The following is a 121078-nucleotide window of genomic DNA, read 5'->3' as shown; positions in this document are numbered from 1 at the left end:
TAACCTAGCCTAAAGCAAGGGGCTGGCAACTTGCTTGAGGTTTGCTTTACAGCGCATAAAGCAATTTTTGCCAACGTGCATATACTAAACAAAGAGAGCCGGTACTGTCGTAAAAAAAAAGATGGGTGGATGGCAACGCAGTATGTGTGTGCGTGTGTGTGTGTATAATATGTAGCATTATTAACTAGAGTGTGTTGGCAATTTACTTACAACTAAGAAAAATAGAGATGGCAACGTTGGTGTAAGATGAAGAGAGAAAGAGATTTATGGCTGGCAACAGTAATGAGCGAATGCGCCATATCGTAATTTTCCAACTCCGTATATCGTGACCTTTGTAAACCTCTCTCGGGGGAACGATGTGCCACACGCACGCGCGCGCGCGTATTGTGACGCAAGCAAACAGACAAAATAATAATAATTGTTGTTTTTAGGATTCCTGGCTCTCTGGCGTGGTGCCCAACCAAAAAAGTAAAGGTTTTCCCGTACGGCCTTCGAACGTAGAATTGATTGACGTGGGGGACAAATCTCTTCCGGAATGTTTTTCAATTTGTATATTTACCTGTGCATACTATTCATCATCAATTTAGCCGTGTTCTGTTTGGCGTCTATTTCGAGCAGTTTGCCCGGCGGTAAAGTCTTATTGTTTTTTAAATTTTTTGATTTTTTACGCAAGGCCATGATCTTACGGATGTACGTGACATTAAGCGTGTCTCGTGAAAAATACACGTGAAGATCAGCTTCCGTACAACCGGCTGGATTTGTAACGCCGCGATAAACATCAACTTCCGTGCCGGGCAGAACGCCCGTTCCGGCGTGGAATTTGCGCCACTCCCAAGTTCACGTTGAAAGGGGAGAGGCCAGCTGCTACTTTGGCCATGCACATGCCCCCTTAACTTGCCCCGTAGGACATGTTCTGTTCTCTTACTAGAATTAATATAGGTTGTCATAGAACCCTCCAATTCATGACTTAGCAAAAACAATCTGTTTGGGGATTCATCACGTACACCTATATGTGAGAAAAAGTATGAATAGAACCTATGCTCGGAAATTCAAAATGGCGACCAGAAGTGGGGTTATCTTGGAAACGGTAAGACTTAGGAAAAATCTGTTTGGTGATTCATCACGTACGCCTATACGTGAGAAAAAGTATGAATAGAACCTATGTTCGGAAATCCAAAATGGCGACCGGAAGTGGCGTTATCTTGGAAACGGTAAGACTTAGGAGAAATCTGTTTGCGGATTCATCACGTACGCCTATATGTGAGAAAAAGTATGAATAGAACCTATGCTCGGAAATTCAAAATGGCGACCGGAAGTGGCGTTATCTTGGAAACGGTAAGACTTAGGAGAAATCTGTTTGCGGATTCATCACGTACGCCTATATGTGAGAAAAAGTATGAATAGAACCTATGCTCGGAAATTCAAAATGGCGAGCGGAAGTGGCGTTATCTTGGAAACGGCAAGACTTAGGAGAAATCTGTTTTCGGATTCATCACGTACACCTATACGTGAGTAAAAATATGAATAGAACCTATGTTCGGAAATCGAAAATGGCGACCGGAAGTGGGGTTATCTTGGAAACGGTAAGACTTAGGAGAAATCTGTTTTCAGATTCATCACGTACGCCTATACGTGAGAAAAAGTATGAATAGAATCTATGTTCGGAAATCAAAAATAGCGACCGGAAGTGGGGTTATCTTGGAAACGGTAAGATTTAGAAGAAATCTGTTTTCGGATTCATCACGTACGCCTATACGTGAGTAAAATATGAATAGAACCTATGTTCGGAAATCCAAAATGGCGACCGGAAGTGGGGTTATCTTGAAAACGGTAAGACTTAGGAGAAATCTGTTTGCGGATTCATCACGTACGCCTATACGTGAGTAAAAGTATGAATAGAATCTATGCTCGGAAATCGAAAATGGCGACCGGAAGTGGGATTATCTTGGAAACGGTAAGACTTAGGAAAATTCTGTTTGCGGATTCATCACGTACACCTATACGTGAGTAAAAGTATGAATAGAACCTATGTTCGGAAATCCAAAATGGCGACCGGAAGTGGGGTTATCTAGGAAACGGTAAGACTTAGGAGAAATCTGTTTGCGGATTTTTCATGTACACCTATACGTGAGTAAAAGTATGAATAGAATCTATGTTCGGAAATCCAAAATGGCGACCGGAAGTGGGATTATCTTGGAAACGGTAAGACTTAGGAAAATTCTGTTTGCGGATTTTTCATGTACACCTATACGTGAGAAAAAATATGAATAGAACCTATGTTCGGAAATCTAAAATAGCAACCGGAAGTGGGGTTATCTTGAAAACGGTAAGACTTAGGAAAAATCTGTTTGGTGATTCATCACGTACGCCTATACGTGAGTAAAATATGAATAGAACCTATGCTCGGAAATCGAAAATAGCGAGCGGAAATAGGGTTATCTTGGAAACGGCAAGACTTAGAAAAAATATGTTTGCTGATTCATCATGTACGCCTATACGTGAGTAAAAATATGAATAGAACCTATGTTCGGAAATTTGAACGAAGCGAACAGAGATCGAATACGATGTGGACGTAGGCGATGGGTTTGTTCATCCTCACAGAGCAGACCTCTACCTTGAATTCGACGTGGTGAAGAAGAAAAGCGGATACGCGTTCCCCGCAGCAGCAAATTTGTTACTCGTGGACAACTTCGTGCCTCACCTGTTCTCGCAGGTGGAGGTGAGGAAACACAACACCGTCATCAACAGAATAGATTATCTGGGCATCACGTCGACGGCGGTGGGAACGTTGAAATTATCCAAAACGGACGCAGCATACTATCAGGCAGGATGATTTGAAGCGGGAACCAAAATATCGACGAGAAGTCACACGGTGCTTTTTCCCATGCGTTTGCTTCCGGGATTCTTCTCGGACTACAAGGAGATCATGTGGAAGAGAAGACTGCGCGTTACGTTTCGAAGAGCTGCCAACAACAACGACGCACTGATGCACTGATGCGACGCAGTTCAACAACATACAGTTCGACATGCCAGATTTCATCGTAGTGTTTTTTCAGACCGGGAGGGACAAAAATCAGGAAAAAGATTCCAGCAAGTTTGACGACTGCAAGATCAAGAATGTTTATCCGAAGAACAGTAGAAACGAAGTGTTCCCGCACGAGAATTACAACCTCGACGTGACCAAAAACGATTACCTCAAATTTTACGAAGCGTTCTCGGCTTACAAACGCGTGACCGAGGGACGCGTGGACATGTACTATACGCCCAGCGAATTCAAAGCACGGAGACCCATGACCGTCATCAACACATCTAAGAGAAAGAAGGTTGTGGTCAACGATCGAACCAACATCAAGATCGTCTGCGAGTTTCACGATGCCTTGCCCGAGGATATCCTATGTAGTGGAACGTGGAGAGAAATTTTGGTGATTTTTTCGAGTAAGATGTTGGCAACACTGCGAGAAAATAAGGCTTATGCCTTACAAGAGCAAACTATTAAGGCGAGCCTCACCGAGCCTCATTTTTGGTCGCAGAATTCTCCATTTGGGTCTACTAATGTTGCTAACTCACTAGGCCGTATTAATATTGCGCGCTCAAGCATGATTTAATTTTATTATATTTTCAGATTGACCACAAAACAAGGTGTGTATATATATTGTAAGAAGATGTTTTATTATCAACCTCCACTTCTTGCAGTACATCCTGGACACAGCGTTGCAGGTTAACAAAGGATTTTTGGTCAGTATATATTTTTTTTCTTAAAACTGTTCGGTTACTCGCTCGTTCCTGGCATCATACACAAAAGTTTTCTCCGCGATGAGGATGACGCTACACAGAGTGTCGGCAGGCAAGGCATCGTGGAACTCGCACACAATCTTGATGTTGGTGCGATCGTTAACAACCACCTGCTTTCTTTTAGATGTGTTGATGAGGAACATGGGTCTGCGAGCTATGAACTCGTTTGGATTGTAGTACACGTCCACGTTACCGGAAGTCACTCGTTTGTAAGCTGTGTACGCCTCGTACAGTTTCAGGTAGTCCTCTTCTGCGATGTTTAGGTTGTAGTTCTCACGTGGGAAAACTTCGTTCCTGCTATTTTTGAGGTAAATGTTCTTAATCTTGCAGTTGTCGAACTGGCTTGAATTTTTCTCCTGATTGTTACCTCTTCCTGTCTGGAAGAGTACGACTGCAAACTCGGGCATGTCGTACCGAATGTTGTTGAATTGCGTGGTTACGTCAAATTCGAAATGATTGCCGGAAGCAGGTTTTTGCACACACTGGTAGCCATAAAACTGAATGGACACTTGAGGATTCTTCAGGATGTCGGCTTTGTACTTGAGAGCATAGTTTGATTCGTATTCTACCACTGGCACGCGCAGCTCCATGGACCTTACAATACACTTGGCAGCGTCGGGTAGTGTGTTGGGAAGCAAGGTAGTCCCGTCCGGGCCCAAAGTGCTGTATCGCATCAGTGCGTCGTTGTCGTTGGCAGCTCTGCGAAAAGTAACACGCAAACCACCCTTCCACATGATCTCCTTGTAGTCCGAGAAGAAACCGGGCAGCAGACGCATGGGAAACAGTACTGTGTGACTTTGAGTTTTGATTTTTGTACCTGCTTCGAATCCCCCTGCCTGGTAGTATGCTGCATCGGTCTTGGAGAGTTTCAGTGTTCCCACGGCAGTCGAGGTAATCCCGGGGTAGTCAACCCTATCGATGACGGTGCCGTGTTTTCTAACTTCCACCTGCGAGAATAGGTACGGCACAAAATTATCTACGAGTCTTAGGTTTGCGTTGGCAAGAAATGCTTCGCCGTTGTCTCTCTTCACTACATCAAACTTGACGTACAAATCAGCTCTGTGAGGGTGAATGAATCCATCCCCGACGTCCACATCGTATTCTATCTCTCGATTCGCTTCGTTAAGGTTGGCAAACGTGCGACGGTTGGGAGGGAAGGACTGCAACTCGTAACTTTCGATTTGTTCCATGATGGCTATTTATTATATGTTAATCTCCACGACGACAGTGGTCGCGGCTCCTGCAAAATCAACCACCCCCCTCTTCTTGTTTGTCACTGCTAATTTTATGTTGTCTATGCGATTACGAGATACAGGAAAGTATATCGGTGGGGAGGGTGTGTAGATAATTGGCTCCATGAACTCAGAGTTTGGTTTGAACGTAGCGATAATACCTGTCTGCTTGTGACTCCCTGGGATGCCGTCAGAGGATTTGGTGATCATATCTTGATTATTTTTTACAGAGCAGTTCGGGTAGGTTGTTATTTATAGACCCCACCCTATTTTTTTTTGTTTTGTGTTCATGGCGATGGTCGTACCTAATGCGGCGACCCGTTCGCCCAACGAGACGTCTCTGCTGACGAGTCTCCCGAAAGCTGCGTGCTCTAACTTTCTGTCAGCATCATGACGTACATCGAGATCGGTATTGGTATTGTAGGCAATATCGTGATCCTTGCATGCAGCATCCAGGGGATTCACACCCTTGTCGCCTTTTTTTAGTCGCCGTTCGAGTTTGGTACCGGGACCGCGGTACTGGTAACCTGGCAAGTGCATCTTGAAGGGTAGCTTGTTGATGATGTCGTTCACGAGACCTCGACCTTCGGCCACGTTCCAAAATTTCGGAGGTAGGGTGTTGATGATTTTGATGAGGTACCCTATGCTTTTGTCGTCATTCACAATGAAGTTGGCAAGCTTGGAGCTAACCATGTCCACAATTCCTACCTTCTTGTTGCGAAAGTTGCTGTTGCCTGCATTCTCCTCTCCTGCAATAACCAACAACCTGTCTATGAGCTTGCGCACGTCGTCAACCCACACAAACTCTTTGGGCAGGTTGTTGTAGAGTTTGACGCCGCTGCCTGTTTTGACCTGGTTCCATATCGGCTTGATGAGGTTCTTGTATTTTTTCGCCGCTGCTAGATTTGACGCGATTCTGCGTAGCGTCGTTGTTTTGGTACAAGGCATCCGTCATGATCAAAATTTCCTTGTAATTTTGGTAATCTTCGTCTGTGTAATCTCTTGGCTGCTTTTTTGGTGATGAGTTCCCACAGTCCAACCGTGCCGGGATACCTGTTCCAGCTGTTTTTCTCACCCAAATTGACTTTCACGTTGTCACCCTCGAACGTGATTTTCGATTTTCCGATTTTCCAAACCACGCCCTTGTTGAGTTGCATGGTTGGGTACAATCCGAAAACCTCGTTTTTCTCGAACTAAACTCAACGACCTGTTGATCAATCAATTTTCGGAACGCTGCTCTTCTTGCTGGAACAGTGACGATTTCGGATTCGCGACGATCGACATGACGAGGAAACCCAACGACGGAAAATACAGAAACAAAATTAACGACTTTCTAAACGTTGCAACGTTGTGAGAAACGTTTCTCACAACGTTGCAACGTTTAGAAAGTCGTTAATTTTGTTTCTGTATTTTCCGTCGTTGGGTTTCCTCGTCATGTCGATCGTCGCGAATCCGAAATCGTCACTGTTCCAGCAAGAAGAGCAGCGTTCCGAAAATTGATTGATCAACAGGTCGTTGAGTTTAGTTCGAGAAAAACGAGGTTTTCGGATTGTACCCAACCATGCAACTCAACAAGGGCGTGGTTTGGAAAATCGGAAAATCGAAAATCACGTTCGAGGGTGACAACGTGAAAGTCAATTTGGGTGAGAAAAACAGCTGGAACAGGTATCCCGGCACGGTTGGACTGTGGGAACTCATCACCAAAAAAGCAGCCAAGAGATTACACAGACGAAGATTACCAAAATTACAAGGAAATTTTGATCATGACGGATGCCTTGTACCAAAACAACGACGCTACGCAGAATCGCGTCAAATCTAGCAGCGGCGAAAAAATACAAGAACCTCATCAAGCCGATATGGAACCAGGTCAAAACAGGCAGCGGCGTCAAACTCTACAACAACCTGCCCAAAGAGTTTGTGTGGGTTGACGACGTGCGCAAGCTCATAGACAGGTTGTTGGTTATTGCAGGAGAGGAGAATGCAGGCAACAGCAACTTTCGCAACAAGAAGGTAGGAATTGTGGACATGGTTAGCTCCAAGCTTGCCAACTTCATTGTGAATGACGACAAAAGCATAGGGTACCTCATCAAAATCATCAACACCCTACCTCCGAAATTTTGGAACGTGGCCGAAGGTCGAGGTCTCGTGAACGACATCATCAACAAGCTACCCTTCAAGATGCACTTGCCAGGTTACCAGTACCGCGGTCCCGGTACCAAACTCGAACGGCGACTAAAAAAAGGCGACAAGGGTGTGAATCCCCTGGATGCTGCATGCAAGGATCACGATATTGCCTACAATACCAATACCGATCTCGATGTACGTCATGATGCTGACAGAAAGTTAGAGCACGCAGCTTTCGGGAGACTCGTCAGCAGAGACGTCTCGTTGGGCGAACGGGTCGCCGCATTAGGTACGACCATCGCCATGAACACAAAACAAAAAAAAATAGGGTGGGGTCTATAAATAACAACCTACCCGAACTGCTCTGTAAAAAATAATCAAGATATGATCACCAAATCCTCTGACGGCATCCCAGGGAGTCACAAGCAGACAGGTATTATCGCTACGTTCAAACCAAACTCTGAGTTCATGGAGCCAATTATCTACACACCCTCCCCACCGATATACTTTCCTGTATCTCGTAATCGCATAGACAACATAAAATTAGCAGTGACAAACAAGAAGAGGGGGGTGGTTGATTTTGCAGGAGCCGCGACCACTGTCGTCGTGGAGATTAACATATAATAAATAGCCATCATGGAACAAATCGAAAGTTACGAGTTGCAGTCCTTCCCTCCCAACCGTCGCACGTTTGCCAACCTTAACGAAGCGAATCGAGAGATAGAATACGATGTGGACGTCGGGGATGGATTCATTCACCCTCACAGAGCTGATTTGTACGTCAAGTTTGATGTAGTGAAGAGAGACAACGGCGAAGCATTTCTTGCCAACGCAAACCTAAGACTCGTAGATAATTTTGTGCCGTACCTATTCTCGCAGGTGGAAGTTAGAAAACACGGCACCGTCATCGATAGGGTTGACTACCCCGGGATTACCTCGACTGCCGTGGGAACACTGAAACTCTCCAAGACCGATGCAGCATACTACCAGGCAGGGGGATTCGAAGCAGGTACAAAAATCAAAACTCAAAGTCACACAGTACTGTTTCCCATGCGTCTGCTGCCCGGTTTCTTCTCGGACTACAAGGAGATCATGTGGAAGGGTGGTTTGCGTGTTACTTTTCGCAGAGCTGCCAACGACAACGACGCACTGATGCGATACAGCACTTTGGGCCCGGACGGGACTACCTTGCTTCCCAACACACTACCCGACGCTGCCAAGTGTATTGTAAGGTCCATGGAGCTGCGCGTGCCAGTGGTAGAATACGAATCAAACTATGCTCTCAAGTACAAAGCCGACATCCTGAAGAATCCTCAAGTGTCCATTCAGTTTTATGGCTACCAGTGTGTGCAAAAACCTGCTTCCGGCAATCATTTCGAATTTGACGTAACCACGCAATTCAACAACATTCGGTACGACATGCCCGAGTTTGCAGTCGTACTCTTCCAGACAGGAAGAGGTAACAATCAGGAGAAAAATTCAAGCCAGTTCGACAACTGCAAGATTAAGAACATTTACCTCAAAAATAGCAGGAACGAAGTTTTCCCACGTGAGAACTACAACCTAAACATCGCAGAAGAGGACTACCTGAAACTGTACGAGGCGTACACAGCTTACAAACGAGTGACTTCCGGTAACGTGGACGTGTACTACAATCCAAACGAGTTCATAGCTCGCAGACCCATGTTCCTCATCAACACATCTAAAAGAAAGCAGGTGGTTGTTAACGATCGCACCAACATCAAGATTGTGTGCGAGTTCCACGATGCCTTGCCTGCCGACACTCTGTGTAGCGTCATCCTCATCGCGGAGAAAACTTTTGTGTATGATGCCAGGAACGAGCGAGTAACCGAACAGTTTTAAGAAAAAAAATATATACTGACCAAAAATCCTTTGTTAACCTGCAACGCTGTGTCCAGGATGTACTGCAAGAAGTGGAGGTTGATAATAAAACATCTTCTTACAATATATATACACACCTTGTTTTGTGGTCAATCTGAAAATATAATAAAATTAAATCATGCTTGAGCGCGCAATATTAATACGGCCTAGTGAGTTAGCAACATTAGTAGACCCAAATGGAGAATTCTGCGACCAAAAATGAGGCTCGGTGAGGCTCGCCTTAATAGTTTGCTCTTGTAAGGCATAAGCCTTATTTTCTCGCAGTGTTGCCAACATCTTACTCGAAAAAATCACCAAAATTTCTCTCCACGTTCCACTACATAGGATATCCTCGGGCAAGGCATCGTGAAACTCGCAGACGATCTTGATGTTGGTTCGATCGTTGACCACAACCTTCTTTCTCTTAGATGTGTTGATGACGGTCATGGGTCTCCGTGCTTTGAATTCGCTGGGCGTATAGTACATGTCCACGCGTCCCTCGGTCACGCGTTTGTAAGCCGAGAACGCTTCGTAAAATTTGAGGTAATCGTTTTTGGTCACGTCGAGGTTGTAATTCTCGTGCGGGAACACTTCGTTTCTACTGTTCTTCGGATAAACATTCTTGATCTTGCAGTCGTCAAACTTGCTGGAATCTTTTTCCTGATTTTTGTCCCTCCCGGTCTGAAAAAACACTACGATGAAATCTGGCATGTCGAACTGTATGTTGTTGAACTGCGTCGCATCAGTGCATCAGTGCGTCGTTGTTGTTGGCAGCTCTTCGAAACGTAACGCGCAGTCTTCTCTTCCACATGATCTCCTTGTAGTCCGAGAAGAATCCCGGAAGCAAACGCATGGGAAAAAGCACCGTGTGACTTCTCGTCGATATTTTGGTTCCCGCTTCAAATCATCCTGCCTGATAGTATGCTGCGTCCGTTTTGGATAATTTCAACGTTCCCACCGCCGTCGACGTGATGCCCAGATAATCTATTCTGTTGATGACGGTGTTGTGTTTCCTCACCTCCACCTGCGAGAACAGGTGAGGCACGAAGTTGTCCACGAGTAACAAATTTGCTGCTGCGGGGAACGCGTATCCGCTTTTCTTCTTCACCACGTCGAATTCAAGGTAGAGGTCTGCTCTGTGAGGATGAACAAACCCATCGCCTACGTCCACATCGTATTCGATCTCTCTGTTCGCTTCGTTCAAATTTCCGAACATAGGTTCTATTCATATTTTTACTCACGTATAGGCGTACATGATGAATCAGCAAACATATTTTTTCTAAGTCTTGCCGTTTCCAAGATAACCCTATTTCCGCTCGCTATTTTCGATTTCCGAGCATAGGTTCTATTCATATTTTACTCACGTATAGGCGTACGTGATGAATCACCAAACAGATTTTTCCTAAGTCTTACCGTTTTCAAGATAACCCCACTTCCGGTTGCTATTTTAGATTTCCGAACATAGGTTCTATTCATATTTTTTCTCACGTATAGGTGTACATGAAAAATCCGCAAACAGAATTTTCCTAAGTCTTACCGTTTCCAAGATAATCCCACTTCCGGTCGCCATTTTGGATTTCCGAACATAGATTCTATTCATACTTTTACTCACGTATAGGTGTACATGAAAAATCCGCAAACAGATTTCTCCTAAGTCTTACCGTTTCCTAGATAACCCCACTTCCGGTCGCCATTTTGGATTTCCGAACATAGGTTCTATTCATACTTTTACTCACGTATAGGTGTACGTGATGAATCTGCAAACAGAATTTTCCTAAGTCTTACCGTTTCCAAGATAATCCCACTTCCGGTCGCCATTTTCGATTTCCGAGCATAGATTCTATTCATACTTTTACTCACGTATAGGCGTACGTGATGAATCCGCAAACAGATTTCTCCTAAGTCTTACCGTTTTCAAGATAACCCCACTTCCGGTCGCCATTTTGGATTTCCGAACATAGGTTCTATTCATATTTTACTCACGTATAGGCGTACGTGATGAATCCGAAAACAGATTTCTTCTAAATCTTACCGTTTCCAAGATAACCCCACTTCCGGTCGCTATTTTTGATTTCCGAACATAGATTCTATTCATACTTTTTCTCACGTATAGGCGTACGTGATGAATCTGAAAACAGATTTCTCCTAAGTCTTACCGTTTCCAAGATAACCCCACTTCCGGTCGCCATTTTCGATTTCCGAACATAGGTTCTATTCATATTTTTACTCACGTATAGGTGTACGTGATGAATCCGAAAACAGATTTCTCCTAAGTCTTGCCGTTTCCAAGATAACGCCACTTCCGGTCGCCATTTTGAATTTCCGAGCATAGGTTCTATTCATACTTTTTCTCACATATAGGCGTACGTGATGAATCCGCAAACAGATTTCTCCTAAGTCTTACCGTTTCCAAGATAACGCCACTTCCGGTCGCCATTTTGAATTTCCGAGCATAGGTTCTATTCATACTTTTTCTCACATATAGGCGTACGTGATGAATCCGCAAACAGATTTCTCCTAAGTCTTACCGTTTCCAAGATAACGCCACTTCCGGTCGCCATTTTGGATTTCCGAACATAGGTTCTATTCATACTTTTTCTCACGTATAGGCGTACGTGATGAATCACCAAACAGATTTTTCCTAAGTCTTACCGTTTCCAAGATAACCCCACTTCTGGTCGCCATTTTGAATTTCCGAGCATAGGTTCTATTCATACTTTTTCTCACATATAGGTGTACGTGATGAATCCCCAAACAGATTGTTTTTGCTAAGTCATGAATTGGAGGGTTCTATGACAACCTATATTAATTCTAGTAAGAGAACAGAACATGTCCTACGGGGCAAGTTAAGGGGGCATGTGCATGGCCAAAGTAGCAGCTGGCCTCTCCCCTTTCAACGTGAACTTGGGAGTGGCGCAAATTCCACGCCGGAACGGGCGTTCTGCCCGGCACGGAAGTTGATGTTTATCGCGGCGTTACAAATCCAGCCGGTTGTACGGAAGCTGATCTTCACGTGTATTTTTCACGAGACACGCTTAATGTCACGTACATCCGTAAGATCATGGCCTTGCGTAAAAAATCAAAAAATTTAAAAAACAATAAGACTTTACCGCCGGGCAAACTGCTCGAAATAGACGCCAAACAGAACACGGCTAAATTGATGATGAATAGTATGCACAGGTAAATATACAAATTGAAAAACATTCCGGAAGAGATTTGTCCCCCACGTCAATCAATTCTACGTTCGAAGGCCGTACGGGAAAACCTTTACTTTTTTGGTTGGGCACCACGCCAGAGAGCCAGGAATCCTAAAAACAACAATTATTATTATTTTGTCTGTTTGCTTGCGTCACAATACGCGCGCGCGCGTGCGTGTGGCACATCGTTCCCCCGAGAGAGGTTTACAAAGGTCACGATATACGGAGTTGGAAAATTACGATATGGCGCATTCGCTCATTACTGTTGCCAGCCATAAATCTCTTTCTCTCTTCATCTTACACCAACGTTGCCATCTCTATTTTTCTTAGTTGTAAGTAAATTGCCAACACACTCTAGTTAATAATGCTACATATTATACACACACACACGCACACACATACTGCGTTGCCATCCACCCATCTTTTTTTTTACAACAGTACCGGCTCTCTTTGTTTAGTATATGCAGGTTGGCAAAAATTGCTTTATGCACTGTAAAGCAAACCTCAAGCAAGTTGCCAGCCCCTTGCTTTAGGCTAGGTTAGACAAAAAAAAGCTGTAGGTGGGCTGTCGGTTGTTTAACTCTTCCCTCTCACTCTCTCCTCTCTTTTTTTGTAAAAGGCTATGGCAAAAATACCAGTAGGTTGGCAAAAATTGCTTTATGCACTGTAAGGCAAGTCTTAAGTAAAGTTGCCAGCTTCTTGCTTTAGGCTAGGTTAGACCTGGTTAGGTTAGGTTAGGTTAGGTTAGAGTAGGTTAGGTTAGGTTAGGTTAGGTTAGGTTAGGTTAGGTTAGAGTAGGTTAGGTTAGGTTAGGTTAGGTTAGAGTGGGTTAGGTTAGGTTAGGTTAGGTTAGGGTGGGTTAGAGTAGGTTAGGTTAGGTTAGGTTAGGGTGGGTTAGAGTAGGTTAGGTTAGGTTAGGTTAGGTTAGAGTGGGTTAGGTTAGGTTAGGTTAGGTTAGGTTAGAGTGGGTGTTGGCAGCTGTCGATTGTTTAACTCTTCCCTCTCTCTCTCCTCTCTCTCTCTCCTCTCTCTCTCCTCTCTCTTTTTTTTCTTGTAAAAGGCTATGGCAAAAATACCAGTAAGTTGGCAACCTTGCTTTATGCGCTGTAAGGCAAGCCTCAAGCAAGGTTGCCAGCTCCTTGCTTTATGCACTGTAACGCAAGTCTCAAGCAACGTTGCCAGCTCCTTGCTTTAGGCTAGGTTAGACCCAAAAACAACCTTGGTGATTTTTTCGAGTAAAATATTGGCAACACTGCAAGAAAATAGGACTTGTGCCTTACAAGAGCAAACCATTAAGGCGAGCCTCAAGCAAGATTGCCAGCTCCTTGCTTTAGGCTAGGTTAGACCCCAAAAAAAACCTTGGTGATTTTTTCGAGTAAGGAGCTGGCAACACTGCCAGAAAATGAGGCTCATGCCTTACGAGAGAAATCCATTAAGGCGAGCCTCATTTTCTGACGTTGAACTGTCCATTTAGCCCTTCTATTGATACACCTGTAGATTGAATTATATCTTCTGCAAATATGCTGCGCAAAGAAACAAACTGCCGGAGCATTAATTGAGGCGAGTGCCAACCAGTTCTTTGTCATCTAATTTTTGGTCTTTCCGTATGACCATTTCTTCTTGCATGATAGCTACGATATAAGTCTCTTAAACGATTAAACAGAGGAAATGCCTTCCTATTAGGTTAATATAGCTACAGGAAAAAAAACATTCCTTTTCAGGGGGAATTATGTATAATTCTCAAATCCGGGAATAAGCATCTCTACTGTACCTGGTATGTACAGTTACCAGCAATAAAAATTGGACACCTAGATCCTGAAATACTACCTTACCTGCAAGGCGTTATGTGTGTTGCCTAACTCTACGGCGGTGATAGAAGTTGCCATTGAAAATTTGCTTTTAAAATCCACTTATCGCCGTAGAGTTAGGCGATGTCGTGTAGTAACGCCTTGTAGGGAAGTGAGTATTTCAGGATCTTCGTGTCCCATTTTTTCTTGTCGGTGACTGTACACTTCTGTTTATTACAATAAAGGAATGAAACCACATACACCGCTCAACAATTTCATCGTTTAGCTTTAGGTGCAAATAAACGTAAATATGACAAATTTTCTCTACCTAGTTGTTGTTGAGTTGTTGTATTAAGTCCACTTTGTGCACAGTAAGGCAAATCGGGACTGAACCTACAGTTTAAAGTGCGATCCGAACCACTATGTGCCTCCACCGGGTATCGAACCCGGGACCTCTTGATTACAAGGCGACGACGTTACCCCTGCGCCATCGGGGAGGCCCTCTACCTAGTATTTTAGTGGTAAAGTATATCAAGAATTCGCGGGTTCGATCTCAGTGCCTCAAATCAAACTGTCCATGACAAATTATATTACACACAATATATATATATATATATATATATATATATATATATATAACATGCATATATATATGTGTGTGGGGAGGGTGTACAAATTGTATAATTATATACAGGGATTGGCCTAAGTACTAATATGTAATGAGAAACCCCGGTCCGGAAATGTGTAATGCGCTGTCACGCTTGCATCGACGTTGAGGACTGCCATTTTGAACAATTACTGTAATGTTTTCGTACAAGCCGCATCTTCAAGCTGTATTATTCCACTGTCCTAGAAAACCCCAATTGGTTTTGGCTTGTAACTTTTTTAATTACACATTTCCGGACCGAGGGTTCCTCATCTCATATTGGTACTAAGCAGTGTTTGGAAAGTTACTTTTAAAAAGGTAACTAGTTACAGTTACATGTACTTCAAAAGTAACAGTTACTAACCAAATTACGCAAATCGATCATTAATTGTAATAAAATATTTTGTGAAGACTAGCATGTCTTTTACTTACGTTACTGGTACATAATATAAGTCTTCGTTTATTTATATTTATTACAAAATAAAGTGCTCTCCTGTGCTTTGCGCGACGCCATGAAGGAGTATAGGGGGTGTGGAGTTAGAGCCCCACACTTTCTTGATCATGGCCGAAGGTGAGGGTGATGTGATGAACACCACGTTCCTGGCATCCTTTACCCCCCAGAGTTTCCACCAGATACCCACTTTATACGATGCTGGGTGGGCGCTGAGAGCCGCTTCCACAGGTGGAAAAAAATCTCGGTTCTCCCCCACTGAGGATCGAACCCGGAGTCTCTCGCATGGTAGTCAGGTACCCAAATGACTTTTTTTCTTTTTTTTAAGGAATACCCCTATGCGGTAGTATCCCCCATTATTAATATTTTCTCAGTTTTCACGTATGTCAATTTTCGGTATTCTCATTGGAACAAACAAAAACATCCATGTCCGAAACGAACTAGAATCCGGGACTCCTGACATATAGTGCGTTGTGCTAATCACCCCGCCACGGAGGTTGACTTGAGCTACTGCGACTTGAACATTTGTATTTATTATCATTGTTGTTCTTAAGGAATGTCCATTGGAGTGGGGGGGGGGGTTTCTAGAAAATGTATAGATAGAGAGAGATATATCACTCACATATAATATATTCTAAGAAGGGAGGTCTGTTTTGCATAAAGGGCGTGTCAGAGAAATAAATTTGTTGTACAATTTCAAGTGTTTATGAACCAGAAAATGATAAAAAATATAATATAGTAGCCTATAATTGTGCATTATCAATGAAGGTGAAAATGGCATTTTCAACTTACCCCTTCACTGGACATTTCCACCCAATTTTTTTTACAACAATTTTAAAAACTACACCTAGGAAAAATGACCCCTGCAAGTTCTCGCGTTTCTCTGCGTCCAGTTTAAGGCAAAAACGAGACTTCCAAAGTTGCGAGGCTAGCGTTGCGCTGAAAACACGCCGCCGCCATGTTAATACGTCACTACTTACGAGAGAGCTCGTTTGTCGTCTGCTTCGAGCGTCCAGTTTACCGGGGGTAGCCCACGGTGAGCGAACACGTGCAGCAGTTTTACAAATCTGTACAGATTTAAATAATTGAAGAAGGAGCGATAGTGGAAAGAAATGCTATGCTTTGTAATGATCATTCGTCTATGAAATATCCCTGCTGCTCACGTGCAAGATAAATGAAAGGGTTCTGTGGCGTGCGTGTTCTCAGAATGCGAAAAATATTGTTTGTAAAATTTGTTGCTGACGAAACTTTCACAAAATTTACCGTAACCTATGTAGTGCAAAATAAGAATTTTCACATTATTCACTTTATTTATAAAGCCTATTTTACTTTCTTTTCCATAAAGCAATTTCAGTTTGTGTTTCATTTCTGTTGCGCAAATTATGATGAAATATTTTTGTGCAGATAAGAGAAAATACACTGAGAAGATTACATCAGTTGCACAGTATATATCAATACTTAGTTTATGTATAATTATTACAAAGGAAATAATGTGTATAACCATGGGCGTATTTAAGGGGGTTTAACGGGTCCCTTCCCCTTTTGGTTCAGTAAAGTTACCACATTACCTGTTCTATCTGTTTGTTCATAAGATTTCTTCGGACTTATTTCATTCTCTTAAATTAGAGACATATAGGATGGGATACGGATGGGAAGGAAATTACGTAATTCCACACACCAGATGGGACTGCAGACCAAATGTCTGCAATTTTATAATAGTTTCGGAATTCGATAAGAAACAGCATTGAGACTGTCAAATCAGTTATGTATTCCTCCTCGAGTCATCTTCATCAAGCGTCCGGCCAGCACTGTCCTGGATTTTCACTTACGAAATAAATCAACCCTAATCATACCAAAACTTGAACCCCCCTTTACGTGAACTATATATACGCCCATGTGTATAACATTATATCCCATACTGAAATAGTACGATATATTTTGAATTTTCTACTGCGAAAAAAGCCGTCACTTCTCTTTACCCCGAACGCATTAATTGGTTGGTTTACAAGCTCACTACTAAGGATCCTATCGAGACGAGAAATGACAGCCTTGGTCTCATTCTTGTTGAGAGTTCTAAATGTCTGTCTCGTGTTTATTTGTAAATGTCACATTTACAGTCTTGTCTCCATTTATAAACATCCGTCTCGGTTTCGGAGGGCAATTCTCGTTCTCGTCTCAAGTCTCGAAAAATATAGAATTAACGTATGCAAAGGCTTATCGTGCAAACTTTCATAGTGCATACATATTATAAATACAAAAAAAAGAAAACTTTTCTTAATGATCTTTTTTTGTTTGTTTGACTCCTCATTTCGACGCTAAGAGCCCTCGAGAACTGGATATTATCCTGCTTATACAGGGTGATTCTAAAGGTATAGTACAAACGAAAACCACATATACCTCCCATGAAATATAGACGAAAGTTCCCCTTCCACTTTGCCGAGAGATGCCTCCGTGAGGAGCTAGACAACGCCGAAAACGTGTGAAAATGAACTTCACACCTCTGTACAGCCAGTACCAGTGAAGATAGAAAGGCGGAACAAACGAAGTCAAAAGGAACACCAAAGTCGCCCATCCGAAAAACACTAGGCGGCAGCTGCGCAACGCATGCGCATGGGGTTCCACAAAGGAAATAGGAGTGTCCCGCAAGACAAGTGAAGGGAAAGAGTAGCGATCGACAACGGTAGGGACAAAAGAAGCAATGAAGCATGAAGTAACAATTGCACAGCGGGAAACAAACACATGCAGCGCGTGGGGAGTCCCCAAACACAGTGGGGAGACACCGCAGCAAGAACAAAGCACGGTTCAACAAAAGAGAAAGAGGACCGGACGGGGAATGGTACCTGTCAAGGAGACAACAAATGCGAGACGAGGGATTCCCCGTAGCAGCACCGAGGGGATGTCACACAGAGGTCGTGCGCCAGCAGGACAAACACAGCAACTACGGGCACAGGAGGGTTATTGCCACGCAAAGGTGCACTTACAGATAGGAATAGTACGTAGTACGTAGTCGTACCCCGGACTGACGTTGTTACAAAACTTGCTCAAATTGACGACCACCACATTCAATGCAGGCATTGCAGCGTCGCAGGAAATTCTGGCGAACCCTATCAAAAATCCCTGGCATGGTACACACCTCGGCCGATGCTGCAAGTATCCGCGCTACCAATGTTTCCTTGTCAGGCACCGGGGTCTCGTAGACGAGTGTTTTCACATGGCCCCACAAGAAGAAATCCATTGGTGTGAGGTCAGGCGAACGGGCGGGCCAGGGGACGGGGCCCTCTCTGCCGATCCAGCGCTGTGGGTAGGTACGGTGCAAAAGGGTTCGCACTGTGCCATCAAAATGTGCAGGCGCTCCATCCAATTGAAACCACATACGATGTCGCACGTTGAGAGGTACATCTTCTAGCAGCTCTGGAAGGACTGATGCAAGAAAGGTGCGATAGAGGCGGCCATTTAAACGTGGTGGCAGCAGGTATGGCCCGATAATCTGTTCATCGATGATACCTGCCCAGATATTCACTGCAAACTGGGTCTGATGGTGCACCTCGACTGCTGCATGTGGATTTTCATAATCCCACACATGGCTGTTTCGGCAATTGAAGATGCCCTCACTGGTGAATGTTGCCTCGTCCGTGAAAAGCACATGGCGCAAAAAACGGGGATCGTCGGTACAAAACTGCAACAGTCGTTGACAGAATTCCACACGTCGTGGGTAATCCCCAGCCTGAAACGCGTGGACTCGCTGTGGATGATAGGGATACAGCAGATCATCATGAAGGACACGCAACACTGTCGACTGTGATACTCCCACTGCACGTGCAATGCTACGGGTGCTAGTGGACGGTGTGTCGTCCACGCGAGCAAGTACGTCCTCCTCGACCGCCGCGGTGCGCACATGTCTTGGGTGACCGACATGATGGCCTGCACGTAACACACCCGATTCACCAAGGGTACGGTGCACGTTCGAAAACAATCTGCTGTCGGGTTGTCGCCTCTCCGGATACCGTCCACGCTAAAGGCGTGCAGCTGCTCGGCCATTGCCATCTGCAAGGCCGTAGACAAAATGCATGTCCCTCAGTTCTACAAATGTGTAGCGTTCCATGGTACGGTGAGGATAGTGCCAATTATGGAATACTGTACTGCAGTGCACAGGTGGCACACACACACACACACACTGGTCACAACGGCTTCGAAACAACGTACTCAATTGTCGTACGTCAAGCACACCACCACCGCACCGGCTCTTTCACTGACACGCTCCCTGACGCTGCACTTCCAATCAGCCCACACGTCCGCACGGCGCTGTGGTACAATCAGCTGACGTTCCTGAGCCACCCGTGCCTGTGCTCTTCACTACCGTCAGGTGGGGCCATGTACTCTGGGGCCTTGTCATCGTGGAACACATGTAGCGTCCTTCATTCTTGCCCCATTCACCCACAACACGTACTTCGTCCGTCTTGCTCGAGCCGACGGGGAGCACTACGTACGATCGTGTGGTGTTTATGTACACGAATGTGGGGTAACCCAGCAGTTGAACAGACGTGCATACCCCCACGTAGCTTCATTACACGATTGTTTATCTGTCCAGCCTTGCTCGGCCCGGTCTCACACCCACGCGGCAGTGTGCGGCTGCGGTGGTGTGAGGCCACGCTTGGTTTCGGAGCGGAAGGCTGCGGCCGAGGAGGGACTCGAGTTGTTCGGCTGGGGTTGCGCTCGGAAGCAAGCAGCCGCGTCAGGTCTGGGAACGGTGGACCTGGTGATCGGGATGGAAACATTCCAACCTCGTCCATTAGTGTCGTCCACCGTACGGAGTGGTGGGGTCCGTACGACACTCCAGCAGCCTTTCGCCCGCTCCCACACAGCGATGTGCCTCCGGCTTCATTTCTAAGAGGCTGATTGGGCCCCATCACGACGTTTGTTACAACGTCAGTACGGGGTACGTGGTCCTATCTGTACGTGCACCTTTCATTAGCAATAACCTCCTGTGCCCGTAGTTGCTGTGTTTGTCCTGCTGGCGCACGACCTCTGTGTGACATCCCCTCGGTGCTGCTACGGGGAATCCCTCGTCCCGCATTTGTTGTCTCCTTGGCAGGTACCATTTCCCGTCCGGTCCTCTTTCTCTTTTGTTGCACCGTGCTTTGTTCTTGCTGCGGTGTCTCCCCACTGTGTTTTGGGGACTCCCCTTGCGCTGCACCGCCAGCGCCGCCATTTCTGCCCCGAACCATGTACGCGTCTGTTGCCTGTCGAGTGTCACGGACAACTTTGCTTGCATTCTCGGTGTGTTTTTACATCCTACGTCGTCCTCCCGTGGTTCTGCAACCCTGCACTACTTTTCTCGACTGCACTGCTTCAGTCATGGTGTTTGTTTCCCGCTGTGCAATTGTTACTTCATGTTTCATTGCTTCTTTTGTCCCTACTGTTGTCGATCGCTACTCTTTCCCTTCACTTGTCTTGCGGGACACTCCTATTTCCTTTGTGGAACCCCATGCGCATGCGTTGCGCAGCTGCCGCCTAGTGTTTTTCGGATGGGCGACTTTGGTGTTCCTTTTGACTTCGTTTGTTCCGCCTTTCTATCTTCACTGGTACTGGCTGTACAGAGGTGTGAAGTTCATTTTCACACGTTTTCGGTGTTGTCTAGCTCCTCACGGAGGCATCTCTCGGCAAAGTGAAAGGGGAACTTTCGTCTCTATTTCATGGGAGGTATCTGTGGTTTTCGTTTGTACTATACCTTTAGAATCACCCTGTATGTGCAAACCAAACCGCAGATTCAGAATTACCACGAATGAACTGGCGTTGTAATTATTATACACAAAATTCATGATTTATCTGAATAAGTCGCATGTTCCAGGTTTGACTCTCAACCTGGGCATGACTGTTTCCTTGTGAGTGACACTTCATTGAACTAGAAACTGTTACATGGAGGATGTTTGCTCGAGTTTGGTTTGAGTTGGTATTTTAAGTCCACTTTATGCACAGTAAGGCTAATCGGGACTGGACCTACAGTTTAAAGTGGGATCCGAACCACTTGTGCCTCCACCGGGTATCGAACCCGGGACCCCTTGATTACAAGGCAAAGACGCTACCACTGCGCCATGGGGAGGCCCGATGTTTGCTCGAGACTTTGGGGACAGCTAGGGGGATGCTTCTATTATTAACGTTAGTGTTGCTCACGAGAGGAGACATTTCCCGTCTCATCTCCTAAAAGGAGACGGGACAAGCGAATGTTTTCGAAATGAGATGGGACAGACCAATAAGTACGTCTCGTATCGTGGCAGGTTCTGTGATATTCAGATTGTGCTGGTTGGTGGTGGTGGCAGTGTGTGTGTGTGTGTGTGTGTGTGTGTGTGTAGGGGTGTGTGTGTGTGTGTGTGTGTGTGTGTGTGTGTGTGTGTGCGCGCGCGCGCGCGCGTGAAAAGTAGGGGTTCTCCTGCACCCTGACTTCGAATACTGCTTGTAGTTATTCTGTCGCGATTAGCCAAAAGTGGGAAGAAATTTGATGTTAGAGAAGATACATTCTAAATTGACCATGCGTTCTCATCGTTGCGGTTAAACAAAGTGACGGAAAAGTAGGATAAATACAAAAATTTGCAATATATATATTAACTGAAGAAAACTGTTGTTTACTGCAGGAAATTTAAAAACTCCCCGTTCATTTTTTATGTCGTATCATCTCTTATATTGCAGAAATCGGCGTGTAAACCAGAGTGTTCTAAACCTATTGTTAATTTAAAATTAGCGAACAAAATATTATGACGAAAATAATTGTAATTCCAGTCAAGGTATTCCTATAATAATAAGGTCTTGCCAGTCAGAACCAACCTATGTATTTGCAATGAACAATGGTGTTCACGTGTTCAGCCATTGACTGTTACAAGTTTTGCTTTGTCAGCCTAATGGGAAAACCTCTACCGAGTGGCTGAATTATAGTAAATACTGCTATACTTTTAGGACATAATTCATCTCCAAGAAATGGAGCACACATTTTTGCACTGGAAGTTACAAGATACTTGTTTTACACAGTAACAAGTGACTGTGCTGTCGCTTTCACGACTCATGCCAAGTTCACGGGACGAGCAGAAGCCCTGCCTGGACGCATTTGTAAGTGATGACGTCAGAGGACCTCGTATATTTGGAGAGGACGTTTTCAAATCGGTGACGTAGGAGGTGAATTTCAGCGGTGTTTGAAGGCGTGTTTATCGAGAACCAAAACGAATATTGCCGAGATATTTTGCACATGTCATGTTTGTGTCATTATCCGTAAAATTAATGGATTTAAAACGTTTTTCATGTCAAAGTGAAAATGTCCGTTCTCTCCGAGACGATTACATAAACAAGAGAGAATGATCATTAGGGTCTTCCTGATTCTTTCGTTTGCCACTTGAGTGTTGTAATTCACTGTTGTATCAATAATAATGGTGAGATCGGTCGTATCTGTTATTGCAATAAAATGGGTTCTCATTTAAATCTTACACGAATAGCACTTACCAAAATATATTACTTTTTTTTAAAAAATGTCCAGAAATGCTGAATAATCAAAAATAAGCGAATTCTAACCGCAAATATTTTTAGTTCCATTTTTAAATTATCAGGAACTGAGATAAATGAAATCACGTGGAAACAATTACATTGTTTTCCATTCATGTGAGCATTTCCTAGCTCTCGTCTTCTTCAGTTTCGTTCATACTACCAGTATCGTTGAATTCTTTCGTAAAAACACTGAAATATTGCAGTACGTCCCTTTTCAGCTTAATCCGATACTATAGCAAAGAAAAAACTATCGAATGCTGCTTACAGAAGGGGAAAGTTATAAGGTCACAGAGGAACAAACTATAGAAACAAGAGACACTTCACAGCACACAACTGACAATTGCAAACTGTCAGCAATAGGAAGAAATATTCCTCCCAGAGGCTTATCTTCCCGTTTCTGGGAAATCCACCCCTCTTCCGATGTGTGTATATCGCTTTGGAATTCAGGTCTATCAAACGAAAGATGAAACATACGATAAACCTTGAAATTCCTGGCATCTGGCTGGAACCTACCGACTGATCACCGCCAGCAGATAAATTTAGTACAACAACTTTCTCTTTTCCTCTTCATCTGTTGTTTGCAAGAATTGATGTCTCAAAGAATGGGTTTTTATATCACAGCAGAAACTAAATTCCGGCTCACTTTGAGTCCAAAATCGCCAATAATTTATGACACTTACATAACAAGTTAATTGTCGCAAAGTAACTGTTAACTGTTAAAACGTTACTTCTATCGTAAAAAAGTAACTCAGTTACAGTTACTCACTTTTAAAAGTAACTAGTTGCAGTTACAGTTTCTCAAAAAGTAACTGTTACTTGTAACTAGTTACTTCCAAACACTGTCAGTCTGAATCAAGGTCACGGAAACACCCTGAATATTGATTAATAATCTCCAAGTAATGGAACAGGAAATTTAATAAATAGCATCCTTGTAACTACCTAATCTGAACTTTGCGTTAGTGTAACAGCAAAAAAACTGGCAATCGTGATTAATGCCCATAAAACAAACTGGTCGTAATCATGAAATCTCGCTTGTGAAATAGATCGTTTGTTTCTTTGGTTTTAATAGGAACAATTTTATGAGTAAATAACTCCCGGAAATGTTATTCTTATCTCAGTTACGAATTTATTGCGTACGAAAGATTGAAATAAAGTAGAGGGAACAGAAAAGTTCAACTTCTAAACAATTTCTGTAAGTAGTATCCACAATTCTTTGTTTTTTTACTCAGCATATACGATGTAAACCTGCGTAAAATTAAAATATGCAATTTCATTGTGTTACTATGGTCAGAACATATCAAAACTTTAGTACTCTAAGTTCTCCACAATTGACAACGACATGGTATCTATTCTATTGAAAGATTAATGCTTAAAACGTAAAAATTGGTTTGCATGTTTCAATTAAAATTGCAAATATATTTAAATAATAATTAAGATTCCGAATTGAATTGTTTCTGATGGTGAGGAAAGAAATGATGCTACAAAATTTTGTCTAATGGTAATTAAAATTAAATTTGGCTAGACTTCAAAGCGTGGATATTCTAAATTTAGCACGAGACGAAGCCTAGCTTCCTTGCTTTAGACGATTTCACGAAAATCCTTTCATCCTTGCATCCACAGAAGTCCTAGTTGGAAACAGAGTTGTCAAATTTAGCTCTTTCGTCACGTTACAATTTTTCAAGTTAACAATTTAAGTGTCGTAAAGTAACGGTAAAAGTAATTATTGATAACGTTACTTCTATTACAAACAGTAACTGATCCTTCCAAACACTTGTTTTCAGGCATTGAACTGTATCCAGACACACTCTTTTAATCATTCGCAGTAAGGAAAGCTTCAATTATTAATTAACAACCAGTATTTTAATGACAATATTCTCATTGTTTTTTAATGAACCGAACGACAGCCACACACTAGCTATCTTCTCTCCAGAAAGACATCATCTCCATAGGAAAAGATGAAAAGAAGACCAAATTGGTCACGTGTCTTCATCACTTTGCTTTACTCATTGACATTCAACACAGCTGCGGACAAAAGTCTTATCTTGGTTCAAATAGTAAGTATAGATTATATAAGTAGCACAGACTTTTGTTATGAGCATCTTGTACATGCGTGCTAGGGGTGTGCGGGATCCCGAAAAATCGGGACTGGGATCGGGGGAAAAAAATTCCCGTCCTGATCCCGACTTCGGGAAATGACTTCCCGACTTTTCGGGATCCCGAGCAGTCGGGAAATACCGAATGCTCATTTTAAAAAGTCGTTAATTCTCGACGTTTTCTACATTGTAAATGTCTGGAACTTATCGGAACTTGTTCGTTTTTGTACCGGAAATGGAAAACAATCACTTAAGGTGGAAATGACGTGAAGAATTCGATAAATTTCGAACATTTCCCGTCCCGAAAATTTCCAGACTTTGTCGGGAAATTGAGGATTTTCCCATCCCGAATGTCGGGATTTAAAAAAAATTGCCGTCCAGATCCCGTCCCGACCCAAAAAATTCTGTCCCGCACACCCCTAATGCGTGCACTATAGTCCAGGGGCATATGTCAATATTTCTATAGTCCGTGGGTTTTTGAATGAAGGGAATATATGACTACCGGTAATATGTTGCTCTAGTGTGGTACACAATAACGTACTACCAGGTGTTTTGCCCGCAATTGTGGCAGAAGGCCTGTGTGACGTCATAAATCCAAGATGGCCACCCCTTCATGCACTAACTAAGAAATTCCATCATAACTCCTTTAGTAGTGGTTTTGGAAAACTTTTTATAGATACATGTCTTGTTCAGAATTGAAAATGGAACAAAATTGATTCTTACAGTTTTTTCATATCTCGCACTGTCATGGAGATATATCTAGTGAAACTATTTCGTGCCCTTTTCTGCAAGGATTCTATGCATATTGTACACTTTACTTGACATTCTGGCATATTCTGGGTTTTACACGAAGGGAAGACATGTGTATGGAGGATGCTTTCATTTGGAGGCATGTATTCATGTATTACAATGTGTCAGAGACCATAAATGACTTCCCAAATCTAAGATGGCTGCCTTGGAGGTTCTACACATGATATACTGTTTATATCCTGATTTAGAGTTCGAATATCAGATTTTTCCACAGGCATTTTTGTTAATAATTAAAAAGTGAAAAATATTATTATAATTTTTATAACTACAGTAGTGTCCAAAAGTTAAGAATAACTAAGATATGAGAAAATGTTTTATTAATAAAGTGACAGAACTGCATAAAACATAGTGAAAATGAATCAAAACGTTATATGAATAGAGTAGAATGCATAAATTAACAATTGTTTTTTTGTGCAAAGACACATGCAAAAATTAAGAAAATAGAAGACCAAAAAAAGAGGTTGGTATAGGGTGAAGTTACCCCTAAGAGGTACAAAAACCTTGCAATGACGTAACACGCTATTTACAAGGTGGTTCACGTTCAAGAGTTCTATAGGTAGCTGGTTCCATGAAAAGGAGTGCGGACCTCTGGAAATATCTTTGGTGGAGGATCGCGAGCTAACTCGTCCCCTTAAGACACTACAGGATTTATGTCTGGGGACCTTGGTGGCCAGTCCATGCTGTGGATTAATTTAACTTCAAGAAAGTCATCCACCAATTTGGTTCGATGCCCACATGTATTATCATCTTTTCATCCTTTGCTACCTTCATTTGGTGCAAAGGTACATAAACCTTAATCTTAAAACTCAGCTAGCTTATCTACAGGGTAGGGTTCTTTGTAGACAACGAAACCAGACAGGATGCCTTCCAATGGAGACGTTTAAACGAATATATTATTTAAACACAGGATACATGGAGTAAGAATTTTACATGATAAGCTACATTCTTCTATAATTTTCTCGTTACAATCAATTTTCATCTCAATATTCTTTTTATTATTTATTTTCTTTATTTGGATATTCTTCTATATGTACTTCCTTCGTAGTGGGCAGATCTGGATCGGGACTTCCTTCTCAATGGGCGGTCTGGACTTCCTTCTCAATGGGCGGTCTGGACTTCCCTCTTAATGGACGTTCTGGGTCGGGACTTCCTTCTTATCTTCTTTGTAAACTTCCCTCTGGATTTCAATTTATTTAGGTTTTGACTATTTAACGAATGCCTTTATCCTTTTCCAACTTTTTCCTCCAAGCTTTGGGAATAATACTAATATCCTCCCTTGGGGCTTCGATCGGAACGCGCCACCATTAACTAGGTACAACAGAGTGTATACTTGGTGCCGCCGATTGACATGCACATCCAAGTAGGTGCTACAGTTAAACTGCGCAACCAAAAAGTGCTGTGGGGCGTCGATCGGAACGCGCTCGCCACTGATGTAAACAAAATTTCCGCTACGGGAATATTAAATCAACCAAACATATGGAATATCTGTTCAAAGACACAAACTTGTATCAGTGCTTTGACTTCCTTAATTTTCATATTAACTTACATGTGATCATTGATTTGATTTATAAGATATATATATTAATTTACTTCTTTCATATTTATTTTTTGTCTTCTTATAATATATTCTATTGTTTTTCATCTTTCCAATTTGTTCTGTTCTTATTTATAATTATTCATATATATTATGCCAATTCTTAACCTTGCACGCCTGGTGCTGCCATCTCTATTCGTCTTTGGCAAACTATTCACATTACTTGGTCCTATTGGGTACGTAACACAATATTCCCCCCGTTGGCCATAAAAAAATTGTCGTAATATATATATATATATATATATATATATATATATATATATATATATATGCAGATACATTTTTTTTTCAAATTATATATGTACAAGTCTATTATTTCTTCTTGACGCTTTCTTTCTTCTCTTCTGTACAATTATATCTTCTAATGTTATCTAAATTCTCTCTCCTTTCTACATCTGTTTTTATGTGCTTTAGAAGAACTGTATTTCTAAAAGTACTTATCACTTCGTATGGGCCTTCATATATGAAAAATAGCTTTTTGATAGCTTTCTCTGAAGCTTTGCTCACCGGATGTGTTTTACAAAACGCCAAATCTCCTTTCTTGATATCTATTTTCTTAACCTTCTTCTTGTCCTTTGTTTTTCTTCTATTTCTCTTTTTATACAGCTCTGATATAACTTTCTTCATTTCGCTCTTTTGCCCCATCATATCTGGCCACTCCAATTCTTCAATTGTTCATCTCATGCAAGTCTGCTCGTCTAACCTTCTCCAATATAGTCTTTACCTGACAATGTCCTGCCAAAAAAGTAATTTTCATTTCACCCTTTTCTTCTTTCAGCAATCTCTCTACAGATTATCAGTTAGCTCAGATTTTTCCGTTTCAAAGAACTCTCTCTCTCTTCTCTAAGTTGGCCATCTAAGTGTTTCTATCAGCTACAACAATTCTTCACATCAGCCTTAATTTCATATCAGCATGTATCTAGATATATTTATTTTGTGTAATTACAACCCATTCTCGGAATACAACCGATTTTCATTATCTTCTGGGATTACAACCCATTTTCATTTGCACTTTTCTAAATACACGATGACTTTTAATCGTCTAAGCTTACAAAGAATCTATTTTACTGATACTATACGATCTTCTTTCATATTGTCTTCTCCTTTTTCCTGAGAGTTTTCTTCATAATTAACTTCCTTCTGTGCCTAACTGTTTTATCTTCTTCGTTCTTCTGTTCGTACAATTGAAAGTTGATTTCCACTTTCCATATTACTTTCTTTGGCTTCTCCTTTTACAGGTTTGATCTTTCACTATCAGTCTCATTGTTCAATCGAGTGGTGACATAAATTAGCAGTTATCATTCTTTCTTAATATATCACTTGCAGAATAGATTTTCCTCCAACAATGACTATCATATCTATATATCTTCTTACAGGAACTAACATTAAAGAACTAAAATTTTCTTCTTTCAAATAGTTGCCCAAACCAATAATTCCACGAATTTTTCTTCTGATGAACTGGAACTTCTTCATAGAACTTTAATGATTTTAGAAACGTACGCTTGCCAGTCTGTAAATCATAACATCTCTTTCCTTTGCACTATTCGGTCTTATTTGTTCCTTCCGATTCTTTCAGATACTCGTCGTTTGTCAATATCTTGTTTTCTTTTTCTCTTCCCCTTTTTCTTCTCTTTCTTCTATTTTCCTTTCTATTCTTCTGAAGATTCTTCTTCCTCCTCTTCCAACTTTCTTCTAATAAAGAAATTACTTTCAATTCTCTCTTCTTCCAATCTAGTTTCTGCCAAGACTTCTTCTGTTCTAGATCTTCATCAAATGCATGCTCTCCTTGTCTTTTCCGTCTCGTCTTCTTCTTCCTTCTCTTTGGCGAAGTAGAATCAAAATCCGTTTGATCTATGTCGACCCTTCTTAGCATATTATTAACTTTCTTCAGGTTCTTTTCTATTTTTAATTTTTTTCTCTTCTTCTTCTTCCATGTCTTTACGTAAATATATCTAAATTTCATTTTACTTTTCTTTCTTCTTTGTTTACATCTTCTGCTCGGCTTACGCTTATTTTCTTCCTCCGTCAGAGACTTGTCACCGGAACTTTCTTCTTTTATCTTCATTTCGACATTGATCTCTTCATCATTACAATGACAACTAAATTTTTCCTCCCTTGCTATTCCTCTTTCTTCTTCTTCTATTTTCTTATCTGTCTCTTCTTTGTTTACTTCGCTTAACTTTATAGCTTCTTCTTCTATCTTGTTTTCGTTTTCTTCTATTCTGGAAACATCTACTTCTGTCTTGCTTTCATTTTCTTCTGTTCTTGAAACAGCTAATTCTATTTGAGATTTATTTTCAATCAGCTTTTCCTCCAAATTTTCGTTTCTTTGTTTATTTTCCTCTCTGAGATTCGAAACCTCCTCTTCTATTCTTCTATTTGTATCTAAACTCGTACTCTCGATCGACAGCATTGTTCCTTCTATTATTCTCTCCCTTTTGTCAAACAATCTCAACATCCTTCTGTGGTGCTCTTCTAACTTTTCTTTCACTTCCTTGTTATTTTCATTTATCTGCATTGCCAGCTTTTGGAACATTTCCATCAAGTTTATTTCTTCTGTCTTCTTCTGCTTTTCTTTTAGCTTTTCCTTCTTGCATTCCTTACATGTATAATCTTCTTCCCTTTTACTTATTGCTATGTATTTCTCCTTTCTTATTCCTTCGCACGTCCAATGTTTCATTTCCTTACATGTGACACAGAAAATAATTTCTTCCTTGTTTCCTTCCTCTCCGCAACAAATGAAAGTTTCCCTTTTTTCTCCGTCTTCCTTCATTGTAGCTTCTCCATTCTCATTTCCATCTTTATCCTTTTCCTCCATTTTCAATTATTCTTTCTCTCTTCGCTGTCTGGTTCCTAATTCTCTAGCCCCAAAAGTTGGTCGCCATTTATTTAATGCTACCTTCATTTGGTGCAAAGGTACATAAACCTTAATCTTAAAACTCAGCTAGCTTATCTACAGGGTAGGGTTCTTTGTAGACAACGAAACCAGACAGGATGCCTTCCAATGGAGACGTTTAAACGAATATATTATTTAAACACAGGATACATGGAGTAAGAATTTTACATGATAAGCTACATTCTTCTATAATTTTCTCGTTACAATCAATTTTCATCTCAATATTCTTTTTATTATTTATTTTCTTTATTTGGATATTCTTCTATATGTACTTCCTTCGTAGTGGGCAGATCTGGATCGGGACTTCCTTCTCAATGGGCGGTCTGGACTTCCTTCTCAATGGGCGGTCTGGACTTCCCTCTTAATGGACGTTCTGGGTCGGGACTTCCTTCTTATCTTCTTTGTAAACTTCCCTCTGGATTTCAATTTATTTAGGTTTTGACTATTTAACGAATGCCTTTATCCTTTTCCAACTTTTTCCTCCAAGCTTTGGGAATAATACTAATATCCTCCCTTGGGGCTTCGATCGGAACGCGCCACCATTAACTAGGTACAACAGAGTGTATACTTGGTGCCGCCGATTGACATGCGCATCCAAGTAGGTGCTACAGTTAAACTGCGCAACCAAAAAGTGCTGTGGGGCGTCGATCGGAACGCGCTCGCCACTGATGTAAACAAAATTTCCGCTACGGGAATGGTAAATCAACCAAACATATGGAATATCTGTTCAAAGACACAAACTTGTATCAGTGCTTTGACTTCCTTAATTTTCATATTAACTTACATGTGATCATTGATTTGATTTATAAGATATATATATTAATTTACTTCTTTCATATTTATTTTTTGTCTTCTTATAATATATTCTATTGTTTTTCATCTTTCCAATTTGCTTTGTTCTTATTTATAATTATTCATATATATTATGCCAATTCTTAACCTTGCACGCCTGGTGCTGCCATCTCTATTCGTCTTTGGCAAACTATTCACATTACTTGGTCCTATTGGGTACGTAACACCTTGAAGTTGAAGTCTGAGCCGACTGCGTCTCTGAAAAGTCGCACATGTTGAAGTACCTCGGGGCAGTAAGAGTACCTCCAGCAGAGACGTGCAGCTCTGTACGTCCATTGAGCATGATGTCATCCGATACCAGTATTCCATCTCGACCAAACTGATCTCTTTCCATGATATTCCTTGGATTAAATCGTGATCGAGGTTTTCTCCAAATAAATGTGCAACGGAAATCATTTTGAAAACTGAATCTGAATTGATCTGTGAAAGAGCACGTTTCTCCGTTCAGGGTTCAATTTCGATGATGCTGACTCCACTGTAAGCGGACCCTTCTGTGCACTGGATCAAGTGGGACACACATATAGACCAGCTCTCCTGAGTCTTCGATACACAGTTTGGCGAGAGAAACTCTAACTCCTGGGGTGACTGCAAGCTCTGAGGGCAGTTGTCTTGCAGGAATCGTCCGGTTTTGTCTTGCAGTTAAAGCCATATATCGGCCCTGTTGTGGCGCTGCTACTCGTTGACAACCTTGTCCTGGCCTACCATGAACATCTACTGTGTCTTGGAACTGTCACCTAAGCCAGAAAATGACCGTGGCACAGTAAACGCTGCCGTGACTTCAGTCTGTGTTTGACCTGCTTCCAGACGTCTGATGATTCTTCGCTGACGTCTTTGTGCCATGTTCTTTCTGTACATTGAACACTTTACCAACAGATTGTCCTCCGATCCCAATCAGCGTTCGATACAGAATGAGGAACTCTTGTTCTGATATGTTGTGTTTTGTTTACCTTTCAATCAAGGGCCTATTTGACACTAGCAGAACTGTTGCCTATGCGCGTAAGGTGAGTTACACTCCTTGATGATTATTGATGGTGATCGTGCAGGTCTCCTCCTTTCATTTTTCTACTTTTGTCCACTACCGTATTTTGGTAAAGGAGTGATGACGTCGCCTGTGACTTCCTCATTCAATGTTCTCTGGAGCTCTAGGCAGAGTGTCAATATGACAGGAATGATCTTCTTGTCATCCTCGTTTTCTCTTTTCCAATTAACAGCCTATTGAGATGGGTAGTTTTGTTTGATGCTTTTCTGCTTTTATTTGACTCCAATACTTGGAAATAACTCCTGATAAAAAGTGTGAGGGTAACTTTAGTTGGAGTAAGAAGTGAGACTTGAACATCCCTTTTCGCAAACAGATACCATGGTAATTTGCCGAAATATTTGATTTTGGTGTCATGAAAATCCTGTCATCATATTCGGTGTGTAAGAGACGCCCAAATATCAACCCCACTTCCACGAAGTACACCATGGACTTCATTTTGCAGACTACCATTGCTCTGACGTCTAGGGCCTCCCCGATGGCACAGTGGTATCGTCGTCGCCTTGTATTCAAGGGGTCCCGAGTTCTTCATCTGTTGGAGGCACATATAGCGGTTCAGATCCCACTTCAAATTGTAGGTTCAGACCCAATTAGCCTTACTGTGCATAAAGTGGACTTAAATAAAACACCAAATCAATCAATCAATAAATGCTCTAGCGTCTGGACCCATGAGGTCCTTTCATCTATTTCATCTTCTTTGAAATTAGCCAAAAGTATCAGAAACAAGAAGTAAAATACATCAATTCATTCTTTCATTCTGTCATCTTGTTCATCGAATCCAGGAGAACTAAGATTTGCATGAGATTGAAGCACATCATCCTCTGCACCAACAAATGCTTTCAACAACCACTTTTTTGCCTTCTTTGAAAGTACAAACACAAACTCGGATACCATTAATAGATAGTGTGAATGCTGCCGCCGAAGTGACCCCCACACCTTTTACCAGGAGGAGTTACTTCCAAGTTTTAGAGTGAAATAAAAGCAGAAAAGAAACATCCAAATTTACCCAGCCCAATAGGCTGTTGAATGGAGAAAGAAGAAAATGAGGATGACAAAAAGATCATTCTTGTTATATTCACACTACTTAGAACTTCAGAGAAGATTACAGTTGATATGTGATTGCGGAAAGAGGATGCCTCTGAAAAAATCTGATAAACGAACTCTAAATCAGGTTATGGACAGTATTTCTTGTGTAGAACCTCCAAGACGGGCATCTTGGATTTCAGACGTCACGTATGGTCTCTGACACATTGTAATACATGATTGCATGCCTCCAAATGAAAGCATCCTCCATACACATGTCTTCCCTTTGTGTAAAAACCCAAGAAACTTACAAATGGTCAAAATTACTCGTAAAGGAATTAAGGATATAAGGTCGTTCTTGTTTGTTAATGTCTGCAGTGGCAGCCATATTGGATGTATGATGTCACACAGCGAACACGCCACAATAGTAGGCATCAACAAAATATCACAGGCAGAAATTTTCCCCCTTTATATGCCAGAATGTCAAGTAAAGTGTAAAATATGCATAGAATCCTTGCAGAAAAGGGCACGAAATAGTTTCACTAAAATATATCTCCATAACAGTGCGAGATATGAAAAAACTGTATGAATCAATTTTGTTCCATTTTCAATTCTGAACAAGACATGTATCTATAAAAAGTTTTCCAAAAAAACTATTAAAGGAGTTATGATGGAATTTCTTAGTGCATGAAGCGGTGGCCATCTTGGATTTATGACGTCACACAGGCCTTCTGCCACAATTGCGGGCAAAACACCTGGTAGTACATTATTGTGTACCACACTAGCAACATATTACCGGTAGCCATATATTCCCTTCATTCAAAAACCCACAGGATTACAAATGCCCCTGGACTACTACTTATAAAATTTTGTTGTTACGTCAGTGCTTTTTACAATATCGTCGGTCCAATGACATAACGACGTATCTCATTTTTTTGCGAAATTGAGTTATTAACATCGTTGTGATCATACCGGTGCCCTGCATCACCTGGCAAATCGAATCGGCATAACTCAAATCCAATTAATAAGGAAGTTATGAATATTTTTGATTTTGCGTATGACATAGCGTCGTATCTTGACTTCCGTCGTTATGTCAGATAAAGTAAATCCTAAACTGTTTCGCAAGTTGGCGTATCTCTTTTTGCTTACAGCAGAAAAATGCAACAAACGGGGCCAATACACTCACAAAGAGGAAAATAAAGCAATGCAGAAATGTATATTTCAGTATTTACAAATCAGCAGTCACAATCTTAACAATAGCGAAACGGTCTAACAGAGGATAGTTCAACTACAGGGAAGGTTGTTAGGAAAAGAAGATTGCTGAAACCCCTTTGCACAGGCTGCACCCACAAAGGAAGAAAATGTTATATACGGAAGAACAATGAGAAATCACGAATAATTATTTTAAATTGATTTTTCGATCTTGGAAACTTGCAACGTCAAAGGAAGTACGTAGCACGACACGTTGATGTAGAATATACTAGACAAAAAACCACAAAACAAGCATCGATACGTACAAAAACACAATTTTACTATCTTTCCCTGGATGGAAGAAGGCTGAAGGTTTGCAAGAAGATGTTTTTGAATACTCTTGGAATTAGCGAACGATTTATACGTACGACAGTATACAACATTCAAGAAACAGGCATATTACTAACTGAAAAACGAGGTGGAAGATACAAACATATGAAAGAAAATGACGAGAGGAAACGGAGTATAGTAGAAGATCACATAAATCGCTTTCCACGAATGGAGTCTCACTATCGTAGAAAATATTCAACAAAGGAGTATCTGCATTCTGATTTAACTAAAGAAGATATATGAGATGTACAAGGAAGAGATTGACACAACATGTCAAGCATCTTTGCAAACATACACAAATGTTTTCAAGGGTATGAATGAATCTTGCATTTCATCAACCCAAAAAAGATCAGTGTGGATTATGCATTACGTACAATGCGGGATCTGATGAAGATAAAATGAAGCTAGAAGATAAATTTAAGCAGCACGTTGCAGAGAAAAGTAAAGTGAGAGAATTGAAAGCAATAAGTAAGACTACAGCGACCTGTTCTGCTGTTTTTGATCTGCAACAAGTTATTCACTTGCCTATGTCGAACCACTCATCCGTGTTCTACAACAGACGTCTGGCTAACTAAAAATTCACTGCCTCTGAACTGAACAAGAAAAATTGTCATTTTTTCTTGTGGCATGAAGGAATCAGCAAGCGTGGATCATGTGAAATAGCAACATGTCTTTACCAGTATCTAATGAAAGTGGACCAAGAAAAGAAGAATACAGTTCACTTATATGCTGACAGTTGTGTTGGCCAAAACAAGAATAGAATTGTGGTGGCTTATGCATGTAATGCTAAAAGCAGAGAATATAAAAGAAATTGTGCTCAGATATTTTGAGCCTCATCATGGGCAAAACGAGGGAGACTCTGCGCACAGTGCAGTCTCTAGATCGTTACGGAAAGTTGGAGAGATATTTGTCCCCTCTCAGCTTGTACCCATCATAACACTAGCAGAAACCATCATTACATCGTGCACACAATGCAGATGGAAGATTTTCTGAATTATAAGGCAATTGCTGAAGATCTGAGGCTTTTCCAGCTTAAGAAGACCGATGATGGTATTAAGTTCAGTTGGAAAGATATTCGTGAACTACGATTGCAGAGCAACAAGCCAGATAATATCTACATAAAAACAAGTTTACTGCAAGAGAATCCCGCAAAACTCGTAGTAAAGAGATGTAATACTAAAGATATAGCTGCGAGAATGTCACCTCCATTGAACAAAGAATCTGTGAAAATAGCGCAAGAGAAATATGCAGATTTACTGTCAATGTGTGAAGGTCCTTTTCCTGTTGTTCTAGACAGTGACTGCAAAAACTTTTACGCAAATTTGAATCACTGAATCTGTTCTCCACTCTATTCCACATAAATGTTTTATTGATGTTTATTTAATGTAGCCAAATTATAGCTACATATACGCATGTGTAGCTTTTTAATTGTACTTGTAGTGAAGAGTCTTGTAATTTGTACACGTACTTAAAGCATGTAAATCTAAAGAACTTCAAAATAAAAATAACCATTCACTTTGTAAAAAAAAGCGTCATGAACAATAAAATCATAAATATTATATAGTTTTGCTCACATTTTGACTAAAAAAGAAGATTTCTCAAATCATGAGGCTGTAACTTGATACTAATTTACATGGCGTATCTCAAAGATATTTCTGTGTGAGTAATTATTTTGATCTGACATACCGACGTATATCATGAAATTATGAAATTTCAAGCACGTAACGCAACACATGTAACATTCAACCACACTATTTTACAGCAGAAACATAATACAATTTAATGACAAAACAAAATTTGTTATGGGGTAAATAGTTTTCTCACAAACATCTACGAAAGTGTGTGCGAAAACGTTTTTTGCTTCTGAAAAGTTGGAAAAAATGAGATAGGTCGTCATATCATTGGACCGACGATATATTTTAGGAAGTTGATTGATTGATTGGATATTTTAAGTCCACTTTATGTACAGTAAGGCTAATTGGGACTGGACCTACAGTTTAAAGTGGGATCCGAACCACTTGTGCCTCCACCGGGTATCGAACCCGGGACCCCTTGATTACAAAGCGACAACGCTACCACTGCGCCATCGGGGAGGCCTTTTTAGGAAGTTGATATTTATTTTCCATTCAAAGATATTGTAACAGTTCCAGTCGTTAGGTTAGGCTTGTTAGCTTTAGTTCTCTTAGCATAAATACGCTGCAATTTTTTCGAGGCTTGCATTATTTATGCTAAGAGAACTAAACCTAACAATGAAAGCATTCTGCACTGACGTCAGAACACGAAAGTGTTAAATCTTCTGTGCGATGAGCGAAACCCTACAGAGCACAGTGGACGTATTTTATACAGAAAGTGAGATGCACAGAAATTAATTCCACAAAGCTGTTAGAATTAGATATTATTGCTCCGAGCGGTAGAAACTTTGTCCGGATTGCACCCCCCCCCCCTTTCACCAACTAAGAATATTCGGTTTGAGATGTTAGTCGTTTTAGTGAGTTTTTAAACTACAGCGCCGCCCACCTCCATTTTTTTCGGGCACGCCCTTCTCTTTCTAGCCAAACAACAACTTCTTTCCGACGCAGTAACTTATCTATTAAATGTACAACCAACGGCAAAAGAAATAGTAGGTGAATTGTCCATCACCAAGTTGTCAGTCTAGTTTCCACAATAGGAGGATTATTGATTCAAATAAAAACGTCAATAAGTAGAGGATAACATCTCATTCATATCAACAGAATTCCATATTTTAAAACAACCCAGGAAGTATCTAAAAAAGAATAAAAATAGTGATGGAAAATTTGCCTACTATTATCTTTGCCTTTGGCTGTACTGTCACGTGGTTACGATAGCGACCTGAGAAAACCTTGTATGGATAGAAACAGAAAAGCACAGTAACAAGATTAAAAATTCCGTCGCTTTCTTCTGCAACCTGACACAAAATGGGAGACGAAGCGGAGCAAAGAGATTTCTCCAGCGAAAAAAAATCGTCCTGGCTTATTGGCTTCGCTCCATTTCTGCCTCGTTGGGAGGGCTTGCACTTGCTTACGTGTATTTTCTCAATGACAGTTCCGTAGCGTCTTCCGCTTCGCCTCGCATTAGTGGCGCCCAGCTTACGAAATTTGCATGTAATGAAGTGCAAGCTCATAAGTCAGTTTCGAACGATTCCGCACCAGAAGGCGAGATTGCATTTGATGACATGTATTGTTCTCGATGATGCCACCATCACATATTGCACATTGTTTCTCTTCTGCCTCAGTGGGCGCACAGTTTAAGAAAAGCATATGTAATCAAGTGCAAGCTCCACGCTCTATTTCCGGATCAGTGGGCGAGATTGCACTTGACGACATATATTGTTCTCGATGATGGGTCATTCCACGTCAAATTATCCAGGCCATGTCACCCACCATCTCCGATTTTGATGAAATTCGGTATACTTATAGAACTTTTCATGCTAATTACAAAAATGACAACTTTTTTGAGATTGGTCAAGGGGTTCAGAAATTACGCGTTTTTAAAAATCTCCGTGTACGCCACATGCGACTCCACTTTAAATGACACGCATTAGGTTATAAATTATAGTATCTTCTCTCAGGTTTGCCGTAGAAACTTCAAGTTTGATTTCTTTTGCTCAGGATAGTGTAAGCTTTCATTTAAATAGGGTTTCTGATCAGTGTATCAATAATCATATATTTTATGTATAGTTTCATGTATTTTTTTAGAAAAATAAATGACTAACTTCAAGAGCGAATTTCGTGCAATGCCCCCCCTTCAATTTCACCCAAATTTTATATACAGGTAGCTGACAGTGGGTACTAATGCTTGATGGAAAAATTGGGATGGGCGGTTCAGAGACAGGGTGATAAAAAAATAATTTGCATTAAAAGTTAATCTTATTTAAAATACTTATGTATTTAGCACAAAGTCTGAAGTACAATATGTTTTGAGCTATAATATTCAAAATTTCTGTTCACTATGTGTGACATTTTCACAAAATTCTGGATGATTTGACATGGAATGACCCTGATGGCACCGTCGCATCTTCCACTTCCGCCTCGGTGGGCTTAAGAAAAGTGTACATACTCATAATCAAGTGCAAACTCCTCGCTCCGTTTTGCCCGATTCTGCCTCAGTGGGCGAGATTGAACTTGACGACATATATTTTTCTCGATTATGTCACCGTCACGTATTCCACTTCTTTTTGCTTCCGCCTCGGTGTGCTCACACTTTAAGAAAAGTGCATGACACCATTTCAAGTACAAGCTCGCCCACTTCTTCATTTCGCCTATATGGGAGAGAGTGCACATGATTGCATATATTTTTCTCAATGACGATTTCGTCGCGTCGCTCGCTTCCGCTTCAGTGGCCACCCAGCTTTCGATAGATTATTAAAAAACAACGTACCTTTCTGACTGCTTGTTGTATGCGCATACATATACAAGTATCTCACTCATGTATACTATGTGGCAGTACAGGCACAACAAACTCGAAACATAGAAAAGTTTAGATGGATTCAATAATTTTGTAAATGGAAAAGTGAGGGAAATATGTAGAATGCTATAAAATTGGTGATATTGTTATAATGTATACTGAAGTGGATCTTTGCCAACAAACCTGCAGAAGTAATGACTTGAACCCAAGCGACACTTCTCACTTCAGTGTGAACCCACGCTGTTGCTTGTAGCAAAATGCAAGTTACAAAAGAACTGTTGAGTCGGTTGCTAATCCTTTCTTCGTACCACTTGTTTCCACAGATTTCTTCTCTGTGTCCTTCGGGAACCTATGAAATGATACTTGACTACATGAGTTTATTCCCGATCAAACTGTGCAACTACATCCTACAGAGCTGGCACCCTTTTGCCTTCTAAAATATTCTCCACTTCGCAGATTTCGTATTAATGTCCGTATAGTATCATCAGCATAAACGGATGTTCGAGGGGAACCAGACAAGTGTGCATGCTCTGCAGTAGCTCCACCTTTAACACCGTTTACACCAAAAATATACAATGTTAAAATTTGTGCAGTGACACACTGTATGTTGCTTCTCGTACTATATACTACTACATGGCCTGAAAACAATGAGACCAAACTGTGACTTGCCCTTTAAGACCGAAATGTGTGTGCGTAAATCTAGATAGGGCTAAGAACGAGACAGAAATTTTAGAATACACCACTGAAGGACAGCCATATTGTTATTATTTTGGGTGCAATAACATTTCAGGAAGGAGAGTTCAAGCACATTAATATACCAACCTTACAATTACACTGTATATAGGGTAGACAGTAATAAACTTAATTCACCTTGTGAATTAACTTATAACTGTTGGAGGATTCCATGCAGTTTATTTCCTTTCCACAGTTACATCGGCATGGAGAGCGAAATCCAATGGTCATTTTTCCTCCAAATGCAAGTTTGTTCCCAGAGGGGCCTATGGAAATAACCATGGTATTGTATTTTATATAGTACAATGTGATATACTCTATGTGATCAAAAGTATCCGGACACACCACGAAACGTGTGTTTATCATAGAGGGCGACACAGTACTGCCATCTACCGCGTGGAACACATAGTCAGCGAACTCAGTAGTCTGCAGACAGTGTGAGACAGCAGTATGGGATGGTCTGAGGAACTCACAGACTTTCAACTGGTCAGTTGGTTGGGTGCCACTTGTGTAGGAAGTCTGTGTGTGAGTTTTCCACCCTCCTAAACATCCCTCTGTCCACTGTTTCCGATGTTATAGTGAAGGAATGTGTACAACCCAAAAGCGTGTAGGCCAACCTTCCATGTTGACCTCCAAAGACCATCGAGTGTTGAAGAGGATCGTACAGCATTATCGTCAATCATCCATCGCCACCATCACACAGGAATTCCGAACTGCATCAGGATCTACTCCAAGCACCATTACTGTTTGGCGCAAGGTGCGGCAACTTGGTTTCTATGGCCGAGAAGCAGGGTTGGCATGTTTAAAACAAATGTGTTTAAAACTCTTTGTTTTAAACGTTTAAAACACACGGCTTTGATTTTTTTACAAATGTTTTAAACGTTTAAAACAATGTGTTTTAAACATGTTTTTTTAGAAGTGTTTAAAACACATTTTGGTACTTGATATTTTATAGTCTGTGATAATTTTTTTTGTTTGGCAACCCTTTTTTTGATTGAATCAGTGTCAATTAATCCGTGCTTTACGGGTCTCACTTATCGCACAACACTTGACCAACCATGTGTTCTGATCACGGGCTACGTTGGTTAGACAGGCTAGCTATGTATACACAAGGTAGAAAAACTGTTTTGCGACAAGAAGGGCCCGTACTTCAGGCACGTATCCAGGAATTCCTTTCGGGGGGGGCTCAACACCATTTTTTTAAGGGTATAGTAAGAACCTCACAATTGTGTGTTTAAGACCAGAGGTGGCAATTGGGTTCCAAAACGGGGGGGGGGGGGGTGCGGAGGGCGTTGCAAGGAAAGTTTACTTTCTCTTCGTAGACAAGGCTTAACATTAAGAGGTCATAATGTTGAGGCAAAAAAATAAAAAATGGGGAACAACTATCTCTTAAATCGTTGCCACTGTAAGGCTGTCATTTTAATCAGAACGTAAAATCGGAACATTTTTTACCACTCGACTCCTCTGTTTCCATGAATTAATATTGTGTGCCGGAACCATCTCAGTATGTGTGTTTTTCCATTTCATCTCATCAGACATAAAAACATCTATGGTGTCTTTGAGTGTTTTTACGAAGCTGTTACACATGCACGGGATGGACAATCCACTCGACAACGCGAGATTCAAATTGTGGGCTGCGAACTGGACGCAGACAGCTCTCGAATATTTCTCTCTGATTCGAGCCTGAACACCACTAACGTGTCTTGTCCTCCCATTTTCAGCTCTTATAAAAGCCGAAACCCACCAAATTGTTCACATTCAGGACTTAGCACTCACAAGTGTTAAAAATGCCTGTCACAGCTTCCGCTGTCTTATCATATATCGGCACGAAACAAAGGAAGTCTTCTCGAATACAGGTGGATCACGAAACAATTAATGCACAGTGAAAACCCTTCCGTTCCCAACACATCTAATGTTTCGTCTCCCAGTATGATGAAATGCTTACTCATTTATCTCCAGTGACGTGCCCAAGGGAGGTTTGGTGAGGTAGTAACCCCATTTGACCCAGTATTCCCCCTCTCCCTTCCGAAAATCCTGGGCACGCCTCTCTTTATCTCGGACATTTTTTAAAATCAACTCACCAGAAGTTTGTATCATCGTATTGGAGATTGAAGTAAGATGCGTTCTTCCTGCAGGTTTGGATATGATCCTTTAGGGTGCTGTCGTCTGCCTGCCTTCACACCTAACCTTAACAAGACCCTAATTTTCCATCCTTGTGACTTGGATTTTCAAGACTTAGGAAGGTTTCAGACCAAAGGGACACGCGATACATGTCGATTGGAATGGGCCAATCAACAGCAACGTTTCACACCGTAGCGACACAAAAGGCCGCACAAACCTAATTTCGATTTGTGAAATCCTCAGGCGACAGGGTGTGAAATCTCCCTTATTAGGCCACTATCATTGTCACCTCGAAGTAGTAGCTCTTGTTGACCACAGAAAAAATTATCCTCAACCGGTGATAATGCTCCTCAGTTTTCTTCTCTCTCCTATATTTTCTGTGCTTGTTCACTATACAGGCAACACCTTACGATTTGATATACACAGGACATGTACTATGTAGACTTTTTAACGAAAAATCGGTTGAAGTCAAGGATGGCTAGGTCTGAAATATTCACTTTAGAGAGAGACCTTTGATCTCTTCGGCCCTCGAACCGAACTAGCACTACACTGAGGCCCCGGAAATTCTGCTGTCGTCAATGTCTTCATTTTCGGATCACTATATCTTATAAAGCAATCAGAGGACGCTGACTGATCTGATCACCAACGACTGTATGAATTGTCACACTTACCTCTGAAATCTCATTAACCGATTCTTTGTACAGATCAACCAAAAAATTGAATCCGCGTATTTATATCCTCATTATATTCTAGAACGTTCCGCAGATAAAACGATTCGTTAATATCGCCAGTAGTTGACTCCTTGTCTCATCAAGAACGTACACCCTCCCGCCTTCCAGAGATTAGAAATTACAACGAATCGCCCTAAGTGTGGCGCTACCTTTGTTGTGCAGCTTCCAAATGCTGGCAAGTATCTACATAGTGCTCAAGTGCGCTGCGAGAACACCGAAAGCACAAGAAAAGTGTACGTGCAATATTATCAACAACAGGGTTATAGAACATTCTCCGTCTTGCCTCGATAATTGTCTATCTCCTTAAATCATCGTCACATTATTCAAAAAGCCAAAAACCTGATTTTCTCTAGTGTAAAATAAAAAAATTCCTGGGGGGGGGGGGGCTCGAGCCACCTCAACCACAGCTTGGATACGTGCTATTAACAATAACAGGGTTATAGAACATTCTCCATCTTGTCTCGATAATTATTTCTCTCGGATTTATAAATTTATTATCTTCACATTATTCAAGACACCAAAAATCTAATTTTATCTAGTGTAAATTGAAAAATTTCCTGAGGGGGGGCTCGAGCCTCCTGATTCCCACCTTGGATACGTGCTATTGACAATAATAGGGTTAAAGAACACTCTCCGTTTTGTCTCGATAATTATTTCTCTCAGATTTATAAATTTATTATCTTCACATTATTCAAGACGCCAAAAATCTAATTTTATCTAGTGTAAATTGAAAAATTTCCTGAGGGAGGGGGGGCTCGAGCCATTAACTATAACAGGAGTATAAAACATGCTCCGTCTTGCCTCGATAATTATTTCTCTCCTTACATTATTTTCACATTATTTAAGAAGCCAAAACCCTAATTTTATCTAACGTAAACTGAAAAATTTTCTGGGGAGAGGGTCTAGCCCCCTGTGCCCCATCTTGGATACGTGCTATTATCAATAACAGGGTTACGGAACATTCTCCGTCTTGCCTCGATAATTATTTCTCTCCTTAAATTATTGTCACATTATTTTATTTCACACCAGAATAAATCAAAAACCTCTTTTTATCTAGTGTAAACCTAAAACTTTCGGGGGGGGGCTCGAGCCCCCTATGCCCCCTCTGGATACGTGCCTGTCCTGAAGTCTTATTGAATAATTCTGTTGTACAGACCAACTGTGAAATTGAATTCGCGTATTTATATTCATATTATATTGTGGAATGTTCCGCACATAAAATGTTTTGTTAATACTGCCAGTAGTTCGACTCCACCTCCTATTCAAGAACGTTCCCTCTCGAGCTTTTCAGAGAATTAGTAATGCAACGAATCGCCCGACTCATGGCGCTACCTTCAACAGTGCTTTGTTGTGCAACTTCCAAATGCTGACAAATCTTTAAATAATGCTCAAGTTCGTTGCGACAACACCGTAAGAGCAAGAAAAGTTTAACTCCCTAGCCTTCTTAAACCCGAAGGTTCATGGCTGCAGCAACACAGGCCTTCCATCTTTCCCTATCTTGAGCAAGTTCTATATATTTTTTCCATCCCTACCGATTTCCCTTAGGTCCATCTCAACGTTGTCCCTCCATCTTCGTCTTGGCCTTCCTACAGGTCTCTTACCATCAGGTTTCCCAACAAGAATCCTGTAAACTCCTCTTTCCTCTCCCATTCGTGCCACATGGCCTGCCCACCTAAGTCTTCTTGATTTAATTATTCTAATAATATCTGGACATGAATACAAATTATGTAGTTCTAAATTATGTAACCTTCTCCACTCACCTGCCTCCTCATCCCTTTTAGGTCCAAAGATTTTCCTAAGGATCTTATTTTCAAATACTCTCAATTTATGTTCCTCTTTCAATGTAAGGGACCAAGTTTCGCATCCATATAATACTACAGGCAAAATCACTGTTTTGTATATTTTAACTTTTAGTTTCTTAGATATTAAACGAGAAGACAAAAGTTTATGAAGAGAGAAGTAACATGCAAGAAAAGTTTACATACAATATTATCAATAATAGGGTTATCCTCAGGGTTCTAGAAAATTCTCCGCCTTTCCTCGATAATTATATCTCTCCTTAAATTATAATCACAATATTTTATTTCACACACACAAGCCAAAAAAAACTCATTTTATCTAGTGTAAATCGAAACATTTCGGAGGGGGCTCGAGCCCCCTGAGCCCCCCCTCTGGATACGTGCCTGCCGTACTTTACTGTAGAAATGAAAACTTCTCAGTTCTTTGTTTCGTACCGTCCTGTAAGTTTGAGACTGGTGGAAGTATCTGAATGCACAATGCGTGATTTTGATGATGATGTGAATTTTTTTTCTCTTGCGATAGGATTCATTCGTTTGTATAACTGAATAAAGCGCAGACGCTTACTTTTGGTAACAAAATTTTGTACTTTGGATAGATAAATTGATCTGGAGAATCTATTATGACACTGCAGGTTGTTTTCTCCTATATAAACTGTTCAGGCAGCAGGGAATATTTCACACTGATTTTTCCACGACGAAGATAGTAATTCTATAATATTTAGTTTCTTGAAATTTAGATGAATATGAATCCTAATCTACTTCAGCAGTGGCGGAAAATGGGGGCTATTACCCCCTAATTTTGTCCCTCAGTAGAGGTGTGCGGATCCCGAAGAGTCGGCACCGGGAAAATAAATTCCCGTCCCAATCCCCACTTTTCGGGGTCCCAAGCAGTAGGGAAATACAGAATGGTCATTTTAAAAAGTCGCCAATTCTGGACATTTTCTTCAATGTAAATGTATGTCTGGAACGTATCGGAAATTGTTAGTTTTTGTCAGTGGCGTAGCATGGACATTTCGGGTGGGAACGCCAAGTCCGAAGGAAGGGTCGGCCCTTTCTTGCTTAATAACGTACTTATGGTATTAGTCGCCACAGGTATTGTTTATTTGCCTGAAGTCAGCTGGGTTTTCAATAAAACATCATCCATGCATGTTTTAGCTAGACAATTAGATGCCTCACTATGCCACAAATGTTTTGAACTCTGGTGTTTTATACCTTTCTGCATGACGCAAGTCATTAGAAAACCTACCTGAATCACAATCGCCTTTGAACAACAGCAGACGTCATTGTTGTGGTTGATCCAACTACTCATTGATTTGGTTTATTTTACTTCGCTTTTCTACCACTTTTGGTTAATCGCGAATATGAATATGAGTGATGATATTGATGAAGGGACACTGACAAAGAACACCCGTGCTCACGCTGGGATTCGAACCAGGGACCTCTGTCGTCTTGACGCACGTACACTCGACTGAAGTAACAGTGCCGATTAGTAATTCAGACCACTGTTTATTACATCTTGAGAATGCTGATAAACATTTTAAAATAATTTTGTCCAGAGATTATTCGATATTATACGGCGCACGCTTTTAGAAGGAACATGAGTTCGTCCAATACCCAGCCAGTGCTACTGCGCTGTTGCCAAACTAACTGCTAGCGCAAGGGAAGGACAGAAAATTCGCGATGTCTCCATTGTTTTTGATAATGCATGCACGGTATATATGAGTACAGTGAAATAATATAGTGAATATTTCTATACAGGATTATAATATCATATCACTGTAGCATATACGAGAAACCCATACCTGAAAGAAGCTTGAAGGTATTTATTTATTCATCACCGCTCTCGTCGTCTTCCTCAGTCTCCGCATGGACGTCCGCAGGATTTTTTCCAGGGAGGGGCAAGGAAGGTGTTTTTTTCCAGGGGGGGCAAAAAAGGCACATTTTCCTACATAATAGTGTTGTTCCCTCAAAAACATTGCTTAAATTTGAATATCATATTCATGCAATAATTAACACATATTATTGTAGCTGTAATGAAATTATATGTGAAAAATATATAATTTTTGGTTGACTTTCATTTTCCAGGGGGGGCCACGGCCCCCCATTGCCCCCCCTCCCGGACGCCCATGGGTCTCCGTGTCACTGAATTCACTCATTTCCGAATCACTCTCCTGGAGGTTAATGATTAGATTTTGCACCCTTGGTGCCTGTACTACTGGTGTTAAGTTTTGAGAGTGACATTATTTAAAATAAAAAGAACACATGGAACACACACTATCGCACGAAAGGGCTGTATTTAATCTTTTCACAAACTGTTCTTTGTGGCGCACGAGTGAAAGATAAGCGAATAATTTTACACCAGCCTTGCTACGAAAACGCTGAACTCAAACTGACCCAGGCTTTCAATGCTCGAGAACGCCCAGAACAATGAAGGGTCATTGTTTATATCGAGGCGAATTTAACACTCACAGTTTTCTCTAGACACAACAACTCGCTGCGTCAACACGGTGGCAAAAAAAAAAAAAAAAAAAAAAAAAAAAAAAAAAAAAAAAAAAAAACAGGCTGCAGGAAACGAAAGATGATGTTTCCCTTGTTTCTTCAAGGAACGATAACTCCGGATGAAGCCGACGGAAATTCATGGGACTTGGACAGTCAGGTTCAAAATGTCTTTCTCCATCTTATGATGAACCTTAAAGTGGTGAGTTTTATGAAAACTTCTTGCGCGCAAGAAAAATACAGAACACCGCTTTTAACTTCTGCGCCGCAGTCTCCTAACTGTACAACGTTGCACTCCTGCCATTGGCTGATCGCCACGCACACCCTCGGCGTGTCCCCGCCCGATATCGCTTCTAAAAGCGTGCGTCGTATAAGAGTTTTCAAATAAATGCTAAACATTTCCATTGACACAATATTAAGCAGTAAGATAATAACGAAAAAATACAATAAAAAAAAATAATAGTTTTCCGGGTTAAGTGGTAGAGCAGCAACAGGCTGAATTTCTACCACGAGGACTTCACCAACTTACTTCACAAAAACTGTGTTGATCTTTTAGTTTCTAATGCACATCGCTGTTCGTGCGATAAATCATACAATGCAGTGGCCATTAAGAAGCAGTATATTTGAGATTGGTAAAGTTACGTCAGTCAATATTGCGTATTGTAGCATCACATACCACGAGTTGCATGAGCGCGAAGAGCGAAGAACCGGGTAGGAATTCTACCGCTGTCGTCTGCTTCAGAAGGCAGGAAGGGTCACATGAACCAATCACGGTAGACCTCTCGTACGCCGGCGTAAGAGAGCCCATTTACGCGCGTGCTGTAGAAATGGAAGCTTTCCCTCCATAAAGGCAGCAAGGAATATAGGAGTCCTGTACGCCGAACCTGCTCGGCGTCCGGCCGGGAAAGGCATTGAAAAGAGATGCTAGAACGAATGTTGAGAGTGGAGCGTTGCAAGCGGATCGCGAAAAATAGCTATTATAATGCCATGAAGGTCAAACATATTTGAAATTAGTCACGTTTTACTTTATAATCACAGCATTTTTGAAATTTTAAATCTGGGAACGCCGGGCGTACGGGCGTACTATAACGCTACGCCACTGGTTTTTGTACCAGAAGCGGGAAATGATCGAAATTTCCCGAAGCTCTAAAAATCTCGAATTCTACACGTAATTTTCATCTTAAGTACTTATTTTGCACTTTCTGGTACAAAAACTAACTGCTCGGGAACCCGAAAAGTCGGGAATTTTTTCCCCAGATCCCGGTCCCGACTCTTCGGGATTCCGCACACCCCTATTTTTTTCTTTAACGACTTTAACTATAATTTACTGGGAAAAGTTGACTTTCTTTTGTTTAAAACACATGTTTAAAACATGTTTTTTTAAACTCATGTTTAAAACTGTTTAAAACAAAAACAAACATGTTTTAAACAAAAAAAACAGTTTGTTTTGTTCTTTTAAAAAAAAAACACAAATTTTGCCAACCCTGCCGAGAAGCTGCCCATAAGTCAAACATCACACAGACAAATGCCAAACGCCACCTGGTGTGGTGCAAGGAGCATCGAAACTGGACCATAGAACAGTGGAAAACCGTTGTGTGGAGTGATGAATCACAGTACACAATGTGGCTATCCGATGGTAGGGTGTGGGTGTGGTGAATGCCTGGTGAACGACATGTACCAGCCTGTATAGTGCCGACATTGAAATTCGGTGTTGGCGGGGTTACAGTATGGCCATGTTTCTCCTAGAGGCGGCTTGCCCCCCCCCCCCCTCGTTGCTTTACATGGCAATGTCAGGGCACAAGCTTACGTTGACATTTTAACAGCCTTCATGCTGCCTACCGTCGAAGACCAGTTCGGGGATGACCATTGTGTCTTTCAACACGACCGAGCACCCATCCATACTGCAGGGCTTGTGGGGAGTGGTTTCACGACAACAACGTCCCACTAATGGACTGACCTGCGCAGAGTCCTGATTTAAATCCCATAGAACATCTCTGGGATGTTTTGGAATGCCGACTTTGTGCTAGACCACACCAATCCACATCAATACCTCTTCTCATTTTGGCACTCTGCGAGGAATGGGCTGCCATTCGTCAGGAAACCTTCCGCACCTGATTGAAAGTATGCCTGCGAGAGTGAAGGCTGTCATCAAGGCTAAGGGTGGGCCAACACTGTATTGACTGCCAGTGTTTCCGATGGAGGGTTGCCCAAACTTCTACTTTGTTTTCAGGTGAGTGTCTGGATACTTCTGATCACAGAGAGTATATATATATAACAGTTGACTTTTTTTCTAAGTACTTATCTGATCCTTGTGCATTGTTGCCAGGGTAAGTTGAAACAGGTTTAAAAGAAAAACATATTTTCAGAGAGTTTCTAATGTGTAAGGATGGGAACAACAGGATAATGCCAAAATTGTATATAACAGGAAAGAAACCAGCAAAAAGAAAGTTTTCAGGTTGCAAACATTCTGGTAATCAAACCAGAAAACATGTCTGGGTCATTCCATGTCAAATAAACCAATAAAAATTATTTTTGGACCTTTAGGATTCAGATTTTTTAGATCCTTTGTTTATACATTGTACCTATCAAGAGGACAAAAACTGTCAAATTTCAGATTTTGTCGGCTCTTACTTTTTGAGTTATTGACTTTTAAAAAAGCAAAAGGTTAATAACAATTGATTTCAATTAATTCACATTAAAAGTATCACTTTGAGAGTATAAAACACAGCTACTTCACTGAACATTTCACAAAAGACAACTGACTGAAGATTGCAGTAAACAATTGGTGATGTTCACTTAGGTATACCGAGTCTAGCAGCGATAGATCAATTGCTCTCACATATCTAATCAGAGAATTTATTGTATTGTTGAAGGAACATTTCATAAGTGACAATATTTTTCACATGCTTCTGACCCTCCTCTACGATAAGCTGGCAGACTGAAAGGAGCTACTCAGCAGCCTTTTTGACAACCTGAAGGGATTCAGGTAGCGACTGCCATAAAAGGAAATCAGACTATTTCTATTTCTACCCCACCTTCAACCCACCGGCCGCTGCAAATATTGAAAGGTTGTAACAAATTGCAATATTCACATCACAAATTCTATTGAAACAACGATACAATCTATTCATTTGTATGTGTATGTGTGTGCGTGTGTATGTGTGCATGTGATTGTTTGCGCGTATCACTGTAAATAATCAAGAAAAACAGCTAGTTATTACTCTTGAGACTTGTTTCTTTTTCTGTTATTTCTCAAAAAAATGACTGGAATACTTCACATATCTTATCTCTCATTATGTTGTGTTAAGAGGCACGGTACTCGTAAAAATACTTTATTCCTCAAATACCTGTAAAGGGTATCTCAGACCAAAACAACAAGTGACAGGTGACAAGTGACAGCAAGGATTCACACCGAAGTGACAAACAACAAGCAAAGCCGGTTCCTTCAGCCTATAAAGAACCATGCAGGAACAATAGACCGAAGTGACATGAAGCACTTTATTGAAAAAAGACCCAGTCCGAGCAACATGAAAGGGACAAGTAAAATGTGTCGCTTGTTGCATGTCACTTTGGTCTGAAAGCTCCTAAAATTTTAATATCATACTTTTTAATATTAAGGTTGTTATATACCATGTTATTTTTATAAAATATGTACCAATACATTGTTATTAAAAGTGATAAATATTACAAATGTTCATATTATTTGTCGTCCAAAAATTATAAAATAAACTAATAGGAAGACTTCAACATCAACCACTCAACTTAAGTTATGGTTTTAACATGGAAGTCAACAAATTTAGCAAATTTCGCACACATTACAATACAAAAAAATAATATCCATAGGAACCCATTGCCGTCCCATTATGAACTTTGCACACAGTCAATTGATGTCTAAAAAACATTTTTTTTTCAAAAAAATTAGAAATGGTGTTTTTGAGATTTTCAAAAAAACTTTTCTTTAGAGTTTCTTAAAAATTACAAAATTCAAATACCACAGTCATGTTGCATTTCATTAAAACTCATTAAAAGCAGAAGAGAATGACACTAATTTTAGCTCTCCTACATCAAATAGTTTTTGATCTACAGCTGTTTAAAGATTTCAAAATGTCATCAAATGTTGGGATTTTTGCTTTTTTGAAAGACAATAGATCAAAAACTAAGAGCTGAAAAAATCTGAAATTTTTCAGTTTTCGTCAACTTTATTGGTACTACCACTGCACCAAAAATTATCAATTTCTGAGGTGTCAAGGTTCAGACCTTGGTTGATTTGACATGGAATGACGCAACCTGTCTCCATTCATTTTCTGAAGCAAATAGGTAATAGCCATTAACAAGAATATTCTCTCCCAAATTTATTTTAAATTGTTCCTTGTTACTTGATTACTATACAAGTGAACATCCAGCATGCTTGTGTACTATGTGAAAGACAGATTACATTTAAGTGTCCTGTGAAAATTTCACCCTTTACATGTTGGGCTCTCAAATGTCAGCACATGTCAAATGTAAAAAAAAAAATAGATGTTTTAAAATATTGTTTAATAAATACAACAACTAAACAAAGCTCCTGAGGCATGTTGGTACTTGTCTATTCTTTACGCAAGGAGTTTTATACTGTTACATATTCATCAATTCTGTATTCCTTACTTCATAAAAATAAATTCACCACAGAATAATTACATGTATTATGTATCGTTTTAATGCCTACATTCTAGGTATATCCTAAATTTATAAATACTGGGGGTGAATTCGGAAAAGCATGTTTCATACTAGTGTTTGAAATTAGCAGTTACAATTCGTAAAATGTGGCTGAAATTTTCAGTTCAACACCTAACTCTATTAAATTGTCACTTTTGTGGAACACAAATTCTTATGCAACATGCTGAAATTTTGACAGTTTATCTTGGTAATTTTTGAATTTTTTAAGCATTATCTTGAACATAAAGTTTCACCTTGCATGGCACGTGGCAATGTAGAAGTGAAGCACTATATACAGTGTGTCCGAGAAGTCACTGTACCCCTACTTGCATGTATCCTGTTGCAACTGTTTTGAAAACTGGCCAGTATTCGGTTGTTTGGGAATGATTTCAGTTTCGTGGTTGGCATCCCTGCACTGAAGCTTACATGGAACACTCCCTCGAATGTGTATCAGTTGTTGCACCATAGCTGATATGAGTGGTTATGGTAGCAGTGCTGAGGAATGGCTAGTGATATGTGTGTGAGTGCACGAATGACAACGCACGGGGCAAACAATGTACAATAATGTAAAAGTTCTCAATTATGTTATAATGTAAATAAACAGATACATATGTTATAATAAATATATAATATATATACCGTATATACAGGGTGTTTCTAAAGGTCGTTTACAATGCTTGGGAGGTGATTCCTCACACGAAAACAAGCAAAAAGTCTAAGTTCCATTTTTACGACTGAGGCTTCGTTTCCGAGATAGGAGCCTCGCAAAAGGTGACAAAGTGAACGTCACACCTGACTGGGACGAATACTATAACAGATAGAGAGGCGGTTCCAAGGGAATCATAAAGGAATCGTATGTGCTCAGTCCGGAAGTCACTATGAAAAGTTCACTGCACGCATGCGCAATGGAGTCCTCAAAGGAATTGGGGATTTCCAGCAAGAACAATGCATGGAAAGTGTATGTAACGCATCAAGAAGGACCGTGACAATGAGAAATGCGTTAAAGGCAACACATCCCGACCTCAAACATCAAAACATGAGCACGGAACACATAATCCGAAAAGTTGAGCACGGTTGCATACCCCAGTTACACGCGAGGAATGAACGAATCGTGTCATGTGGCATACGAGAGACACATCACTCCACCAGGAGGAGGGAAAGAAAAACACAATATCAGATGATTGCGACAACGTGTATTTTTAAACGCGACAACTACGTAATATCCCCACACACACAACAAACAACAAATGCTACAATATCTTACGCACGGACAGTGCGTGTGACTGTACACCAACTGAAGATGTCACTTTCACCACACAAAGGGGGTGGGGAGAAATACCAAGAGTGTTCGCGCGCGATCACTGTGACGTAAAAGAGACCAGTTTTGGAAGCGCTGCGCAGGCAAGTCTGGCTCTCGTAGTCTACGTTTGACCTTCATGGCTGCTGTACCCGCGAGAGGAGCTCGAAAGGTTGGTTCTCTCCGGCAGTCGTCCCAATCGTGTTGCAGGTGCTGGGATATGATCAGCAGTTCGCTCTAGGTTGTCATACGCATTGAAGAGTACTAGTATGTTGTATTTAAAGAAGTTGACGTGGTGGAGTGGGCAAGTCAAGTATCGCAACAATTGGTCTTTGGTGTTCGTACGGTAATACGGCCAATTTTTGCAGTGTGCCAGTGTTAAACAAAAACGATACTTTGCAGTTCCAGCTCCCTATTACATAGATGGCTGCGTATACGACCCAGCAGTTAGCAGACGTGCATCTCATGTATGGGGAGGCACGTGCTAATAGCCGTGAGGGAAGTTGTCTTTATGGATAACGCTTTCCACATAAACGTTTACCGTTTCACGCCTTCTTTCAGGTAGTGGACAGTCGACTGCGTGAAACAGGGTCAGTCTTACCACCGCGGCAAGACGTTGGAAGACCCCGAAGTGTACGCACATATCAGTTTGCAGAAGATGTGTTAACAGCGGTCGCAGAACATCCTGGCACCAGTATGCGCGTGCTCGCTCGGGCACGAAACACGTGTCATGTGAATGTTTGGCGAGTGTTGTCAAAAGAAGGAATGCACCCTTTGAAACTGCAAAAAGTACAAGAACTGTTACCTCGTGACTTTCGACCTCGTATTGAGTTTTGCCAATGGTTGTTGAATCAGCTGGACACAAACCATCACTTCTGGGGAAAGGTATTGTGGGCAGATGAAGCCATTTTCACCAAGATGGATGTCTTCAATAGTAGAAACAGTCATGTCTGAGACTTTGACAACCCACATGCACTTTTTGTGGCCCATCACCTGCACAGGTTTTCAGTGAATGCGTGGTGCGGGATAGTACATGATCATTTAATTGGACCATACATTCTCCCTGTTCGCCTGATTGATCGCACGTAGCATGCATTTCTTAGTGAGGTTCTGCCTGAACTGTTGGAGACCGTACCTTTGGCACTGCGGCAAGAAATGTGGTACTAACACGATGGGACAACAGCTCATATCGATCGTAATGTACGACATTTCCTGCATGACGTGTTTCGTAATAGGTTCAATGGTAGGGATAAACCTATGCCTTGGCCACAGAGGTTGCCAGATCTCAACCCTCTCGATTTGTTCTTCTGGGGAGATATGAAAACCCTTGTATGCGACACACCTGTCACATCAGCTGAGGACCTCGTTGCTCGCATCAACGTCGCCGCCGCGACGGTAGCATATACACCTAGCTTGTTTGCTCGTACTCGACAATCCTTGATTCGTCGCTGTCATCTCTGCGTAGAAGTGAACGGCAGACATTTTGAAAACCGTCTGTGATTATCGTTCTCGGCAAATCCCAGTGAGAACACTCTTGGTTTTGCTCCCCACCCCCTTTGTATGTTGAAAGTGACATCTTCAGTTGGTGTACAGTGAAACGCACACGCAAGACATTGTAGCATTTGTTGTTTGTTGTGTGTGTGGGGGGGGGATTTACGCAGTTGTCGCGTGTAAAATTACACGTTGTCGCAATCATCTGATATTGTGTTTTTCTTTCCCTCCTCCTGGTGGAGTAATGTGTCTCTCGTATGTCACATGACATGATTCGTTCGTTCCTCGCGTGTAACTAGGGTATGCAACCGTGCTCAACTTTTCGGATTTTGTGTTCGGTGCTCATGTTTTGATGTTTGAGGTCGGGATGTGTTGTCTTGAACGCATTTCTCATTGTCACGGTCCTTCTTGCTGCGTTACATACCTTTTCCATGCATTGTAGTTGCTGGAAATCCCCAATTCCTTTGAGGACTCCATTGCGCATGCGTGCAGTGAACTTTTCATAGTGACTTCCGGACTGAGCACATACGATTCCTTTATGATTCCCTTGGAACCACCTCTCTATCTGTGATAGTATTCGTCCCAGTTAGGTGTGACGTTCACTTTGTCACCTTTTGCGAGGCTCCTATCTCGGAAACGAAGCCTCAGTCGTAAAAATGGAACTTAGACTTTTTGCTTGTTTTCGTGTGAGGAATCACCTCCCAAGCGTTGTAAACGACCTTTAGAAACACCCTGTATATATATCTAGGGGTAATATGTACTACGTAATGTAATCTAGAGGTACGGACACTTCTCAAACACTCTGTATATTTTTAAATAAGTACAAATTGAATGATCATATGTTGCTGTATAGATCGTATTGTTCTTTATTGCATTTGATTGTGCTTTGCTGAACATTAGATTTCCCTATGCTAAGCTATCCAGTTGGGGTGCTCTCATTTAAAAAAAAAGTCAATGGAAAATTTCAGGTCTGTGAGGGAGAATTTCAATAGCCAACTGAGCTCCTATAAAAACATCGTTTTAGGTAACCAAGGGACCAGATCAGACCAGATTTTATGTGTTCATGTGCAAGAGTAATTGCTGTCCAATGGACAGAGATTCCCTGAATCTTCAGCGTTTGGACCGTTAATGGTAGACTAAACAGAACTGATATGAGAAGTAAAAGGTAGCATTTGAGACAGATAGAAGGGAACAATACATTGTGTAATATTGAAAAGAGAAGAAGGATATTTTTTTCATTTATGTTCTTCTTATACACTAGGGTCTAGCATGTAACTTTTTGTTTTTGAATTTTGTTTCGGAAATCCATTTTTCAGCTTTGATGCCTCATTTTTAGAATTATATATCAAAAGGTGTATAATCATCAAAGTATCGCAAACCCTGTTTCATACCAAACTCTTAATACTCCTTAACCTAATACTAGTATTCCTGCATGAATGCTGACAAATACTTTATTTTACAGCGAGGCCGCCAACAAATGTACCAGTTAGGCATTTACTTCCGAGAGAGGTATACAAACTTCATAAGGGAGTATAATTCTGAAGAAGTGTTTGCCGTTAGCAGTGACACCAACCGAACAAAAGACAGTCTCAGATGCTGCTTGGCAGGATTCTTCCATAAACCTTTCAAAGATGGTCTCTGTATGACTGGCGACATCCTAACTGTCATTCCAGAGGATGTTGACTTTGTAATACTTTTACTCTTATTTTATTATTAAGGTGACAGGAAATGATTTTAAAATGTGTTTCTTAATAACTTTTTATTACTATTTACTCTTATCAACTTTATGTTAATTTAAGTTGGTAATTACAGAAGAAATAGATATTGAACAAATTCAACACAATGAAGTAAACAAAGGTGAAGTTCCCCTCTTCCGTAGATCTACAAAAGATGAATAGAGGTTTTAAACAAATACTACTGTGCAAAATTGCACATTTTCTCCTTCTTAGTTGTAGTTCAAAATTAGCGAGATCTGCCATGTTTCTACTGACAATTATTTGGAAAGATTTTGTTTCCTGAGTAAACTACTGCCAACTTCTGTTGTTTTTTATGAGTGGCAAGTTGTTGATTCACCAAGTAAAGTTCCTGACATCTTCAATTTTCCTCAAAGTAAGATATAAATATTCGGTTACTGAATATAGTGATATATGCTAGATATATGCACCCACTAAGGTGCGCTGCATAACCAAATGTTTATGCACACAGAAATGATGTGTACAGGAAATCACACTCTGGCACCCAAAATCCAATCACCCTTACAACAGAAAGCCAGAGTGCGGTACAACCTTCACCAAAGAGCCTTCACACACAGTTCCATGGAAGATGACACAATTATGACACCCATGTTGCAGAGGTGATCCAAACCAAGAACCAAAACCCGGACAGATCGCATTCCCATACTACCTCACAACATTTGCTAAAAATTGTCCAAGGCAGTGAAACATTTCAATATAAAAGTGGAACACAAACCAGCAATCAGACCAAACTTCAAGAGATATTACCTATCTGAACTCATATCACCTGCTGTAAACAAGACCAAGTGACAACGTCAGCTTGGCAGGACCATCCAAACAGGGCAAGGCAGAATAGGTGATGCTTGAGTGAGGTAAAGAAGAAAACCCCAAAATCTGACCCTCCACTGCATCTTAGCCCCACAGAACATACCATCTCTGCTAACACAGTGCTCCATGAAACAGAATCCTGCCTAAAGCACTTCACTTGGACATCAGACAAGCACATTCCATCTTGCACCCTGTACTTCAAAAGAAGTACAGCAAAAAGAAATACAGACTTGCTCTAAAACTCCCACAATGCACCAAGCACAACAAATGGTACAGTCCAGTGCTTCACATCCACAAGTGATACCAAATGGTACAAATCAGACCTTTAGCTAACCAAGTGCAAACAATGTAGTAGCATGATACTACCTCCATTCCAGATGCCATAACCTATATTTATATTCATGAAGGCAGTAGTCCTTAAACTTTAATTGAACAATGTCAATGAACAAGAACAATGTGGAAGCGCGCGCCCGCGCACACACACACACACACACACGCACGCACGCACACACACACAGAGAGAGAGAGAGAGAGAGAGAGAGAGAGAGAGAGATAGAGATTAGAGAGAGAGAGAGAGAGAGAGAGATAGAGATTAGAGAGAGAGAGAGAGAGAGAGAGATAGAGATTAGAGAGAGAGAGAGATAGAGTGAGTGAGTGAGTGTTGTTATAGTTTTCTTCATGAATGATGTTCATGTCATGTATTTGTACATTTTTAAAAAAATATTCTTTCATATATTTAGGATTTTGCATAACTAATTACATCTTAATGGTTCAGGTATGATGTACTTTGTTTCTAGTACCTTCTTCAAAACTGTGATGCACTGAGGAATGAGATTTATAAATTAATTAACACTAATGTGAAGGAGCTGATGGTGGACCACTCACATCTATTCCATGGAGTCAATCAATTTCTGGATGTCAATGTCACTGAGCATCCAGAGTATGTGTCCGTCATTTATGATGTCCTCAACATAATGGTTAGTGTCACTCACGATTTATCCAAATGTGTGTGGTTGGTACAGTGGGATCCATGAGTATTACCGTGCAAATTGTCCATCACCATGTTCGTGAACTTTATTTGACCCAATAAAAACTTCAAGAATTAAAAGAAAATTCAAATCAAGCTGTTGACAACTTCTGTACCAGCATACATAAAAATCTATTGCTTAAAATCACATAGGATGTAAAGGAAAAATTAATGAAAATAGTCATAGACAATTTGCACGGAAATACTCATGGATCCCACTGTACATGTGAAAGTATTTGCACTGATGAAAAATTCATAAGTTTCTGCCATTTTCAGACTCTGCATCAATTAACCCTTTAAATATTGTCCAAAAAGAATATTTATGATAAAATTATGACAAAATCTGTTGCTGATCATACCCAACCCCAATTACTAGCACTTTACAACTACATTCTGTAAAACTTTCAATGAAATGCATAAACAGGTTGGAAAGTATTAAAGTTGACATTAAATATCAATGTTCCTAAAGGTTTCTTTGAATTTCATTTTCGTTTCATAGTGCCACTTTTGGCTAATTGCAACAATGAGGACGAGTTTTGATTTGATTAAATTGATGAAGGGGTCTTCACGAAGAACAACCTTGCCCAGGCTGGGATTGGAACCCGGGACCCCTAGTGTTATAGAGCACTGTGCTAACCCCCTAAAGGTTTGGATAACAAATGTTGTATATTACGAAATAATACACTAAATCCTATTTGGCAACAAAACACATTTACCAGCTCATACATTCGGTAGTGCCTGTTTTGAAGTAAAAACCATCAAATGCCATAAGTTTATGCCATATTTTCAATATACATAATGGATTTTAATCTTTGTAAAAAGCAAAAATATAAGCACTCAAAGTTAAAATGTGATTTCTCTCTTACAAAAAATTGCCACAATATTGATAAGTAATTTGATCATGATATATGATATAATACTAATTTTTTAACATGAGTGAGTGCATGGTTATGTGGATGCAAGATATCAATAAGCAGAAAACTTTCAAGAGATAAACAATTTTAATTGTGAGTTAATATTACCATAAATCTCTTTTAAGCTCTGCATAACCACAATGACCACAGTGTAGCCTTCATCTTTGACCACCACCAGCCAGGCTGTTTTCGAAATTTCCTCTCCTTTTAAAGAAAAAAAACTGATATGATATTCCAAATTCTGAAAAATTGCATCTGCTTAAAATTCCTTCTAGAGCATTCATGTGAATTTTCGTGTGAATTGTTTTCAGTTATCTAGATATCTGTGATGAAGAATAGGTTTATGTAGCCACAAAACTATTGCAAATATCTAGACAACAGCGAAAGCAAACCACATGGACACTAGTAACACTAGTAGAAGGAATTCTAAACAGATATATTTTCAAAATTGGAAATAGTATAGAAGGGAGAGGATTTCTTGAAAATGGCTGGTGTTGACCAAAGATCCAGGTGAACTGTAATTATTATGCAGAGCTTCTTAAGAGATTTATATATGCTACTTAAGCAATCCATACATTGATTGTGCATGATGAATGATCATCATCATATTTTCATATAAGGTGTTCCAAAATTTGTAATGTAGACACATTGATCATTTACAAAAAATGCTTGACAACTTTTGCTCACAACTAATTTAATTTGAAAGTGTCCTACCACAATTAATTACTACTATTTTCAGACTGTGCGCAACTTTAGTGTGCCAAATTGGACGAAAATCTTCTTCCCAGAACCACTAACAAGTTTGATAATCAGTATGTATGCTCAATGTGAAACCAGCCAAGAAGTGAAATCCCTATCAGGTGGTAAGTAGATTAGTGATTTCAAAGAACGACAGAACAAGAGACCATGGCATTGCTCGACTCTACAGAGTAACTCAAGTCTCACGTTTTTCATATATTGGGTTGGTCCATAAGTTCTGGCGTTTTTTTAAGTGAACATTTTGCATGAAAAATAAAATGTGTTGACAATGCGTTTTATGTTATTCGATAGAGAATTATGTGCTCTACAAAATAGTGCATTTAGTTTTTTTATGCTGATATACTTTTTGTTCTTTTCAGGTCATTAAAATGGGAGTGTCAAGTCGACAAAAAAGAGCATTTTTGACACCTTCTGCTTTTTGCGTTTAATCGAGGTGCCAAAGCCACAGAAGCTGCTCGAGAGATTTGTGAAGTGTATGGCAAAGAAGCGATGATTCGGTAGAGGAATCGTTGCTTGTGTCCATGAGTTGACCGATGACGGGCAAGCAAACTGGCGGAGATTGTGGCTCGTTGATTTTTGTTGTTGTCGTTCAAAGCATGCGGAACCCATGCACCCAACTTTTGAACCTTTCCCATCGAGTGAAGGTGTACTGTGGGAGCATTCCATTATCTCTGCCAATTCCCTCGTCGTTTGACATGGATCTTCGTGAATAAGCTGATTCACTCGCTCCTCATCGAACTGAACGGAGCGTCCGGTGCGATGCATGTCTTTGAGGTCGAAATTGCCAGCTTTGAATCGCTTAAACAAATTTTGAGCCATCCTAAGAGGCATCGCTTCTTCGCCATACACTTCACAAATCTCTCGAGCAGCTTCTGTGGCTTTGGCACCTCGATTAAACGCAAAAAGAAGGATGTGTCGAAATGCTCTTTTTTGTCGACTTGACACTCCATTTTAATGACCTGAAAAGAACAAAAAGTATATCAGCATAAAAAAAACTAAACACACTATTTTGTAGAGCACATAATTCTCTATCGAATATCATAAAACGCATTGCCAACACATTTTATTTTTCACTCAAAATATTCACTTAAAAAAAACGCCAGGACTTATGGGCCAACCCAATAGTTACCAGAAGCGTCGCCACTGGGTGGGCAAGGGTGGGTTCTAGCCCACCCTAAAATAGTCTCAGCCCACCCAAATAAAATAAATACATGATATATTTTTTTAGATAAAGTAACAAGCTGGTAAAGAATTATAGTATAAAGCACACATAGCACCTCAACAATTAACTCAGTTTCACGTGAAAAATGAAGAACGTTTTTAGTCCAGGCAATTTACACTTTGACCTGGGCAAAATTGCTTCAGAAGGTTTTTAAACAGTTTCTAGCTCAGAAATCATTGCTGAATAACATCCAAAATCAGACAAAATCGGACCACAGGAAACCCCCAAAAACGAATTTCAAAATGGCGAACTGGCTGTTTTCTACTAAAGGCAAAAAAAAAAGTAATTTTATGCATTTTAGAGAGAGGCAATGCTTTTATTTACATTTGATAATACTTAAACTAAAACTATCTTTCAACAATATGCCATTTTTTATGCAATTTTGATATTAAAAGTTATTTATAGAAGTTAGGAACTGAGAAAATAAAAATTTTCAAATAAAATCCTTTTAATTTATCTTCATTATATAGTCACTTCTAAGGAGGGACAAAGTTTAATTAATTGTCTTCATCACCGTAAACACTGGCTTACAAATGGGGGGGTTTACAGTCCCTCCCGAAATTTTGAGAAAAATCAAAATTTTAAAATAGAAGCAGCTAAGAACTTGGGAATACCAAAAGTGCTAAATGCAAATTCCTCTTTAATTAATCCTTAGATTTCAATGTTGAGTGAAAGTTCCAAATATAAGCAATCAGTAGAACGTAGGTAATGCCCATTTTTATTACAATTCGAGCCTCCCCCTCCCCTCCTCCAAAAAAAATGAATCCTGCATATGCTAGTAACTGTCATCATATTATTATTGCAACCATTCGCCATGAACTGTTAAGAGGACAATCGATTATGCTTGTATCCACATCAAGTATCATAAAGGTTCGACATGCAGGAACAGCAAACCATCTTAAGGAGGAAATCTAGATTTAGTGGGTGTACAGCATAGCAGGAATTATTCTTTACATACCAACCCCTCCCTTCTATCTCGATCGTCTCTTCTATATACTTCCAGATTCTTATTTGAAATTTAAGGTACTTTGTGGACAAATCGGTAGGTGACAAACACTCAGGTGTAACAAACGATATACCTACAGCTAATGTTTTCAATTAACATTCGACAACATAGTTCGGTTTGTGGATTCCGACGACTCGCAGTTATACAACAGAAGCATTGCTTTTCTTCCAACGGCATCAATATCTGAATGTTGGCAGGAATGGAAACAAAATGAATTTGCAGCTGATCGGAGTTCAGTTACGTTTTTCAGTTTGTCTAATGCTGAGGACTTCCTAATTGAGCACATTGTGGATGTGGTTTCGGATTTTTGTTTCAGGTCCGCTTTATTCACACATACGCTAATCAGTACTGGACATGCAATTTAAGGTGGGATCCTAATCACTACATGCCTCCACCAGGCATCGAACCCTGAGCCCACTAAATACAAGGCGATGGACGATGTCACTACGCCATCAGGGAGGCCAGATAAATTCTAGGTGTGTTATTAGAGCCAGTGAATACATATGGAAGAGGAGCAGCTTGCGGATGTCAACCCAACAATGATTGAATTTCAAGGATATTGAACACAGTATTGGGAGATTGTCCCTGTCTTATGTCACTGCGATAGTATGACTTGAAACCGTTGTCCTTTGCATGGTACAGAAGCAATTCGACCTTTTCCCTCTATTACTGTTGTACAAATACTTGCATTTTGTAATTAGACTGCAGCACGAACGATGTCCACACGAGCATCTTCATCTGCGTTACAACAGACCAGTGTTTCTACATCATCTCACCTGTAAGGGAAATAATTGCTTGGTTGTTTTCTTCATTAGCTAGGGAGTGTTCTTTCTTGTCGGCGCTAAAATTATCATTCTTACTAGTCTTCATGCAGAATCTCCTGAGAATTAAGCCCTTGTTCGTAGGAAAGCATCTGTAGCCATCATCAAAAACGACAGCCCTTCCATCTGTTTTCAGAGTGAAATCTACACAAGGGATTGCAATGTTCTTGTGTGTTTCATTTCTATGCCATGGAACGGAATGTTGGAGAGATCCATCATCCAAAACGCACTGACTTCTGCACTAGATTTCCATTCGAAAGTTGTTGGTGTATTTGATTATTGCATGACCTAATTGAGAATTTTGGGCTGCTCTCAACATACTTTTTATCATTCGAATAATGCACGAGGATATGCACAAAGCTCGAAACTCTCTGAAAGAGTGCTGCATCTACGTGTATATCATATCTGTCAGGGCCCACAATGCAGCAGCAGCAAAAAATCCTATGATTTTCACTTTATCAATCTTTCGGCAGAATATTTGAGACCAACCTTTCTCAATTATTTTGGAGATGATATCCGTAACAATGTAATGCAATTCATCAAAATTAACTGCTGTACTAGTGTTGCAGAAACTTGAGTCAAAATGGAATGGGGGTATGGATTCCAGTCGTTCAATTCCTTTTTTAATAACATTACAGTCTTCCGTTTCTCTACTTTCTCGCATTTCATTGTGTTGCTCACTACCCTTCATCAAAACTCTGGTATATTCTTGCATTACTAAGTTGTAAATGGAACACAAGTGTATGGAAAACAGCCATGTTGCCTTCTGGATTTCTATAATTCCGTTTCCTTCTGTCAGGTCTGATTCGAGTCGCACACAAGGTCCCGGATTCGATACCCGGTGGAGGCACATAGTGGTTCCAACCCCACTTAAAACTTTAGGTCCAGCCCCAATTAGCCTTTCTGTGCATAAAGTGGACTTCAAACCAAAATTCAATCCGTCCATAATCTGCTGGTCATTTGTGGTGATCATATTTTAACTACATCTTGTTCATTGTCCACTTTTCTCTCACAAATCGTGCACAATTCAGATATTATCATTCTCAAAAAGCAAAATATAATATGACACAACAAGAAAACACAAATTTAAGTAATAATACACAAAATATTAAAAATAATTCACAAATTAACATACAACGTAAGGAAATTCACAATAGCCAGTCCGCCATTTTGAAATCCGTTTTTGGGGGTTTTCCCGTGGTCTGATTTTGTCTGATTTTGGATATATTTTTCAACAATGATTTCTGAGCTAGAAACTGTTAAAAAAACCTTCTGAAACAATTTTGCCCAGGTTTGATGGAAAATTGCTTTAGACTGCCTGGACTAGTTGGTTTCCTTTCATTAATGTGTGACATGTAAACAAAACATCATTGTTCCATGGTTAGTAGATGCCGCAATGCTTTTCATCTATCAGTTTCCATTGTTGATGGTTGTTGTTTTGTTCTCTTGTGTTTCTTGGAGCATCGGCATGTTTGATAATGTGTTTTCCTTTGCTGGATTTCAATAGAACCGAACAAATCAATTTTAACAGCCATGGTTGATCCGCAATGCTTCATTCTTAGTGTGCGCGAGCAGTTGGCGAAGTTTGTGGTATGCGTTTAAAAAAAAAGGTAAAAGGTAAAGTGCTCCCCTGTGCTTAGCACCATGCCATGAAGGTGTATGGGGATGTGGGGGTAACGCCCCACACTTTCTTGATCCGGTCATGAATGGGGGTGATGTGATCAGCATCATGCCCCTGACTGCCTTTACCCCCCCAGGGTTTCCCCCAGGTACCCATGTCATTTGACGCTGGGTGGGCGCCGGGGCCGCTTCCAATGTTAGAAAAGTTCCCGGATTTGAACCGGCCGGGGATCGAACCCGGGACCTTGAGCATTGTAGTCAGTTGCGTTACCGACTGAGTTACTGCGGTATGCATTTAAGTGTATATAATTTTGCTGTTGTGAGTTGGAAATGATTTTTCTCATCATTGGGTTGCTTGTTTACAAACTTTGTCTTGTAAATAGGGTTACCAGACGTCCTCTTTTACCCGGACATAGCATTTTCGGGTCCTAAAAATGGTAAATGGTGTTTTTTTAGGAAAATGTGGAAATGTCCTCTATTTGGGGTTTAGACAACTGCTTCATATTCAATATTCGTAACAAAATTTCATAGTTGTAAATAACTGTTAATATAGTTTCTGTGTTCAATTTCAAAGTAAGGACATGCAACTCTCTCAGTTGAAAGCGTAGACAAGAAATTTTCTTCCAGCAAAGAATGAATGTAGTTTATGCAGTTGTTCAATATTATGTAATATTTTCCATTCTCGTGTTTCGTCATCTCTTTTACATTCAAATATTCTCTGGAGTTCTTTATTTTCAAAAACTCTCAATTTCTGTTCTTCTAAAGTTAGAGATCAAGTTTCACAACCGTATAATACAACCAGCATTAGAATATTAAGACATTTACCTGTAATGAGGCATATTATTAGTTATACTGAAATGGTGTAAAATTATTTTACACGGGTGTGTGATCTCCAAGTTCACCAAAACACTAGTAAACACAAAACTTGTGTTCAAAGTGCTTCATCTAAGAAGTCTCCTTTTTTAGATTATGAAATCCAAAAATGTCCAACTTTTTTAAAGTTTGTCATCTGGTAACCCTACTTGTAAAAGCATAGAGAAGATTTTATCTAATACAAAATACAGGAAAGTTAAATGCTGAGTTTCTAACACTAATAAAAATTTCTCGCAAAATATTTGTAATAATTGTATTATAGCTATTAATTTAAGCTATGAACAAGAATGTTCCAGTTCCAGTACAGCATAACGTTTATTGGATGTGAAGGGGGGGGAGGCAATCGAATGAAACGTCACTCCACCTTGAAAAATTCCTAAAGCCCATCCTAGCCATGATCACCGAACCAGAGCCCACCTAAAATATTTCATTCACCCTTGAGCCCATCCTAAGAAAAATTTCTGGCGATGCCACTGATAGTTACAAGAGTAGATTAAGGGGAAGCAGTAGTGTTCACCATGATGTCTAGTAGTACATCTTCAATTAACATAATAGTAAATGGCAATCAACTCTAACCCCAGCCCAAAAGAAACAAACTATAGTTTTCCCTGGAATGTCTAAAACTAACAATATAGTATCTTTCATAGGCTTTTGTAGTGAGAAGTTGCTGACGAGATGAATAAACTCAAACCGTCAATCTGCCACTGTATGCAAAGGCATGAAATACTGTATGTACCTTTTTACTGCTATTGTACAATCAACAGCAAATGAATTAGGAGAAAAAAGATTTTCTCGACGAAAAATGAGTTGGCAATGCTGCGAACACCGAGACATTTGTGATAAGATGCTTGAGGAGCCTCAAGCAAAGTTTTCTCAACGCACAACTTCAGTACCGAAGGTCATGTCGATTGGCAACTTTCGGGAGCATGTTGTCTGTCTACCTCTACACAGTTCTCCCCAAATGCCTGTTTGAAAATGATCACTTTTTTTTGCCAACGTAGTTCTGGCATTGCAGTAATGTTACAATATTTGTTTTTCTTATTTTGCTTTGTTTTTACCATGACACATTTATAATTTGTCGCAACTATGAGGATGGATTATAATTACATTAAATTGATAAGGAAACACTATCTCCCGGCTGCCAGTCTCCCTCCCACAATGAAAGAAGTAAATAGATGAATAAATAGTTCAAAATTGAAATTATATACACAAGTATTGCTTTCAGTTATCTTCACATGCTCTAGAGCAAATTATGGATCTGCATTACAGGGAAGATTCACGAAGACCCACACTCATTTGATATGCAATGATCAAGATGGAAATTTCTGTGAGGTGGATGCTGGATCGATCCTTGAAAACAGGTTGGGGGAGGGGATGTTTAGTGTATTGTTTCGCATAATTTGTAGGTAATTACAAAAGATATCTGAGATACAAAAGTAAGTAAGTATTCTCCATAGGTATAAAATACAAATCTATCATATTCAAATTTTACGATATCACGTGTATCATCAGAAAACCAAACATACCAAATTTTGGAAAGTAGGAGCTAGTAAGTGAAATATATTTCAAGTTGATGATTTATATTTGATAGAAATTCTATTAAGATGTCAAACCTGAAGCCCATAGTCAAGTTGTATGATGAAAGGATAGAGGATAAGCTTCAATCAAACTTAGTATATGCTCACAAACAAAAATGGCGACTGAGTGACCTGGAGCAACGCAAAGCAAAGAAAGCACTCGATAATTGGAAGAAACAATGAGTTACAAGGGTGAAAAAAATGTATTTGCTTTTACAAACTCGACTTTAGTTTGCCTGTTCCAAACTGAAATGCCATATTTTGAGACCATTGTGTTACATGCTAAATTAATGCAGCCTTGTAAAAATCAGAGTTCAAAATGTTTCAAAGAAAATAAATATATTGTCTCTAGGGAAAACAGAAAGAAAGAAAGGACACACTCATTCATACAAACAAAAAATAAACTTGATTTTCAATGTTTCAAATAATGTTGACGTGTGTTCAGTAATGAGTCCACCAGCCATTGTTGTCGATTACCTTACGTAATCTTCTGGGCATAGATTCAACAAGTCTGTGACAAATACGTGGCCTGTTCTGTATAGTTCTCCATACGTCATACACATGGCCACGAAATTGTTCTCTTGTTCTTTCATAGCCAGGTTCCCATTCTCTCACCATAATGGACCATACGTTTTCAATTGGATTGAGGTCTGGTGATTTTGCTGGCCATTCGAATGGCTGAATGTCAGGGTGATGTGCAAGCCATTGCTTCGTTCTTTTGGACATATGGCAGATGTGGCTCGTGCATTACTTTCCTGGGGGTTCACCGAAGTCATGTGACACATATTCAGTTTCCGCAAAAAAAAATGTGGCATTCTTTTACTTTCATATATCCGAAGTGTTTCCATCTTTAAGGAAAAAGTCTGAATACATGCTCGAATGTCTATTTCCAGCTTTCATTCACTTCTCCTCATCCTTCTCTGCCCAATTTTGCATTTATGCCAAGAAGTTCGGCACAAAAATTATTCAACAGAGAAGATTGAATATGTAACGAACGGGCTTCAAACTTGAACCTCACAGGGCAGCACTGGAAGTAAGGAACCAGCTGGGCCTCACTCGCAGCGTGCAGTGAGGACGGTGTCTTCTGGCTTCTGCTGCAGCTTCTGAGAGAGCACGAACTGCGCATGACCATTGGTTGGAGATCGAGGTTCCTCAGTATCCTCTGCCACGTATTTTGTCCATATAGCTACCCCGAGCTTCTGCCCTGCTGCCCGAACCTTCACTATGGCAGGAGCTGTCCTGTGGGGGTTCAGATGTGGGTCTGCACGAGGGCGGCCGACTCGCGGTTTCTCTTTCTCAGCAAAAGAATTTTCCGTGGTACGGACACAAATACATGACTTCTTGTGCAAAAAAATGTTATCGAAGAATTGTCAAAAGGTAAAGACATTGTTTATTTTCCATTCTCGAGGTAAATTACATATATTACTAGGGGTTCACTGATCCTGTGCGCTATAGGGCCAACCGCACCTGACATATGGATACTGCAATTATCATGAACGAAGTTGATGATGGGCATTTCCTTCCCAGGATAAATAACGCGAACTGTCGGTAGCATATGTTCTTCAAGCACTTTAATATATTCTTCGGAATCCATCCTCGAGGATATTTCTACGATATCTACTGCACCAGCTGCACTGATCCATGCCCAAAATGCCACTGAAATTCTTCCACTTCATCGATTGATACGAACATATCTTGGATCTTAACGAGTTCTGTCTGGTCGCCACAAAATAATTTGGCCATCTTCATCCGAACAAAACACTTTCTCTTCAGTCCAAATTACTGTTTTCCAAAAGTCATTTGTCATGGGTAGATATTGTAAAGTGAACCCAAGACGAGCATTTACGTGTTGCGCTGTGAGTTGCACTTTCTTCGCTGGTGTTCTGTGCCGTATCCTCGCAGCTTGTAGATGCCTTCGTATTGTATTCACTTGAACACTGCAGTTGTAAATGTCTGGCAACAATACTGGCTGGAGAAAATGGATGATTTGCAATGTGTTCCACAATAGCAGCATCTTGCTCTCCCGATGTCACTCTGCGGTGCCCTGTTTTCCTTCTTGTTTTCAGGCCCTCTTCTCCTTCATGTTGAAAACGCTCTATCCAATGACGAACAACATTTTCATGCCTTCCAATGGCTATTGCGATATCGGAAATTGTGTGGCTACATTCGAACATGAAAATTATACGGCCACGAGTAGCTTCAGACGTGTATGGCATCTTGACTCCGTAGCTCCAATGAACGATTGCTCGTCCTGGCCAGGTTTCCGACTACCACATCGCAAGTCATTCACTTGGTCTTCAAATAATGGTTGCTAACCCTATTTTCAAAAAAATATCGTTGATATGCAAGGAAAATATCAGGGATGGTCACGACATTACGATCCAACAATTCAAAAACGGAATTTTTCATATCTTGTGAAAGTTAAGGTAAACAAATGCTACTGAATTTCTACTTACGAAATTTCATCGCCGATTCTTGTCATACGAAGTGAAATGTGTATTTGTTTCGGAAAACTTACAGGTGTAAATTATCTTCCCAGTAGAGTAATCAGAGTGCTAGGCACGATAATTGTCATTATTATTGTTTATACTGTATAACCAATAGCATAGTTACCTAAGTTTCAATGAATGATGTAACCCCTTATCACCTTACCAATAATCATAACCAATATTAACACTCGAATCTAAGTCAATCGAATATACAGCTTGGCGAGGGGGTGGAAATGACAATTTTTCCATCCCATGAATAAGCTACAGCATCCCTGGGCTAGTGTGCTGCATAATTTCTACATTCAATTTGCGAAATCATTTTAAAAGATCTATATTTTTGTTTCTCAGGTCCCAGGAACTTAACAAAAATATCCTTAACTAGTAAATGTTAACAAACCTGAAACTTTTGGGGCCAAGTGTCCCTCTTTCAGATGCCAGAATTTGAACCCTAAAATAATAATTCTGAATTTATGAATAGTAGTGTGTTTAATGGCAGTAGGTAATTAGAGGTGCTGTGCATATTATTTCTTTAAGAATTCATTTTCGTTCTGAAGAAAGTTGCCATTCCGATACAAACATAATATTTCGAAAAGTCCTTAATCATTCTGAGTCTAAGTTTTATGCACAAATAGGCAAACCGGGACGAGATCTACAGTATAAACTAGAATCCGAATCACTATGTGCCTCCACCGGGCATCAAACCGAGAATTCCTTGATTACAATGCGGCGACGATTTCCTTGCCCCATCGTGGAGGCTCTCTTAATCAGTTGCATATGCATAAATTAGTATAAATTAATTTAAAGTATATTTCTCATACTACATAGAATTCATTATCACCACAGTCGGGGAAAATAGTTTTAGAGAAAATTGAAAATAGAGGAATATCTATCGCTCTTCTCGTTTTACTATTTCTTATAAAGTCAGAAGCATTTCACATCGCTGTCACAATCTAGAGCCACTATCGAATGCAGAAACAGCAATACTTCAAACTTTGAAATCGACACCGAGGGTGATATTTTTGTTATTTCACGTCACTGTTCTACCAGTCTCGGATAATCGCATTGATGAAGGTTGAAGATGTGATAGATGGAAGTGAGATGCAGACAATGACACATCCTCACCTTACTTCGAAGCACGTGCGCTAACCAATTAGCCACGGGGTTGGCTTTTTTGTGTTTATCAGTTCACCAAATTAATTTATTCGTCATTCAAGATCCAGAGGTAGAAAAGCAATGTAAAATAACAAAAACAGAAAAAATGCCATTCACTTATCATCACCCAACAATTTCATGCTCACCAAATCCACACACGAACCTCTTTCAGCATTCGTTTTGCAGAATGGCCTTGGGTATTAAACATCGCCCATTTACTGGTTCAGGTCGAGACAATCCAGGTGATTATGTTATTGAAGCTTATCTTCAATCCTTCACACAACTTTGCTATTTGCTTCTTACAGGTTTGAATCTTAACAGAACTTCTATCGAACATCGCTCATAGAGTATATTTTACCTATCAGCTCTAAACTTTCTAATTTTCACATATATTTTTTATTTTTATTTAGCGTCGCTTTTCTTCCACTTTTGGGCAATTGCGAAGACGAAGATGAGTGAAGATAAAATAAATAGAACATTCAGAAACAACACCAATGCCCAGACCAGTATTCGAACCTAGGATCTCTGACGTAAAATCGTCTAGTGTTACCACTCAGTCAAGTTTCACATAGAAACTTACACTTACACACCTCTTCCTTATATATGTGTTTTGTTTTACCTGCTGCACTTCTCTTATGGTGAATTCTAACCCCTCATTTCAGATTTATCTCATGTTTATAGCTATTGCTTTGTAGTGAATGATAATCCTATTATGCCCTGTGAATCTTACTCCAACGAAAACCCTGTTAGAGAATGGAAATGTTACGTGGGTAGTGTTATTAAAAGTCTGCTTTGGTTAGCTTTTTTAGTGTATTGTATGAATATTGCATTTTCATTTCGTGTTGAGGCATATTTTCGTCACCTAGATTTTGCATTTAAAATATGTAGGTCCAGTATATATTAGTCATTGTGAATTCGAGTCAATTAAAACATTTTGCATTGTTGCGAGATTATCTATGAGGCATAATGAATAAGTAGAGAAAATGCAACTTGTATATCAAAATTGCTATGTCTAACTGATCTCCGAAAGTATTGTTTAGCACGTCACATTTCAAGTATAGTTCATGATTGTATCTAGTATATGAACGAGATGTGACCCTCCTCTCAAACAATACGTGGCTTGTCCCCACGGAACGAAGTGTGTCACTTATAAATTAATTGTCCGAAAGTAGGTATTAGTCATGAACAGAACAAAATATTCTCCTGAGCAATTACAAATTTTATACTCCAGTTCATGGCCGGGAGTTATTGACGGTCTCCCCACCTTATCCGCTTTAGGTTCAGGGTTCGAGTCCTGGTCTGGCAATCCCTTTTTTAAGTGTCTCTTCATCAATTTAATCTCATTATCATCCATCTTCATAGTTTCGATTAATTGTAAATGTGACATAAAAGCAAAGCACAATAAGAACAAATACAAATAATTGTAAAATGACTACAACGTCAGTACTACATTCGAAAAATAAAATGCGAGCCGAAGGTTCATCTTCAAACAGGCATTTGGGGAGAATTGTGTAGACAGACAGCATGCTCCCGAAAGTTGAAAATCCACGTGTAGCATGACCTTCGATTCTGGAGTTGAGTTGTGCTTTTCAGGAAAGTTAGCTCGATGCTCCTCAAGCATCTTATCAAGATTGCCTCGGTGTTCGCAGCATTGCCAACTCATTTTTCGTCGAGAAAATCTTATTTCTCCTACTTCATTTGCTGTTGATTGTACAGTTAGTTTCCCCATAACCATGTAACTAGAATGCAGATTACCACAGCAATATAAACACAATATAATTGTTGTCAGGTCATTATATAACTTCATCAATATCACAATTCTCATTTGCACAAAAGAAATGGAGGAATCTGTATTTGTTTTACAAAACCTTCATGAAATATAGAGGCAAACAACTTATCACATTCATGATAAACTGCATCTTTTGTTCTCACTGTTAAATGCAGCACTGTTGCCAATAAACATACCTAATAGACAAACATAGACTATCTCAAATTTGTTAAAGCAACCTAAAGACATTATTTGTCCCATATAATTATGAATTTTAGAAGGAATACATTACAGTACATTTGTAGCTTCTTTTCACAATATTTAAACTGTATCAAATTATCATCATCAGTGATAAGTTGAAATGGTGCAAAAGAACAACAAATGTACCATAAATGCACTACTTGTAATAAGTGTATGCAATTTAGACATTATTAACTGTAAAAGTATCATGAATTAAGTAATGATAATGTATAAGATTGATTACTTTTGCAATCTCAAAGAATTTAATTGTGAAAAGTACCACTTTTAAACATAAAGATATCCATAAATATACCTGGTCTTCTCCAGATGGTAAAACTCATAATCAGATAGATCATATTCTCATTGATAAGAGAAGGCACACTAGTATAATTGACGTTCGTACACATAGAGGTGCTGACTGTGCCAGTGACCATTATTTAGTAATTGCTAAATTAAGAGAAAGACTCTCAGTGATAAATCATAAGCAACAAAATCTAAAAGTTATAAAATTTGATACAGGAAAGTTTACTGATGAAAGAATTAAGAAAGATTACCAAATTAAACTGTCAAATAGATTTGATGTTTTGCAGGATTTAAATAATGATGAAAATATACATGAAACAGACGTAAATAAGAATTGGGAGCACATACGTAATGCAATAGAATCAGCAGCTAAAGAAAGTATAGGATACCATAAACCGAGAAAAAGTAAGCCATGGTTTGATAATGAATGTCATAATCTAATAGAAATAAGAAATCAGACTAGACTTAGGTGGTTAAATAACTCTGATGATACAAATCTAAACAATTATAATAGAATAAAGCGAGAAGTTAACTGCATGTTTAGAAGTAAAAAAAAGAGATTACTTGAATAGCAAAATTAACGAAATTGAAACAAACAGCAAAAATAAGAATATCAGAGATTTATATAAAGGTGTAAATGAGTTTAGAAAGGAGTGGCAACCTAAAGTAAACTTGATAAAAGATAAAGACGGTGATTTTCTAGCTGACCCAAGTGATATTCTAAATAGATGGAAGAACTAATTTAATGACCTTTTAAATGTCCATGTAGGAGATAAATCAGATGTAAATGAAGTCCACACAGCAGAACCTTTAGTTCCATAACCTAACTTGACTGAACTTAAGGATGCTATTAAAAGGCTAAAGAATAACAAAGCACCTGGCATTGATTTAATACCAGCTGAGTTAATTAAATATGGTGGAAAATCATTAATATGTCAAATTCATCAATTAATTTGTTTAATATGGAATAAAGAAGAAATCCCTCAACAGTGGAAAGAATCCATAATTGTACCTGTGTTTAAAAAAGGTGATAAAATGAACTGCAATAATTACCGTGGGATTTCTCTACTCTCAACAACATACAAAATATTGTCTAACATTCTTTTAACAAGACTAACACCATATGCTAATGAAATTATAGGTGATTATCAATGTGGATTTAAAAGTAACAGATCAACTACAGATCAAATTTTTCACATCAGACAGACACTTGAAAAAAAATGGGAATATAAACAAAATGTCCATCAGCTATTCATTGATTTCAAAACAGCATATGATTCGGTCAAAAGAGATAAATTATATAATATATTAGTAGAGTTTGGAATACCTAAGAAGCTATGCACCAGTGAAACAGAAAGTAAAATTCGTGTGGGTATTAATATGTCTGACAAATTTACAATTCATGATGGGTTAAAACAAGGAGATGCATTATCTCCATTGCTCTTTAATTTTGCCTTAGAATATGCTGTTAGGAAGGTAAAAGAAACTAAAGAAGGACTAAAATTAAATGGTGTGACTCAGTTGTTAGCATATGCAGATGATGTAGACTTACTGGGGGATGATGTGAATACAATTAAGAATAATGCTAAAATATTTTTCAAAACTGCTAAAGAGATAGGTTTGGAAGTTAACAAAGAGAAAACTAAATATATGTTTACAGGGGGAAACCAATTGTTAGGTAATAATCAAAATCTAATTATTGGTAACAACTCGTTTGAACCAGTTTCAAAATTCTTAGGAGTAATATTAACAAATGAAAATTATATTAAAGAGGAAATAAAAAGTAGGCTTAATTCAGGAAATGCATGTTACTTCTCTCTTCATAAACTTTTGTTTTCTCGTTTAATATCTAAGAAACTAAAAGTTAAAATATACAAAACAGTAATTTTGCGTGTAGTATTATATGGATGTGAAACTTGGTCCCTTACATTGAAAGAGGAACATAAATTGAGAGTATTTGAAAATAAGATCCTTAGGAAAATATTTGGACCTAAAAGGGATGAGGAGACAGGTGAGTGGAGAAGGTTACATAATTTAGAACTACATAATTTGTATTCATGTCCAGATATTATTAGAATGATTAAATCAAGAAGACTTAGGTGGGCAGGCCATGTGGCACGAATGGGAGAGGAAAGAGGAGTTTACAGGATTCTTGTTGGGAAACCTGATGGTAAGAGACCTGTAGGAAGGCCAAGACGAAGATGGAGGGAAAACGTTGAGATGGACCTAAGGGAAATCGGTAGGGATGGAAAAGAGTATATAGAACTTGCTCAAGATAGGGAAAGATGGAAGGCCTGTGTTGCTGCAGCCATGAACCTTCGGGTTTAAGAAGGCTAGAGAGTTAGTTAGTTAGTTAGTTAAAAGTATTTTAATTTTGTTACTAGTTACTTGATAAAGTGAGTTACACTTACCATTACTCAAAGTAGCCATTACTTCCAAAATAATCTGCCTTAAAAATATTGGCCAATATCTGTACATAGGTATTCACAGTGCAAAATAATCTAACACAGTTATTTTTAGTGGTTATTACGAGGGGCATGTAAAAAAAAAAAGAGCCGATTGATTATTACAGAGAATAAAATCAAGCGAGAAAATTTTTATTTTGATGCTATACAAGTGCATACCCTGGAAATTTTTCTCCATAGTCACAATGATGCTCCAAGTTTACATAGACCCTCTGTGTAGAAATCTGCCGCCTGGGATCTCAGCCAGTCGAGAACTGATGTCTTGAGAACTTCACTATCATCAAAACGTTGCGAAGCAAGCCCCTTTTTCAGATGAAGGAACAGAAAGTAATCACTTGGGGCAAGATCAGGACTGTATGGTGGGTGATTAAAACGTTCCCATTGGAATTTTTGAATTGTTGCAACAGTACGGTCAGCTGTGTGTGGGCGGGCATTGTCATGAATAAGCAGAATTCCAGACCGTAACATTCCTCTTTGCCGGTTTTGGATGGCATGTCTCAGATTAGACAGTCCTTGGCAATACACATCTACTGTGATGCTTGGTCCCGGTTCCAAGAGGATTACACCTTTGTGGTCCCAAAATACGGTTGCCATGATTTTGCGATGTGATGATGTTTGCATGAATTTCTTCAGTTTCGGTGACCCCATTGCATGGATTGCTGCTTCGACTCACCAGTGATGTACAATATCCAGGTTTCGTCTCCAGTCCAGGGTAGCTACGATTTTTTGATTATGAAATTCCCTGACTTTTCCAGGTTTTCCAGACCAGAAATAAAATTTTCCAGATATGTTTGTCGTCATGATTTTTGCTTTTGAACCTCATGTTTTTCAATTAAATGTGCAGGCACATTAATTATTATGAATATGAATATACACATTTGTTAGCTGAAAATTTACCAAGTGATTAATATAATGCTATTCAATGAAAAAATAACTAACTATTGTACTCCTCATTTTCACTAAGTCATTACAATTAAGGTGGTGTAAAAAAATCAATAAAAAAATGTGGCATATATCCAAGCTTTACAATGTAACCTGTATACAACCTCAATTAGTCTATATCAATACAAATTAGAAACAACAGAAAATTAGGTCATGTACCATTAGAAAATATGCAATAATGATTATATTTTTTAATTTATTGAAAATAGTACATACTACGGAAATTCAGAACTTCAATGGGGCCGGTGACCAACCATACACCTAAAAAAAATATATACGCGGGCCATACTTTGGAATCAAATATCTCCATTATTTGAGTTTTCCACATGCTGGAACCAATTTTATATTACGGAAAACATCGAAATCTGTCTTTTAAAAGGTAACAGAACAGTTCTGAATGTTTTAAGGTTTTTTGTTTCAAATTTTCCTAGCAGGAAGACTAATTATCATAGAATTTTGGCAATCATTGTGGCACGAAATTTGGACCTTCCTTAAAATAATGAGCACTATTTGGATTCGAAAAAAGTTATTTATGTTGAAAAAAACCTTCAAAATGACCTTACTCAATCATACACGCTTCCCACGGACAAGGTATTCTCCGGTTGACAAGCGACAGTAAGTATCGTAAACTAGTGGGAATGAATGTAGAAATAAATCGAAACCTTAGTAGAGTGCATTCAGTGTCTTTATTTTAATTCTAAGACAACCAAACCTGACATTCCTAACATAACCACAAAAGCATATATTCACAAAATCTTAAGTAATAGCTAAAACTCTGCAGTATGTGTTAACAGACATAAACCGAAATCAAACCATGTGAAAGTTGCATTTGTAGCATGATGAAATCGTAATAAAACAAAAGGAACTTGGGCTCATTTTCACCACTTTTCAGCATAATTTCATTCTACACGCAAACAATACGTAAAATTACTATCGGCATGAAACCAACATTCCTAACCTAACAACGATGTGTGACCAGCTTACGTTTAATGCCTCTATTTCGCACCAGTTCTTAAAAAATAAATTCGTTCTACATGCACAAAACACGTACATATTCGAATAATGACGTCACTGATACTGCATAAAATCACTAATTTCTCGGGTGTAACAAATCTCCGCAATGTAAAAACTACGACAACGAGCAAATAAACTAGTTGATCAGGTTGCTTCTGAACGGGTTGCAAGCGAAGGACTCAAATTCACAGAAAGGGTTCACGGGGGGAAAGAAGTAGTGAGTCCCTTTGTTTTCACTCGGCGTCCGCACCCGTCCAGTGTGACGTCTACCACAGCCAGTTACGTGAAATTCTGCTCTTCAAGCTTCATTGCAGATCCAAAACCAATGAACTGTCCGAACACCAACCTGCTCTGCTTCATGTAAAAAAAGAGAAAAAAGCTAAAGCAACATTTTTTCCGCAAGAAATTCTGAGGATGGCTGGTGCGTAGGTTTCGTCTTGAGTAGCTTGTTCTCTAAGGAAAAATCTCACACCTCTCCAAATTCCGGTCTTGAACAGGTTCACACGAATGAGTCGCAAAATGAACGGATCCAAGAACCTAGATCCGAGTGAATAAATATAGAATTGAAATGCGAAGGAACCATAATTTTGTACATAACAGACTAGAAGTCATAATGACGAGAGGAACAAGTTTCTGAACTGAATCTTTTGGGGGGACTGGAATCACAAGAACCGAATTCGGAAGTGGAAATGAACAGTTCGTTCATTTTGTAACTGGTTTTCCTGCAACTCCAAAATGCACGTAAATTCCAGAAAATATGCAAAATTCCCTGACTATTCCCTGACTTTTCCCTGACCATCCAAATTCCCTGACTTTTCCCTGTTTTCCAGGTTTTCCAGTCGCGTAGCAACCCTGCAGTCACTATGTGAGAAAACAAGTCATTCCCATCCTTCTCCCAGCAGATCAAAAAATTATGTGCTGATTTCATTCTTTCATCTTTGTGAGTGTTTGTCAACATTTTTGGCACCCACCTCACACACAGTTTGCGATAACCCAGATTGTCCGTTACAATTAGGTGCAATGTTTTATCAGACACTTCAGGAAACTCCTTGCCTAGATCAGTAATGGTGAACCGGCGATTGGATTGCACTTTCTCATTAAAACGCACAAGGTCATCCATCTGAACACTAGGTCTACCGCTCCATTCATCATCATGAACATTTGAACACCCTTCCCGAAATGCACGGCACCATTGTCTTACCTTTCCTTCACTCATTACTGTTGGACCGTAAATGGAATATAATTCCCGATGAATGTCAGCTGCACTCAGTCCTTTTGCATTGAGAAATCTAATTACCAACCTCACCTTGCATTTGGTGGGATTTTCTATTACAGCAGCCATTTCAACTTATTGCTACTCGCACATACGCACCACCACACTTAGAAATATACCTCTGTTGCAGGCACAGAATACTAAAGCATGCTTCCATGCACACGAAGCTTTGTCAGTGTTGCCAGTCCCAAGTAAAAAAAATTATCGACCCTCTTTTTTGACATGTGCCTCATATTTTATTTTATCTGCGACGTTTCGTTCTGGTTTCCCAGAACTTTCTCAAGCTACACTAAGATATTCATACAAAAACACAACCTCACATGGCTAGTCACTCTACACTTCTAAAGAATGAATGTGTGTCCTTATTTCCTCCTAGGTAGAAGTGTAGAGTGACTAGCCATGTGAGGTTGTGTTTTTGTATGTATAATAGTTTTTCTTGTATGTACGCATTGCTTGCATTGTAGAATTATTTTCCTGTAGTTTACAGTTATTACAAGCATAAGAAAACAGTTTTTCGTTGTGACATTTCAGGAGAACACACGCTCCCTTCATCAGACATTTATTTTCATTTTGATTAAAGATACAGTTATAACAATGGTTAGCGTTATTGTTATATTTGTATCTTTAGTCAAAATGAAAATAAATGTCTGATGAAGGGAGTATGTGTTCTCCTGAAATGTCACAACGAAAAACTGTTTTCTTATGCTTGTAATAATCGTAAACTACAGGAAAATAATTTGTATGTATATCTTAGTGTAGCTTGAGAAAGTTCTGGGAAACCAGAATGAAACATTGCAGATAAAATAAAATAATAACCACTAAAAATAACTGTGTTAGATTATTTTGCATCTATAAAAAGTTGTTATGCAAACCTTTAAGAAGAAGATAGGTATTCACTCAGTTCTAAATTAAATTTGTTTCACTAATGTTAGTTTGGTTTTCTCTCTTTGTGTATTTATTGCCAATTCTTTGTAAAAAAAAATGATGATTTCAGGGCCGTTCATCAGCTACATGGTTCGCAACATGGAGGCAAAGGCTAAAGGGACCATGAAGCCACCAGAGAGGAAACTGTTCTTGTTTTCTGGTCACGACACTACGATAGCCAGCATTCTGTGTTCCCTTGGCCTGTTCCCACATAAACTGCCAGGGTATGGGGCCTCGTTTATTGCAGAGTTGTACAAAGAGGAGTCAAATCAAGACACTCTTGAGGTACAGTAAAATACATGATGGTTTGAAAGGGTTTGCAGTAACACTTTTTTGTTAACCAATTAAATTGATGACTAACATATATTTCATCGTAGTCTGTGTCCCATCATTTTAGGCTATTTGGTGGTGAGTGAGTGTATGTGTGTGCATGCATGAGATCATGAAGCAGTAGCACTAGAGCCAAATGTATAATCCTTGTGGGTGCAGTAAAGTTCCACAGAAGTGGGCATGTGAGAGACCAAAACAGTCATTACCATTACATTTAGAAAGAAAGACTATCTATATTAGAAATAAGATTCCAATTTATTATCCTATTGGTGGTTCAAATATCATGGACCTTTCCTGGCATGCACAAAAGAAAACAGCACAATTAACAACAATGTGTCAACAGGAAACACAAGGCCATAAGAGGCAGAGTAAATATTCGTCGAGTGCAACAGTTATCTTTGTGGGATAGCATATATTATTGTATTTTAGGGATTCATTTTTAAGAAAGTTGTTTGTAACTAAAATCTGGAGAAAGAAGTCTAGTATAGTAAATTCTGGAATCTCAAATAGACTTGCAGTACTATAGAATTATCGCAAATATCTGAACAACAATAAAAGCAAAACATAGATGGTGATTCATAGCGAAAAGAATCACAATTTAAATCTTTATTCAAATCATGAATTAAATCAACCTGATTTAAATCAAACAACTTTGTCCTTTTATAAACTCTGAATGAGCATTCTTCGTACTGATGCAACTTTACAGTAAAGCATTTTGGGGTGTAAGGGGTACCTTCCACTTAGGTGCCCAAAAGTCAACCTCACTTCCACATAGTACACCCTGGACTGAAGACTAACGAGGCTCTGGTGACTGGCACTATGGCCAGTATAATTTTTTTTGTTGTCTTGTTCTTTGTCCTTGTGTGTACTGAGTGCCCGTTTACAGCCTCAGCTTTTAACAGAAGTCAGAAGATTTTAAGATTTTTAGTTATGCAACGTTACAGTTGTTATTTGTAATGATAAGGGGCTGGCCCCCGTATAATGTGAAGGGACCAAATAGCCTAAGTGCTGACGCACCCAAAATTTTAAATTCAAATTCAAACTCAAACAGTAAAGCATTTTCTTCATACCCTCAGTTGTTCATGTTTATTTTTCTCCTTTTACAGTTCTACTACGTTAAAGAAGTTGGCGAGGAAGCTATTGAACTGAACATACCCAACTGTACATCACCCTGCTACCTCACAAAATTCATGGAAATTGTTGAAGACATTCTGCCACATGATATAAAAACGAAGTGCAAAGAGGAAAGTGCGATTGCAGCTGAATGAATTTGATTCCTCCTAATTTATATTCTTATGGTGCTTACCAATCACCCACATGACCACTAAAATGATATCCAGTTTTTAGCACTGGTTCTGCAACTGGTAATGATCTCAAGTAGACTTCAAAATCAATTATGCAGTTCCATCTTTCACAAAGCATAATTTAATTTACAAGGAAACAAAATTGATGCTTATTAAATATTAAACATTAGACATTAAAACATTTAATGCCATTTGGCAGTTTTTAGGGGACTTATTCTGCACTGATGAGCATAGAAAAAACATGTCCGAGTTTGTATAAGAAAAGCTTAGTATAGTCCGTGTGTTTACTTCGTTAACGTCCAAGAACTGAAGAAAGCCGCCACCACGAACGTGGGTGGGATTAAACAGCAGGCAAGTTGTTATCGTCCAATCACACTCAACCTTCAGCCAATGGGCGCATCTGTTATTCAGCTTGTCTAATCCACGTGGAGTCTTAGTCACATGACTGCTGATATGCTGTTGCTGTAGTGTCAATTTGATGTTTGCAATGTGGAAACCTTTCTCCTTTCACAGCTGGAGAGTAGATGTGGCAATACTGTGCGTTGACTGTGATTGTTGTAGCTGGTGAGCACGCTCCGTCGACTCCAAAGCCAGCCGGTCATTAACGAAGCTAGCACATCGACTATAGAAAAAATTAAAGGCAATTCACATTCTGTGATCTAAATCAAACATACTCTGTATGAATGAGATTGTTTAGTTACTGTTTTGTCATGTTTTTCGGTGAAACAGGATTACACAGAGAGGGTGTAACTTAAGCAATTCCGTGTTCTTGGAATTTGAAAATGATTTGAAACAATGTGTGCATGCACAAAAGGACAATGAATAATATCCAAGTAACATTACATGCTACTACCTTCCTCCAATTAATGTATTAATGTAAATGGTTGAATATCACACAAAAATACCAGAGTTGAACAGTGAAAATGTCGGTCATGTCCAACATCCAAGAGGATAAGTTGACAAAACTACTACTAAATACAGATATTTGGAGCAATTATTCATACAGAATTAGTTACTTCTAAAATAAGATAGAAACCAAAAATATTTTCTGTAATTAGAGACAAAGAGTGGCCAAATATTGTTTGAACTTAATCTGTTGATCAGAAAGAGGTGGACCTTCATTTCTAAAGGCAGTGACTGTGTACACATCGCTCAATCTGTTTTAAATGCCTCTTTGTTATTTGACATTTTCTTAACCTTTAGGCAACAGATGGGATATATATAGACTTCATGCATATTTCCATTGAGGATGGATGGAATTATTATATATAGCCCAGTGCCATGTGGCAGCAAGTAACGTGCCATTTCTTGAAAACTACACACAATATTTCAATTCTGTCTTTTTCGTTCATTAGTATGCACATGAAGATATGACATACTCGAATTGCAAAAAATATATACTATTATTAACAAGCATAGCTTAAAATAGTCCTTTGTTACCACCTTGTAATAATGTGGGATAGATTTATAAAAAAGGCTAAAACTCCTAAACCAATGTTTGTTTGTTTTTTTCTGAAAAAATAAATCAATTTACATGTAACAATGTGCAAAAAGCAACAATTTAACAACATGAGACAATTAGGGGTCCAGGGGTACAAGAGAGCAAAGGCCCAAGTTCAAAATTACCACACCATGTGGCACCATGAGACAGCAATTAATACACCATTTCTTGAAAACTACACGTGATATTTCAGTTAGCATATGTATAAAGGTACGACATTGTTACTATTGAAATTCCTGTTTTTTCCCGTAAGCTGGCAACAATACATTGTTATTATTTTTTTGCACAAGAAGTATTAGCCTGTTTCCTACCACTTTGCATAGTGGTAGTAATGTTCAACTGCTACATACTCGTACTACCTTTTTTTCACTCTCTTGGGTCTATTGTAGGAGGCACGGGAGCATGCTGTATGCCAGCATGCTCCTGTGCATTTTTTAAAATTCAATTTTCTTCTTCTTAATTTAACACTCACTATTGGGAGGCACAATGTATAAAATTTACGTCCCTTAAAAGCCGTGTCTTTAAGAAAGAAACAAAACAGCTTTCATCTCTGTATGACTATTAGTTCTCAAGTTATGATCTTTTCAGTACTTCACGGCAAGTTTGAAAAGCGCGCGCTTAAAAAGGTCCCATCTGCAGAGAGTTCATTGGTTAGATACTCAAGTTAACTTGAAAGGTCAGATAATAAATTACATAATAGGTGCATTTAATGTCTTTGTAAACGAGAAATAAGATTTTTAAAAACCCATAATATACTTTTGAAAGTCTGAATTATCTTGAGAAGCAAAAATGGACTCCTTTGCAAAGGAATAAACTTAATACTCTGATAGCTACATAAAAAATGAACTATTAGAAGGGAAATTGTTATTTTGTGTAGTAAAGTGTGGTTTTCAAAATATAATTTAGGGTTATATTCACCATTTTAACACCGAAATGCCATTTTATCTATCACTTTTGATCCCGAAATGTACACAGTTTTTGTACCAAAACCTTGTTCTTTTATTCACCATAAATATGTGGGTCTAGTAGTAGTTCACTATACCCAAGCTTCTTTAATTATATCACATGAATGCAAATCACTAATTAAAAATAATAGTTTCTCTACTTACCCTAATGGCTCGAGGACAGAGAGTGAGCTGCATTTGACTTCAATATAACCCATACATTGTCACATCTCATGTTGGTTGCTCTACATCTGATGACATGGTCACGGATTTCTCTTGCTTTCATATTATCACAGAACTTCAGGATTTCTAGAGCTTCCTCAAAGGACTGTGGTTCCTTGTTGGTGTAATACATAAACCTGCAAGCAAATATTACAATCACATATAAGCAATGCATATACTAAATATTTGCTAATAATATGTAGCTAACAAACTTATTTTCACATGTAACGGTAAAAAGGTAAAGTGCTTAGCTTAGCTTAGCACCACACCATGAAGGCGTATAGGGAGTGTTAGGGTAATGCCCCACACTTTCTTGATCCCGTCATGAGTGGGGGTGATGTGATCAGCACCATGCCCCTGACTGCCTTTACCCCCCAAGGTTTCCCCCAGGTACCAATGTCATTCGACGCTGGGTGGGCACCGGGGCCGCTTCCAACGTTAGAAAAGTTCCCGGATTTGAACCGGCCAAACATGCCCTTTTTTTTCTACCTACCTTTTTCCTGACATTAAGCATACATTATGTTATAATAATAAACAAATATATTGCATATATTGAAACTAATTGTGGAATTACAATTTTTGCAATCCATGTATAATTACTTAGAGAGTCGTATTGGTGACCCTCTGTACAACTACAAGTTGTTTGCTAATAATTCTGTGCAGTTTACAGGTGTTCCATAACTCATAAGAATATGTACGTTGTTCTAAAAAATCTATATAATAGCTACTTTAATAAACTTCTTATATGCACTGGTTCGTTCAGTGTGCTGCATGGGTTACGGCAATTCCTTTCTGGGAGGCAGTTCACCGAAGCTCGCTCACCAAAAGGAGTCGTTCAAAGGAACTACGAGGCAACGGAGCATGCTCTCAAACGAGGCAGTTCCTTTTAGAAAGGCAGTTCACTGGAGCTTGCTCGTTGAAGGAGTTGCTCACAGGAGGAGCTACCATACCAACACAGCTCAAAGTTGGTGGAGGAGACTGCTTCTGGAGTGGGTGAAAAGAATTAGAGGGGAGGAATCCACCTTCGTGTCTGAATTGAAGAGCACATAAACCGCTAAAGGAAACAATGTAACGACAAACCGAGGTTCGGGAACTGCTTTCAGGGTGGGGGTTGGGGGTAAATTAAAATATATTTCAATGGATAATTGAACCTTAGCAGACAAAAAGTCCTCATCAGAAAGTCGAAGGCAAGCCTGAACAAAGCGGTGGTTAATAAATGAAAACTTGGACAAGTTTTATTCTCCCCTTTCCAAAAATGAATTCCTACCCCTTGTTGTCACAGTGCATTACAGCACCTGGTGATAGAGGAGGGAAAATAATTGTAAATATTTTAAACATGGACATCCGCTGTATTTTTGCACGAAATGGCAAACAAGGTATTTCCCCAAGGTGTCAAATGAGGCATATTTTCTCCCAAAGTAGTATAATTTAACAAAAACTTCAGTTTGTAGTTAGCATGCACCTGTAACGCCCTTCTAATAATTAACATAAATTGAGATTGAAATGAAATTATAAGTGTAAAATGTAGAAATTTTAGGTTGAAATTTATGTTTATGGGTGGCCGTTGCCCCTCCCCACCTTTCCACGGTCAAACAAACACCCATAAGAGAATGGAAGAAAGGACGCTAAACCTTGGACTACAAAGAATAGCATTCATTGTATTTTTCAAGCTCTCTCTGCCTCTCGACCCCACTTTTACTTTATGATAATGGAAGAGCATGGAAACGGAACGTTGTCGAAAGTTTGATATGATGACGTTCTATCTGTCAAGTTCCTTCTACAGTTCCTTGCAATGCAAGTTGCGAAAACATGCCACAGAAAGGGTTAGAGGTGAATTACTTGCCCATCCCTCCCTCATTGTTGAGCTTCTGCGGGATTGCTGTAAAGTAAACAGAGTTGCACGCATAGCTATGCGGAAAACTGCCACTATCAACAATCAGCAACAAAAGACGGGACCTCGCTCTCTCTCTCTCTCTCTCTCTCTCTCTCTCTCGCAGGTTCTTAGGAGTGAGTCATCGACTGGGAGAGTTGGCAACATACAAGCAAAGCTCACAACTCCTGAGGAACTACCACAGGTCATAGCAGTTCCTTTTCGGGAGGCAGTTCACCGGAGCTCGCTCACTCAAGCAGCAATTCAAAGGAACGACGAACACCTCTTGATGTTGGTTTTGTGCAGCTGAAGTGAACGGGGTGGGGGAGGACTTGCTGGAGTTAGCTTGAGTGAAAAGGATTAGGGGAGAAGGAACTCCGCTTACTACTCCACTTCCCACAAGAAAACCAGAGAATATAACAGTAACAAAACAGAAAACACGATCACTCTCTCTTGCAGCTGGAACTGCCGGGCAGTTGACAACGTACACGCAAAGCTCACGACTCCTGGAACGAGGAACTACCAGAGAGGATCTGCTCGTTCACTTCGAAGGAGCGAGTAGTTCACAGTTCCCAAGAGGGAGTCGTTCAAAAGGAACGAACAACCCATCACTAGTGTGCTGCAGAGTCTGGAATCGCTGGCTTCCAGGCATCCTTTAACAGCTCGTGTTTCGATCACAAGTATAGTTCTGCTGGGTCCACCGTCACATGGGCATCCGGGAAACGATGCAGCTGATGCTGGCACCAAGTCTGCCGATGCAGATGGCGACATTTTCATCCACAAGGACCTACAGAATGTTTTCGTGGCACCCTTCTTGACACATGGTGGGAAGAGTGGGGTGAGGTAACAGGCAACAAGCTTCACCCTTTCAAGTCCACCATTTGTGCATGGTGTTACTCATACCATTCTTTCCCAAAAGAAGAAGTCATCTTAACTAGGTTTCAAATCAGACTCATCTGAAACATCGTCATTTGCACCCTCCACTGTGCTGTGTCTGTAATGTTGTTTTAAATGTTCGGCACACCCTTCTCGAATGTGGCAATTTTAATTTCCTCAGAAAAAGTTGTAATCTTCTCTGCTCTTTATCATGATGTTAGGAGATGATGAGGGTATTTTAGTTAATGCTTTTAGCTTTGTGTGAAGAATGGGCCTTGTCCACTGTCTATGAGAATGTTTTCTAAGTGTTCCTTACCATTTTCATATGTTGTGTATGTCCTGTGCAAGTTCCTTTAGAACATGCATTTTTAACATTTCTCAAGGGGATTTTTACACCACTTTTCTAACTCTCCAGTAAATATTTTAGGTAAGGGGATTTTTACCTGTATACAGTGAAGGGTGCAAAATGGCCATATGTGCAGACACACCCAAAAATTTGAATTCATCATAATCATTATGATTTAATATTAATGATTTGTCCCCAGAGTAATGCATATCAAATTTCAAATGATGTGAATTGTAGACATATATGTATACACAATTATTTGTAATAGAAAGGTAACAACATGTTAGTAAATATAGCTATCGTGGAGGCTCATCTTAAGAAATGTGTTATGAATGCAGCTCTTTCAAATGATTCACTCAGCAATCTGGTGTGCTCTTTTCTTTCTCTTTTCACTTCATTCTAACAGCAGCACAGCTTTGTGTTGTGAACTTATAAGCCACAAAACAGGCAGTCGTGTATCATCCCATGATAAACTGATCAACTGTAGTGAAGTTCTAAGTCAAACATTTTTCTTTTTTTGCTGCTATCTTAATGTTAACTCATTTCATTCAAGTATTAATATCAGTATCAGTATCAACATGCTTATTCATTGTTAAGCATTACAATAATGCAATAAATGTCATCAGTGGTTATCACGCTACCTCTATTTGCAACCGCAACATTTTGTATGGCAAAATACAGGTTGATTCAAAAGTTGCAATACATACATAGCACGGTGTACTGAGATCTCTGTCTGTCAAGACACTGCATGCAGTGCAAGCTAAGTGGGTCAAATGCATTGGCATGTGAATTCACAACAACGGGGTTCATATTGAAGATATTGTGTACAAAACTGCTTTGTATGCTATGTGCGTATGACAACTTTTGAATCACCCTGTATATAAAACACATTACAGGTCTAATAGGTAGTATGGAAAAAAGCCTTAAATTATTGTGGCATTTATTGTAGTTATTGCACTATATTTTTAAAATGTTATAGCACAATTATGGTCCAATAAATGCCACTGTGAGTTTAGTTTTTTACACTTCAAAAATGTATTCTTGACAGTTTTGCATGAAAAGTTAACAGCATGGTATGATACATGAAACAGAGAAAAAATTGGTTTTCTGTCCATCTTGAAACATTCAGCACTGTTCATTTCGTTTTGTAAGTGCACAAAATGTAGTCTACCCAATTTTGAAAATGTCAAAAATGATCAAAATGTGGAAACACATAAAACAATATCTGGGACTCCAATAATCACCATGAAGATATCCAAAATAGCGTATTTCCCTTTGGAAAACACACTACAAGTAATTCAGTCTTTTGAACCATGAATACTTGAATATGATTCAATTCATAAATAAACTGAATGTAATGAGCAACTCAGATTTTATTATTAAACCAAAAATAATTTGCTTGCCAACAAGAAACATTACACTTACAATAATTTCATAACACAATATTGAACACAACAGTCATTTCCTAAAATTTGAAAATTTTCTTTTGGAGTCATAAATTTTTCACCACCAGCTCTGAATGGCCAAAAAGTTGTCCAAGCCCGGAAAAGTTACTGATGGAATGGTTTCCGTTTTACATCGAATTCTAGATCTACACTCCTGCTTTTTGCAATTTCATTGGCCCAAGTTACCCAATGCATTTTTGTGATGTACTCCAATGTTGTTATAGCTCCAAAGCGAATGAGAGCAATAGCTTCATTTCCTATCGTTCTTTTGATAAGGTCTTCATCAATGTCGATTATCCCTTTTGCTCGGAGTTGGGCATGTGCCCAACGTTGGACCATCTTGAAGACATGCAGCTCTGACTCAATGTTCATCTCTGTTTGTCTAAGAACCAGTAGAAGTGTGCTTCGGTGCACATTCTCCATGGATGGAACACCAAGCACCTTGCTTGCATGCTTGCACAAATTCTGAAACAAAGAGCATGTGAGCCATTGTTAATGCTGTTGTTGGTTTCTGGCTATTTGCTGAAGTCTGTTTACTCTGGTGTCACATCTCACATGTATGTAGTGCTGTCTCTAGAGAATGTTGCAATGTTCGTTCTCTAACTTAAAAGTATCGTGATTGACTTATATTCTAACACTATTGTTTTTCACATACAGAGGAAGAAAATTTATTATCTCCACTTCTTCTTCTACATTATTGTTTAGATGTCAAAAGTACCAAGTTACTTTTTTTGTTTGCCTTGTTTTTTTTTCTGAATTTATAAGGATGTCGGAGAGTATTAACCTGTGGTCACTTGTGATGTTAGATAAAATCTAGCAATACTCATTTCATTATTGATTGTTGTCAAGAATGTGAAAGTCATGTGCTAGCAATGCCTTCTACAATATCTCTACATCATATCTATAATCGAAACAAGCTTGTTGTCAGAAGTACGAGGTGCATCCAGAAAGTAAGTTTCCCTATTTTTTTCCCGTGAAAGTAAACATAATGAGCCGTGTAAATTGCGCATGCGCAGCAGAGCTAAAACGTATCAATCATATGCCAGGCAGACAGATCCCGCCCGGCGCCAGTAGCGAGGTAGCAGTTGTCCGAAGTGGAAGCTTGTATTCCTTCTCCCGCCGCATGCCAGTAGCGAGGCAGCAGTGGTCCGAAATGGAAGCTCGTATTCCTTCTCCCGCCGCATGCGAGGTTTGGTCGGTGATAAAGTTCCTGAATGCACAAAGCATTGCGCCAATTGACATTCATCGTCAGCTCCCTGAGGTCTATGGGCCGAACATTATGAGTAAGCAGATGGTGCGTCGCTGGTGTCGGCAGTTTTCGGAAGGTCGTCAAAGTGTCCATGATGAAGAGCGCAGTGGGCGTCCGTCCCTCATCACTGATGATCTGGTTGAGCTGGTGCGGCAGCACATCGTAGAGAACCGTCGCTTCACGATTACGGAGTTGAGTAGACTTTTTCCGCAGATATCGCGATCCGTGTTGCATGAGATTGTCACGCAGCGCCTGCTGTTCAAAAAATTGTGTGCCAGGTGGGTGCCGAAAAACCTGACACCCGAACACAAAATGAAACGTTCAGGAGCAGCACTGACATTCCTGCAACGGTACCATGATGACTGCGATGATTTCCTCGACAGGATCGTCATGGGCGATGAGACGTGGATTTCGCACTTCACCTCGGAAACCAAGCAGCAGTCAATGCATTGGCGGCATATTGGATCTCCGGTCAAGAAGAAATTCAAACAGACGCTGTCGGTACAGAAAGTGATGTGCACCATGTTTTGGGACAGGAAGGGCATTTTGCTCATTGACTTCCTCCCCAGAGGTGAAACGGTGAACGCTGACCATTACAGTGAAACACTAAGGAAATTGCGACGTGCCATTCAAAACAAGAGGCGTGCATGCTTACTGCAGGTGTTGTGCTCCTCCATGACAATGCTCGTCCACATACGGCTCAGCGCACAGCAGCTGTTTTGACGGAATTTGGCTGGGAGTTGTTTGATCATCCACCTTACAGTCCTGATCTGGCTCCCAGCGATTTTCACGTTTTCTTGCACCTCAAGAAATTCCTGTCCTCCGGTGAGCGTTTTGGCAACGATGAAGAGCTGAAGACGTCTGTCACACGCTGGTTCCATTCACAGGCGGCAGAGTTCTACGACAGTGGGATCCAAAAGTTGATACCATGATACGACAAGTGTCTCAATTCTGGTGGTTGCTATGTTGAAAAATAGCTGAACCTTTGCTGTACCTGTTGCCAATAAATGGTTTCCTGAAACTGTGTTGGTTTGTTTTTAAAAGAATAGGGAAACTTACTTTCTGGATGCACCTCGTATTATTGTTACACATAATATCTATAATCGAAACAAGCTTGTTGTCAGAAGTATTATTGTTACATACGTATTTCCTAACGGGCAAGTTCTAGCATTACACATATATCCTTCTGTATAGATAACTGGCCCTCATATACTTGTAGTTATTCATCAGAGTGAGAGATGGAAAAAATAGAGAGTAGGACGATAGGGAAATGTTCATTATGCCAATTTATATTTTTAAAAGATCTTTCGAAGACTGTTTTCTGAATTTGGTTTACGTTACCATATTATACAATCGAATTATTTCAGAAAATATCATGAATATATTCAAGTTTTTGTTACTACTTCTTTACACACATACTGTAATTATCCAGAAGTATTCTGTATGTTAAATATATATCCATTTATGTAAATGTAAACCAATAGACACAAAAACAAAATATATTAGAAAAATCTGATGTGACATCTATAGGTGAGTAAGCAATCCAAAGAGTACATAATCATGCCAGTTATCCCCCATGTATTTTACTGTTGAAGGCATATGGAGGTGTAGAGATAGGGTTCCACACATTCTTGATCTCAGCCATACTGGAAGTGATGTGATAAGCACCGATCACTTACTTGAGGAATCGAACCTGGGTCTTCCACAAGGTGGTCAGATGTCATTCCGACCATGAGACAAATAGGTCAGCAATGTCACACTGGTAAATTTAGTGATTAATATTAACATAAATATATGTAATTGAGTGAACAATTCTGCCTCTCAATCTTCTTCTTTGGTGAAAAAATTTCCAACTATGCAGTATCTCTTTCCCAAGCAAAGACTCATAGCCATAGCAATGCACATTAAAGAAGGAAATGAAGCATTCAGGTATTTCTATTTTAGGATACACTATCATTTGTTTATCAGCATAACTTTTATATAAAAGGCAACATTTCACTCCCTAGTTCTACAGCTCTCCGTGGGCCCTATGGCCTCCCATCCACCTATTTTCAGTTTTCCTTCTTACAACTCTATCTTAATTGTCCTCAAATTAATTGTACTATTAGGATTATATCAAGAATGAAATCAATAATACCAATGTTCTTTTTTCTTTTTTTACACATTTATTCTCCTTATATATTTATTGCTAATTTTAATTTACAAAAAAGACTTTGACCCTAAGCTCTCAATGGTTTACAAGATCCTACTTAATGTGTTGATTAAGCCGAAACTAAGGTTATTTATTGCTATAAGACAATTCCAGATGCCACTTAATAAACCAAATAATAGCCGTTTATATTCACATTGGCTAACTATGGCGTTAATTTCAGCTGATTTTTGTATACACCTGATATTCTTCTTGTCATCACTTGATATCCACTAACACTAACACTAAACACTTGTAAGCTAGCACTACACTGACAACTATAAATTCATCCCAATATCCTGAAATCTTGTACTCTTCTTTTTTATACTCCTCTTCATTAGATTCTTTATTCTTGACTTACAGTCCGTAACAAATTTGGGTCTATCCTTCACTAACTAATGGCGAAGTATACGTGGTGTGTAAATAAAGTAATGAGACTGGCAACACTGCACACGAACCGGCGATGCTGGTGACGTGGGACTTGGAGGGGAGGTGCATGAACATGTGATACACCATCAGTGCAAGTTGGAACTCACTAGCGTCACGTTGGTTGTCCGTAGCGATTGTTTTAGTGAAGAAGGTTTTGCTTGTGCATTGGGACAATGAGTGACACGAATATCAAGCAACGGTATGCAATCAAGTTTTGCTTCAGACTTGTACACAGTGCAATGGAAACTTTTGCAAAACTGCAGCAGGCCTACGGAGACAGTGTTTTGTCAAGGGCCCAGGTGTTTCATTGGTTTAAGGCACACTCCAAACTCTCCAAGGCCAAAAAAAGCAAGAATGACCAAGTCAAAGATCAAAAGCATGCTGATTTGCTTCTTTGATAGCCAGGGAATCGTTCCAAAGAGTTTGTGCCTCCAGGCCAAGGGGTTAATCAACACTTTTACCGAGAGGTTCTGGAAAGACAGCTAAAAAGGGTCATGCGTGTGCGACCAAACATCAAACTGAACTGGGTGTTGCATCACGACAATGCACCTTGTCACACAGCAATTTCAGTAAACACTTTTTTGGCCAGTAAGAACATTCCTGTGGCTCCTCAGCCTCCTTATTCGCCCGTCTTGAGTCCTTGTGATTTTTTCCTATTTCCGAGATTGAAAACACACCTGAAGGGACGTCGGTTTGAAGACGTGGACAACATTAAAAAGGCTGTAACCAACCAGCTGAAGGCTATTCCAGTATCCGTGTTCCAGCACTGCTATGAGGAGTGGAAGAACCGTCTCCAGCATTGTGTGGCTTCCCAAGGCACTTACTTTGAAGGATACAATGTTGTATTGTAATGTACTTGGAATAAAACAGGTAAAAAAATCTGTCTCATTACTTTATTTACACACCACGTACTTTATAAAACAACTCCCTTCTTGTGAATACGATCACTTGAAAAGCCTATATTATGACCGTAATTTAGTTTGAAAGGTATCTTAGTGGCTAGATACAGCACTAACGTTTCTAGGTATTGTTCCCTTTTCTAGTCCACATGACAAAAACCTCTAAAATAATAATTTCTGCTGAATACTGTAATTACTTTTGCGGTGTGAGCTCTCAATGCAGAATGATAAAAAAGACCATTGGTGTTCTCCTGCTTTTTTGCAGCTTAAAACGTACCACTGGCCAATGTTTATCGGATGTTCCATTGTTCACTGTGGGGAACCCACATATTATTTCTCTCTTGTCAGAAGGAGATTGTCACAAAAAATTATTTACAGGATCCCTAGAATGAGCAACTTGGAGTAATAGTTAACAAACACATCTGGATTACATTCAGATATTGGGTTGGTGCGAATGAAATGTCCGCTTTGACGTCTGGTGGGAAACTCACATCAACAACACAACACAGGGATTGACTGAGGTCACGGGTCTAACGTCATAAACTCTGTATACGTCCAGCAAACAGACTGGAGCACCCAGACAGTCAGCAGGCAGTGTGTTGCTGAACAGGGTCATCTGAAAGTGCACCATGGAGAACACACAATTGCGAGTGATTTGTCTTTACGAATTCAAACTGGGACATTCTGCATTTGGGCCAGGAATGGTAAATGAACGCACCATTCGCCGCTGGTTTGTCAAATTTAGTTCCGGTGACACAGCATTACAAAATGACCCCCGTGGCCATCGACCAACATCATGTTTGGAAGAGCTCCTCAGGAACGCCGTGGAAGCGAACCCTCAGAAAAGTGTTCGTGCCATTGCAGACGAGTTAGGCATACACCATACCACTATCGTTCGGCGGCTCCGTGTGATCGGTAAAGTGAAAAAGTTGGACTCATGGGTACCACATGATTTGACACCGGTCAACAAGACTCGCCGACTGGAGGTGTGCAGTTCTCTGAGTGTAAGGAATAACCGGGATGGTTTCCTGCAGCGGATTGTCACTTCAGATAAAAAATGGATCTGCTATGACAATCATAAACGATCAGGACAATGGTTGGATCGTGATCAACGTCCAGGGCTGTTTCCAAAACCACCTCTCCACCCACGGAAGGTGTTGTTGCTGGTATGGTGGGTGTGATCCATCATGTCTTTCTCAGGCGAGGTGAATCCATCAATGCAGATCGTTACAGTGCTGAACTCCATGAAATGCACCGTAAACTTCTCCGCAAGCATCCAGCAATGGTCAACAGACATGGTGTCCTCATGTTGCATGACAATGCTCGGCCACATGTCGCGCAAAGGATGGTGCAGGCTCTCCATGAGTTGCAATATGAAACCCTTCCTCATCCAGCATATTCTCCTGACCTCTCTCCCACTGACTACCATCTCTTCCGGCATCTCGATCACTTCCTGACAGGGAAGACCTTCGCTGATGATCGGGTGGTGCAACATGCCGTTGAGGAGTTCTTTGCTTTGCAGACTCGACTTCTTTCGCCATGGAATCCAATTGTTGGCTGAGCAATGACAAAAGTGTGTGGCTGCAGACGGCGACTATTTTGATTAACCAGGTATTGTAGTTTTAATTTTTTTGGCCTTTGGCAATGAAGCACCTGGGCCAGACATTTCATTCACACCAACCCAATATATTGGAATATTACAATTTACTTCACTATGATAATAGAAGCAATGGTACACTCAGCTTCAACCTGATTAAATGGTATTATTTTATTAGTTGAAGGAAAGGGAGTAGCATATTACTGTTAATAATAAAAATAGTCTTATTTCCCAGCTAAGGGAGCATATTATTCCAGAAAAAGCTGCTAACTTTTATCTTTAGTGGGGAGGTGATCCATCACCTCACCATGTTCCATAAAATATTTACAAAAATACTGAAAATAAGATAGTCATACCTTCAATGCTGCATTCTGCAGAGACGGATTATTGTAAATTACGCCCCAATTGAGAAACATAGGAGTGTTCTCAAGGGTCATCTGGGGAAGCAGGAACATGGCCATGAACTCCGCAAGTGTTGGAACTTTGTACTTGTTCGCCAGGAGACACAGCTGCGAGGCTTGCTCAATGGAAGAAGGTGCCACACTCAAGCCATGGAGGTATCTACAGTAGAAAAGTAAAAAATTATTAGGCATGACACATGATAAAAGTACTACCAAAACACAACTCACAATTCCTATATTATTTTATTAATGAGACATATTAGTGATAAAGATTTATAGAGTTTAGTTATTTTATCAGAGAAGATATTCAATTTGCATGATTTTGTTTTTCCACAATTCACTGTTTATTATATTATTCGTTGGGATGGAACAAATTAGTTGATTGATGATAGAGTGTAATTATGTTACTGGTAAAATTGGATCCATACTATTACACATGTTATTCTCAAAAATTTATAAGGTTCTGGGTTCGAATCCCAGCCTGGGCATGGGTGTTTTTTGTTTGAGTGTCCCTTCAATTTCATCATATCATCACTTATCCCCATTGTTAGGGCCTCCCCATTGTGCAGCGGTAGCGTCATTGCCTTGTAACCAAGGGGTTCCGTGTTCGATACCCGGTGGAGGCACAAGTGGTTCGGATCCCACTTTAAACTGTAGGTCCAGTCCCGATTAGCCTTACTGTGCATAAAGTGGACTTAAAACAGCAACTCAAACTTATCCCCATTGTTGCAATTAATCAAAAGTGGCAAGAAAGCAAAGTAAAATATCAAATCAAATCAATCAAAAATGCATACACTTTTTGAAATCACGTTCATGCATTTCTAGCACTCGTATAAGTGAAAAATCTTGTTTCCAACACACATGACTCATTAGGACTGAATGACGATTTATCAGGAGGGAAAACTATAGTTAACAATATATTTTGTGCCATAAGGTATTTCATACAGCTCTTTGAATTGAATAAAAATACACATTCTTTGTTGAACAATACTAAAACAAAATAACTATACATTCTAAGTTAGTAAGTAAGTATATTACTATTGTGCACAAAGTTACACTTTATCCACTGTCTTTATATAACTACTAACTTCATTTTCTATATATTGTTATTCTTATGAAGATTTCAACCTATACAGCTCACTACATACAATGGTTGATTAACCCATATGCATGGCACACAGTGGAGAGTCACATGTCTGTGACAGCCAATCTGCATAAATTAATTGTGATGGTGAGAATGAAGGATTAACTGATGAAAAAAAGGGGTTACAAACAACAAACAAAAGTTATTTTATGTCACATCCGAACCTAGGACCACAACGGCTAAATAAAACAGCCAGAAGGGGGGGGGGGGGAGATGCACTGATTAATAATGGTAACACTGTTGAGCCTGACATTTCCTGTCAGGAATTCCTGAGCTTGAAACCTCCTGACAGGCAGGGCCGGATTAAGACGAAATTTGGCCTGATGCTTGAAATCTTTATGTACAATAGTAACTGTATAATAAGTAACGCTGTGTCTAGGCATCTGAAATTGGGGCTCCAAATTTCATTTTCTAAGATTTATTTTCAGGTTAATATAGCAAGAGAAAACTGTTCAGCTTTTGGAAAATTCTCGTCTGTTTTCATCTGGGCCTATTTCAGGAATGGGCCTAATGCTGCAGCATCAATAGCACCCACCTTAATCCAGCCCTGAAGACAGGTGACTGACAGGTACCTGGTGAGAGTCTGTGCCTTATCAATTCCTCAAGGTCTGGAGGTGGACAAATTCCTTATTTCCTGGACTTCTTCTCTCCTCTCTTCTTTTTCATTATTCTTCCATATTTCCTCCTTCCTTTCTCTCATCCTTTCCACTCTTTCTAACACTCTTTTCCATTCTTTGCTGATTTTCAATCCCCCATTCCAGTTCATTATTTCTTCCTCTCCTATCTTCTCTATTTCCTTCACCTCTTTCCACTTCCTCACTAGTCCTTTTTCCTCCCTCCCTATCCTCCTAGCATTCTCCCATTCTATGTCGTGTCCTGTTTCTTTTGCGTGCTTGAATATAGCATTTTTCTCGCTCTTTAGTCTTACGTGTGGGATAAAACAATGAAAATGAGTAAAGGCCTAAATATAGCCTCTAGCTTAAGCCCAGAATAGGTGATGAACAAATGGGAAAAGAAAGTGATCGAAAAAGGAGGGGACAAGATAATTCTGTTCTGAAGATATGTGGACGATTGTTTCGGCATATGGAGGGGAACAAGGAGGCATCTGTACATATTTGTCAAAGAAATAGAAGATGAAACACGAGGGATACTGCTGGAGCTTGAAATAGAAGAGGAAGAGAAGATAAGTTTCCTAGATATATTGATGAAAAGGGAGAGGAAAGGAGATTGAGACCACTTGGCATCAGAAAAAGTGTGCAACAGGTGTCTTCTGTCACAAAAGAAGTGATGTGAGTGAGGGGACAAAGATTAATTTTATAAAGAATATGTAAGACAGAATCAAGAAAATATGCACAAAAGAAGAGGGAAATAAAGCAAAATAGAGAGCTTATGGAAGCAGCTAGAAAAGAATGGGAACAAAAAGGAAGACAGACTTGACATAAACAGAAGAAGAAGGAACAAAGAAGAGAAAGAAACAGGGGAGGTCAAAGAGAAAAAAAAGAGAGGTGGTTTGGCATAAGGAGTATGGAGAAAGTCACAGAGACGATAAGCAAAGTACTTAGAAAAGCAGGCATGAGAACATACACAAAGGGAAGCTGCAGCATTTTAAGGATAGCAAACAAGAAGGAAGAAAAGAGGAAGGGATTATCTATGAGGTTCAGTGTAAGGAATGTGAGAGTGTGTACATAGGGAAAATGAAAAAGAGACTGAAAGACAGGTTGAAGCAACATAAGGATGACATAAGACTAAAGAGGGAGAAAAATGCTATATTCAAGCACGCAAAAGAAATGGGACACCGCATAGAATGGGAGAAGGCTAGGAGGATAGGGAGGGAGGAAAGAGGATTAGTGAGGAAGTGGAAAGAGGTGAAGGAAATAGAGAAGAAAGGAGAGAAAGAAATAATGAACTGGAATGGGGGATTGAAAATCAGCAAAGAATGGAAAGGAGAGAAAGGAAGGAAGAAAGGAGAAGGAAGAATAACGATGAAAGAAGAGAGGAGAGAAGGAGTCCAGGAGATAAGGAATCTGTCCATCTCCATGCCTTGAGGAATTGATAAGGCACAGACTCTCACCAGGTACCTGTCAATCACCTGTCAGGTAATGTCAATTACCTGTCAGGAGGTTCCAAGCTCAGGAATTCCTGACAGGAAACATTCTCTGATAAGGACTGGCACCTTCATGTTGTTTTGTGTATGGACTCTGTACTGGGAGTGCATATATAAGATGATGTTGGATCTTTCATAAATTTATTGTGAATCTTCGTCTTCTAAAGAAGACCCTGTAAGAGGGGAAACGTTACGTTTTTAGTGTATATTTTTTATACAATAAATTTTGCCTTGGTCGGCATATTAATGTTTGATTAATAATATGTGCTCTACAACAGCCAAAGCACAATACTGTTCTCATCACCTTCAGTGCGGCCAAGATCGAAAAATGTGTTGGGGGTCCTACCTCAAAATCTCCTATGTGCCCTCATGGCACTCTTCAATGCACAGGGGATAGCTTTCCCTTTTTTCATTTCACAGTATCCAGCATTTAGACTTACCTAAAGAACAAGGAAAATGCTTCTGCAGAGACACCAGTCTCTGTAAGATTTATTCTCGAAGGGTTGCTTCGAGAAAAAAGGGACGATAATACAGGACTCTCTTTCGCCAAAATGGTCTTCTTCACGCTGAATACCTGCCAACAAAATACATCACATACTGAGTAACATTAGAGCTTGTTAAGGTAAATATTCTACATATGTTAACACATGATTCTCAGGAGAATCTGTAGTTTAACATGTGTGCATACCTTTTGGTTGAAAGGCAACAACTATACACGTATTTGTAATCTTTACAAAAATTCAAAAGTGTGGTACAAAAACACTACATTTTAGGTTCACATTCAGCAAATAAAAAGACTGTGCTTATTATGGTGAATTAAATCTGGAGTAGCAGTAATGAAATAAAAATAAAGATTTGGGGCTCTGCAATGGCATTGTTGCCTTGTAATCAAGGGGCCTCGGGTTCAATACCTGGTGTGGGCACAAGGGGTTCGGATCCCACTAACTGTAAGTCCAGTCCCAGGAGCATTAGCCTTCCTGTGCATAAAGTAGACTTAAAACTTCAATTCAAACTCAAAAAAAAGATTTGCATCCAAAGATGAACACTCATAATCTTCACCTCTTATCACGTATGTGAAGTGCACACAAATAAATGCTCAAGTTTCTCTATCTTAATGGTAGTTCCCTGGATGACAATACAAAATCATATCCTGGAAATTAATATTTCCCTTGTTATTAGCACTTCCACCTTTGGTCCAAAACAGTCCCAGGTTTGATCCCCAAAAGCAGTTTCAGTGCCGATCCAGTATTGTGAGGATAACTGGGATGCTACTTGAGCAGGTCAGAAAGCAGTAGTAATGGGAATCAATGTTCTGACCACACAATTCCCAGTCAAAAGTCACTTCACAGGCCTTGACCTTCAGAGAACTGCTAAGCCATAAAGTTTAGTTTAGTTTCTTAATGAATACATATATACTAAACAAAACCAGCAAACCTGTTGCTTTGAAAAATTATTCACATTTTCAGTATAGCCCAGTATGGCATGTGTGTATGCTTCACATACACACTTTGATACATAAGCCAGTTTTAAACTATCCTGAGATTCATGTAAACTCTAGTCTGAACAGCTTAAAGGTAAGGATGAATTTTTAAGATAATAATTTATTCCAACACTTACCACATCTCTCACTCTAATAATGCAGCATGAGTCATCATTTTCTGAAGCATGTTCCACCTTCAACCTGGATGCAAATATTATACATAAGTTAGAAATGAAATTGTCTAAATTGAAAATAATTTAGGCTTCACAGACTTGTGTGTTCGTTAATAACAATGCTTCAAATTCATGAAAATTCTAAACATAAAATGAGACTAATCAGCATGTAAGCAGATAGAAGTAATCTTGCTACACATAGTATTTTTCATGAGCAAAGCATTATATTCTGAAAAATTAAATCTTGGCTTTCCAGGTTTTGCAGGTATTTTAAAATAAATTTCCAGAGCAATGTTCAATGTTTTAACTTTCTCTAACTCTGTTTACATTAGATTTTCTACATTTGGAAATATGAAATCAATGGCTTCAGCTGCAAGAAATACCATATTTTAAATAATTTTGTTTTACTTATGAACACAAATTAAGGTTTAGAAAATTTATAAGAAAAAGAATGGATGATATTCAACTAACAACTTTCCCCACAATTCATTGCATGAAATCACGTTCCACCGCCATATTTCTGGTAAACAAATCAGATCCTGCGTTGAAAATGTGCCAGGTAAGCATTTTGCGTATGATCATTGCCGAATTGATTCAAGACATGATCATCATGATCATATGACAAATGTGTATGTATAAGATCGCAAAGAAGCTTCTCATATGCTTTCCTTAACACATGCAAATCTGTTTGCTCGATTTCATACCGTTTTGTTCCAAAAGTGCACTGCGTAATTATGTCAAATTCATGCGTATGCACTCCAGTACAGCAAGATCAGCATGGTTACAAAATTACTTCTTTAACTTTTAGTTATTCATTATTTCTTCCCTGTTATTCAACAGAATCAACCTGCCGTAGGCTTGGAATGTTCGTTCTTTTCTGATATGGAACCATCCACACCCTCTAATGGCATGTTGACAAAACATCTGTCCAGCGACACATCACCCTGGCCTGCTTGTAGCCAGCGCCAGCAAGGGTCCCAAGAGAAACATGCAACCTTGAATCAGCCATTGGGAGACTGTTTTATGTGGAGGGAAACTTTGTACTCCAATCTGTAAGGGATGAAAGATAGTCGGCTGCCATCGGTGAAGTCTGCTGATGTCCTCAGTGTTGCGAACTGCACGATTAAGTGTCCATGCCAGCGTTGTAGCATATCAACCAAGCAAGTTACAATTTTCATAGTTTTAAATAAACCATAAAGTTTCAAAGCACACGAGAAACACAAAAATATGATTGCTGACATGCATTATGACACATTCAGAGCGTTTTATCTATTAAAACACCATGTCCAAAAACACATCCACCAAATAGAGTTGGTAAAACTCGCTGCCAACGGCCACATTTTTTTCCAAGCACTTTGTGAGGTTAAAAGTTTCTCAGGCATGAAAATTTCTATTTGTTTTGTTTGTTTTTGCGAGAAGTTCGAGTGGTTGTGTGGAAAGCTTCAAAAACTTTAATACTGAAATTGTTTATTATTTTCTATGGAAAGAACTATGTGGTGCAACAGTGGATTTGTGAATATTGCAATATGTGAAAATCGTGAAAAATGTTTTGATCATCTGTGTTCGTCTGTTGCATTAAATATGTTTGACAACAGACCAAATGAGGTTCGAATAAATGAACAAACTGCGCCAGGACGTTCACCTTTCCCTTTCAAATACTTATTGATTGATGACCATCTTGAAGTACCAGAGACGTTAAGGTAACAGTATCAGGTAGAGTGCTCATATTTCAGTATAACGTACCATGTAGAAGCAATGAATTCTAGGTTTTCTTAATTTTTTGTGATCTGCTTCCCCAACAAAAAATGTCACCGCATGGCATTGGTTAAATTGAATATTAACCATTGATATGAAACCATAATGATTGATTTATTCATACTTTCCAGGCTTTCTAAGTGTGTGGTAAACACATTATGTTCAAATGTCAGAACCAGTAAAGCATCATCTCTATTGATTCAAAGTGTTATTAAGCATCATCCCTTTCAAAAACTTTTTTATAGCCCTTACATATTAAGATTACATATTACAATTACATTTTTATATTCCGCATTATCAATTGTGAACACCACAATATGCATGTCCAATTAATATCCAAGGTTACAGCTACTATATACAGTATACAATGACAAGAAGTACCTTTTGTTGCCGCCAGCATCACCGTTTTGACCACCAGTTTCATCTTGATGAATTTCTGCTGTGGGATAACAACGTGAAAAAATTAGATTGAAGAGACAACATAAAATGAAACACACAGAATGTGTAAACATCTCCCTGTCTTCAAAATTTTCTCTACAAATTCAGCTTTAATTGCCACAATTACCCAAAAGTGGCAGAAAAGTGATGCTACATAACAACAATCGAATAAACTCAAGAAGCAAATGAAAGTAAGAATGATTTTTGATTTGATTTATTTTACTTCGCTTCTTGTGCCACTTTTAACTAATTTGCGAAGATGGGGATGAGTGATGATATGATGATTAAACATAACAAACGTCCATGCCCAAGCCAGGATTTGAACTCGGGACCCTTGGCATCGCAGCACGATGTGCTAACCACTCTGCCACGGGGGCCGGCGAAAGTAAGAATGAGAAACAAAAGTTTAAAATTGAAGGAAACACTGAAGAAAAACTGTGTATGGCACTTATAAGACTTTTCCATTAACCTAGTACGATGTCAGAAGATTGGAGACCACATCAAGTCCTAAACTAGTCTTAAGTCCATCTTCTCAAACTGAGCAAGAACAGCTCACACATAACAAGAAATCATCATACACAGAACTTCTAAATAGAGATGGTGCTGGCAAATATAGTATCACATCAGTTGAGATAAATTCATCATTCACAACATAATTAGCAATCATTCTTCAGACATAATAAATTAACACATAAATGCATGAGAAACTAAGCTGAAATTGTACATAACTATACAAATCATTAGAAATTTTCCAATGGTAAGATGGATGAACTTGTTCTACTCTGTCGTGAGAGAGATGTCTAACAAAGAATATCATTTACATAACTAGCGTGGCTGTGATATTGCATTGCACAGCATGTGTAGATAGCTAAGGTGGCACTAGCTGCTACCATAATGATGAATGAAAACAAGAGGTGGTAGTTGAAATGGAATAAATACATAAACTTTCCACACAGAAAGGGAGTTTTTATTTCATCCAATAAAAAAGATTACTCACTTTTCAAGCTCGCAAAATTTCTTTTAGCCATGAGTTTCACCAATGGCTTCTCCTTTCCTTCAAGTGGAACCTGATGAAAAGTGCATATAAAATTACATTTGATCACTACCAATTTTATTATTATTGCTTTTCATTCTCACATAGTAAATAGACAACATATTGCATAAGGAAGAAAATACATCCAGCCTCAAAAAAAAATCTAGCATCTCAACTTAAGCTTAACTTTGAACAGACACTCATACTGATGATAATACTATTACTGATTCCCATACTTAAATTAAAAGTTGTTGAAAATATTGATTAATATTAGTGGGTAAGTATTCAATTCCAATTATAAGCATCAATTTATAAATTTTTCTTCAAACGACTCAAGAACTAAATCAGAATATTAAAATGCATCTTCTGAAGTGCTTTCTTTTCTGCCAGTATGCAGCAATATGCCTGCCGTACCGGCACTCTTTTGTAGGTGAGTATGAAAAATATGTGTTTATATGCCTGCCGTACCGGCACTCTTTTGTAGGTGAGTATGAAAAATATGTGTTTATGGATGCTCCATCATGAACATACCACAATATTTTGAGTAGTTCTTAAAATGAACACAGTAAGAGAGCTTTCAGACAGACACGGCAACAGATGACAAGGTAAAAGCGACACTTGTCAATTGGAAATGGACAAGAAATATATGCATATCGTTCTTACTGGGCCGTTTTCATAATAGCATGCATAGTGTCGCCTCAATCTGTTGGTAGCACATGCACAGACTGCATGGGACCTGTGTTGCTTGTCTCTCGTTACTTCGGTGTGAAATTGCCATGTCGCTTTGGTCTGAAAGCTCCCTGACAAACTGACTTGAAGAGTACTGGGACCTTTCTTCCCAGGAAAAAAACTGCTCTTATGTAATCATAAAATATGGTTTTTCACATAATATTGGTGCAAAATAAATGCAAACCTCAAAATTTCGCATAATTGCCAGGATTATTAGATTCCAGAAAAGTGTCTCACAGCATTTTTTCAGATCCCGAAAAAGACCAAACCATCAGAAAAGTATCAGCCAGAATCGGTAGACAAAATCCAACCGACACTTTCTGATGGTGATACGTTAGTATATGTACCAGCTCAGCTCTAATCTCTGCATATCCATCTAAATTGTAATTTCATTGTGTAGTGATTTTTTACTTATTTGCCAAAAAGTAATATAATTAATAGGAATTTTAGGATCTATTTTAATGATTCCATAACAATCACAATTTTCTCCTGAGTGTACACCTATATAAAATAATATTCACTTTCTAGTAAATCAGCACCCTCAGACTTATTCAGTACACAACTTTAATGTTGTCAGAAGATTTTTTTTGTTGTTACAAAATTATTTTAAACAAGTCTTGAAATTCATACAATTTATACCCTTTACTAAAAGACAGCCTTGCATGGTCAATTACTCCTTAATTTTTACCATTATTTGGATTGTCTGCAGCTGTCAGCAAAGGGTGTACATTATATTAACTTTAGCATGTTTTAATGATTCTAAAAATGCGAGAGAAAATATGAGAAGTGTTTAGAAGTAAAAATCACATGTATATAAGTGAAACATTATACTAGTAAAAAGTGCTGTAATCGTGTGTTTAATTTTCACTTTGTACTTCATACATATTAGTTTATAGGATGTGAATAAGCTACATCCTTACAGATGTATTATTATATAACTATAATTATCATCTAGAAAAGCTGTAAAAAACCCCACCCCTATCCTCAAATTTATATAGATCTGTAAAAACATTATGAAAATAATTAAATTTATCAACTCCACCTTTTCCAGTGGCCAAACACCCTTCTTGTTGCCAAGATATTGGATGTCTTTATTGCTGTCGGGGTAAATCATTGTTGAATATACAAGGTCCGTTCATAAATCAACCGAACTGTCAAAAAAAAAAAGAGCCAAACCACAACCGAACTGTCAAAAAAAATAAAAAAAAAATAAAAAAAAAGGTACCGTATTCTGGCAACACTGCAAAGAGCTATATCTAAACTTCCCCTCAGTGCATGTTTCAACCTGTTCCAGGTAGTCGGTATCGGGGCAAGCGTGTGTCAGATGCAGGTCATGTGCAGGCAGCATACAAAATATACGCACCAAGATGGAACAACGTTACAGCATAAAGTTTTGTTACAAATTGGATAAATCGTTTACCGAAATGTTACATACGATACGGGTAGCAGCATTATCAAGAACCCAGGTGTATGACTGGTACAATTGTTTCAAAGGTGGGCGTGAAAGTGTCAAGGATGAACAAAGATCAGGATGCCCTTCAACGTCAAGGAATGACGACAATGTGGGGAAAGTTCATGCACTGGTGAGAGGTGATAGACGTTTAACCATGCAGCAACTGTCAGACATGGTTCATTTGTACTTGTACAAGGAAGTGCTTGGTTGACTCAGAAACAGAATGAAGCAGGTTAGGAAGGACCTCCGTGATTCTGGCCAATGGTTTCTGTTACACGATAATGCTCGGCCTCATACCGCATTGTCTGTACAACAATACCTTGCTAAGCATTCAGTGACAGTGACCAATCACCCTCCATACTTATCACCTGCTGATTTTTTCCTTTTTCCCAAGCTTAAGATGGCTATGAAAGGGTGAAGATTTGAGGACGTCACAGACATTAAATTAAGTGTTATGCATATTTTGCGAACACTTACTGTCAATAAGGTGTGCCGATCAGCCCCCCCCCCCCCAAGGTCTATGATGCACTCCCCCCAAAATGGTTAGAACATCCCCCCTTTATGCCGAATTATTTGCTCAAATTATTTTCTTCAGACAAAATTTGAGGAACAGTGTAACACAGAATTGCATGTATATTGTACTCGTATATTACTTGACATTGATTGAAATAACATGTTACACAAATGATGATAATTTCTGGCATTGTTGCAGCAAGCTTATTGATAATTTCCTCAATTGACTCCACTCTTAAAATATCGGACTCACAGGATGGAATTAAGGTAGACATTAAACACTTATCAGACATACACAAGCATGGTCAGTTTTTAATGGCTCTAATTACACTCATTGTGCGTTCTGCAGAGCAATTTGTCAACTTATTTTATATAATACCTGCATATTTGGAAAGGTCGAAAAATGGACAACAACACAGTATGGTTTAAGAAATCCATTCTTAACCCATTTCTGCAGATCTATAACTTATTCAGAACCTGTCATGTCATGTGTACCTGTGTACATCAAACCATGTGAACAGGAAAGATAGCATAAAAAAAAACTTTAAAAACTTTTGAACTGTTTCTCATGACTCATCTCATTAGGCTGATTTTGTTCACCTGGTCCTGAACCTGAACCTGAAGCACTTTCCTCATTGGTGTAATTTTGCCAAGGTTCACTACCAAATTTAACTTCCACAGTTTTGTACTTTATGGGAAGATTATTTTTAGTTTTATATTCATGTTTAAGTTCATAGTGTTTTTTCCACTTATCCTGGCAATGAATGGTATTACACGTGTACTCCACACACATGTATTTGTGTATTTGAACTGTCTTGTAAGACACTTTGGAATGAATGTTCCTCTTTCAATTTACAGTCAATAAAAGTAAGCTTTAGACAATGAAAATTGACAGTATTATACAATTATTCAGTCAGTCATAGCACAGGAACACAACAAGCGAACAGTAGCGGCAATTGGGTTCCAAAACTAGGGGAGCAAAGTGCCCAAATGGGGGGGAGGACCACCAGTGGCTCCAGAGGGGGTACGATGGTATGGCTGTACCCCTTGTTGTTTCACGGCGCCGGGGTGATATAAAGGCAGAACGTAGCCAGATTTTATTTACTGAATGCATCCTTTGAGGTAAACTTGTTCTTGTTCTTGCGCATATTTGTTGCTATGCAACTTCCACGTTGCAAAGTTCCGACTGAAACACTTTGGAGTTACGTAAGAGGAAAAAATGCCAAAACAAAAAACATCATTCCCTTTGTTTCATTTTTATTTTGCTTGCTGTTTCAATCAACTGTCAACAATTGCGCAGAACCTATCCTCTAATGTCAACAATCCCTTATAAGATCCATTCTCACTTTTACGAATTCAATTGTCGGTGTTTCTTATTTCCCTTCACTGCTTCAGAACGTGGCAGGCGGCTGTTCGGAAGGGCTACTGGACGTTTTTGAACATTTTAATAATCCGCAACAATAAGCGGCATGATAAAAAACATTTTTTTAACATAGTTCGTAGTATTGCTTCCCTTTGGATACTCAGTTGTGGTCTGGTAGTGACTGACTCGCATGCATAAGAAGAGTGCGGTCTTAACAGTTTGCATATTCCTGAATTTTTCTTTCTGGTTTTCACTTTTCACATACAATGAAAATGAGAACAGCAAAGGAAAAAAACTGTCAGGAGCAGAAAATAATAAAAGGCACAGAGAACGGGGAAAAGGCTACCTTGTGTCAGTCTACTTTCATGAATAATTTTCTGAAACGTTCGAAATCAGGTGAGTTTTTGAAATCATTGAAAAACGGCCGGCCTACTTCTAGCAAATCATTTTTGTACACTTTTCCCGAACAGTATCATAGTGAAAAAAAAATTGTAATTCAAGTTTCGAAACTAGAGATATTGTCACTTGAATTTTGGACAACATTAGTTATGTCAGGTTTTGTGTTGTTTTTGTCTTTGCTTCTCTCCTGCCTTTTTCTTTTGAAATCACAATAACATATTGCTGCAAGAATTGGACATTTCTTGGTAAAACTACGTATAGTATAAGGTACGGCTAACAACAACAAAATGAAACGTGAGTTAACCAACCTTTCATCCGTGAAGTTAAGTTATTGAGAGACAATGAGAACACGTAAGATTTTGCCCCTAAGAAAAAAAGTTAACCAAATCATATGTTTTGGGCAAGTATTGGAGTGAAGTAGTCTTACCTAATTCTATAGTTTAACCCATTTCTCATACTTCCGGTTGTCTTAATGATTCTAAAAGCAAGAAACAAATTCTCTTTTATCGTCCCACAAAGAAAATCAAATTAGGATTAGACATGTAATTATACTGTTTGAAACTCTGAAGTTCCCGAATTCTTCTTTGTGGCTTCTAGTTTTTTTTTTATATATATATATATATATATATATATATATATATGATGTTGGTATATATACTTAGGACCAATAATCTTAATTTTCAGGGTTAACAAGGTAGCTAATGGGGAAGATGTTTGCAAGAATTATTATGCATTTCTTTAACTTACAAAACTTACTTTTGTACAAAATTATCAATGAATTTTAAATTTATTGAAATTCAATGTGAACAAAAATAGGTTTGCTTTTGCACTTGCTTTGCTTTTGCAGTAAATTGTACATTAGTCACGTCAGTTGGTAAAGGTATTGTAATATATAAAAGATGGCGTGAAACTGTATAATCAAATTTCATTCTGTATAAGTACAGGGGGAGAGGGGGTGGGGGTGCTGTTTTGCTTATCGTACCCCTTGTTCACGAATCCTGAAACCGAAAGTGGGCAGGACAGTTTACTTTCCCTTAGTACATAAGGTTTAGCTTAGTGCAGGGGCAAAAAGTGGGGGAGACAATTCGCCCCCGCCCTCTCCCCCCAATCTCTGCCACTGCAAGCGAAACAAATCATGCCTGAAATCATCCAACACTAAGACTGAAGTCTGCAGTGTCCGAACATGCCAACATGCCAACAATCGAAAGGTGCCTAACCTTCGAAACCTTCATTGCAAGATAGAAAAACCACAGTTCATTCATGTTTCCTAACATAAACGTACAAAACTGCCTTGGCTTGTTAATGTACTGAACCTTATTTTTAACATTTTGTCTGCTTGACTATACGAATAGCGCATCCCCCCTCTTCCAAACTGATTATAAAGGCATAAGCGGTGGTGCTTCATTTCAAACCCCATCGCCACAATCAGCAACAGGTAGGTAGAGAAACTGTACATAATAACCATAAGTAAAAATCAATAACAAGTTCATCAAATGAAACGATCCCCCTCCCCCATTTTTGTGTGAAGATATGTAGAAATGGCAGCTAAACTATAAAATTTTGTCCCCTCCAAAATTCCCATAATGCATGCATCATGAATCACCCCTGTGGGCACTCCTGCTGTCAAAGACTATCAACAGTGTTTCCAAGACCTGTACAAACACTGGTCAAAGTGTATTGCCTCTTCTGGTGATTATTTTGAAGGTGATAAAGTCATTTGAAGGTAATTACTTGTTTTCTTTCCTAAAAAAAAAAACAAAGTTCAGTTTTCTTATGGGCAAACCTTGTACACAGTTTAGTAGGTCAGGTGAATATTATTATCAGCAGCTACACTGATATAATAAAAATTTTCAATCATGCTATATTTCTTAAATACATTTGGAATAACCCTATATTTTAAGTATAAAGTATAATTTAGGGTATACAGATAGCACCACATACCAACATTCTCACACAAGTGATGTTCATTTTTGGCACATACCTCATTTTTATCTAACTTTCACATCATGTAACTTCATCAAGAGGCTGGACAAGATTTGAATTTTAAAAACATGATAAATTAGAATCAGGTAAAGTTAAAAATAAAGAAAGCAGTTGCCTTATTGTAATGTTTACTCTTTCATGTCTCAACAGAACTGATCTTCAACCAATATGGCTGCCAAGCTACCGAGTCGTTTAAGATGGCAGCATTGTCTGGTAGTTCTAAAGGTAATAAAGTATTTTCTTTTACCCGACAGGTTTGATTTTGTGCCAACACAGTGCAAAGTAATAGCCAACCTTTAGCTAAAGAACTGGCATGTTCATTTAAATTTTCTGCTGTTTATAGGATAACCAGTGGCGAAGCGTGACATCTTTACGTAGTCTTCGCAAGATTTGCCAAACGTCAGGTTTGATTTTTTAACCGAGAGGGGGGGATAATATTTCTCTGGGATAAACGCAAAGGTCACTGCCAATTCAATGTAAACGCTCACACCACAGACCTTACGACTACAAAAGACATAATTCTATCCCATACGATGAGAATTATGAAATATGATTGAAACTGAAATGGAAACACCTCAATTGTCAGGTTTAAAGGTAAGAATATTTATGATCCGCCTCCAGTTGTTGATTTTATAAAGTAAAGCAGATTTCTTATCGTTCGCAGTGGTGTGCCCACGATTTTTGAAAGGGGGGGAGAGGGGTACGTGTACTTTTAAGTAGTCATTCCTCATTTTGCCATCGTTTCCTGTCTTTGGCGATTTTCTTTTTCTTTTTTTTTTTTAGAATATTGAGCCTAAGCAGGGATTATGACCCTCACCAACCCCTCCTTGAGCATGTCACTGGACTCGTGGAAGAATCTTGACTCCAGAGAAACCCTGCCGTGACTGTAAATATGGGGATGGGGGCTGAAAAAATGGCCTGTTATGATGACCCAGACCTTCAAGAGCAGTGGCGTGCCATAACATTTTCCGTTGGGGAAGCAGATGCCGAAAAATTAAGAAAACCAAGAATGCATTGCATCTTCATGGTACGTTATAATGAAAAATTAGCACTCTACCTGATACAGTTTCCATACCGTCTCTAAGGGAAAGATGAATGTCCTGGCGCAGTTGTTCATTTTTTCGAATTTCAGTTGGTCTGTTGTCAAACGTATTTAATGCAACAGACGATCGCAGATGATTGAAACAGTTTTCAAGATTTTCACATATTGCAATATTCACAAATCCACTTTGACTCCACGTAGTTCTTTCCGTAGTAAATAGGAAACAATGCCAACACTAAAGTTTTTGAAGCAAACAAATAGAAATTCACCCACCTGATAAACCATAACTTTTCACCTTGCAAAGTGCTTGAAAAAAGTGTGACCGCGGCCAGCGAGCTTTACCAACTCTATTTGGCAGATGTGTCCATGGACATGTTAGCTGTCTTAATAGAGCAAACGCTCGGAAACGTTTATCTTCACATAGAATATGTCATGTGTATGTCAGCAATCATATTTTGGTGTTTCTCCTGTGTTTTGAAACTTTATATTAATTTATGAATATAAATTTTAACTAGCTTGGTGGTTATGCTACATCGCTGACAGTATACAGTACACTTGGACACTTAATCGTGCAGTTCGAAACACTGAGGACATCAGCAGACGGAACCGATGCCACTCTCGGCTTTCTTCCAGCCATTACGGGTTGGAAAACAAAGTTTGTCTCCACACAACGTATCCTCCCATTGGATCCTTCAAGGTCGCCGGGGTATTTTTCGGGCAACAAATGGCATTGCAGGCTACAGGATGGCCAGGGTGATACTACGCAGATGTTTTGTCAACATGTGTTTATGGCCCCATATCGGAAAAGGACGAACCTTGGAGGCTTGCAGGTAGATATTCTGTTGAAGCAACCCGGAAGAAATAATGAGAAACCAAAAGTTAAATAATTAATTTGTAACAGTTATGCTGTGTGCCACCACTGCTGGCCTTGCTGTACCAGAGTGCACGCGCATGTTCAAGAGTGGGGGAAAGGAGAGCTCTATGGACCTTGTAGAGTGTCCGCCTGTTCGGAAGTGTTCGGCTGTTCTTGGCACCAGCTGAAACCAGAGGGATTCGAACCATTTCTGCGATGAGCTGAAGCTTCTAACACCATTGCCTTCAATTGGAAACTTGGCAGGAGGGTTCGGCACGAGGGTTAGTACTGGGCCCTCATTTCGATGCGCTAAGATTAGCGAATCTCTTGCGTATTTGGAGCTGTTTCATACTGTCGCTTGGCTTATTTCGCACAAATATGTGAATATTCTCTAAAATATTTAAAATGCAATATTTTTATTATTTTGCTTGGTCATCGCCGCATCTCCCGATGACCAGACATTTCGCCTCCGAGGATAAATAATATAGGACAAGCATTTCTTCCTTGTTTTGTGTTCCTTGAGGTTGTTTAGCTTGTACCATGATCCCATAAATATGTTGTTCTACATATCCATTGACTCTGCATTATACACATACAGGGTGCAGGAACATCTTTAAAGGACAGGCAAGGGGTACTGGCCCCCTTCAAACTCCCACGTTTCTCCCCAAATACTTTGTCTCATAGGAAAATGTCATTTAATGTTATAAAAATTCTCAAAATTACTTATCTAGAAAACTTTGTATGTAGATCACAATTGGTTTCATCCTTTTAGCTATTGCACTTGTAGGCAGGGTTGTTAGTCCAGGAAATAAATTCTAATGGGTTCTGCTACAGGACTGGAATCTTTTTTTCTAGCACAATTTAAACTCTGTACAAGTTGCATATTGTTTTATTGAAAAAAAAAGGTTCCTGGACCGTATTTAAATTTATTTGGAAAAAAAAAGGTTCATGGACCATATTTAAATTTATTTGGAAAAAGGTTCCTGGACCGTATTTAAATTTATTTGGAAAAAAAGGTTCATGGACCGTATTTAAATTCAGCTGGATAAAAGGTTCCTGGCCTGTATTTAAATTCAACCAGAAAATTTTTTCTGGAACATATTTAAATTCAGCCAGAAAAAGGTTCCTGGACCATACTTAAATTTGACTGGAAAAAAGGTTCCTGGATAGAATTGAAATACTTTAAATATAAAAAGGTTATTTATGGTCTATAACCCCCTTACATTTGCTGATTTTCTCTCTAGGATAGAAATTAAATTTATTTACTATTCCTGGATCTCCAATAACCCTGAGATTGTTAAAGATCCAGGAACCCATGCATTCCGTACCAGGACGTGAACCTTTTATCTCGAACAATTTAAATTCGATCCAAGTTGCATATTGTTTCATTTCAATATGGTACATGGAACCTATTTAAACTTATCCGGAAAAAAAGGTTCCTGGACTGTATTTAAATTGATCCAGAAAAAACGATTCCTGGACCATATCTAAATTCAGCCAGAAAGAGATTCCTAGACTGTATTTAAATTCAGCTGGAAAAAAGTTCCTGGATCATATTTAAATCCATCTGGAAGAAAAGGTTCCTGGACCGTAATTAAATTCAGCTAGAAAAAAAGCTTCCTAGACTGTATTTAAATTCAGTCTGGAAAAAGGTTCCTGGACCGAATGGAAATACTAAAAGGTTCTTTACAGTCAAGAACCCATTTACACTTGCAGATTTTCTCTACAGAATTGAATTTATTTAAAATTACTGGACCTTTTAAAACCCTGCTTTTAGGGATACACACACACACACAATTTGCTCCCCTCCACCCAACACATCAGCTTAGCTCTGTACCTGATACAGTGGAATGCAGATTAAAATATTTCCTGCATTATACATTCAATCTTCATGGATCAAATAAATCAAAATTTTATAAATGTTCCCCAGATTTTACATTCTCTTTATTTTAAGTTTATCCAGCTTGGTCATCTCAAGAATGAATATTGAGGTTCCACTGAATGCTCTTTTTCTTCTTAATATTGCCCTGGGTTGGTTCAAAACTTTATACCACTTGCCATGAAATTGTACAATATTTCATATCTTAGAATGTAACAAACTAATTAAGCATTTATTTAAGTATTATTTGTTCCATGACCAAATTACCTAGGAACGGAGATGATGGATTTTCCATAGACAGTCCTGATTCTTGTTTTAGACCTTTTGTTTAGATTGGTGGTATTCCACGGTTAGTCAGAGTTTAATTGATTGATTGATTTGGATTTTACTTTGCTTTTCTCTCACTTTTGGCTAATCACAAAGATGAGGATGAATGATGATATGATGAAGGGGCACTAACAAAGAACACTCATGCTCAGGTTGGGATTCAAAGCTTGGACCCCTGGTCTAGTAGCATGCTGTGCTAACCACTCTGCCACAAGAGTCAGCAAGTCAGTTTTATTCCACAAATTACTTTTCATGTATAAAAGTTCCATTCTTGCTCTGTGCATAAGTGTTTCTACTTCTTCACATGCAATTTCTATTGGCATAGATGGAAAGAAATCCTTAACATCTAAGATATCTAATTTGATTTTATCTATTCCGTACATTATCTCCAATATTTCTGTGTGTTCATAGCAGTAATTTTGGTGGAATGTCAGGATTCCATTCATTTCTAATAGCACATCTAGTATGTTTGAACGCTGCTATTGTACATAAAGGTATTTATGGATTATGTAATGTTTGCTATCAAAATATAAATAGAATCTGATGACCAGAAATAGTTAGGTGTTCTTCTTCTTCTTTATTCAACATCCATGCATTACCTATTACTTTTTAATTTAATAGGTGGTTTTCTTTTTATTTTTGTACAGATTACTGTATATTTGCCAACTTTCTGTGTAAGGCTAATCAAGACTGGACATTTTAAAGTGTAGTCTAAACCACTGTGCACCCAAAAAGTATCAAACCCAAGACCCATTGATTAAAAGGTGATGATGTCATCAGGAAGGTCCCAGAATAGCCATTTTATTGCTTTTGTCTCCTTTGGTAGCCTCATACTAATTTCCTTTTTTGTTACTTTTACTTCCTGGGTACCTTTAAACCCTTCCTGTTTATTCCTTTTTAATTTAAATGTTTGTTAATCTTCTTCATCTTCATAAGACACTAAAACTTCATACACTTGAAAGATTTGGCCTTCTCAACAATTTCTCTCGATTTTTTCTGTCCTGGATGCACTTCCTTAATTTGTTGATCTTCATCTCTTTCAGATCTTTAATAACATCATCTATCTATCTATCTGTTTTTGGTCTGCCTCTTGCTCTTGTTCCTACTGGGTTCCATCTGTATAGCCCTTTAACTAGCCTTTCCTCTGGCATTCTATGAACATGACCAAGCCCATCTTAGTCTTTGAGATTTGATCAAGTTTAATATGGTGTTATTTTGAATTATTCTATTTATTTCATTATTATTTCAGATTCTCCAAGTACCATCATCATCTTTAATTGGACCATAGATTTTTCTTCCTCCAACTCGCCACTGACCTTCGACTATAGGCATCTGTTCAGAATTCTTAGAAGAATTTTCGCCAAGTGAGATATCAAGCTGATTGTCCTGTACTCAGAACATTTTCTGGCATTGCTTTTCTCGTGCAGAGGTACCAAAACAGTCTCCGTGAAATCTTGTGGCCAAGTTTGGTTTCAGGAAAGGAAGAGGTACAAGGGATGCAATTGGTTTACTGAGGACCATTGGGGAAAGATATTTAGAGAAAGGAAAGGAGGTGTTTGTAGTATTTGTAGACCTGGAGAAAGCCTTTGATAGAGTGAATTGGGTTAAACTTTTAGAAATTCTGAAGAAAATTGGTGTAGAGTGGAAAGAGAGAAGACTTCTAAGCAACTTATACATGAATCAATGAGTTAAAGCGAGAACAGGAGGATAAATGACAGAAGGCTGTGAAATTGGAAGAGGAGTACAACAAGGATGTTGCCTATCGCCTACTTTGTTTAATATCTATTTAGAAGATATAGTGAAAAATTGTTTCCAGGGCACAGGAAGTGTCAAATTGGGAAGAAGAAAAATAAACTGCATAAGATTTGCTGATGACATGGCATTATTCGCTGAGGATGAAATAACCATAAATAGTATGTTAGAAGAGTTAAACAGCAGCTGTGAGAAGTATGGGATGAAGAAGAATGTAAACAAGACAAAGGCAATGGTTATAGGATGGAAACCAAGGAATATTAATGTCAGAGCAAACAGTGAAATAAACCATCAAGTGGATAGCTTCAAGTACCTCGGATGCACTATAAGCAGTGACATGAGCTGCAAACAAGAAGTGAAAATGAGAATCGCAATAGCAAAAGAAGCTTTCAATAGAAGAAAAAATGTTTTTTTGTGGACCCATGGACATAGGTCTAAGGAAGAGATTAGTGAAATGTTTTGTGTGGAGTGTAGCACTATATGGTGCAGAAACCTGGATGTTGACAAGAAATGAAGAGAAACGACTAGAAGCTTTTGAAATGTGGACATGGCGAAAAATGGAGCGTGTAAAATGGACGGACAAGGTAAGAAACGAAGTCGTACTAAAAAGAGTTGGTGAAAGAAGATCTATACTGGAGACCATCAAGAAGAGCAAAAGAAACTGGTTAGGACACTGTGTAAGAAGGAACTGCCTGCTAAGGGATGCCTTGGAGGGAATGGTTGAAGGAGGAAAAGTCCGTGGAAGAAAGACATATCAGCTTATGGATGATATTAAATTAACTGGGTTGTATGCTATTACGAAGCGTAAGGCAGAGAATAGGGAAAGCTGGAGATTGCAGTGAAAAACCTGCCAATTAGGCAGAAAACAATGAATGAATGATTTTTCTTATTACTTTTCTTTCAAATACTGATAATTTATGTTTGCAGGAGTCTTTGTGTTCATGTTTCACATGCATGTGTAACTATAGGTCTTATTAAGGTATAATAAAACCTCAGTTTGGCACTCTTTGATATTTGTTTACTTTTGAATAGCTCCAAATTGGCATAAAAAACTTTGTTTCCGGATACAATTCTCTTCGATTTCTTCTTCTATTGTATCATCTCCATTCACTATTGATCCTAGGTATTTGAAGGATCTTGTATGTTCTATATGATCATCTATTGTCAGGTCTTTCATTCCACCTTTACCTCTCACACATCTTAGGTATTTTGATTTTTGTGCATTTCTTACAAGGCCAATTTGCTTGGATTGATGTGTTGAGCTGTTGAAATATTTCAATTAAAGATTTTTTTAGATCTTGCTGAGAGTACTAAGTCATCTGCATAAGTGATGCATTGTTTTAGCCTCAGATATATTGCCTCTTAGATCAAAGTGTTTTTTTTTTTTGTTTTTTTTTTAATAATTGAGTCTATGATTATACTATATAATGTTGCCAATAGAGGGTTGCCTTGTTTCACTCCTAGTTCTACTTTAATTCTTTCATTAAGTCCATTGTTTATTTTGACTCTTGCTTTGTTGTTATTTAGGGTCAATGCTATTAGTCTTTATTAGTTTGTATGGTTCGTATAATTTCAGGGAGTTTATGGCCTTGCTTCTGTAGACTAAATCAAATGAATGACAGTAATCAATATGTTGGCATTTCTCAAAAAAATTCTTACTATGAATATGTTATCTACAGTTGATCTATTTGGCTAGAATCCCATTTGGTGTTCTCCTAGTTTGCTTTCAATAATCTCTGTTAAACTCTTCATTAACAATATGGTAAATATTTTGTACCCTATGTTTAACAGTGTTATTGGTCTATAGTTGTCACAGTTTAGTCTGTCACCTTTTTTGTATATTGGGCACACAAATCCTTCGTTCCACTCCATTGGGATTTGCTCTTCTCCCCGTATGATTAGTATCAGTTTATGCAATTTCGGTTGTAATGTCCTATCTCCATTCCTGATTAGTTCTGGTGGTATATTATCTGCTCCTGCAGCTTTATTTGCTTTTAGATTTTGTATTACTGGGCATATTTCATTCCAGGTCGGGGGTTGTAACAGTTGTTCATCACTTTTTTTCATCCATTGGTAGTTGCATATTCACCATTTTTCTTATTATATATGCTGCTAAAGTATTCTTTCCATCTATTCAGGACTTGCTCTTTCTGTGTAAGGAGGTTTCCTTTAGCATCCTTACATAATGAGGGTAAGAATGCATGATGCTCCTTAAATTCCTTTACCTCTTTAAAAAACTTTTGTGTTTCGTTTTTCTTATGACTCGTCTCTATCTGCCTAATTTTATCATTCAGCCATTTCTTCGTTTTAACTTTCATTAATTTATTTGCTTCCTTCCTCATGTATTATATTTCTCTACGTTTATTCGTGTCTTTATTTGCATTACTTTTTTTCTTGCTTTATCTTTTCTTCTATGATCCTCCTGCAATCCACATCCCGCTTCATTCGGCATCCATCAATCTGACCGGCTTTACTTTGTTGAGTGTCTTTAGCAGTCATACTTTTTACAGTGCTAGGGTGCCAACCTCATGCCCAACCCCTTTACCTTGGAAGACCTGGAATTTTTTTTCAGTGTTATCTCGTTTAGAGGGATCGGCTTCACCATGCCTGGGAGTTCCCTCTTCCCCATGGTTTTCTGTCAGGGTTTTCCTTCCCTTAGCCTGTGAGGATACCTCCTCACCACAAGGTAGTGGGTTCCCTCTTCCGCCATATGCATCGTACTGAAGGTGTCCTTCTCCACTGCATCTGCCGTTGAGGTCTTCGCCGTAACCCTGCCTAGGGGCCCTTACAAGGTACTAGCATCCGGAGCCAGATGGACCACTGTTTTTAGAGGTGTTACTCGTCTGGGTTCTCCGCCTCCGCTGAGATGACCATCCATCTTTTTCCTCCTTTGGAGCCGAACTAGCTCGGGACCCCGTGGTCGCCACTCCACGTACTTACTAACAGTAAGTCCCCTGTGGGGATGTTTGTTAATCTGACTATCTAAACTGACATTTCCTTTTCCGTGTAATCTTTGATGTAGCAATTGTACTCAGATGATAGGTTAATATGGAGTAAGAAGAAAAAAAAGAACACTTAACCATTCATGATCATCAGATTCCATTTAAATTTTGATAGTCAAAACTACATAAAGCAGGCCACAAACAAAGGCATGTCAGTCATGAATCCAGTTCAGGAAAAACAGATGATAACAAATACATACAAGAAGTGCTTGTCTTAAACTACTTGCTAGCTAGTTCAGAAACAGTTGCCATCCAATCATGGAAAAGTAAATAACATTACAAGGCACCTGCTTTCTTGCTTTTTAACTTTACCTGACTTCACCTTTAAACCTTTTATAGGACGAAAGACAAAACTGTACCAGATTCCTACCAATAGAAGAGGTGACAGTATGGAGCTGTGTCAGCAAAAACCAACCACATTGTCAAACTGGCCACTGCCGGTGCCAAAGCTGATGGCTAGCATGTTGAAACAGCCAATGGCCTCATTATGTTATGGCTTTTTATCTGTTGGTGATGCTGTGTGGTTCAAAATTGAATATGCGTGCAACATGGAAAGCTAGTTTGCTGTTGTCTTAGTGTTTGTAGTGCTTCTAGGAAATTTTCTGCATGGAAGAGCATTATGTTCAGACATGGGGGGAGATGGTGGTGAACGTGCAAAAGCAGATAGAAAAAGCACCATGTGAAGAATTCTTGCAATGTGGAAAGCACACCAGAGCTTTCATGTTTGCTCCTGCCGTGAGTGTTACAGCAACTACACTACACTGTATGAACTGATGGAAAGCTGGTACAGTTAGGACCTTTGCCCTACAATCTCAAAATCTTGTACAGCCTCCTGACAAAGTCTCATCATGTAGCAAAAGCTAGAGCAATATAGAAATATGTGCCAAAATTGACCATTACTTGGGTATGCAGTATGGTAACTAAGATTACTTTATCAAGCACTTACAATGCACAAGTCCAATGCTTCTAACATTGTGCATATTGCTGTTAATGTGCACGTATGTAAATCTTTATTTAAAATATCAGCTAAACAGTCAAGAAAGATAATAATGTATGACATTATACAAAATCACAAATATTTAACACAAGAGCAATACAATATACCCATATAAACTTAGGAATTAAGTGGAAAACAAACTGCAAAAATAAAAACAAAAACATCTCATCCATTACTTTTCACTATAATACCAAATTGTCTGCCATGGTAATGTTACAACCAATGTTTACTATCATTTTCAAGTTAACCAACATGCAAGTGTTGCTGCTTTATCCGATGGCTGAAATCATAACAAAACATAATGAAATATATGAGGAGGGCAAAAAGGTTCATATATTATAATTTTACTGAATACAACTATTAAAAACAAGAGCTATTTCAATAGTACAATAGTATTATTTGCAATACACTTGTAATAGTGGAAACTGAAAGTAATAAAGAATGATAAAGTATTCCATTCATATTCTTATCAGAAATCCTCAATAGAATTGTCTTCTATGTTATTGACTGCTCTCCTGTGCAACCCTATCTGCATCCCATTGAAAAAACAAATGGCAAAATCTCCAGACTGCAAAAACCAACCAGCAGGTAACCAGACGTCACACTACCAATAGACTGCTTAAGTAGGAGGAAGAATGAACCCTCCACCTGTAGAATGTGCATGCTAAAATCTACATCCAATACCTATCCGAAGACAATGCAAGCAATGAACCTTCACAATCACAGTGGAATCTTGATTAAATAAAAAAATTTTAAAAAAAAAACACCTTAAAATGTGGAAATATGCAAATCTGGGAAAATTACATATGTGCTATTTTTTCTTCAACCTCCAATGGCATCGCCAAGTGGCCCATGAAGCGCTAGTAAGCAGGGCATCATGCAGCATGATTAGCGTCTCCCCACTCCACTACCACCACCACTGCCAAGGCCAAAGCTTCAGTTGAAGCTGAGCGACGGACACATACAGCTACAATCGACTCTCCCGCCATGTGTGAGGTGTGTAGTGTGATACGATTTCTCCAGGCAGAGGTGCACAATGAATGCAGCTGCATACACAGAGCCATCCAGAACAAACAGAGAGGCATGCTGTCTTCAGGCATTGTCTTGCATCATGTTGCTGCATCAACCCAAGACCTTCTTCAACGATTCCAGTGGGAAGTGTTTCATCACCATCCCTACACCCCAGACCTGGTATCGAGTGACTTACACCTTTTGCCGGCGATTAAGAAGTGGTTGGGAGGAGCTTCAGGACACCGTGCATACCTGGCTCAACAGATAGGCGGCACATTTTTTTGCAGAGGGTACTGGAAAGCTAGTGCATCAATACGATAAATGTGTGAATCTTCTTGGGGATTATGTTGAAAAGTAGATTATACATGTACGTAACTTTTGTCAATAAACCCATTTTGCTATTCACTGTGGTTTTGATTTCACGCCCTATCGGAGGTTGAAAAAAAAATAGCCCTCGTAGAACAAGATTGAATGTATAATGCAGGTAAATGTAAAATCAGGGTTACACTGTAATAGGTTCAAAATATTGAAGTGTAATGTATCAACTGTGTTGTACCACACTACATCATAAATTACACTTATGAGTCTCAACTCTGTGTGTGGGGGAGAGAGAAGAATTTGAACACATTGTCTTAGTATTAATAATACAAAATGTGTTTCTACCTTTGTCCTGATTCAACTTATCAAGTACTTCTCTCTTCTTAACACATTATTCAAATCTTTGTTCAGGGTAATTGCTGAGTCATAGTTTGAAGTACATATTAAAACAAAGATCAGAGAAAAAATAT

At 39.2% G+C, this 121078-nt stretch overlaps 2 protein-coding genes and 1 long non-coding RNA gene across 4 annotated transcripts; 1 reads left to right on the top strand and 2 right to left on the bottom strand.

Annotated features, from left to right (window-relative positions):
- Positions 1–23774: 23774 nt before the first annotated feature.
- LOC145998496 (prostatic acid phosphatase-like) lies at positions 23775–82564 on the top strand. 2 transcript variants are annotated; one of them, XM_083134916.1, is made up of 8 exons: positions 23775–23829; positions 24419–24691; positions 39876–39962; positions 55772–55996; positions 57668–57847; positions 59551–59674; positions 79330–79544; positions 80696–82564. In XM_083134916.1, the coding sequence occupies exons 2-8, from the start codon at positions 24593–24595 to the stop codon at positions 80855–80857; spliced, it is 1092 nt and encodes a 363-aa protein (XP_082991042.1). In that variant the 5' UTR covers positions 23775–23829; positions 24419–24592; the 3' UTR covers positions 80858–82564. The 2 variants fall into 2 exon arrangements, with proteins under 2 accessions (XP_082991042.1, XP_082991043.1); XM_083134917.1 differs by lacking the exon at positions 55772–55996.
- LOC145998498 (uncharacterized) lies at positions 81380–83654 on the bottom strand. Its single transcript, XR_014443322.1, has 2 exons — positions 83504–83654; positions 81380–81515 (listed from the first exon to the last, which is right to left on the bottom strand). It is a non-coding gene; the product is annotated as an uncharacterized LOC145998498 (long non-coding RNA).
- Positions 83655–88018: 4364 nt separating this feature from the next.
- On the bottom strand, positions 88019–104830 carry LOC145998342 (kelch-like protein 40). The gene is made up of 7 exons (XM_083134747.1): positions 104759–104830; positions 102952–103021; positions 101898–101955; positions 99726–99789; positions 98549–98682; positions 94816–95020; positions 88019–88562 (listed from the first exon to the last, which is right to left on the bottom strand). Exons 1-7 carry the CDS (start codon positions 104828–104830, stop codon positions 88203–88205), a joined length of 963 nt encoding a protein of 320 aa, XP_082990873.1. The 3' UTR covers positions 88019–88202.
- Positions 104831–121078: the final 16248 nt, after the last annotated feature.

Source organism: Lepisma saccharinum, chromosome 14, assembly GCF_977018435.1.
Source record: "Lepisma saccharinum chromosome 14, izLepSacc3.1, whole genome shotgun sequence".
Taxonomy (NCBI): domain Eukaryota; kingdom Metazoa; phylum Arthropoda; class Insecta; order Zygentoma; family Lepismatidae; genus Lepisma; species Lepisma saccharinum.
The sequence above is the reverse complement of the archived record's forward strand: the minus strand, read 5'-3'. Positions and strand labels throughout refer to the sequence as shown.

Excerpts from the sequence above, each read along its gene's own strand:
- LOC145998496 (XM_083134916.1), top strand. The coding sequence starts at position 24,593 with ATGAAAAGAAGACCAAATTGGTCACGTGTCTTCATCACTTTGCTTTAC. Across the intron at positions 39,963-55,771 it reads GGCCTATGGAAATAACCATG|CGAGGCCGCCAACAAATGTA; the intron begins GTATTGTATTTT and ends TTTATTTTACAG. Across the intron at positions 55,997-57,667 it reads TTCCAGAGGATGTTGACTTT|TACCTTCTTCAAAACTGTGA; the intron begins GTAATACTTTTA and ends CTTTGTTTCTAG.
- LOC145998342 (XM_083134747.1), bottom strand. The coding sequence starts at position 104,830 with ATGATTTACCCCGACAGCAATAAAGACATCCAATATCTTGGCAACAAG. Across the intron at positions 103,022-104,758 it reads GTGTTTGGCCACTGGAAAAG|GTTCCACTTGAAGGAAAGGA; the intron begins GTGGAGTTGATA and ends ACTTTTCATCAG. Across the intron at positions 98,683-99,725 it reads TTATTAGAGTGAGAGATGTG|GTATTCAGCGTGAAGAAGAC; the intron begins GTAAGTGTTGGA and ends TTTTGTTGGCAG.